Here is a 123582-nt window from a genome sequence, read left to right on the forward strand (position 1 = left end):
CAAGAACCGAGGTCTTCTCAAAGTCCCCTGCTGCCACTTCCCACATTAATCAAGAGAAGTCCCAAAGGAAAGTGGGCCCTAAACATCTAAACCTGCAGCCTCACCGCTGCTGGGCAACAGGGCGAGTCTCAGTCCTCAGAGCTAAGCTCCACACAGGGAACAAAACTAACAAGTCAAAGGACCTATACTTCCTGGCATGATAACGAAGAGTAGGCAGGCAAGAGGCATAAAAATTGGGTGGAAAATATTTTCTCCCAATGACTCCCAGAGATAGTATCTTTTCTATTTTGAAAAGTTCAAGTCCACACAAAAATTAAGGAATGATACCATCAACATGGGTCTACTACCCCTTACCTAAATATAACAACTATTTATCATCTTATTGCACCTGCTTCATTTCTCTACAGAGGCACCTACAAATGCTTCCTTCTGCCAAGCCATCCAGAAGTCAGTCGTAAACAAAAAGACAATTCACCCCTAAATGCTTTAGTACATATCTCCCACAAACAAGGACGTTCTCCTGCACAACCCAACACCATTACCCAGCCTTTCACATTTTACTTTAATAACAAGATTTAACAGCTAGACCAAACTCATGTTGCCACACCTGTCCATAAAACGTCTTCTATAGCTTTTTTTTTTTAACTCAGCCTCTAACCAAACTCCCATTGTACTTGATGTCACACCCCTGCAGTCTCCTCTCATCTTCCTCTGATCTTCATGGCACTGAATCCTTTGAGGAATCCAGGCCACTTGTTCTCTAAAATGTTCTCTTCTGAATTTGTTTGATCATTCCTCAGGAAGACATTTAGACAAAACGTTTCTGGCCAGGACCCCACCTGGGTGATGCTGGGTACTTCTCACTACATCACACCAGAGGGCACCACCAAATGCTAGGCCAGCCCATTCTTGCAATGCCAAGCTTGACCATTTGGTCCAGAGGTCACGGCCAGATCTCCCCACTGTAAAGGCATATTTGTCCCATTGCTTTCTATTGGTCAGTGTGAACTCCAAGAAGGTAAGTGAATTTTACAATGGGCTTAAGCAAAATATAACTTGGATGATAAAGTTAGTGTCAAAATATAGTCCGTGTCAATGTCTGATGTAGCTTCCCTGGTTCACATCATTATTATCATTATTATCATTATTATTATTATTATTATTATATTGAGGTATAACTGACATACAACACTATTTTAGTTTCAGGTGTACAGCACAATGATTTGACACCATATATATTGTGAAATGATCACCACAATAAGTCCAGCAATGTTCGTCACCAAACATAGTTACAAATTATTTTTCTTATGATGAGAACTTTTAAGATCTATTCTCTCACCCTGGTTCATATTATTAATGCTTCTTTTTATTAACAAGCATAATCTATAGTTTTACATTATAGGGCACATACAATGTCCTAAGCATTATGTGGTCATGTTATACACATTAGGAATAGAAATAAAGGGAATTTGTTAATTTCTTCAGAAATTTGGGCCAGAGTGCCACTTTTTGACATTGTTAGACATCCTAGTGGGATTCTACCTCTTGTGCTTTTAGTTCAAACTAATATCCCTACAGTGTGAGCACATGTAGTGCCCATTTCCCACCGAAATGAATTTGGGTTCCTTGAAGAAATGGCTGATTCCAGGTCTGGGGCAGGAAAAGTCCAGCTTTAAACTGGGATATTTTATTGGCCAGAGAACAATAAAATGCTCAAAGGATGATGGAGACATGTCAAAAAACTCCTGTGCTGACTGGAGAAGGATCCTATTAACCAAAATTGGGATAATTTAAACTTCTAAAACAATAATGATGATAAAGCACAGCAAATATGGCAAAATGTTATCAATTGACTCTAGAGCTAGGTGTACAGGTTTTCAATGTTCGGCTCTTTTAACTTTTCTGTGGGTTTAATTTTTTTCACAGTAAAATAAGGAAAAATAACTTCCTAATGGATTTAACCTGTTCATCCTTGAAGGCTTTGTAAAGCAATCGGCCTGTCCTCTTTAAATCTAATGATGAGCATGTCACTGCCCTCCTCAAAAACCTTCAAGAGTTTGTCACACACCTCAAGGCACAGGAGGTATTTTATATTATACTGATTAAAAAACATGGACCCTTTAGTCAGACCACTCAGGTTCAAGTCCCAGAGTTACTACTTATCAGCCTGCAACCTTGGACATATTTCTTAGCCTTCCTGCACCTCCACTTCCACATGTGAAATGAGGATAATAATAACAGCACCTACCTCACAAGGTGTCATAGGAGTAACTGGGCAAATAAATGTGACACAGAAAACAGTGCCTAGCACGTCATTATGCTGCCTAAGTGTTAACTCTCTGTAGATTTAAGGTACTTTCCTGCCATATGATTATTAGTCAAAAGATTCTGTGGTTAAAAGCCTTTGGAAATGCTGGATTAAATTCAGTAGAACAAGAACCTCTCCTGCAGGAATTGTATTCGATTATTGAGTATTCTAATGTCCATAATGAATCTTCAAATATGTAGCTCACACACTCAGCACATCTCATGGGACCAGGACTTTGCAGATCTGGCTTAGGAAGCTGCTGACCAAGAGTATTAATCTAAACCCTTTTGCTTGATTTTTTTTTCAATTACAGTTGTCATTTATACTACTACTAGAGGCCCGGTGCACAAAAATTTGTGCACTCAGGGGGGTCCCTCAGCCTGGCCTGTGCCCTCTCGCAGTCTGGGACCCCTCGGGGGATGTCCACCTGCTGTCTTAGGCCTGCTCTCTGGGGGATCGGGCCTAAGCTGGCAGTCAGACATCCCTCTGGCAGCCCGGGATGTCCACTTGCCAGCGGGGAGCAGGCCTAAGCTGCAGTCGGACATCCTTAGCGCTGCTGAGGAGGCAGGAGAGGCTCCCGCCACCACCACTGTGCTGGCAGCCATCAGTCTGGCTTGTGGCTGAGCAGAGCTCCCCCTGTGGGTGTGCACTGACCACCAGGGGGCAGCTCCTGCATTGAGCATCTGCCCCCTGGTGGTCAGTGTGTGTCATAATGACCAGTCATTCCCAGTCATTCTGCTGTTAGGGTCAATTTGCATATTACCCTTTTATTATATAGGACTAGAGGCCCAGTGCATGAAATTCATGCAAGGGGCTCGGCCCTCACAGCCACCGTGGCTGCCCTTGGCCCTTGCAGCCCTGGCTTTGTCCGGAAGGTCGCCCAGAAGGACGTCTGGAAGGTCATTTGGCTGTCCAGTCTAATTAGCATATTACACTTTTATTATTATAGATCCCTGTACCTTTGGCTAGTTATCTGTGAACTTGAAAAAGCATCCACCTCTTCTAGACTTTATGGACTGACCTTGGTAAGGGAGATTTTTTTTTCAATTACAGTTGTCATTCATATTATATTAGTCTCAGGTGTATAGCATAGTGGTTAGACATCTACATAACTCACAAACTGATCCCCCCATCCCACCCTGGCAAATCCAGCACCCACCCAGCACCATACATATTCATCACAATATTATTGACTTAGAAGAGCTTCCCTGATAAGGCTCTACCTACCTGTCAACCTCTGTCTCCTGCTTTCACTCGCTCTGCTCTTCAGCCAAACTCCATACCCCACTGCCACCCCATATGCCCTTAATTTTCCCATGAGCTCTTTGCCCTCTGCTGCCAGGATTTCCCTCCCATCCCCACCAACCAAACCAGCCCAGGTGTTGTTGCCTCCACAATGTGCACCAGGTGCTCCCACGTGTATTCGTGTTTCCATCCTTGCTCCCATGAGCATTTTGTTCAAAATACTATAACATCCTATGAAAACACATGGCATTCTGCTCTATGTTACAGGTTTTTATTTTTAGTTTTATAAAATAATTTCTTGAGATTCTTTATAAGTAGGTAAGAAGAAAAGTACACTCGAGTTAAAGACAGAATCTTTTGTCCACCACTGATCTTAATCTCTTCCCAAAAGCACTTTTTAATCCTTGTGGCACAGACCAGCAGTATTATGTCATGTTTTGAACATATTTGCTTCTGTAAAAAAAAAACACACTATAAATTCCTAGAGGGTAGAACTGAATTGTGTTAATATTTATATCCCTCATAATAGCTAACGGAGTTCAATAAATATAGCCCATGCTGCATAGATGTGTGGGGACTTATTAGCTGCACAATCTGTGCCCACAACACCTTTGATTCAGAATAAGAATAAAAAGAGGAGGAGGATGGGTAACTTCAGAAATAATAGCTATCTCAAAGACCTAGCTGTGTTCCATTTAAAGGTTTCTTCCTTTTGAACAATTTAAATTTAGAGGGCCTTTCTGCTTCTCCTGTTGAATGCTACAAAGTAAATTGAAGACAGGAATTCTGTAAACAAAGCGAACATTTTCATTTCATTTCAGTCATTTAGGCAAGAGGCAGGAGTTGGAACGTACTAGGGAGAGAGTCGATGTCATTTGGGCAGAAGCTCGGCCCCCAGTTGGCACGGATTCCAGTGGGAAATGGTAATTAGATATGTGCAGGATCGGACCATCTGGAACTATAGGAAGCTTCTAAATTTGATTTGTGTTGGAGGAACTGTGGTCAAGAAAGAACCATGCACACGATGACTTGGATGTACTCCAAACGGTGGTCTTTGGGGACCCAGAAACATGTAATTCTAGAAGAAAAATGCGAGCAGAGTAATGTTCTTCTAGGCCCCAGAGCGGTTTCTTGGAAACCAGTCTGAAGAACACACAGAGCTAACCAATAAGAATCTACCCAGAATTTCTCATTTCACAGGCAATAAGCAATTTGATATTTTGCTTTTACATTAGAATCAAGATGCTCTAGCAAAAAAAAAAAAAAAAAAAAATGCCTCTGTAAGTCCTGCCTGCTTTAAGCATTGGGCGTGCTTAGGAAACAAAGAAGAACAGCAAAATAGTGTACAGACAGCATTTCCTTCCCGTGTGAGAGTGACATCAGCAGAGCCTCCTTTAAGCGAGTTTCCAGCAACGCCTGGGAGGGGCCGTGATGTGGCTTTGGGCTAGTTTCAGGAGGGAGCTAATGGCGTTTGTAGAGAATAATAACATAAAAGTCCAGTGGAGGTATAGAGATTGGACCCCAAGCCAATCCTTCTGGAACCTAAACGCTTTTAAAAGGGCCCCGTTGTCATTACTCAGTGCCACCATGGTATGCACTTGACTGAACTGACTGTAGAAACTGAAATGGAGAAAGATCTGGCTCAGCTTCTCCAGTCATCATTGAGCTAATCGATGGCTTTAGCCAAATGGTGTGTTGTCAGCCAAGTCCACATGTCCTAAAGGTTTGGCTGTGTTTCAAAATCTAGGTGGACATGAGAGAATTGCCCAGATTTCAAAATCTTTCTGGAAGCAAATATGAAAACATATGTACCTTGTTTTCTGAGGGGAAAAAAAGAAATAAAAGCATATCTGCCAGTATTAAGATTTGAAATGACAGGTAGGTGAATTGCTATGTTAAAGCTTTCATTCATAAGCAGCATGCTTCAGATGTGATCACTGAAATTTAAAAAAGATTCTGTGGCAAGAGAAAGCTAGGAGGGTGGTTTGAAGAGCTTGAAAGATTGACCACTTCTTTCAAATCCTGTATCTGCTGCTTGTTAGCTTTGTTCCATTAGTTAGGACTTCAAACAGCAGCTTCCTGATCTATAAATTAAGGTAAATTCTACCTACCATGTAGGTTGGTAAAGATAAACTAAGAATATATGTACTCTACAGTGCTCCAGGTGCAGTAAGTACTCAGTAAATGTCCATATTATTTTCAGGCTTACTACATGAGAGTCTAGTTAAAATCATAATAAAGAGAAAGTAGGTATTTTATTATCCAACTAGAGGCCCAGTGCACGAATTCATGCACAGGTGGGGTCTGGCCGGCCAGCCCAGATTGGGACATCAGAGATTGGCGGGCCGGCCCCACCCCCAATCAGGGTTGGGAGGGTGGGGGTGATCGGGGGCAAGGCCAGCCAGGGGGAGGGGCGGCCGTGGGCAATTGGCCTGCCAGCCCTGCCCCCGATCCTGGTGGGGGACCCTGCCCCCTGGTTGAACTCCCAGTCGAACTCCCGGTCAAGGGGGACAATTTGCATATTAGCCATTTATTATATAGGATTGGTCTATTTTTCTTAAGCAGAAATATGTCTGGTGCTTTTCTATTCCTCATCTTAAAAGCTAATTCCATGGTGATTTGCAGCATAAAAAGTGTACTTACTTACTATTATTGAAGCCTTACTATGTTACAAGCATTTGGAGTAACTTATCACATCCTCATTTGATCATCCTGGCAAAACTAGCCTTATGTTTGCTATACTAAGGCAGAAATGAAAGCACAGAAAAGGTTAAACAACCTGCTTCAAGTTACACAGCTTGTAAGCGGCCATGGTGGAAGTCAACCCCAAGCAGTCTGCCTCAGGGCCCACGCTCTCAGCAACTATTGCCTCCCCAACTACCTCCTGACAAGCACACACTCAGTTGCCAGAATGCTTCTGTTTCCAGTGAGGGAGCAATGTACGCCATCACCAGTTGGTGACAACTACCCTCATTCTTATGCTGCTTCCCCACTTGAATATCACAGTCATTTCCAGTGATAAAGATCACACCTCATTTTTATATGACGTACTTTAGAACTATCAGGAAATAACCTAGGCTTCCACCTACTTTAATAGCGAATTTGAAAATTCCTAGACCTATTAAAGGAAAGCTACCTTCTCACCCTAGGGAACTATAATTAGACTGTATTCCTGGGCTGATGTATTAGTGATGCGATTTGAGGTAAGAGAATTCTTTCTCCTACTCCCCAGCCAGCTAACTTGCTCATCCTTCAGATCTCTGCTGAAGCCTCACTTCTTCAAACAAGACTTCCTGTTCCCCCCACACATCCCTAAGTCATTCGATTATCCAGCCTCGTAGGTTTTAATACCATTCCCAAATTTATACCTCCAGCCCCGTACCAAGTGAAACAAAATACTTACCTTTGGATAACTCACGGACACTTCGAACGTGACACATCCTAAACTGAACTCCTGATCTTTGCCCCCAAACCCTGATCCAATCTCCTCCTCCCCATGACAATGAGTGGCTCCTCTGCCCTTCAGATGGTCAGGCCAAATGCCTGGCAGTCATCCATGACTCCTCTCTTTAAGTGTAAGTCCCACCTAGTCCATCAGGAAATCCTGTCATCTCCACAAAATCAGCCTGAACTGTACCACTCCTCAACACCTCTGCTGCTTCCTCCGACCCAGGTCCAAGCTCCTATTAGCTCCTCCTGGGTGGTTGGTCTCCGGGCTTCTCTCTTTGACCCCTTAAAAGATTTGTTTTAACACAACCGCTGAAGTGATCCTCTCACAAATAAGTTGATATCTCATTTCTGCTCAGAACCCTCTGTGGTTCCCTGTAAGGTCAGTCTACGTTGACCTTACAATGGCCTACAAGGCCCTACATGATCTGCTGCCCATCACCTCTCTGAACAAGTCCCCTAAGCCTCTGTGCGTTCCTGTCCAGCCACTCAGCCTCCATGCAGTTCCTTGCACTCATCAGATCTATTTCTGCTCCAGGGCCTTTGCACTTGCTACACTCTGCCTACGCCTTTCCTTTATTCTTTCAGGCTTTCAGGCATGTCCCCTTCTCAGTCAGGACCTCTGTGATTGAATTATTTAAAATCAGATTCCTCCTCAATCCTGCTTCTCTCCGTTCCCTGCTTTATATTTCTCCATAGCACCTTCCAATGTACTATAAAATTAAGTTCTTTTATTGTCTGTGTTCCTCAACAAAAATAAATATATCTGGGAATACATCGAAGAAACACGAAACACTAATTTGAAAGAATATATGCACCCCCATGTTCGCTGCAGCATTATTAACAATAGTCAAGATCTAGAAACACCCAGCAAGTGACTGGTCCTGGGGCGGGAGAGGGAGAAACTCCCCACCCATGAGCCCCAGCTCCACAGTGGGCCCCTCAGTCTGGGCAGGGCAGGGGTGGCCTGCCCCCGCCGGCCCAAACCCCGTCTCCCCTGCTGGTGTTCGTGCTTTTGAAAAGTGTTAAGTTATGGAAGCCCCTTGGGGCCCTTCTGTCCCCAGCACCTCTTTATTTATACTAAAGTTCCCTGTTTTCAAAAAATAAAAAAATAAAATAAAAAAGATCTAGAAACAATCCAAGTGCCCATCAGTAGATAAGTGGATAAAAACGCTGTGGTACATTTACACAATGGAATACAACACAGCTGTCAAAAAGACAGCATGGATGGACCTGGAGATTATTACACTAAATGAAATAAGCCAGCCAGAGGAAGACAAGTACCATATGATCTCACTTATATGTGGACCCTAATGAACAAAATAAACTGATGAACAAAATAGAAATAGAGGCATGGATACATGGAACAGACTGACAGTTGTCAGAGGGGAGGGGGTTTGGGGGACTGGATGAAAAAAGATGAAGAGATAAAACAAAAAGATATATCATAACCCATAGACTCAGATAACAGTGTGGAGCTAGCCAGAGGGAAAGAGGGTTGGGGGGGGGGGTGGTAAGTGGGCAAAGCAGGGGAAAGGGGACAGAAAGAGACTTTACTTGGGATGATGGTGCACAGTGCAGTGTGCAAATGTTGCTTTATTGGGTTGTACTCTTGAAACCTGTATGGTTTTGCAAACCAATGTCACCCCAATAAATTCAATTTAAAATATACATTCATATGAATTGGAATCTTTTTCATTTTAGTCCAGTAATGAATCCTTAGCACCTAGAACAGTACCCAGCACTGAATAGGCAGTGAATATAGAAATGTGTGGAATGAATCAAATCAGCCCTCCCATTATATAATCACGTGGTATTGTATATTTCTGTAGCCTTTCTTGTGGTAATAATTGGTCACTTCTTTAATTGTGAGGTTGCTTATTTAATTGTTCTCTCCTCTGCTGGATTATAAGTAACATGAAGACTGAGAATGTATCTTCATCCCCCAACAACTAGCTGAATGCCCATTATTTAGTAGATTCTCACTTACATTTGTTGATGAGTGAACTAGATGAAAAAATAGCTAGAATTCAGTCCTAGTGCAGGCTCCATATTCCTGACAGTCTTACAAGCAGGTCACCTGCTCAAAGAAGTGCCCTGATGAGACAATAGAAGAATTCTGTGGCCTTTAGGAAGAAACTGAAAACCTAGATGAGGACCGAGTAGGTAACAAGGACCTAAGGCAAGTATACTCTGCTTGTACCTCAATGCAGCCAGGCAGGGTTGTTTGTGTATAGGGGGTTGTTTGGGTTGGGTGGGGGTTTTTCCCTTTCCTATGACAAAAACGGCTTCCTCTTTCTTCAAAGGTTTGTTTGTATCTGAGATGTAACAAAACTTCTTTCGAGAATAAGAAAGAAGAACGTTACAAGATTATTTCACCTTATTTTAAATAGAAAAACCAAGATACAAACCTGAATTTTCTGAGGGCTGAAAAAAGAGAACTAAGACAATTTTTCACTCTTGAGAACAATCTGGTTTTGCACTTTCACTTTTAAAAAAAACATTAGGTGCAGGTTTTTTGTTTTTGTCTTACTCTTAGTATACAGTTACACTCTTTAGAGAGTTTTCTTTAGGCTGTCACAGCATAAAAACAAACTTGCATTGAGGTGGGGAAAATAGGTTTTCCTGGTTTTTCCATTGGTGTTATGCTGCCACCTAGTGACCATAATGTGTATGACTCACCTGCGCAACTAAAAGGAAGTAACAGCTGCCCAAGGTAAAAAAAAAAAAAAAAAAAAAAAAAAGGCAAAGGAACGCACGCAGCCTGTCAAGGTCTCTTTCCCTTAGACATCCACTCCCAGACAACCCGCAGTGTTTGAGTGCCCCTCTAGACTAGTGTTTGCTACTGACATGTTGCAGCATAAAAAAGAAATGTTTATATTTTTCTACCCTGTACCGAATGGGCAACTTTTATGTGCTTTATAAATTACTTTAATTGGACTCACAAAGTAAATGCCCTATTTGGGGGGATGTATCCCAACAATATTTTTTCTACTCTGACGTACTAGTAGTAGCAATCTGGAGATGTTTCAGACCCAGTGGACCTCAAACACTTTCCTATCCAGCTAAACGGAGACAAACTGTTAAGACCATTGTGCTATGTGAATACAAATACTTATGAATATTTTCTGGCGTCAACTGTAATCATAAAATAACAGAGTTGTATTATTTGGTAATAAATTCATATTATCACACTCAACTGATTCTACCCTGGAAATGCCTAGCTTTTGTGGATAATTTTTTTTAAGTCTTCAAGACTATAAAATCTATAGGAAATCTATTTTTTTGGCAAATAGGCCCAAGCTGCTAGTTTATTTGCCTTTCATTTCTCACCACACTTACTTTGTGTAATAAAGGTGACTTGTCTGATCTGCTTCATCTTTTTCTCAACTATTTCCACATTCATTTATAAATATAACACAGAAATAAATAAATATATAAAACTTGGAGTACATTCACTTATTACTTTTCATATAAACAAAAAGGGATTAGTGTGCCCCTGTAAAATCATCTTGTCTGGCTGACATCTGGTTAGAGCATCAGCCTGTGGACTGAAGGATCTTGGGTTTGATTCCAGTCAAAGGGCATGTACCTCGGTTGCAGGCTTGTTCCCCAGCCCCAGTCCCCCCTCCAACAACACCTCCTGCGAAACTGAATCCTGCCAACAACTAGATAACTGAGCATAAGACAGATCTTCCCCTACTGGGCATCAGATAAGGCCACCGTCCTGCTGACACCATGATTGCAGCCTCAGAGACCCAGGAGCAGAGGACCCAGTTAAGATGTGGCCAAACTCCTGACCCACAAAAACTATGAGATAATAAATGTGCTGTTTTAAGCCACTAGGTTTTGGAGTAATTTATCATGAAGCAACAGATAATTAGTAAAGTACCCAACAATATCTGTTGCAGAATGAATACATAATAAATGAATACTAACCATAATCAGTTATATGGAAGACATATAAATGCCCCTTAAAAGTCATCAATGATAAATTCCTTTAGCAACTGGTTAACTCTTCAGAACTAGGATTTTTTAACATTGAATTGACCCATTTCTCAGAGAAAAATCTACCATTTCATAGGAAAGGGGAGCTTTCAAGCCTCGTCTTTAGTGTAAAATCTATCAGTGTGCACACTTAACTGGTATCTGATATTGGTTCCTAGACTCTGGTAAATATGCTGTGGTTATTGCAGAAATGGCCACATACATGCACATATCCACATAATCCCCAATGTGTACAAACACATATACATAGACATGTTTGTACACCTGACTCTATGGCTCTGAAAATAAAAAGTGTTTGTACCTACATGCACATGTTCACTAAAGCAAATGTGCACACACAGAATCACTGATGGCCAGCATGTACACTCTGGTGCGCACAGACACCACAAAAGGAAGACTGGTGTGTCTCAGTTGCCTGGGCACCATCCTGTGCACCAAAAGGTCTCTGGTTCAATTCCTGGTCAGGGCACATGACTAGGTTGCAGGTTCAATCTCTGGTGATGGCATGTGTGGGAGGCAACCAATTGATGTTTCTCTCTCATATCAATTTTTTTTCTCTCTCTTCTTTTCTCTTTCTCTCTAAAAATCAATAAAAACATTTTTTTAAAAAAAAAAAAAGGAAGAGTCCTGGAATTCATTATTCCAGATTAGCAATCCTCAAATAGATCTGTGGATGTTAATAGGTGTTATGAAAAAAATAGGCCTAAGATCAAATAAGTTTGGAAAGTACTGTATTAAAATATGAAATGTCTATCTTTATTATGCACATTCAGAAACACTACTGCACAAAAAAACCTTAATAAATAAATGAATAATAAAAATATATAATATTGCATGTCAACTATAATTAACTTTATTTTTTAATTTAACAACCCACTGCTCTACAAGACATGGTAAAAATCAAAGACATGGTCACGGATTAGGCATTTCACTTTCATTTTTCAGGTCCAATTATAAGCAAGGATTAATTCCATTATTGTACTAGGTATAATATGATATGGAATTCTTTTTTTTAACTGTGTTTTTATAGCAATGTTAAATCCTCTGTGGGTATACAAAGTTAGGATAAATGGGAAGAGAAGTAAGCAGTGACCAGCTTCCCCACTCAGCAGTGTGATAACCATTTAGCAAAGCAAACTTTGCCTTTGACAGTGGAGAACATAATTACTTTATCTTCACTCTTAATAGAGCAATGATATAAGGAACAACATAAACTGATGAACAAAAATAGATTCAGAGACAGAGAAACACCGAACAGACCATCAAACCTCAGCGGGAAGTCAGGAAAGGGGTGTCTGGGGGTTGGGGGGGGTGGGCGGAGGGGGAGTAAGAGATCAACCGAAGGACTTGTATGCATGCATATTAGCATAACCAATGGACACAGACACTGGGGCAGTGGGGGCTTGTCCTGGGGGGCGGGAGTGGCAGGGAGGGGTCGATAGGGGGGAAAGGAGATATGTGTAATACTTTAAACAATTTTTTTTAAAATAGAGCAATGGCTGTCTTACAGCCCAAACAGATTTTCTTCCATTAGGGCTTCCAGTCTTCCCAGGCCCAGTTCATGACCGCACTTTCCACAAATCTCAGTTATAGAAACTGCCACCCTGTGCTCTTCTTGCTTTGTGATCTATCTGCCCCATGATCTCCTACGGGCCGTGGACAGCCTCTTGCCTAGCACCAAACCTAGCAGACTACCTATTAAATGCTTCATGGATGGAAGAGAGGGGAATTAAAATCAGCTGGAATGACTTAGTTTTCACAGCAAGAGAACTTTCCCAAGAAAGATTACTGTCCAGTTAGCGTGGCTCAGGGTTGAGCATTGACCTATGAACCAGGATGTCATGGTTTGATTCCCAGTCAGGGCAGGCTTGATCCCTAAGGGGCAGGGGGAGGGGGAAGCATGCAGAAGGCAGAGGATCATTGATTATCTCTCATCATTGATGTTTCTATCTCCTTTCCTTTCTGAAACCTGAAATAATATTTTTAAAAAAAGAAAGAAGACTGTTAAAACAGAAATAGATGCCGTCCTGGTAAGCTGGTAAGGTGGTGAGATCATGACACACAAATCTTAAGTAATCTTAAAATCTCCACTTTGGATCCCCCGGAAATCTGCAGGTATGAATTTGTCTGCATCATATGCAGCTGAGCATGTCCTCAGCCAAACGTCCTCAGGTGGGAAGGAGCCTGGCGTGTTCTAGAAACTGAACTGACGACAGGATGGAGTGGCTTCAGTGCAGCAAGCCAGGAGAGCAATAAAGATGAGGCCTGACCGTGTAGAGTCCGCGGTGCCTTGGGGAACCAGGCAAGATATTAACAGAACAGGAACTTGAGTACAGCGCTTCCTGACTCCTTCGCTTCTTTCCGCTTCTCTTAGATAACCACTCACTTTCGTAGAACTTCTGTTCTCCAGAGCACGTCCATATTCCTCAGGCATTTGAGAGCTCCTACACTGGATGGCTGATTTGCAGATGTCTGGCCTCTTTCCTCCACTGTCTAAAACCACTGCTTTGCTGCTGAAATCCTAGTACAGTTGAGAAGAAAAAGCAAAGAAACCTTCCAACTTTGACTAAATCAAAAGCTTGATTTTTGAAGGTCATGAATGATGACTGGTCTTTGCTTGTTTTCTATTTCCTGCACCCAGAATTTACATAACTAAAGGACTCTGCACCAAATGTTTATCATGAAGGATGTAATTACATGTCATCTTTATCTCCCCTTTTCCTGTATTTATCAATAGCCTGAAAATCAAGCCCAGGGGGCAGCAATTTTTAACCTTTTTTATCTCATGGCACACATCAACTAATTACTAAAATTCCGTGGCACACGAAAAAATATACTTTTTGCCAATCTGACAAAAAAAAAAAAAAACAGGTATAATTTTGATTCATTCATACCAGACAGCTATTGTTTTGTCTGTTGTCATTTTTTTTTTTTTTAATTTAACAACCTAAGGAAAAAGAGGTCAGTGCCCCTCACTAAACAGGCAACTACTGCATGTTTCAAAAATTCTTGAGGCACACCGGTTGAATATCGCTGCTAATAGGCAAAGACTTGGAGGCAGCTGATGGTTGGCTGAGCCACACATCTGTAGAGGGGATTTATTACCATAAACTCACCCTCTGGAGGGAAGAATACAAGTGATCATATAAAACATACAGTAAAGGGCTTCCCTCGACTTATCACCATCTTAGGCACAAAAAGGGAAGGAAATGCTATCCAGTGGTGTAAGCAGTTATGAATGCTCCCAAGTACTTGACACCAAATTAATGAGATGCCTTGCAGCCCTGTGTTACGACCTCTGAGCCCGTCTCTGGGACGTTCTCACCCTCCCGGCTCCTCAGGTCCTGGCTTCTCTTGCCAAGCCAACTGAGCTCTGCTGAATTTGCAACTGCGCCTTCAGTCTGCTGCCTCTGCCACAGCTGTTATGAAATAGCATAAATTAATTTCGGATGCAAGCCTAGAAACTGGACTCTCGAGTCCTGACTTCACTGAATGGTTTATTTTGTACTCTGTTCAGGAAATGTCCATGCGCAAGCACAGTGCTGGCTTGTGTTTGGCCTGGACTGGAGGCCGACTCTCACTTATCCTGCTGTAGCAGCTTGGCAGGTAGGACCCGGGGCCCTTTGCTAAAGTCACTTCCCTCGATTCGGTGTCCTCACTTTTACTCCCACTGCTGCCACCCCAGGACAAATGGGAACCACACTGTGCACGCAACAAACTCCGAACAAGGCTGCCCGTTGGTGGTCTCTCCCCTCCTACTCGCCTCGCCTCACTTTGCCTCGAACCAACCTCCGTGTAAGGACCCTTGGTAGCGCCCCAGGCCCTACCTTCTGGTATTTAAGGTGCAGATAAAAGTAGGCTAATCAACAAACAGTGCTGCAAGGCCTAGCAAGATGAGTAGAAAGATGGGAAGTCACTGCTCAAAGTCACCTCAAATTTTATTTTTTAATGTTTTTATTTATTTTAGAGAGGAATGGAGAGGGAGTGAGAGAAACATCCATGGGAGAGAAAACCATCAATCGATTGCCTCCTGCACGCTCTCTATTGGGGACAGAGCGGCAACCCCGGCGTGTACACTGACCAGGAATGGAACCGGCGGCCTTTTCCACTTCAAATTTTAAAAAACAGGAAAGAATGGGAAGATTCAAAACCATGGAGTTGTGTTTAGAAAGTACTGAATAAGAGACTCTATCAGCCAGGGCCCAGTCAGAAGGCAGAAACCACCAGATGCTTGAACAGAGATCAGTTAATATAAAGAAGAGTTAACTGACATAAAGTTGTTAAAGAAGCAACTGAAAGGGTAAAATGAGACCTCGTGGAAATAGTAACTGCAGGTAGCAATGACCAGCCCCAGGACTGAGGGAACTAAGGGAAGAGGGTGAAATTATTAAAACTTAGAAACCTGGAGGAGGGGCTCTGGTTGAGGTTTATAAGTTCTTTCTCCCATTTCTAACTCCATGATCTTTTGCCCACAACCAGGACCTCAGCTGGGGTCCTTAACTGATAGGGTGACCAAAGCCCCTTTCCTGAAGGGCCAGAGTACTCAATGCCTGCACCCAGGACAGTGCTCTGGGTTCGAGAGAGCCTCCTTGTTGTCCCCATTGTACAACATCAACGATTCCCCTTTCTTACAGATGCAAAGGTCAGAACACCTTCTTATGGGTGTCAGCTATGTGTGTTGATGATGATGGTCAGGGGTCCTCAAACTACGGCCCGCGGGCCACATGCAAATACAAATATTGTATTTGTTCCCGTTTTGTTTTTTTACTTCAAAATAAGATATGTGCAGTGTGCATAGGAATTTGTTCATAGTTTTTTTTTTTTTTAAACTATAGTCCGGCCCTCCAACGGTCTGAGGGACAGTGAACTGGCCCCCTGTTTAAAAAGTTTGAGGACCCCTGATGATGGTCATTATGATTATGGTATGATGCTAAAACATTACATATATCAGACCAAGCAGAAAGTATGAGACTAATGATTAATACAGTAAATCTTTTTTAAAAAATGGGTAGAAATGTGGAAATAGAGTTTGTCTCAGTAAATTAACACAAATTATGTCATTTATGGGTATTGGTTATGAGTTGTGCTTAATTATTCCACAGCTTAGTTACATATCATGAACATCAGATTTTATCACAAATTTTATTTGACCAGAATAGTAAACTATGCCGGTCTGTTCACCCCTCACAGTCTGGGTTTCTGCAATAAAACCATTAGCTTACACTACTAGCAAAGAGCAGAGGAGCATGTCGTCAATCGGTGGGAAAGCAGTAACGTGCGTTGCGAATCCCAGGCTGCAGCTGAAATCCTGGTTTCGCCAAGCCCACTTGACGGCCATGCCAGGCCTCCTTTACCTGAACACCTGTGCGGGGGTCCCACCTGAGAAGAGCGGGATGTGCTGCCCCAATTCCTTTGTCAGTTGTAATTTTGTAGGCAAGTCAAGACAGTGCTTCCTCAATGAAACCATTTGGAAACAGATCCAATGATAAAGTTGATAATGATCTGCTAGCAACATCCAAACTCAATGGAAGGACAGTAGGGGATCCTAATACCACTTCAGGAAGGGAAGCGGTACCTGTGCTCGGCTCCGTTGGTGATGTTCAAGTTTGCCAGCAGCAATTTGAGAGATTGTTTCATTTCCCAATAAGATTGGAAGAGCACCGATACGTACAAAAGCAAATCGCTAGTAATTTACTAAGTTGTCCCGAAGGCTTTTGCTTTCTCTCCCTGAAAGCTTACACCTATGCAAAGATTTGCATTTGGCATCACAGGATCTGCATGAAAGCCGACCTCTGCGTATCTGAGTCAGGAGAAAGTTACAGCAGCAGAGGGGTTTTTTGTTTTGTGTTCTTGTGGGTTTGGGTGTGGGGAGAGGGGTTTGTTTCGCCAAATGTTAACATAACATAACCAGAAAAGTTATCTGGTTATCTGGAAGTCTCTCTTCTAAGCAGCAGCAGCAGCAGTCCTCTCTGACTTGCTCTTTATAATTATTTTTAATCCTCACCCAAGGATATTTTTTCCATTGATTTTTAAAGAGAGTGAAGGGAGGCGGAGGGAGAAAGAGAGACATCAATGTGAAAGAGACACATTGACTGGTTGCCTCTCCCACACGCCCCGACCAGGGCCAGGGATGGAACCTGCAACTATTTGATCCACAGGCCAACCCTCTAACCACCAAGCAAAACTGGCCAGCGCTGACTTGCACTTTTTTCTTTTAATATATTTTTATTGATTTCAGAGATGAAGGGAGAGAGACAGAAAAAGAAACATCAATGATGAGAGAGAATCATTGATCGGCTGCCACTTGCACATCCCACACTGAGCCCAAAACCAGGAATCGGGGATCAAACCGTGACCTCCTAGGACCTAGTTCATACGCTGAGGCTCAACCACGGAGCCACGCCAGCCTGGGCCTGACTTGCTCTTTAACTTGTATACTTCTGATATCTAGCTAGCAACAAGTGTAAAGGCCTGAATGTGGACCACAGAGATACGTTTAAATGGGGACAAACCCCTACCAGGTTGTCTCCATTTTAGACAGACAGCCACATTGATATCTCGTTTGTATTCTTGTTTCTTGCCATTGCAGGGTTCAGAACAAGCTGGCACGAAGTTTCAGGTTTTTTACACCAAGAGTCATCACTGTGTGAAAACTACGCATAGGTGTGTAGGAAGGCAGCCAGCGTTGGGAGAATTAAACAGTCTTACAATCAAATTAGGTTGGGTTTGAGATTCCTCTCGGCACGTGTTGGCTGTGTGAACTTGAGTGGCACCCACGTGAAACATATAATGCACACGTAAAGAAGAAAAAGTCAAAACATTCCTGAAAATAGCCTTTAATTTTAGTATTTGTAACATGGCAGTCTAATTTTAAATATCCCTGTAAAGTTTTTTTTCTCTAATTATAAGTTAAAAGGCCTCATCTCACAGGAGGCAAAAAGGGAAAAGGATAGATACATATCTTACATGTTATTCATCAAAGAGATATTTAAATTAATAGTTGCCTTTGTAAAGCCAAGACTTCCTATAAATCACTCACATCCTACCTTGGCATGCTGTAATCCGATCATCCAGTTGCCTCACACCCAGCTAAGACTCAGCAGTAGACGTTTTAATGGGGACGGGTCCCACCAGAACACAAGCCCCCTGAGGACAGGATTTGGGTCTGTGGGTTCAGTGTAGTCTTCTCAGCACCTGGAGTAGTTTTTGGGATAAATAGTTGTGTGACTGACGTTTCAATCTTTCGAGGGAAAGACATTCTTTTTCAGTCCAAAGATAGCATATGGTGCATTAGGTACCTATTAAGTGAGAGAAAGGATCAGGTGAAACCCAGGAATAGAGCCTGAGGGTGAACTCTAACCAGGCCCAGGTGGTGGAATGATTTGGTGCCAGACCTAGCATGCCACTCTAGGTTGCCAATTACTAGCACATAACACAAATATCATAGAGCAGAAACCGTTTCAAAGTGAAACACTGAGCCTATTATATATAATACGTTCACATTCAAGAGGTAATGCAACACAATTCTGGCTGTAAACTCTATAACATACAAAGAAAATATAAGTAAACTAATCCTTCATTGCAGTTATAAATTGGAATCCATTTTTCATACAAAAAAGAGAAAAATTACTGGATGTTACGTTTCATAAATATATGTTAAACTTATTTGAATTCTACACATTTGGACAAGGTCAAGGGGAAATTATATATATAGATTTTATTTGTTTTACATATTTATGTATTTATGGTAATATATATATATACACACACACACACACACACACACACACACCACATAAATCAGAAATAAAGTTTAAATCATACCTCAGAATTTCTTACTTAGATTCTAATTTAAAAGTCCCCTGGGTCTGGCTGGTGTTGCTCAGTGACTGAGTGTTGACCTATGAACTGAGGGATCATGGTTTGATTCCCAGTCAGGACATATACCCGGGTTGTGGGCTCAATCACCAGTAGGGGGCGGGGGGGGGGGGCGTGCAGGAGGTGGCCGATCGATGACTCTCTCAACTTTGATGTTTCTGTCTCTCCCTCCCTCTCCCTTCTTCTCTCTGAAGTCAATAAAAACATTTTTTTAAAAAAAGTCCCCTGGGATGACCCATTGGTATGCTATATTTCTGAATTATAGTTCTAACTGGCAGACAGTATGGAATTGTGGGAAGATAAAGACTCGGTAGTAAAAAGGTCTGGGTTTCAGTGCTGTCTCTGCCATTTTTATAACCTTTGGCCAGTTGGTTCATCTCCCTGAGCCTCAGTTTGTCATCTCTACAGTGGGCATGCTAATAATACTTCAGCAGGTTGCCATGTGGATAAATAAAGTAGGGAAAGTGGCTGGTACCTAGTGGGCATGCAAAGATTCATTTTCCTCCATCGTTTTCCTGACTGCCATGTTCACACACCCAGCCACCTTGATTGTTTGAAGCTGCTCTTTACCTGATCCTGTAGCAAATAACTCCTTCAAATGTTTGCTTTTAATTGAGCCACTAAATGGACTGCTCAAGGTAGTCAAAACAGTTCAACTGGTGGCTTTTGGGAAAAGCCTTACAGTTAAGCAGAACAGTATAGCACATTTTATGGAGGATTATGTGTCTGTGGTTCTCTTTGAAGTGCCAGCATGGCGTGACTGGACACAAATCCTCCCGGTGCTCCTGGGCACTTTGCAGTCTGAAACTTGTCCAGGTGATTGCTTCACTGCACTCTAAAGCACCTCGCGTCGGCTAAAAGGTAAGAACTCTGTGTTATTGCAGCTGGGCTCCTTTTCCTGGAATTTTGAAATCTCAGGAGGAAAACAGCAACAATTCAGAATCCATCGAGAAAAAGTAGGTGTGATAGTGGAATCTCGTAACTCATCCACTGCTTTAGCGTAGGACAAAGCCTGTGGAAATGCGTCTTAAAAGCTAAAGCCCGGCCAGTGTGCCTCAGTGGTTGAGCATCGACCTATGAACCAGGAGGTCCCAGTTCGATTCCCGGTCAGGGCACATGCACGGGTTGCAGGCTCGAGCCCCAGTGTGGGGTGTGCAGGAGGCAGTCGATCAATGATTCTTTCTCATCATTGATTTTTCTGTCTCTCTCTCCTTCTTTCTTCCTCTCTGAAATAAATAAAAATATATTTTTTTAAATCTAAAGCTGGAGTCTCTGACTACCAGAGGTGGGCTCAGGGGCTCTTGGATGAAATGCGAGAGAGGGGTCAGCCACCTCCGCTCTTGCTGGATGGGAGCACTACCTCAGTACAGCTAAGGCTTTGCCTGAAGACGAATAAAGGTTAAGACCTGTGAGTCACCATCCCAGTGCTTGCCCCATGCCAACTGATTCAATTCCAAGATCTCTGTTATTCCTTCTCAGTCTTGCTGCTTCATCCACTCTCCCCAGTAGGCTGACTCCTCCCAGTTTCCTCCCACCCTCTAGGTGCTCTGATTGCCGTTGCCACCGCAAGATGCTTTGGCTATTTCTGCACCAGTTGGTGTATTCCTGATAGAATATATTCTAATAAATCATTAACAGCATTTTGTGTTACATATGTGGCTATCTGCATTTAAGTTCCATTTATGTCTGTCCCTGGTTACTTTGGGCAGGTTACTGGTACTTACATGGAGTTAGGCAAACTGAGGGCATAGTCTGCTCAAGTCTTCTGACCCTAGACTGCCAAGAGTTAGCGTCCAACCACAAAGCTACAGGGGAACGTTCACACAGGACCCCCTCACTTCTGACACCAACTCATGTTTGGGGCTTCCCCAAACTACCCTCAAGTATGACAATTTGAGAGACGGACTCACAGAACTCACTGACAGCTGTTATAATCGTGGTTATAGTTTATCACAGGACAACCATACAAACGAAAATCGGCAAGGCAATTGCTGCATAGGGCAGAGTCTGGAAAGATTTTCATGTGAAAGTTCTGTTGTCCTTAGGAAATGTTACCTGGTTAACATCGGTGTGTGACAATACACACAAAGTATTGTCAACCAGGGAAGCTCACCCAAGCTTGTATGTTCAGAGGTTTTACTGAGACTCCGTTACACAGATGGGATTGATCGAATGCATGATGGATTGTCCTCAAGGTTGAGCTCAGCCTCAAGGCTGACTGATGCAGATGGCTCCCAACTTATGAGGGTTTGACTTGCAATTTTTCAGCTTTACAATGGTGTGCAAGTAATACACATTCAGTAGAAACTGTACTTCAAGTTTTAAATTTTGATCTTTTCCTGGGCTAGTGACATGCAGTAAAATACTCTCTCGTGATGCTGGGCAGTGGCAGCGAGCCCAGCCCCCAGTGAACCAGACGAACACCAGGGTAAACAACCGATACTCTCCAGCGTAGTGTGCAGCCAGCGTTCTTTGGATATTGTGTTTTGTGTTTTCACATCCCGTCATGTCTACAAAACATTCATCTGGGTCTCCTGCTTCTGGCAAGAAGAAGGCAATCACGCTTGAGATGAAACTCAAGGTAATTGCCCAACAGTAGCCTAATGTAGGTGTTCTGAGCATGTTTAAGGTAAGCTAGGCTAAGCCTGGTGTTTGGTGGGTTAGGTGCATTTAAATGTATTTTTGTCTTATGATAATTTTAACTCATGATGGGTTTATCAGGATGTGATCAGGGCTTCAGAGATACTTTTAAGAATCTACAATACTTCGACAGATAAGAGAGAGTCCATCTCCCCTGAGGCCTTTTATGCATTCAGGTACCTAGAGGCCTTCTTTACTCCCCGGAGGCCTGAGAGAACCAGCCCAGCGCCAGCATCAGCCCAGCGCCAGCCGGTAGGCAGTGCCCACAAGCTCTGCTTCCATTCCCGCACCAGGGAGCTGGCTGAACAGCCGAGAGGGAAGGGTTCCCCTTGAGTCTCAACAGCCAGTGCCTGCTTCTTCTCCACCAGGCCCTGTGCAGCAGCACAGCCGTCACAGAGCCAGATAGACATGAAAGGGGTGGGAGAGAGAGGTGCGCTCAAAGGCCCCTGGACCCGGACACTGCCATCAAGCCAGACGTCTGCAATCAAGCACTGCACAGGCCAACAGCGCTGCAAAACCTCCAAACCCCACTGCTCTCCCTCTACCCTCAAGGCCGGTGCTTTCTCTCCTTCTTCCAAAGTTCCCCTCTCCCAGCCCTACCCCCACACGCCTCCTTCACTTGCCTTTAAAGTGAGAATCACATGAGGAAAAAAGGAAGACAGAAGAAAGTGAATATTTTTTCTGGGCTGCCTTTACCGTCAACAAGATTGGCATTCCCCCATGCTCGCCAGTCTTTTTCCTGAAAGGCTCCAATGAGTGGGGTCAGATGCAATCCAGACCTGGTACCCAAGGAACAATGTCCATTCACAGAAGGAAGGACAGAGGGAGGGAGGGAGCCACAGAGTCCAGGCTCTGACGTCACACTGTCCTCCATCGAGAGCTGCTTAATGGCACCGAGCAAGGCTCAGGCTGCTGTGGGCCAACCCAGCAATGCAACTCCTTGCCGTTTTGATGAATGATTTATAAGCTCTCCATGGTTTGGTTCCAAATCACAAAGAGACCAATTTTCCTCACCTGTGCTCTGCTGCAGCCAAGGGCAGAGGCGGTTTCATAAGCAAAACCAAGGGGCAGACGCAAATGCGAGGCGCTCCTGAGGGTGAAGACTGTTCCCCCACAAAGGCCACAGACCAAGCAAGAGAAGACTGCGTGTCTCCATGTGGGGGGGCGGGGGGGGGGGGGCAGAGCCAACCTCTCAGGAACTTCACCTGCTCGTGTGAAAGGTGGGGAAAATGAATTTGGAACAGAGTGTTTGTGTGTGATTTCAAGAAGCAGGTGCAGACTTTATTTCTAAGCAAACTGTTGCTGTGTTTAGTGTTGTAATCGCTCAGAGTCTGGCAGAGGTCAGAAGGCACATCCCCTGGCTCAGGAGGTGAGTGTAACAAGGCGAACAGTCCTGAGGAAACCAACAAGGATGCCGTGTCATTAGGGCCAGAAACAGCAGAGCCACTTGTGACTACCTGGGCCGAGGGCGAGGGGCTGGACCAGGAGAGAGCAGCTGTACGGTAACAACCACCTGGCAGGAGCTATGGGATCCGACAGCCAAGCCACAGCACCAGGGCAAGGAGATAGCCCCGGGGGTAAACACAGTCCTCCTCACCTCCAATTTTGACGCCTTCCATTGGCATCACCTAATCGCGGGTTTAAAAACAAAGGAGTTCACAGATGCAGTCCAGAACAGAGCGTGAAAATGGAGACTAGAACTGGAATAAACGGAAAATGGGTGATGCAAGGATTCTTCATATGCTCTATTTATATGGGAATATGCCATGTGCTGGGAGACAAATTGTGTCCTCCGAAAAGATATGTTCAAGTCCTAATCCCTGGGACCTGTGTACGTGACTTCATTTAGAAATAGAGCCTTTAGGGATGGAATTAAGTTATGATGAGGATCTACTGGATGAGGTGGGCCCTAATCCAGTGATTGGTATCTTTAGAAGAGGGAAAATTGGGGCACAGACCCAGGGAGGATGCTAAACGACTACAGAGGCAGATATTAAAATGATGAGTCTACAAACTAAGAAATGCCTAGGATTGCCCGCAACCAAGAAGAGGCGAGGAGGGGTCTTCCCCTAGAGCAGCGGTTCTCAACCTGTGGGTCGCAACCCCTTTGGGGCTCGAACAACCCTTTCACAGGGGTCGCCTAAGACCATTGGAAAACACATATATAATTACATATTGTTTTTGCGATTAATCACTATGCTTTAATTATGTTCAGTTTGTAACAATGAAAATACATCCTGCACATCAGATATTTACATTACGATTCATAACAGTAGCAAAATTACAGTTATGAAGTAGCAACGAAAATAATTTTATGGTTGGGGGTCACCACAACATAAGGAGCTGTATTAAAGGGTCGCAACATTAGGAAGGTTGAGAACCACTGCCCTAGAGGCTTGGGAGAAGCCAGGGCCCCATCTGGCCCTTGGTTTGGGACTTCTAGTCTTTAGAACTACGGCATGGTATATATCTATTGTTTTAAGCCATCTAAACCTGTGGACATTTGTTACAGCAGCCCTAGAAAATGAATGGACCATGTACACCATAGATGATAGATCCTGTATCAGATCCATATGCGAGTGTTACTGTGCGTCAGAGAAAAGGTGACACATGAAAGACTCCCAGAGCAATGATTTCAGGAGGGATGAGTTGCCTTTTTAAGATGGCAAGGGCCACGTCGTTAGTATTCGCTCTGTTGTTTGACTAGTACCTAGGCAGTACAGGATGTTCCTACAACGACATGGCATGTGATATTTTTGTGGTTATCTTAGAAGCTTTCCTCAAGACTTTTCTAAAGCAATGGTTTGCAGCCAGGGCTAGTGTGCCCCCTGGAACCATTTGGCAACGGCGGGGATATTTTGGGTTGTCAGGCTTGGAGGGGGTGTTCCATGTATCTATTGCATAGAGGCCAGGGATGCTGTTAATCACCCTCCAATGCACAGGCCAGCTCTCCCCGCCTCCACTCTCCGCACAAGAAAGAACTATCCGTTGCAAAATGTCAGTAGCGTTGAGGCTGGGAAACCCTGATCTAAAGGAATATTCTAGGAATGTAAGGTGGAGAAATGATTTGTAACTGCAGAAACAATGAGCAAATCCACATTAACCCTAACGAAGGGTGTTGGAGAAAGCTTGTAAGGGTACATCGCTAAGAGGCTAGATGGCTACTTCTTACTCTGGACTGCAGACATGGGCTCACCCCATGGGCCACCCTCACTCATTAACTAACAGCGTTTTAAATTGTGCTTTGGATTCCCGTCTGTGAAACGGATCAAAACTAGCCCATAGGTTTGCTTGGGAAAGGAAAGGGAAAGAAAATGTAGGAAATGCTTGACACGTTCCCTGTCACACAGTGACCTCTCCAATAATAATGATGATCATTGTCACCGAGATTATCATTTCGATTACCACCATCTGGAGCTTGGGGGCCAGCCCGCCCCCCCCCCCCCCCGCCACTTCCTTGCCCCAGAATAACCCTCTCACCTCATTTCTGAGTTTTCCCTCTTTTGACATTACCTGACTCCCTGAGATCGCTGGGAAAACGGAATTCTGATCTTAGACAAAAATTCAAAAACCAACCCCAAATCCTTTTCCACAAAAACAAAGCAACTAAGCAATATGCAACTACATGCTAAATGAAAGTCTTATTTTCCTTGAACTACCAAATGTCATTACCAAGACACACTCAGGCTTCTGTTCTCCAGGTCCTTATTCTGTAAATAAAAAGATTTTAAAAATCTCTACTCTATATTTGTTTGTTTTTCTTGGTTTGGCCAGAGCAATTCTAGATTTCTTTCACTACTCACTTATGTGTCTAAGAAATGTTTCTACTATTTTATTTTAAGTTGATTACATAGTTCTCTGAACACATTGGTTTGTTTTAAAAAGGCAGAAGGCTACTTTCCATAAATCATGACTTTGTCCAGAAAGTGTTTATAAGCAGATGTTTGCATACTTTATCTCCAGTCATTCTCATTCTTAAAAAAGACAACGAAGTGTTTTTTGGTTTTGGATTATGAAAGGAAGTTTCTGAGAGAGCCAGTCACCTGCCTGCCCAACCAACAGGACACATTTTCGAAGTGGCTGAGCCCGGAATGAACCTAGCCATGTCCTAGCCCGGAGCCTATGCCCTTTCAGGACTCGTCGTGGTCCCAAACAGCAGTCTGTGCACTGGGCCCTCCCTTGTGCTGTAGAGCAAGGCAACCAGAGATGAGTCGAGGGCACTGGGAAGGTATGGTAGTGACCAGTGCCCATTGGGCTGCAGTGGCCCTGGGAGAGGGCTCTACCTAACACTTGTGTAGCGTGCAAATACCTGTTGAAAAACAGTCACTTCTCCCACCAAAGTCTATCCACTCATAACTTTAAAAACAATGGTGAAACATCCCAGTCCTTGCCCTTATATAAAAGCGACAACTTTGCCCCTCTGTTTCACATGCGATTCCTTCTTGCACCCACGCTTCCATCCCGCCGCTGTTAGTCTTCGAGCTCAGAGGGCGTGAATGCTGGAGCAGATGGCCTCTGGTCTCTAACGGAAGATTCCAGGCCAAACCCAATCCAAACAGGCTGGGCAAAGAGTACGGAGTGTTCGTCTTCTTTCCCTTGTGACCTCCGATGGCCGCAACCCGAGTTCACCTTGTGCCTCCGTCATTTCTCCTGCAGACACAGCCGAGGCTTATTTGCCTGACAGCTTCGTGATGGGCTTTTTTCACACCTACTCGAATCCACTGCTCAAAGGGTGCCAGAATAAACCCAAGGCAAGGTAGGCAGCATTCATTGGGCATTTACGGCGACCTGGACCTCTGCACGGGGCTAAACCCTTCCTGGGGGTCATCAGGGATGCGTGCATGTGGAGGGAAGAGAAAAGAAGAGTGAAAGGAACTCTCTCTGAAGTGTGGCTTCCAGCAAATGGGAAGCACCAAATACAGCGAGGCCTGCTGATGGCCTAGGTTTATGTTGGCATCCTGCAATATTTAGTCACTGCCTAACCAGCATCCCCGGGCCTACTCCTGTCTCCTAAATGATGGCCTTTAAAGGACAGTGGCTCAGAGTGGGGGAGGACACGGGGGGGATTGCAAGAACAGGACAAAGTCTGACACTCCAAAATTATCAGAAGTTTACATACATGGCAATATTTTAAAACTAAAAGGTTGCATGACCTGAACTCTACAAAGAGCGTGTATACAGTGAAGAATATTTGCGGCAACATGTTACCACCAAGCAGCTTGAGGCAGAGCCTTTTTCTCTCACTTGGATACTGTTACACTTTTGCTTTTGTCTTTTAGCAGAACAACCTACTACAAGAGAAATCCCCGTCAACATTCAGAAATACTTTCTTCCCAAGCAATTCTACACAATTTCCCCTCGACAGCAACTTAACTGTTTTGCTATGACTTGGCACACATCTCTATGGGAATGTATGTCATCATCATCTCACACAGATCAATAGCACAGTCGCTTTTTCACATCATCTCATTTGTTCTTTAACGCTACACTATTCTGATGTGTAAGCAGGGAAAGTATTTCAAAATGCCCTGTAAGCGACGTTTCAAGACAGCTTATTTCAGCTCTCTCTAAGAACTGGACATTCTTAACACAGGGTTCTTAAAAATGAAAAAGAAGCAGATCTATTTCATTCAGAGTGTAGCCAAAAGCAGAAGTGGCATCACCTGCCTATCTGTCCACTTCTCTCCCATCTCTGGTCCCTCCAACCCGCAGTGGGTGTGGTAGACTCTGAACAAGGTGCCAACAGCTCCTGGGCATGGCTGGCTGTATGGGGATGGATATGGAGAGGGAGAAGAGGAAGAAGACAGTCCTGTATCAGAAGGATAGAGTTGGACGCAGAGCATCATCCCACACCAACGGCAGCACCCCCCTCCCCCCCCCAGCCCCACTGCCTTGCTCCCTCTTGCCCTGGCCATGCCCTGTGTTATCAGGGCCAGTTTTCACTGACTGCTCTCCCCCCGAAGCTGCTACGTCAGACTCTGCAGCTTCATTGCATTCCTTGGATCCACCCTGGGAGGGGTGTGGCGGTGGAGGGAGTATGTCTAAGATTTGATTGCTTGACTTGCTCAGGGAGTCAACATTACTGACATTTACGCGTCATGGCATTGTATGTCCAGAATTTGCTGGCAGCACAGAGCTATCTCTGAGTCACGGTATATTTGAATCAAAACATATTCACCATCCAAAGCTAAAGATTTTAGTGTGCTTCCATTTTGGCCTTCTCTTGCATGCTATAGGAAGTTCCTATGTGTAGACGTATGAGATGGTTTAATAAATATCATTTTAGTAAATATCTTAAAGCAACTATGCTGTTTTCTAGTCAAGCATGAGGATACCGAGGTTCTAAAGGTGCCGAACTCACCTGGTCTGCCACTGGAGGCATCAACAAGTCGCAGCTGCTGCGCAGGTAGGCGTTCTGAGCTGGGTCCCGGCTCTTTCTTCTCTACCACCGGCCTGATCTCAGTTCACCCTTCCCGACATCTCATCAATTTGGTTGCAGTTTCTCATATTCGTCAATAGTGACGCCCTAGCCAGTTTGGCTCAGTGGGTAGAGTGTCAGCCTGAGGACTGAAGGGTCCTGGGTTTGATTCCAGTCAGGGCACATGCCTAGGTTGTGGGCTCGATCCCCAGTAGGAGGCATGCAGGAGGCAGCCGATCAACGATTCTCTCTCAACATTGATGTTTCTCTCTCTCTCCCTCTCCTTTCCTCTCTGAAATGAATAAAAATATACTTTTTAAAAATAGTGAGAGAAGCAACATAACTCTTTATAAAGATCCTGTTTCATTCAGGAGACCTGCTTTCAGATAAGGCAGAGCAGATTCCAGAATGAGGACCTGGGCTCTTGGGGTCAGGGTCAGGATTGGGGGACTTACAAGGTTGTGGAGGTCAAGCGGGTTCTCCAGAGAGCAGGCTGACCAGAGAGCGGCTGGCGCTAAGGGAGGCCCGTTCCCAGGAAGGCCCTTCCAGAGGGAGGGCTGAGGGAAGGAGGAGAAAGAAGAGAGTCTGCACTGCTTGATTTCAACTGCTTTCCTGGCTGATCACCGTGTGGAGAGGCCCAGAGGGGCTGAGGTAGCAAATGCAAGGGAAGACAGAGGGGGCAGGAGAGAAGGAAAGACAAAGACGACAGGCAAAGGGAATTTGTGGAAGCTGGCTGCAGGCAAAGTGTATATGAGAGACAGCTGATCAGAAAACCAGGAAAGCAGAAATGCAAGAGAAACGGGCCCCACATTTTATGTTGCAAAAACTCAAAAATAATGACACTGGGTTGAAAGTGAGTCCTAAATGGGCGGGGGGGGGGGGGGGGGGGGGGGCAGGGGGAATAGCTTTCTGCTTTTCCTGTTTGTTTGTTTGTGAACAACCCCAACGAACCTGTCAATACTGGGCACGGCAGCCAATCAGCAGGCCACGTGCAGCGTGTGTGGACGGCGGGCGGGTCACAGCTGCCCCAGTTAAGAAGTTGGAGTGTGTGATTGCCGGGGGCATGTTCTCACTGCTGCGTGGGTGACAAAGAAGGAAGAGGAGATAACACCACCGAGTTGGTGTGGGCAGGAGCCTGCGGGACCCACTTGGCAAAGGACTCAGCCACACACCCAGCATCTAATCCTCCTTTTCACATCTGCTCAGCGTGTGTTGGCGCCTCCTGCAGACCGACAAGGAGCACACGTGGCGGTCTGGGCCTTGAGGTTGTGCTCATAAAACTGGTGCTTTCTGATTTAATTACACGCATACTTGGCTTTGAAAGGCCTCTGTACGTTTCATGCACAAGGAAATATCTTGCAGGTTTAAAGCGAAAAATGCTGCACCACCCACTGCTTTAATCTCCCCTAACCAGACCCCCCAAATCCCACAACAGAGAAGCCATGGCAACACGTTGACAAAGCCCCGGTTAGACTCAAGGCGATTTTCTCACCATCTTGCTCTTCAACGTTGAGGTTTAAAATAGACACCGAGGACAGGCCGCAGTGATGTTTCTGCAGCGAAGGGTAGCTGTCGGCAGAGACTGCGGGCAGCTGCTCTGAGATGGCGTCATTGCAAGAGCAGGGGATGGAAGTGGGCCTAGTAGCGTGAGGGCTGATTTTTCAGGAATTCGCAGAATAAATATTAGTGTGAATGTGGGATAGACGAAGCGGTACTTTTAGCCAGAGGGTGCACTGGAAAATTGAAAGAGTCATTTAATCAGCACACCAAGAACAATGCGTTATTGTGATGTTCAAACTCATGAGACCTAACTCACACACAGATTCTGCTACTCAAAAAAGTCGTCGCATCATTTTCTGATTTACATATTTTGTACGTGTTATGTTTTGTTTTACGGTAACCAACTGTGATTTCTTAGGAATTCCTTACATAGCTGTTTATTAGTCTGTTTTCTTAAGTCTATGGATAAGAGGATTTCAGCCAGATCAATTTTAAGGCCCAGAGCCAGTAAATTTAATCCTGAAAAATTATATAGAAAATAAATGTGAGAATAAGACTATTTTTCTCAGTTTTGTAGCAATTCCAGTTGGTCACTGTTAAGTGTTTTTAAAGTAAAAAGGAAGTGATATGTATGTCTATTTCATCAGTAAGTGTTTTCTTCTCAGTAAGTTTCTGAATGTGCCAGATTGCTTGCTGTTGCTAAGGCTCTGATTTTATTCTAGGTGAATGATGGAACATCATTGTTCGAATGTATGCTGCTCCCCTGGCGCTGTGTGCTCCCTCCTCTCTCAACACACATGCATTCATTCTTTGAACAAACATCTGTGGATAGACCTTCACATCCAATTACCCAGAACTTCTGGGCCAAGTCCCTCCACCTTCTATCTTTTTTTAAATTGAATTGTAACTACATATAACATTTGTTTCAAGTGTTCAATGTAATGATTCAATATTTGTGTACATTGTGAAATGATCACCACAGTAAGTCTAGTTAATACCTGTCACCATACATAGTTGCTAAATTTTTTCCTTGTGATGAGAACTTTTAAGATCTCCCTTCTTGGGAACTTTCAAATACGCAATACAGTATTACTAATACAGTCACCATGCTGTACATTACATCCCCATGTCTTATTTATTTTATAACTGAAAGTGGGGTCAAGCAAACAGAAATTTTAATCAGCCACTTACTTGCTGTGAGGTAAGGAGTGTAAATTCTGAGTCTGTTTCTTCATCTGTTAAATAGTAATGCTGCAATACTTCCTTATCTTAGTGTTATACATGGATTTCAAAATATTGCAGCCCTAGCTGGTTTGGCTCAATGGATAGAGCATTGGCCTGTGGACCAAAGGGTCCCAGGTTTGGTTCCAGTCAAGGGCATGTACCTTGGTTGCAGGCTCTTCCCTGGCCCGTGCCCTGGCCGGGGCTTGTGCAGGGGGCAACCAATTTATGTGTTTATCTCACATCGATATTTCTCTCTGTCTTTCCTTTCTCTTCCATTCTCTCTAAAATATCAATGGAAAAATGTCCTCAGGTGAGGATTAAAAAATAAAATTAAAAAATATTGCACTTCAAGTACCTAGCACAGAGTGTAGCACAAGACATATGCTCCATGGTGGTGATGGTGATGGTAGTGATGGTGATTCCAGTGATGATGGCCTTAGGCAGAGACCATGGTGGTGTGCTATTCTACTCTCCCATAGAGACCACTCGGTGAGTATTTAGTAATTCCTGAATAAATCTCCAAAATAAAAGGAACGGAAGACAAGGAAGGGGATAGAATGCTGAAACAGCTCAGATAGGTTAACAAATAGGAGAGAGAGAAGAAAGCGCAACAACCCACAAAACCAGCCTGTGGCCTCTGGCTTCATGGAAATTTCCAACAAGCTTCATTGGGGTGATTTTTCCTGTGAGGCACTGATGACCCTTAACCGGGCTAAGCCAAACCTTTGCTCTGCTTTTAAAAACACTGATTCTTGGGGAATTTTGCGTAAATTTCAATGAATCATAGAAAACTAAATTATGTGCTGCCCTAGAAAACCCATGTTATGATTGAGTTGATTCATAGGCTGACTCTCTAGTTAAAAAAATTAAAGGGTAAAGAATCAGAACTTTTGTAAGTACCTAAAATGTTTACTAAGAACAGCAAAACTAGGATGCAGTGTATTGCCAGGTAGGGTCTAAAGAGCCCAGGCACATTCTATCCTGACGTTTCTGAGGCAGAAACTCCAAATGCCATCTAGTCCCAACCACAGAAGACAATCCTTACGAGAATTGTGAAAAGAGAAGTTGAGTCATATGTTGGAACAAATAATGGTCTTGAAGCCTCCCACAACATCAAGTGATGGAAAGAGTTCAGAAGTTGTGCAAATAAAATAATATCAAAGTTCATACTTCCCAAGGTCATTTTCATGGTGACATAAAGAAAGCCTTGCTGCCCTGGGGAAAAAAAAAAAAAAAAATTCATACTTCCCTTCCTGTAAGTAATAGTTATTTATCTTCATTTATGTGATGAGTTGAAAATCAACATGTGAATTGAAATAAGCTATTCTTTCCATAGCAATGTGTCTGATTTTCATTGACAATTGGGGGGTGAGGGGGTGCAAAGTTCAAAATGTGTTCATTATTTCATTAAAATCAACCGCCCAGTCCCCTCCCTTTCTGACTTTTGTTACCTAAGACAATTCGGCTTTGTTGTTCACAATCCAGATCTCTTTAACCCTGAGCCCTCAGATCCTCCATGTGCTTGTCTTTCTAATGTTTCGTTTCAAATCAAAGCAAAAGCCTTACTTCAGAGTTTTCATTTTATGCTAAGTTTATATGAGGCAATCATATAACATAACCTCCAAAAGGTCAGTATCATCTTGGACTGTATTAAGAGAAGTGCCGTATTCAGAAAGTGAGAGATACGGGCCCATGTTACTTCTGCAAAACAAAACAAAATAACACCACACTTAAAGCATTGAAGTATTATACCTCTTAAAAGATTTTAGGAATTCAACATAAAATGCCAATTTCTCCCATTCTGAGTTCAGAACCAGTTGAAAAATAAGACACAGGAGCCCAATAGAGGTTAAACTGTCAGCTTTATTTATAAACTAATGGGAGAAAATGACATTTGATCTATGGACCAAAGATTAATACTCTATGCCCACAAGCCCTCCCTGCATTCCCGCACGCACACACGCCCAGAGCCTACTCAGCACCCAGGGGACTTGAGAGCTGTGTCTGCCTGGGGCAGGGAACACTGGGGAAGGGGAAGCTTACAGTCCTTTGATAGAGTTGTTTCCTCCAATTCACTCACCTGTCACCACCTGACCTCTGCAAGGAGTGTCAGGGGTGGGGCTAGAGGCCAGGAGTCTTATTCCAGTGGAGGTCCTTCAACACGGAAACATTGACCAACGAGGGGAATTTCCTTCCCAACAGTACTCAATTCTAGACCCTTCATTAGATTAACTCAGAGCAGGCTGAGAGCATGACCAGGGCAGCAGGGACCTTTGAAGCCCTGTACAATCACAAATGGTTGCAAGGACAAGACTATATGGGAACCGCTGAACGGGTAGTTGACTTGGTCCTAGACATACATTCTACTTGCCTCCCCCACCATACCTGCTGCATCCTGTTCAGTTACAAGAGGCCATGTGACTAGTTCTGGCCAATGAAATGTGAGCAGAGCTTGTATGTGTCACCTGCGGGCCAAGGCAATGAAAACTTCGTTATTGGTTCTTCAGTCTCCCTCTCCCTCTTCTGCAATGACTGCAGCGGTCTCTACACGGTGTGGAGAAGAGAGATATTTCTGTCTGCTGCCCAGTACAGTTACCTGAGTAAGAAATACACTTCTACTGCACGTAAGCTGCTATGTATTCAGGAGTCTATTATTACAACAGTTAACGCTATTTTTAAAAAAATTCTGTATCTGAAACACTCAACCAAACCAACACACACAGACACACACGCACACACACAACACCCCTACACCAGTGGTTCTCAACCTTCCTAATGCCGCGACCCTTTAATACAGTTCCTCATGTTGTGGTGACCCCCAACCATAAAATTATTTCAGTTGCTACTTCATAACTGTAATTTTGCTACTGTTATGAATCGTAATGTAAATATCTGATGTGCAGGATGTACAGTGGGGCCTTGACTTACGAGTTTAATTCGTTCCGTGACGGAGCTCGTAACTCAAATTACTCGTATGTCAAATCAAAAAGTGAACGAGTGAGACACGTGATGCTGGGCTGATGTTGTGGCGTTCACTGTGACGTTCCCTGCGCCAACTAGCGGTGGGGTATCTGAAGCTGGCTCGTAACCCGAATTTTGGCTCGCAACTCAAAGCAAAAAATCGGCTGAGAGATGGCTCGTATCTCGAAAAACTCATTAGTCGGGACACTCGTAAGTCAAGGCCCCATTGTATTTTCATTGTTACAAATTGAACATAATTAAAGCATAATGATTAATCACAAAAACATTATGTAATTATATATGTGTTTTCTGATGGTCTTAGGCGACCCCTGTGAAAGGGTCATTCAACCCTCAAAGGGGTCACGACCCACAGGTTGAGAACCGCTGCCCTATACTCAGTCACTCTGCATTGCTCACGCCTACTCATATTTTAGGTCTGGGCCTAGATGCATCAGAAGCCATCCCTGAGTCACCCCATCCAGTCTATTTAAGTTGCTCTGACATTCTCTCTCTCTACACACTGTTCTTTCCTGTCATTTTACTCATTACCAATGCATAATTACATATTCATTTGTATGTACATTTAAAGTCTGTGGCCACAGTTGAACCATAAAATCCAAGGGATCAGAACCTTAAGTCCCTTGCAATAATAGACAAGGAGCTTGCACTATGCTCGGCAGACAGCCGTCAGTGAATAAATTTGAAAATGCAGAGGATGCACAAATGAGAGGCCACTATCAAGGGAATACCTTTTTATCATGAGACCACAACTCTAGACCAAAATCACAAGAGCACTCAAATACAGACCATGGGGGTGGTGGTGTTTTTTAACCTTTATTCATTTCTAATGCAATTCTGGGTCAATCTACAACCACGAGAGAACCTAAACTTCAACGGAATGTTAACAGGCAGTAGCGTACAGCAGTATAGCCCCTGTATGTACAAGCAAGACGTCAATTTCCATTCTTTTCAGAAAACCTCTTGCTAACCACTTACATTTCCTTCCCATCAAAAAATGCATTAACAAGATCATGCTTACGTATATAGCTAGTCAGCACAAGAGACAAATGACAATTTATACTGAACTATTTAGGTCTTTCAATATAGTGTTCACAACTCCAAGCCGTAGCTATTGACCTTTTCAATGGCATTCATTATGTGACATTGTCACCAATTATATTAAAAGGCATTCATTAATTTTTAAAAGCTAGAATAACTCAAAAAGTCCTGCACTGTAAATAACCCATGGAATATTGCAGTTAAGTCTAAGACGGCCAGATCACTTCAATCTTTTCTACAATCCCTTGTATAATATGCGTAGGAAAATGAACGTTATATAAGAAGAAAGAGAGCAAGTTATTGTATTTTTACCTCTAAGAGTTTAATTATTTATTTTAAGTAATGTCTATTAATATTTAAATGGTTGAAAATAAGTCAACGTTAAAAACTAACTGCACAAACTCTAAAAGAAAATGGCCACGTTACATCAGACTACATTGTACAGAACAAAAGCAGCTAGTTAGACCCTTTTAGAAATTTAAAGTTTCTGACATCATTTTCCACCATTCCATCAATTCTTCCTTTTCCTCCTCTTTCCTTTCAGAAAATGACTCCAGTTCAAAATCAACCTAAAAAAGAAAATCAGGAATATATTGTTATCAAAGTGCATATGTATTTTTAAAAGCTGAAATGAATTTAAAAAAAAAAAAAAGAGTAATCTCAGAGCTTTTAGGATAAGCTCAATTTAGTCACTTGAATTAAAGTATACCCTAAAAATCTCTCATAATAAAAGATACTTGGAGTGGGGGAGGGGAGACAATGCAAAACCATTACGTTTGAACTGTGTTTTGAGCTAACAGCTTTGTAGGATTATTTAAAAGCAGGACATTTAAAGGCAGATTATGTCAAGGCAGTCTTTAGTAAGGACTTTAGTAAAGCCGGGAAAAAGATGTCATTTATAATTAATTTTCTACCTTTGACTATTCGGTGCGCTTCTCCTGTCAACCTTGAATTTTCTTCTGCTACGCAGCTCAGTGTCCCGGCATCCCCAACCACAAGGCCCTGCTTTCCAGAATCTCGAAGCTGCTCACTCATCCCCAAACCACCATGGAGGCCACTGCCCCAGGAACTCAACTCTCCTTGGGAACGAGGCGTCCTCGTCAAGTCCATGGAGAATCGAGACACACAGAGCAAGGGAAGGGGATGTCATCCTCTCCCTCTCCTCAGCCTGAGCCATGGCCGAGGCAGGCGCTGGGCTGAGTGAGACCGTCCCTGAGACAACGGTGACCGTTATCGTGAAGATTGAGTAAAAAGCCACTTAACTATGCCTGGCACACACACAAGTGCTTAATCAATCTCAACTGTTAATACGATGACTTACTCCAACAGCAGGACTGTAAGGAACCGCCACTTTCTTTGTTATCGCCAGATAGCCTGGAGCTGAGGCTGTGAGTTTATAGTTTCCAGGTACAAGCAGCCTCCAGTAATCGCCATCCTTTGCTGTAAGGAAACAAGACGTCAAATCCCAAGGCACATACGTGACATGCACAGTAATACCCGCGAAGGAATACCCAGTATACCTCAGTTCAACTCCTTTTGTTCCCATTTCTAAAGCAGTTATTAATGGAATTCGATTCACTTTAACTGCTAGAGGGCATCAGTTCCCATATCAGTTTTACAGATATGAGTGTTAAATTGTCTGATAAATCTCCTAAGATAATGACTCTCCATAATCACATCAGGACTAACACAGATTAAAAAGACATACACAGCCCCCAAGCGGTCAGAGCATTTTTCCTATTCTTGCCACGCATCTCTGGGTGAGGACCTAACGGTCAGAGAGTCTAGATCAGTGTTTCCCAAGGTGTGGCCCAAAGACAGTCTCACCAGAATCCCTGAGGCACTTGGTAGACATTTCGATTTCTAAATCGAGTCTGTTGGTTGGATTGCCTTCTAGGGACTGTATTTTCAGCAAGTTCTTCAGAGATTTCTTAAGCTGAGTTACATGTCCCGTTCCCCCCTGCCCCCACCTCCATGTACCCAGAGTTCCCTCCTGACCTGGACTAGCCTCCATGGCCCACCACTAGAATCACTCTCACGCACAGGCCTTCAAGTCATTGCTTTTCCCGCGTGGCGAAACACGCCTGGCAAACTGCCAACCCTGGATAACCCCCACCCTCCCCTCTACACCTGCCCTGTGGGGTGCAAGGAGCTGGAGAAGGCACGTGCCCATGCTGATCTGTCTCTGATCCGTAAACTCCAACCTTGCACACTAGGTCAGTGCAGATCCCTGGGGGACTTGTCCAGATGCAAATTCGAATTCACTTGCTCTGTGGGGAGGCCTCAGACCCTGCATTTCTAACCAGCTCCTGGGAGACGCTGATCCAGCTGCCAGTGGGGGCCACACCTTGAGCAGCAAGGTCCCTGGAACAATTCGCACAGCCTCCTGTCTCCTAACACTGCTCAGACAGCCTCATCAGCACTCTCAGTCCACGCTTTACCTCCTACCTCACTGTGAAATAAAACCATCAGCAAAAAAACAAGGCCCCGTCACCATCCCTTCCCACCTACCTCTAGACTCCACATCTCCTTTCAGCCAGCACCCTTTTATCTCCTTTGCTTTCTAGCAAAGTTCCTGAGAAGACTGGTCAGTACTCTCTAAGCCAGTGGTTCTCAACCTTCTGGCCCTTTAAATACAGTTCCTCATGTTGTGACCCAGCCATAAAATTATTTTCATTGCTACTTCATAACTGTACTGTTGCTACTGTTATGAATCGTCATGTAAATATCTGATATGCAGGATGGTCTTAGGCGACCCCTGTGAAAAGGTCGTTCGACCACCAAAGGGGTCGCGACCCACAGGTTGAGAACCGCTGCTCTAAGCTCTCTCCTCTTACCCTTTCTTGGGCCTCCCGGAGCAGGCTGCCACCACCCCATGGAAACGGATTTCGTCAAGACCTTCCACTCAGGCTCCTTCACAAGGCTCACCTGCTGGACACTTTTCAACCCTCCTTCTTTCCTGAAACACTTCCAGGCTCCAGGATGGCGCACCCAGACGTCTCTCTACCCTGGACTTCATTGCTGGCTCCTCCTCATCGCCCTGCCCTCCAATAGCTGGGGTGTCCCAAAACCCAGCCTCCATTTTTATTCCTTTCTGCCTGTGTTTATTCCCTAAGTTAGATTTTACTAAAACTTCCACATCACAGAATGCAGAGAAACTAAGGTCTGTGTGGCACACCAGGGTTAACAGATAGGAGAGGTTTTCTGTGGCCAGAAGGGATCGATGCCTGGGTGCCATCTTCAACAGCCGACCTCCTGAGGGCCACGGGGCCAATATCTTAGTGCAGATTCTGGTATAAGCTTGGAAAGGGGTGCTGGCACTTAGTGCATTGATGGATTATTGAATAAATTAATAAATGAAGTTTAGAGAACAAAGAAGTGGCACTTAGTGCATTGATGGATTATTGAATAAATTAATAAATGAAGTTTTAGAGAACAAAGAAGGATTTAAAATATAAGTTATAAATGTGGATGTTAAGAAAGAGGTAATGGTATAAACTGGTTTGGGAAATAAGTTAAAAATTAATTATAAGGCCTAGAAATATGTAGAGTTTATAGCTAAAAGATAATAATTTGGTTGTTGAAAAGATGCCATCATATGACAGTTAAACTAAAATGAGTGGATAAATGTCATTAACAGGAATAAGTAAGTTTGCCAGGAAAATATATCATTTTGTCCAAACTGGGAAAATTGAAATATGGTTTAAACCTCAAAACAACTAACATCGACTTCAATTCTATAACAACCTGTTTAACAATGAATGGGTCCTGATTTACTATATGGATTAAATGAAGAAACGTATGAGAAATCCTGGATGCACAATATACTGGCAGTTATCTTTTTCCTACTCTTTTCATTCCCTCCTCAATGAACAAGTCATTAACACCATATATAGATATAGAGGTATATAGATATATAGGTATATAGATATATAGATATATAGATATATAGATATATAGGTATATAGGTATATAGATAGATATATAGGTATATAGATATATAGGTCGATAGATAGATAGATAGATAGATAGATAGATAGATAGATAGATAGATAGATAGGTATATAGATAGATATATAGGTATATAGGTAGGTAGGTAGATAGATAGATAGATAGATAGATAGATAGATAGATAGATAGATATACAGATATATATATATATAGGTACATATTGTCCAAAAAAGTATATACACACACTTTGAATAATTATAAGGCAGTGTTTGTTGAAATACATTTCATTTTCAAACTTGAGCTATCAGCTGTTAAAGTGTATATATATTTTTGGGACATCTACATATAGGAAGGGAGAAAGAGAGAGAAACGTTGATTTGTTGTGCCACCTATTTATGCATTCGTTGATTGATTCTTGTATGTGCCCTGACCAGGGACTGAACCTGCAACCTTGGTCTATCAGGATGGTTCGCCAACCAGCTGAGCTACCTAGCCAGGCCAGCACCTCTTCCTAAGAGAAATTAAAAAAAAGGCACTGGTATTTTAACGCTAGCGGGTTCATTTTCCTTTGCCTCACGAACAGACTCTCCAGTGGATGGCACCACCTTGCAGCTCTGCAGTGAGATACCTGAGGAAAGAGCGCCATCTGCTGCACCCCAATTTTTAAACATAGCAGCCAGCCTGGGTAACTGCCTGAGTTGCTCCCTGAAGGAAATTTAACTAGATTAAAGCTGAGAGAGAGAGAAGGTAAAGAGATATGAAGCATTTAATTATTTTGCTTAGAGCAGCATAAGAATTATAACTATGGTAAGTAATTGGGCTCCTGTATATAATACGAGAGCCTCTGATCATGGCAGAGAACACCCACCGGATGTAACATCGTGGTCTATTCCTTCCACTGAGATGGTTGCATTGGCAATTGGTTTACCCTGAAGGTCTCGAACGAACCCTTTAACTCCTCGGTGTACCTGTCAAAGTCAAGGACACCCAGAAAATTCACATTAGAAATTACCTAAAAGTCCATCTCATATCAAGCATCTCCTTATTTTCTAACAAAATACTGTAGGTCCCCAAAACATGCTCAAAAGGCCACTGAATGTTTTGTGCACTCTTTAATCTGCTTTTTCTCAGGTGGGCCAATGAGAAGTAATCCCTCCAAAACTGACATCTTGTTCTGAGTCAAGGAAAGATTTTGCAGTACCTTCTGAACCACCAAAACAAAAAAACAACAAAATGGTATCTTTAAAATAGTTCTGGTCTCAGCAGATTCCATTACTTGCTCTCTGTTTTAAATGTAGTTACCTGTGATTATCTTATATGGTCACTATCAGTTAACAAGACTATTACAACATGAATACTTCATCATTCTAGATAAAATGATATATACTGCGACTACTCTGGCATCAAACCCATTAACAGTATTGTTTTTGATTGAAAGTAAGTGGCATGAAAGATCAAGGAACTTCATAGCTGAAAATTGTGCTTAGAAATAAAACGGAAGAGCTGTATTGAGAATAACGCCCTGGAACTAACTTGCAGTCATCAACTAGCTATTGCAATGCAAACTACAAAAACAGTTTTTTTCTTTATTTTTAAATGATAATTCAACTAATTATGTGTTGGAAGTGACAATCACTTCAGGTTTTTGAGAAAGCACTGCTTCTGGAACATCAAATGTCAGTTCAGTTTCATTACTTAACAAACCTATGTCCCGACCTCCCAAATGCTCAGGCTACTTCTCAATCTGGCCCCAGAAAATGATTTTCCTTTCGCTACTGATGACATGTGAATATTTCCTTACAGAAAGTAGAATAAGCCTCATGTGTCCCTTTATGAACAGAGAATAAATCTGTCAGTGGTACGATGTTTTATGGAAGAGCTGACGCTGGTTATCAGCAAATGTTTTGCATGTTCTATTACAAAAACAAAACACCTCTGGAGTCACCACGGTGTGGGGAAGCCCAGATTAAGTCCTAAGAAGGGAGACCACGTGGAGAGGCCGGGTTGACATGAAGATGAAGAGATGCGCAGGAAGCCCTGGCTGCTTCAGCATCCCCACCACCCCACCTCCAGGCACCACCTGACTCCACCCACATGAGAGACCCCCCCAGTCAGAACTGCCCAGACATACAGCTCATTCCTGGCTCCTCAAAAACCCTGAGTGATAATAAAATGACTGTTACTGTTCCAAGCCACAACCTCGGGGGGTGATTTGTTAGGTAGCAATAGATCATAGGAACCCCCTTTCTACAGAAGAAAAGTGCATTCGGTTAAAATGAAGTTTATACAATTATTATATGTAATAATTAAAAATGTGTTGAAATTGAAAGTTTACATTTTGGTATATGTACTGGTTTCACAAATAGAAATATTCTTACTATGCTCTCAAAATAAACAAATAAAAAAACAACCTCTGAAATTCTATAAAAGCAACATGTAATTCTTTTCTCTAAAGGAAATTTAGAAATGGTCAAAAGTTATACATGTTGTTGGTAATAATAAATACTAATTTTATTGGCAACCACTATAGTGATAAGAGAGTAAATACATTTTTTATAATTATTTTTCTTTAATTTTATTTTTTTATTGATTTCATAGAGGAAGAGAGAGGGAAACATCAATGATGAGAAAGAATCATTGATTGGCTGCCTCCTAAATGCCCCTCACCGGGGATCAAACCCACAACCTGGGCATGTGCCCGGACCAAGAATCGAACCATGACCTCCTGGTTCATAGGTTGACGCTCAACCACTGAGCCACACCAGCCAGGCGAGAGTAAATCCATTAAAACAACAACAACAACAACACACTTTTAGTATCTAGTGAATCGATGATTTTTTTCCCAACACTGAGCTATGAATCAGCCAACCAAAATGAACAGGTTGAAATTAAGTCATTGGAAACATAAAAAGTTGGTTTCTGAGTGGCATTCCCATGGTGAAAGAGTCACTGGGGACCAGAAAAACTGTGGCGATAAATTGATGCATCTTGAGGCACTATAATCCTGATATCAGTATTATAAACCTTAGAGAAATGAAAGCTTAAATTTCATCATTGGAAGGTAAGTCAATCACTTCTAAAACATATAATTCACCTGGATTAGGCCCAAATATATGCAGTTAATGATTGTGACTTGACTTTTTTCAGCTTCTTCAACACAAGACATATTACAGTATGCAGTTTAACAAATATATAAGTAAATGTCTCTATATGCCAATTGTGAGGCATAACTTTGCTGTTTAAAAAAAATTCACTGTAGGTCTCCCTCATCATTGATGTTTCTCTCTCTCCCTCTCCCTTCCTCTCTGAAATCAATAAAAATAAATTTTTAAAAAATTCAATGTAGTAATTAAATCTCAATGACAGTGCTAGGGACTGTCACAACCCCACATGAATGCCAACGGGAAAACCCTGTCACTTCATGGCTTCTGCATAAGAAGTCACAGATGGGAACACTGTCCTCATGACTGCAGAAGCTATTTAGTACACTTGTTTCTTCTATAATGCACTCTCCTCAGATACCAGGACATTTCAGTCAACCAAGGCTGAAAACAAAACTAAAAAAAAAACACATTCCCCATAGTTGCTGGGACTGTTGGCATCAGTAGTCATTAAACCCTTGTGTACTTAAATGTGACAGAGCTTGTTGAAATGGAAATTTGGCGGGGGGGGAGGGGGGGGGTTCCTGCCCTGCAGGGAGTATGGTTTGGTGGTGGGACAGGAAATTCATTTTTAACAAGAACCTAGATGATTCTGAAGCACCTGCCCATTAGAAATTCTTTGGGAATTTTGAGAACTAAACTGTTCCAAAGCTAGTGAGTTGTTAGCAAACTATCTACCACAAGCATGTCAAACTCACGGCTGGCAGGCCGCATGCTTTAAATGAGGCATGTGACCGCGGGTTTAACATGCTTAATCTAGCCTAATTAACCGTACAAGTCCAGTTCCTGCAAACATCCCTTTAAAACTCCGCAAGAAATTTCCTCTCAACCAATTATGGAATTAGATCTCCTAATCACCTATTTTTCAGGAGTTGTAAACTAGTTCACACTTAGATTTTAGGCCCAGGTGTTCAAATTATTAATCACCACCATGTTGTTTCATTGTCAAGAAAACTATTTCAATACAAAATTTCTGGCAGTCTTCACTGATCGTTCACCAGACTCTGAGTCCCTAACTGGAGTGTTCTAACTGGAGTATTCTATGAGCTCATTGTAAATGCCACTCCTACTGCTTCCACACAGCTCGCACCCTAACACTGATGCCACTGATCACGTGTATCTGTGGACAGGTCAAATTCTCATTCCAAGTGGCATACTACAGGACTGCACTCCTGGTCCCTCTTCTTTCCAGATTGTTCCTATATAAATTGATAGAGCTTTTAGATGAATTGATGCATGCCCACCTGCAACAATAAATATGACAAAATTTTTCCTCTTTCCTAATGGCACATATTTGTGTTTTATTTTGTGTTATACTGCATTTTTCCTCAAGAACTAAGAAAGGACTTAAGCAGCAAAGTAATAATCATACTGGCATCAACTATAGTAAATCTTACCGTCTCGTTCCGAGAAGCCTTTTCTGTGCCCCAGGACTGAGTTAGGGACCTTTCTCTATATTGCCATTGTTCTTTTCATCTCACCTTTATTTTTGCATTTATCACCCTTGCTTGTAATTAGGTAATCATGTTTCTGAACCTCATTAATAGAAGCCTTCTTCAGGGTAGTCACTAGCCCCAGTGCCTCACAGGAAGCCAAGGATAAAGAAATAGCTCAATAAAGTTTTGTTGAAAAAATATGTATATGAAATGAAAAGCATTGTGTTAAGGAGGCATTCTTTGATACCTACGTGGAAAGCACAGATTAAGTCCTAGATGCCTCACTTACCTCATTCTCGTCTTGGTCCTGCCTGACAGGCCAAAGGTGATCAGGGTGGAGGGTGGGCCTAGGATTGCCCTTGCTTCGAGCAGTATCAATGAAAACAGGGCTTTACCTCACTTCTCCACAACCCTCTAGTTTAATCGATTCTCAGTGAACATTCATGAACCACAAACCCCATAACAAATGAAAGCCTATTTGAACCACTACTGAGATGTTTTCCGAACGTCATTCTGGTTGGAAGGATTCCCCTAGAGTAGGCTCCGCTTAGGAGACAACTGTACACCAGGTCTAAAGGCTCTTACATTTTCCATTTTACACTGGAGACTGTGTTTACCTGCTCAAGGTAGCTAATAAGGGAGTTTTTGTTATCCTCCCAGTAGGTCTTCAAAGTCTCTTCAGGTGGAAACTTTTCACAGCTAAGCTCCATGGTGATCTCGAAGCAGTTGCTGCTCAGGTAATTGAAGTCTTGCATTCCTGCCAAAACACCAAATGGAAAGTCTCAATACGCAGGTGGTGACTGAAACTCTACACAGGCTGCTCTGTTGAATTGAGAGCCAAGTAAAAGCTACACCAAGCAGCGCCTTTTGGGGAGCCTTTGGGGAACCACAAGGAAAATCACCGACCATAAAGGCCAGAACAACATACTTGGGAAATTGTGACCACCTTGGAAGCACACACTCTCTCGGCTTCTTAAGGAATCGTTTAGCTTAACGCCTTGCTGCTGTAAGGAGCTCAAGCAGCAGCCACGTTCCATATTGCTGGAGTGGGCATCAAAGAAGACCACAGGGGAGTGACATCGTCAAAATGGCAAAATAGGTGTTTTCTGCGGCCTTCCCTCCCCCAAGAACACCAATTTTGACCATCACCCATGAATAGAGTGCCCTTATGGAAGTCCAAGAGCCACTGAAAAGGTTCCAGCATGCCACTGGAGCAAACATAAAATCCAAGAGTGGACGCACTGAAGAAGGTCAAAGGAACAGTGTCGCCTTCCCTGCATCACCCCTTCTCCAAGGTGGCACAGCTCAGTGCCAGAGTAACATAAAAACATTCAACACCACACCACACACTGGTAGAGGTGAGTATTCAGAATACGCTAATACTGTAACAGGCGGTGTGTTAATCACTTAACTCTAGTTTAAAGGTTAAAGGACAAAAATATTAAAAATACCTATAGCTGCAATAAGGTGGCATAGGTAAGTCCTTACCTGTAAATACTTCCCTTAAAGGCAAATAGATTGAATTCTCCAGTCAAAGGCATCGAGTGGCCAAATGGCGGCAGGGGCCTCAGAAAAGGAAGAACGGCCTCGGCCAGCACTTCCATCTGGCAGAAAGCTGCCTCCACCCCAGCTCTTGCCCTGATGCCAGACAATGAAGTTCCTCCCATAAGTCCCTGGTTCCTTTCAGACTGCTGCACCAGCGCTGGAGCTCAGAGGGAGGGAGTCCCACTAAGTCCATGTGCAGGCCCTTTAAGAGGAGTGCCTGGGACTCCAGCAGCCCTCTTCCTACTCAGCCACAATCCCCACCGGTTTTCACAGCCAGAAGTTATAAGGACTTCTCCTCCTGGCTCTGGAACTCTGGGCCAGGAGGCCTGGTGTGGGGCTGGGACCCCTCGCTCCTCAGGGGGGACCTCCGCAGCTGAGATATCCCTCCCAATTTTTACCCGCCACACATGGGTGAAGGATCAGCCCCATTCTATGTCTCTGTCCCTCCTGCCAGTCTCAATGTGGCTTTTTTCTTTTCTTTACTGATTTAAGAGAGAGAGATCGATTTGTTGTTCCACTTATTTATGCACTCACTGATTAATTCTTGTATGTGCCCTGACCAGGGACAAAACCTAGAACCTTGGTGTATTGGATCGACTCCCTAATCAAACGAGCTAATGCGCCAGGGCCTGTGGCTTCTTTAAATCCTTAGTTGTAGGTTTCCCATTCAACTAGATTTCAAGCTGTTCTGAATGATGGTGTTCAGTAGTTTAGGTATAATTTTGATGCCTCTCTCTCTTTTTTTTTAACTAGTAATACTCCACTTTCAACAATGGAAAGATGATAGATAGATAGATCACTCAGACAGAAAATCAATAAGAAAACACTGGCTTCCAACTATACTTGAGATCACAGGAACCTAACAGATTACATACAGAACATACATACAGATCCAACAGCAGGTGGCAGAATACACATTCTTCTCAAACACACATGGAACAGTCTCCAGATCAGATCATATGATGAGTCACAAAACAAGTCTTAGCAAACTAAGGAGACTGAAATCATAGCAAATATCTTTTATGAACACAATGGTATGAAATTAGAAATCATGACAGGAGGAAAACTGGAAAATTAACAAATACGTAGAAAAGTAAACATACTCCTAAACCACCAATGGGTCAAAGAGGAAATCAAAAGAAAAACCAAATATCTTGAACAAATTGAAAGGAGTTTTGGGGGGGTAAAAAAAGGCAGGTTTAGGGAGTTTTAGGAATTAGGGGGTCCATAGGGGAGAACCACAGGGCTGCAAAGCTGGGAGCTGCCGAACAGTATACATTCACAGAAGAAGGGAACTTCCAAAAGGTATACATTTACAGAATAAGGGAGAGGAAAGCCACCAATTCACAGAATAAAGAAGGCCACAGGGAGTAGGAAGATGAAAGGGAGAAAAAGAGGTGAACCCCGCGTGGGGTTTGAGCTCTGCAGCTGCTATAGTGATCAATCAAAGGGGATACCAAGAAAAGAAGAACTGCAGCCATTATAAACCTTAAGAAAGAGGGACTTGGGGTGGGGGGGTCTCCCTTCCCCTCCCCATGTGGGAGTCTGTGCTTGTTTCTCAATCAATTTCCACCTTTTCCTATATCACCTTTGGCCGTGGCTTCATTCTTAGAATCCACCCGGACAAGGACCCAGGAAATCACCTTTGCATCCTGCCCAGAGGAAAAACCATGCGTTCCAGTTTAAGATCCGCATTTCAAAATGAAAATAGAAACACAACATACCAAAAGTTACGGGATGAAGCAAAACAGTCAGTCCTAAGAGAGAAGTTTATTTTGATAAGTATCTACATTAAGAAAAAAAATTGCATAATCAATGACTCACAGATACGGAGCCACCAAATGCAGGTCCCCTGGCTTCGAGGCAGGATACCTGCCTGTGACCTATGCTTGAGGCCTTCCTCCCAACGGCTCAGGCCAAGGTGACACTGTACCTGAGACCACATCCTTGTTCAGCTCTATCTCCTTCCTTACCCTGCTTCCCTCATTTCCACAGGGCTTTTCCTAAAAAGCAGCCCCTCAACAAATTATGAGTATCCGAATCCCTGTCTCAGGTTTTGCTTCTGAGACACTGATTTTATTCACTGCATAGATTGCTAAAGAAAGTCACATCTTTCTTTGACTCTTTGATTATTGTGGGACATAATCATTGACTTTGATTATAATTCTTATTATTACTATTACTAGAGGCACAGTGCACGGGATTCATGCACTGGTGGGGGGCGTGGCCTGCAGGGATCAGCCCACTGTGGGAGCGCTGCTCATCCCAGTCAGCCAAGCAGCTGTGGACCGCCCTCTGAGTGGCTGCTCCCTGGACTGGCATCTTCCATGGAGCCAGAGCACTCGCCTCTCCTGTGGACCCAGTCGGGGCCAGGCCCAGGGACAACAGCACTGAGAGGTGGCGGAGTAGGCCTCAGTCCCGCAGCAGCCACAAACACACCTGCCAGCCTCCAAGGTCAGCTCTGCGAGCCTGGGGCAGTGCAGCATGGCCTGCAGGCATCCAGAGAAGGCAGTAGGGAGCGAGGAGGAGGAGCCTGGGGCAAGGAGGCAACAATCACAGCCCAGAGGTTCACAGCAGGAGTGGCCACTCATCCGGTCAGCCAAGCAGCGCTCCCACTGTGGTAGCGCACTGACCACCAGGGGGCAGCTCCTGTGTTAAGCATCTGCCCCCTGGTGGTCAGTGCGCATGCGTCATAGTAACTGGTGGACCAGTTGTCCTGGTCATTCCACCGTTCGGTCACTGGGCTTTTATTATATTGGATTGTTACTTTACCGATCTAGATTACTTGGCATTTTGTAGACAATGCACTATTTGTCTAAAAAGGTCATTCCAAAGGAATTACTAAAGTTTTTATAAAAACCAAAATATAAAATTACTTCCCATTGGATGTATTTGACATAGTCGAAATCCTAAAATCTGACATAGACCTTATTTCCCAAGCCATATGGGGGGAAATGTGCTAAATGTGATCTGACTTGGTGCAAAATATTAATTACAACAGGGTAAACATATATCAGAGAGAAAAAAATCAGGAAGGATATTTTTCTCAGGGCACAATTCAATAAAAGAAGCAAAACAAAATCCTTTAATTAGGTAGTGCTGCTACTATGCTAATTAATTATCTTAGCGGGCTATAGAATATTGTTCTTAGGCAAAGAGAAAAAACAAAACATATCAGTGTCTTCACATTTCACCTATCATTGGTAGAGGCAAGTATTACACAACTGTGATTGGGCTGAGGAGCCAGAAAAATGAGATCTCTGCAAAGTCCATGTTAGGGCAAAGGGAGCCCCAAGAGCTCATTGGTTTTCTAGAAGATGGGCCCTCCAGTAACGATGCTGTATGTGGGCTTTTCCCCTTTTTCGACCACATAAAAGGTGAAGAGCTTCCTGATCCAATAGTGGTTATAACAGTAGTGAATATACAATGAATACCCCACATCAAGTAGTCTCCATTATCCCACCACTAAAATAAAATTTAAAGAAAGTGTGTGGACCAACATATACCAAAAGTCAAAGCCTGCCCTCTAAAATATACATTTGCCTATAGTCAAAGCATGACTACCACATAATCAGGATGCTGTCTTATTCCTTAAACTCAGAATTTCAAAAGTAGGGTAATTAACAATATTCAATTTATATTTTCCCAATGGACATCATCAGTTCATTCTCCATATCTCTTTAATTAGCATACTGATTTTAAAAACAAAACTATACATAGCAATTATTGATGAAGAAAACTAATTTTAATGCGTGAATTATAGATTCAATCTACTTCTTAGTGACTGAGAAGGATTGGAGATTCTCTAAATCCAAACGGGAATTATACATAAGCCACTAGCACATAATCAAAGAGGGAAATGGACACTCACCACCGGGTACGCTGTACCAAGCCGCACCATTGGTCGTTCCATCTACAAAGCTGCTGTCATCATCGTTCTTGCGACATGGTGGCCGATTGGGGTCCGACATGGACGGGTTAAAAGAGGAGTATGCCCTCGCCAAGCTTTGGAAAATGGCATCATCTGGACAAGAACTATATTCATGAGCGCTCCCTAGAAAATAAATGCACAAGATTAAAGAAATGGACACAGACCAAGAGCACTGCATGTTTTCCAAAGTGTGAGTCAGTATTGACCTCTTGCCCAATGCATTTTTTTAGCCAAAGCACTATGGGAAAGAAATGAAGACTTAAGTGACAGCAATGACACCTAGCTTTTAGGTTATATAACTTCCACTGCTAATACCACACAGTAAAAAATCTGATGGAATGTCCCTTCTGGGTATGAATTCAAAACTTCACAAGAAAAGGTGGTAAGCTTACAGTAAACTGGACCTGGCCGAACAGTCAAGGAGATTTCTATTGTTAAAATTTTTAATTTAAAAAATGTCCTTGTCAAGTTGGCAGTTATAAAACAGTCACCGGCATGTAAAGTACAGCATAGGGAACACAGTCGACAGTATTGTAATAGCTATGCATGGTGTCAGGTGGGTACCAGACTTATCAGGGTGGTGACTTTGTAAGTTACATAATGTCTCATCAGTGGCTTGTATACCTGAAACTAATATTATATATCAACTGTAATGGAAAATGTTTTTTTTAATGTACTTGTACTAACCTCATAGCCACTATAAACCACCCTCATACTTTTCAGTATCTGAGTTTAGAGTTTTTAAAAAAATCTCCCATGTGTATCATAAAAATCGTATTTTTAATACACTGTATTGTGATTCATGTATCATAAAATATGCCAGGCTTTGACATTTCCTAGCTAATGACACAATACAAAAATCTCTAAATTTTAACGATGTTGTACCAAAGACTTTCTTCAAAACTCAGGATGATCTAAAATGATCATCCTGTGTTCACAGAGAGCTAACTCTTCAAAGGGCCCTAAGAATCGACCCAAAGCAGGAAATTTCCCGGAGCAACAAAAATTAAGGTGAAAATACCTATCTGGCTAAAGCTTGCTGTGCCTGAAACTTAACGAAAACATGTCAGAGAGAAATGAAAGCACCACTTTCCCTCCCTGACAAAACCGCAAACAGTTCCAAATGCAAAAGCGTGAGAGGTCGATGAGACACGTGGAGTTCCACATGGTCAAGCACCAAAAGCCTGCCTCCACTGGTGAGCCATCGTGCCCACAGAGCTATATAACACCCAAAACTTCTCCAGGGTACCAGTGTCCCAGAGTGACCCAAGTTCCTGACTCCTGTTTTCCTCCTTCTCTCATCTGAGTGTGCTGTCAAGATTACATTTCTCTTCACCTACACTTCTTTTTAAAGTTACATCCTTTTCTGTCAAACATATACTGAGTGGCCAGAGTATTATGACCACCCCATCAGTACAATGAAGTGAATTAGTTATGCAAATAATAATAATAATAATAAAACCTTGAGAGTATTTGCTTAGGAAGTTTTCAATATTCAGTATTTTTGCAACTGTCAGTAAAGTACTGATGGGGTGGTCATAATATTCTGGCCACTCAGTGTATATGGTCAATGCCACGTAAAATAGTTAAGGGATGTTCCTGGTAAACAGGTATTTCTACAGGCAAAACCACTTAATGACCAGCTCCTTACAAGAATCTTATAAAAGTCATCTTTCAAAGCCTTGCAAAGTAATTGTAAACCTTGAACCAAGTAGAGAAGCGGAAAGAACACCTACCACTCCGAGTCTCATCATAGGGGTAATTGGCCACAAGGTCTCCTCCGTGGAGATTGGCAGAGAGCACAAAAGGAATATCCATAATCCAGTGGATGACAGCCTTGGTCTCGGGAGCAAGCTGTATTAAAGGTCAGAGATGAAAAGGGTTATAAATTGGTAATCACTGCTGAGATCACTTGACAGAAAAGATATAGGAAAGGTTTTAAGAAACGCCCAAAAGCTGGTCAAACACTTTGTGGTTGTTTTCATAGAAAAGAAAAAAAGTTCTTGTATGAACAGCGTCCCCATCTCTATTTTTCTCGGACTTTTTTACAACAAAAAATATTTTAGTAGTGTTTCAATTTCCTCACAAGTTCTATTTTTGTGGGCTGCCAGCTTTTTTCTCTTTGAAAACAAGCATGCAGGTCACTTATAAATTTTGGAATCTGTCCATTTGACGTTTCAGTGTTAATAATAGCTAAGGAAAGACAAAGAGAAAATAGTTGAACCCTGTTAAAGAGAAAACCACAGGCCCAATGCGGCTTCATTTAAAGCCTATGATACCAAACCTAGGCTTAATACCTCACCTACTGCTATTTCAGCCTCTCCCAGAAATATAGTCTTAATCAACCAACCAGTCTGGAATTTTCTGGCCAAGCACCGGAAAGGTTATTTGCACGGGGGCCCTCTCCAGTATGCAAAGAAAGAAGCAGCAGCAGTTTGCATGATAAAAACCCTTGCTGTTCCCTTTGCCCCAAAAGTAATCTAGACCTTTTTTTTTCTTTTGTTAACAGCTCCCATGCCCCACTCTTCTTCCCATTAAAAACCTTCCATTTTGTACAACCCCTTGGGCTACATGGGATGCTGCCTGATTCATGTCCTGCTTAATAATAACGCCAATTAGATCTTCAAATTTACTCGGTTGAATTTTGTGTTTTAAAACCACAGAACAGAGTTCTTTCTCTATGGTGGTTCAACTCCTGAAAATGGTAGATTTTATTTCCTAGTTTTGCTTACTATTGTTCTAATCCTCTTCAATTACTTTAAACATATTAAAAATATTAGGCTGGGTCTCTTTCAGAGCTCACTGTAAAATATCAGTTTACTTTGAAATGACCCTCTTAAATTTTAAAACAAAGGCAAACGTTTTAGGACTTCATGTTGTCTTTTCAATGATGCACAGTCTTTCATATCTTGGAAACAAGACAAAGGGGGAAAGAAATTTTTATCAAAGAATTAATCTGGAGCCAAAAGCTTGATATTTTTATGTGATGCGTTTTTAACAGCACCTAGGAAGACTCTCAAATTCCAAAGTACTTCTTTGATTTAAAAAATAATAAAAATCAAAGCTTTACTGGCATATTTCTATATATATATATATTTTTAGGATGATACATGCATTAAAAATAATCTTAAAGGATACATACCCAAAGGTAAATGGTGATCATTTAAGACTAAGAGGTTATTTTTCTCCTTGTTTATATTTGCTTTAGCTTTTTGTTTATAATAAAATATTAATTTTATATAAAAATCACTTTAAAAAAACTGTGTTTTGAGACAAATCCTGAATACACAAAGTCATGTGTGGCTATTAGGTTTGGCCTATTGTTAGTTCTTATATGTACACTAGAGGCTCAGTGCACAAAATGTGTGCAAGGGGCTCGGCCCCCACTACTGCGGCAGCCACCTCTGCCTCAGCCGCTGCCCGCTGCAGCTGCCAGGGCTTCTGCTGTCTCTGCCTCGCCCCCCACAGTCCCCCTCCCCCTGCAGCGGGTTCATCCTGAAGGTCATCTGGAAGGACATCTGGTCGAATTAGCATATTACGCTTTTATTATTAAAGATTGCTGCTAATACACACGTTATCGGTATGCTCAAAACTAGCAAGTGAATTCCACGATTTGACAAATTAAACTACGGTTCTCTTTGAATATTAATAGAGTCTTTCAGGCTGAGTGCTGAGACCCCCTCAGGAGCTGTAATTATGCATATAAGTGATCCATAGAGAAGCTTCTGGTGCTTCCCATGATCGAGCCCTTAATACAACCTAGGACCAACTGGGACCTATTTTTAACGCTTCCATTTAAAGACTGTAAATATAGCTCAAATGTTATGCTCTACAATTAGACGGAATTGGCTCTTAAAAAATATCAAAGCCATATTTATTCTGTTTCCTCCACAACTTTAGCCATTAAAGACAAGTATAAATTGAATAAAACTATTTTATTTACTTTAAGCCACTTTGTTTTAAGTAATTCAGGCCCAGCTCATGTGCTGAGGGAGCCCAGATGGCAGGGGAGGTGACCTGGCTGAAGGGCCCGACAGCAGATGAGAAATGACTTAGTGGGAAGAACTCCAGGAGAACAAGAGAGAGCCTTTATTCAGAGGGCCAGGAGAGCATCTGAACAACCTGGGGAAAACATAGGCTCCTTTCCATCACCCACCCCTGCAGCATCCACACCCCAGTCCTCCTCAGTGGGACTCCACAGGAACCTGCATTTTTGACCCCTGATTCCTAGCACCCCAAACGTAAATAAACCTTGACATTTAAAAACCACAGTAATCACTTCCCCTAATGAGGGAAGCGGGAAGGGAAGATGTATGATAACATTAATGAGCTGTTTACCATGCCTAGTACCAGGCTGGGTCTAACCCAATAAAACTAAAAAAAAAAAAGACCGTACCCTTTTATGTAATGATGTTTACTTTGAATTTATATTAGTTCACACAAACACTCCATCCATGCTTTTGTTCCGGCCCTCCGGTCCAGTTTAAGAACCCATCGTGGCCCTCGAGTCAAAAAGTTTGCCCACCCCTGGTCTAACCGCTATCTCAGTCTTAGTAACAAAGATGGACAAAGAAGATGAACCAATATCGTCTGAAGAGGGCATGTAATGTAAATAAATCATGCTTCTAGACAAGAGGCTAAACTTAATTTTTATATTTCTCTTTAATTTACCCTTACCAAGTACTGGCATTGAGATTTTCAATATAAAACCTTTAATATTTTAAAAGCACCATGAACATGCATCTTTTAAATAAGTATTGCTTCAGCTAGAAATATGAAAAAAAAAAAAGAACACCTAATGTAGAGACTGTGTAAGTCTGACATAGATTTGGATGGAGAAGAGGGAGGCAGTGCTGGCTGAATAATAACAGCACTTACACAAATGTCCTGTCAACATGAGTTTATGTCATGATTCTTCTATGGTAAGTGACAGGAATTATTCTTCTCATTTCTCAGATTTAACAAAGACAGCGCCAGCAGGTTAATGCAAGCCATGCAGAGAGTCTGTGGGCAGATACCAGCACCGGGCGTCCACGAAGTGTTTCATTTCTGTCTTAGCCTCATAGCTCATCACACAGGCATGCCCTCTTTTCACCTCTGGTTACCCAAGCTGCACCCAGCCCTCTGCCTTTCTAGCTCTTCCTCCCCCCCCCCCCCCCACATGGTTCGGGGGCTGAGAAACTGCAAATGTATCTGTGACTCAGAAGCAGGAATGTTTCAGTCGCTCAGAATGTAGCAGGTGCTGCCAGAATCCTCAGCCGATGGCAGCCCGATTCCCAGTCTCCTGACCTGTAAGCTCAACCCAGGTTTCTGGAATAAATCCTAAACACAGCAGGAGTTTCAGAAATTTCAGACCAACAATCTGGAACTGCCTCTCTCTGGGTCCTCCACCCAGTGTCCCACCCACACATGAAGGCTTGTCTGGAACTCCAGCTGTGGGTTTTCAGCAGCCACACATTTCAGATACTGTGATTTGCTTGCCAGGTTGGATTGCATTCGTTCCTTACAGGCCCTCAGCCTACCCTGTGTCAGACTCAAAAATGAATCCTAATTCCTGCAATCCAAGCATCAAAATCTAGAACCAAAGGGGAAAACAACTATATAAACAAAAAATTATAACATAACATACATAATGAAGCTGTCTGTAACATTAGCACCATACCAGAAGCATGTGTACACAAAGAACGTAAAGGGAGGCTTAACAGGATCTGTCAGGAATAGCAGAGGCAGGCTTCCCAAAGAAAGTGACATGGGAGCAAAAGAAGAGCATTCCAGACCACCGGAACACATCTATATATATAAAAACCTAAGCAACCATTTGACTGGTATCTATGATGCACACTGACCACCAGAGGGCAAATGCTCAACGCACAGGCATGGAAACATGGAACAGACTGATGAATCTCTGAGGAGGGGGTGAGGGGGGGAGGCCAGAAGAGATTAACCAAAGATCTTATATGCATACTAGAGGCCCAGTGCACGGGGTCCCTCAGCCTCCATCGCCCGAGGGGTCCTAGATTGCGAGAGGGCGCAGGCCAGGCTGAGGGACACCACAGTGCACGAATTCATGCACTGGGCCTCTAGTACAAAGACATAAAAGTATTAGAAAAGTGTATGCTTAGGGAGCAAAAAGGAGTTGGTGGACTGAAGTATATGGTATATCAGAGCCAGATTAACGAGTGCATCTGCCGGCAGCTGTCAGAGGCCGAGGAAACCCCAACGGCCCTGGAACGATGAGAAAATGGGGAAACTGTACTTCCCCAGTTCTCACTTAGGAAAGGTACTGGAGCCGTTGCTAAGCCAGCGTCAAACTGACTGGAATAATGGGAGGGGAACTGAGAGCTGCCAATAGCACCTCTCGCCTTTCCTGCAAGATGCTCTCCCTCTCCCCCAAGTAACTGAAAACAATGTTCAAACAATTTGGTTTGCAGAAGCACCAAATGTTTAGTGGATGTCAATGTGTCCAGCTAAGCCTGAGCTATGTATCAGGGAGCGCTGAGAAATTATGGCAAAATGGTAATAGTCTAGGTCCCAGCCTCAAATGTTGTATATGTAGTAACTCGCTCAATCTTTATAACCACCCTATGAAGTAGATACTATTAACATCTCCATATTTCAGATGAAGAAGTGGAAGCACATAGTTTTTAAATAACTGTCCCAAACCCACACAGCAAGTATGGAGCCAGGACTGAACCAAGGTGGCTGCCTGCAGAGTCTCCATGCTAAACCATCACACAATTCTGCTGTTTTGAGCTTTTACTACTTTATCTCTGGGCAGTGGAGAGCTGGCAAGGTTTTTTAAGACATCGAGCAACAATCTGTGTGTGAACCATCATTCTGGAAGATTCCAAGAAAACTGAGTGGAGTAGGGAGAGGCTGAACCCAAAGCAAGAATGCGTGGCTACTATATCATCAGAGCAAATGATGGGGGTCTGACCAGGGCAGCGGAGAGAATTTGCAGAGAGGAAGACTGGACAGGTGTTAGGGAGGCTAAATGACTGAAATTTGGTAACTAATAGCTGGTGAGTGCTGACGGCCATTAAAAAAAAAAAAAGAAGTCTTTGATTATGATGGTTAAATGAGAGAATAGTGTTTTCTTAGGGAAAATATTTGGTTCAGGTCAGGCTGAGCATGAGGCTCTGGGTGCCACCAGACAAAAACACTCCACGGCAAGTAAAATTGAGAAACAGAGCTCATGTGAGTTGGAGTTACACACATGGATCTGGGGGACACCGAAGGCACAGAAACCAGGGAAAGATATATGGGTTGTAGATGGGACCCTGACAGCCAGCATCTAAGCCAAGGTAGAAGAAGCAGAGAAAGAAACCAAATAGTGAACTGAAAGGCAGTAGAAAAGGTAGGAGAAACTGGAGTTGTGCAAAGCAAAAGAGAATAAAATTCTGGAAAAGAAGAAAGATCAACAGTGTGAATAAAAAGCTGCAGGAGGAGCCAATCAGATGTTCTGATAAGCACCTCTGAAAGGGCCATGACGACTTTCTAACACACTCACTACTGGGTTCCACTCTCCTATCCCCACGCCTCATTCCCCACCCCCCAGCTACCCTGCCAGATTCTAAGGGCAAAACTGGTACCAAGACTCCAGTCTTTGCAGCCTTGACTCTGGCAGCACAGTTAACCATCCCATAGAAGGTCTGACGTTACGCCAACGTCCTTCATTATGATGAGGATATCTGAACCTATTTCGTTAGGCTGGACAACAGAACCCAAGAAAACTATACATGTTCTCTACCTTTGCGTTTTGATCCACAATTTTCTTCAGATTTTTCAACAGATGATTATTGGGACCACCTTCCTTCTCATTAATGTAAACTATCCTATCCAGGTCGGGAAAGTTCCTGTTCAGATCTATTCCCTGGGCATTGCTTCGACCCACAAACCAGTCCTTGAGTTCACCGGGCTAAAAAAAATCAAAGAGAAAAATCATCAGTTATTTACTATTATTGGTGCTATGTATTTAAGGTCTCCATTAATGATTTATTGAGATTAATTATTTATTTCAACAATATCCTCCCACAATGGCATTTTCACTATTTTACTAATATAAACATGAAGGAATCAGGTTTAAAATAATTGTTATGGCTATTTTGAAAATATTTTCAATAAATATTTTAAACATTAACAATAATAATAGCATTTAAAAGGTATTTATCGTCAAATTGCAAAAAAGTCAACATATATTAGCTGGCAATAGATGACATGAGTTTCAAATCATAGTGCTCTATAGTAAGGTTTAAATAAAATATTTATTGTCTCTGTAAATAAGAGCAACTTATTTTTAAATACTCAAAAGAATAAATTACTAAATAAGATGAGAAGTTAAAATGAGTTTAACATTAATTATTTATATATTAATAATATGCTTCCCTCTTATAGTCTTCGTGAAAAGAACATGAGCTCTAGAACAAAAGCTCTAGAGCTTTATTAGTTGGAGAAATTTCTGTTCAACTTTAAGGCCATTTCACTAATGGTATAACCTGGAAATTTAATGAATTTCTAAGATATTCAGTTCTATTCCATAATGTAGATTTTTTTACTATTAAATTTTATCAAATCTCTGCTATAGATAATTTCCATATTCCTGAGGTCATGTAAGCTCAGATGCCTTAGACCAGTGGTCGGCAAACTGCGGCTCACGAGCCACATGAGGCTCTTTGGCCCCGTGAGTGTGGCTCTTCCACAAAATACCGACTTCTGCGCATGGGCCACGAAGTTTCAATCTCACTGTACATACGCGCCCGCATGTGGTATTTTGTGGAAGAGCCACACTCAAGGGGCCAAAGAGCCGCATGTGGCTCGCGAGCTGCAGTTTGCCAACCACTGCCTTGGACTATGAGAAATAAAAATATATAAGATAGAAAATAACTTGATCATATTTAGTCCATTCTGTCTCACAGTTCTGAATATCACCTTAAAATATCAGATGATTTAATTCTCTATGTTACTAGAATTCTCTCATAACTTTAGAAATTATATATATTGTTATACTTATTTACAGAAATTCACTGTCTGGGTTTCTTATGTCAGGTCACTGGATCTTTTCTTTTTAAGCTACAAATTGACTTCTTAACTTTAGCTCAACATAGCAAATATATATTTTAATATGTTCTCATATATGAGAATTATCTCAAAGTGTAGAAAACAGCAAATATAATGTCCCTGTCCAAACGAAAAGAGAACACTTACCATGTATCTTCTCTTAAAACACCATTACTTTCCAGTTCCTCAAACAGTTAAAAAGAATTTAATTAATTTTAAAGGTAGGAAGGGTTTTAGAGGTAGGAGGGGTTTGTTTTGTTTTGTTTTACTCATCATAGACAGACACTGGTTAAACATCAGTGAACCATTTCTCTGGCCAAAAAAGTATTTCTTCTTTGTTTTCAGTAGAGGGCGCAATGACATCAATTTATTCAGACACAGCAACAGATGTAAGAATTTTTAAAACATGCAATACCTGACTAACCATGTGCACTAACCTCTTTTCCAAGGCTTAGATTGTCAAATTTAAAAAATTACAACAGCCAACATAACAATTGTCCTCTGGTGTGAATGAATCAAAATTATACCTATTTTTTTGTCAGATCAACAAAAAATATATTTTCTGGTGTGCAGCAGAATTTGAGTGATTATGTGTGCCATGAGATAAAAAAAGATTGAAAATCACTGAGATACAGCGATGGTATCATTCTCCAATACAGAGCAGTAGGTATTTTCATGCTTGTAGAGTTGTGTTTTTTTTACTTATTTTTTTTACTTGTAGAGGTTTAGAAGGAAACTGACCTGGTCACAAACATGGATGAGTAGATATGATTTCTTTAACAACACAAACAAAACATTGATTAAATACTGATTTCTCATTCGCAATCTCTGCTGAAGAAACTCTTAACCCATCATCTCTGACCTTCTGAATATTTTCCTTCCCAGTACAACATATGACTTGCACCCTCCTACTGCACGGTGTGTAAGCTTTATGTGAGTGCATGACCTGTAGATAGGCCCATGTGTACAAATGTACAAAGTGAGGACAGCGTGCCTGCTCTGAGCTGGCTCGCACTCACCTGAGATGCTGCCTTCTCAAAGCCATCAGGGTTCAGCGAAGGCATGATGTGAATCCGAGTGTTATGGATCAGCTTGACAATGGTCTCGTTCCCTTTTTGGTATTCATTGCACAGGTACTGGGCCAGGAAAATGAGCAGCTCCCGCCCAACGGCCTCATTACCATGCATGTTCCCAATGTATTTAAATTCAGGCTCCCCTACAAGACAAAAGAGTATAGAGATGTTTTCTATAGCACCCATTAGAAGGCAAATGACATACAGTGCAAAAAACACTATACATCTCCTAGTTTATTACACAAAGCTGACAACTTCATTTCCCTCCAGAACTCATGCCGAAGAAGTCGACCTTAAATATCAAAATGCTCCAAACTCCCCTTCTGTTCTTCTATTTCTCTCTCCCTAGTCACCCACTTCTTATGAACTTAATTGTATCTTCCAAATTCATGTGTTGAAGCCCTAACTTCCAATGTGACTGTATTTGCACATAAAACCTTTAAGGAGGATCGTTAAGGTTAAATTAGGTCATAGGGGTGGGGCCCTAATCCAACAGGACTGGTGTACTTATAAGAGGAGGAGGAGACACCATAGATCACTCTCATCTCTCCCAGCTGCATGGAGAAAAGACCCTGTGAGGACACAGGGAGAAGGCAGATGCCCGCGAGCCAGGAGGAGAGGTCTCATCAGAAACCAACCCTGCTGGCACCTTGATCTTAGACTTTTAGCTTCCAGAACTGTGAGAAAATAAATTTCTGTTGTTTAAGCCACCCAGTCTGTGGTATATTTTTATGGCAGATGGAGCAAATACACCACCGCTTCCCCACTAACTAATAACAGTAATACGCTGTGTGCCTCCTATTGGTTACAATGAACTTGCATGTTTTCTTATTTAGTCCTCCCCAAACATCTAAAAGTGGATATTATTATCCATCTCTATTTGAAGATGAGCACACTGAAGTTCTGATGGCTTAAGAGGCCTGATCACAGTCCTAAAGCTAGGATTCAAATGCTTATCTTCCCATTTAGTTAGGAGTCTACACTTTATTTTTTTAACCAGAGTGATTAAACTTCTGTGTGATTGAAATCCTAGCACCGATTCTTACTGGCTGGCCCTGAACAACTTACTTCAGCTCTGTGGCTGTTTACCCACGTGTAGATCAGATGACAGATTCTACCTCATGAGGTGACCATAAGAACTAAGTGAAATAGTAAGTGTAAATGCTTACAACGGGGCTACGTGTTTGCCATAATTATTTTAATGTTATTATTGTGTGACATTATCTTGTCATTGTGAGGTGTTTTGGTACCCATCATCTAGTCTTCTCTTGACGGCAGTCCACCAACATGTGGAAGACAGGTATCGGATTATCCTTTTGCACAAATGCAGCCCAAAGAGGATGTTTTGCTGAAAGGCCCGGAATTCAAACCTAAGAAACAGTGGCCCATTTCTGCTGCTCTCCATTGCCTTTTAGGGGGAGAAATAAAATTGCAGAGCAACCCCAGTGAATCCTGTGGCTCCGCTCCTTTCTGCTGCATCCACTCTCAGCAGTGGAAAGAGGGCCCCACCCACAAAGCCGCTAGGACTGCTCACCTGGGTTTAAAAAAAAAAGTTGGAAATGCTCAGCTGGCATGGCTCAGTGGTTGAGTGTCGACCTGTGAACCAGGAGGTCACAGTTAGATTCCTGGTCAGGGCACATGCCCGAGTTGAGGGCATGTGTAGGGCATGCCGGAGGCAGCCGATCAATGATTCTCTCTCACTGATGTTTCTCTCTCTCTCCCCCCTCCCTTCCTCTCTGATATCAATAATATATATATATATGTTTTAAAGTTGGAATTATTTTTATCCTGGAAATACATTAGCTAAATGTTCTTTGCACTCCAGTGTTTCTCTTCAGAACGTATAAATCTTTCCCCTTTTTACTAAATGTTCTTTGCGTCCGATTCCTGAGTGTGTGATTTAAGTGACGGCTCGCCACAGAAAGCCATGCCCTGCGTGACCTCTCAGCCTGAGCTTAAGCTCATCTTCTTCTAAGGATCAGGCGGCAGCAGGGCCAGTGCTATTTATATGCCCTCGTTTTCTACTTTCAGGGAAACTCTAATATAACCACCTCCCTGAGACTTGCCCAGGAGATGTGTGATTTCAAAAGTCCTAAGAACCTTCTTCGTTTCTGTCAAACTCCCGTGCTTTGTACCTTCCCCTGAGTGGGTTGTATTCATCTGACTGGGGCAGGAGAAACTGGAGCAGTCCATTGTGAAAGGAAACAGAGTCCTGGTAGCCAGAGGAACATTACAGCCCGCTTGGCAGTTCTCTGAGAGAACTGCACTGTTGGAGGCATCCTGGCCCTGCTCCCTTACTTCACCAACACAGCTTTGAAGCTTCGGTCACTCAAAAGAGCTTGGCCCACAACCCATAAGTGTAGATGGGCACAAGGCAACTTTCTATTACTTCTCTGGATCAAAAAACAAAACAACACACACAAAAAACATCTTTAATAGTCAATTAGCCCCCCCCACAATGTTTTGTTTGGCTGTCACGGTGTGGTCTGCATTTGAATTCAAATGCTGTGGGATTAACTCCTGCTCTCCCAGTTCTGCCACAGGCGGTACCACTCCCTAACCTACTTTATTCGATTACGTTGGCAACTCCTGATTTTCTGGTTCAGGAAATTTCCAGTATGGTTTTGCTTCTGTGACTCTCTAGGAGATTGCCCTCAGGAACAAATCTTCCCCAATGCGTCTATTGTATTTGTGAGGAGATAGGAATAATAATGGCAATGCTTTAGGTTGGCATAAAGATAGGACTGTAAAGGTCATTTTATAGAACTTCATAAGTGGAAATAAAACGCAAGGCACATATGAGGTAGCAAAAGAAAAGGCAATGGTATTTTTATCTTTGTCTTCAGGAATAAATTAGATCACTAGATAATGCTATCACTAGAATATAGATGGACTATTCTTTTAAGCGTACTGACAGGCTTTCTGGGATGGAGAAGAGCTACAAATTGGCTATAGCATTTGTTGGATGTATATGTTCAAATTCTGGTGTGAGACACGACAAGGAACCCAAAAGCAAATGAAGCAGCATTCCTAAACTCAAGGATGTAGGGTCTGAAGGACACAGACATGCACAGAACAGTGTTCCAGAGTAAGGCAACGATGAAGGAATGTTGGATCATAAACAACTGGCTTCCAGAGTCTACACTGGAATATTCCTATGGCCTCTGTGGCTCCTTTCTGATCCTTTGCTCTCCCAAAGCGAGAGCTATCATTTCAAATACAACCCCCATTGGGTCCCCTCTAAGGCCTAAAAATCCATCAGTTAACTTCTCATTTGCATTTATCATAAAGCCCAAAATTCTCTACAAGATTTTTAACTCCTGCCAAGCCAGTGTGGCTCAGTGGCTGAGCGTCAACCTATGAACCAGGAGGTCATGGTTCAATTCCTGGTCAGGGCACATGCCTGGGCTGCGGGCTCGATCCTCAGTAAGAGGCGTGCAGGAGGCAGCCGATCAATGATTCTCTCTCATCATGGATGTTTCTATCTTGCTCTCCCTCCCCCTTCCTCTCTGAAACCAATAAAAAATATATTTCCCCCCCCCAAAAAAATGTTTCAGGCCCACGTGGTCATGTCTGATCCACCTCCCTGCTTCCTCAGGCACCATCCTCCCCTCTCCATCTTTCAGCCACACTTCCTTGGACAACATGATGTGCGCTTGCCTATGCGCTCTTCTCACACACACACATCTTGACCTCACATGCTTCTGATCATGGATAAATATGGTTTTCTCAGAGTATGTTTAGTCTAACCCCACTTCCTTTGTTATTTTCAGTATCTCAGTTTGAAAATATACATTAATCAGTGTGGTTACATGTTTAATTCCCAATCCCAAGACTGTATGGTCTAGTAGTACAGAGATGGTATCTATTTTAGGTCCCTAGTGTATCATCCATGTCCAGCGTAGAGTTGGAAACATAGTAAGAGCGCAAAAAGTAGCAATTAAATAAATTCATGAGTCAAAGTGTAAATGTATGGTCTTGTTTTTAAGCCCATCCTCCCAACAGCCTGACAGACAGTACAGCATGCCGTTGGGATGCAGGTGCAGCCCCGGTGCCTGAACACCTTTCTGGAACAGGGAAGGGCATAAATGAATAACTAAAAGGGACTTGAGTTAGCGTCAGGGAGCCCGTACCCGGGCGGAATATTGAGAGGACTCGGTGCTTGTTGATGTATCCGACATTCTCAGGCAGGGCTGGGAATCCTTCTTTGGGAATGAAGGCAGCAGTGTTGTGAACAGCTGATTCGCCAGGAACAAGATTAATCTCCATGGTCACGAAAAAACCACAAAACCTCTCTAGGCAAGCAGTTCCCTGGGCTATTTTTGTTGTAAAGCCTACACAAAGGGTTCCGAAGAGACTGCCTTCAGAAAATGACATAAAATTGAAGGCTTTGAACTTGAAATAAGCCTCCCTCTGTCCATTTAACTTCAATTTACTTAACAAAGGAGTGACAGCTTTTCATCAACACTTAATTTTCTTTCCTGGGGCTATACAAATAGAGTTTACAACAGGTTGTTAAATGGACGACAGCAGGCATGCCTGTTTACAAAGTCTACAGAGAGCAAATCCCAGGGTGAGCAGGTACGTCATTCCTTGCGGATGCAGTGGGTAATGCGCACGTACTGGCTCATCTCTCTCCTAGCAACGGAAGAAAAGGCATTGAGGACTATTTGTCAGTACGTTTAAGGATGGTTGTTTTTACACTCATCTTACTTTCCTCACTCACTATCTAATTCATTTTCCTTTTTACACAGTAGTTACCCTGAGTTCCTGATCCTGCAACTGAGGAATCATAGTATTTGCAAAGGGTGCATAGGGTGGACTCAGAAAGTACAGTTTTCCTGTTGCATCAATTTTTCCACAATTTTGTGTACCTATCCAGTTTTCAGTCACTTCCCAGGGCACACAATCAATCAAACCATTGCTAAATGATAACTCACATACCGAGCCCTGCCTGGGTGGGCCGAGTTCCTATCTTTTTCATCTATATCACAGAATAATTAATGTACCTGATTGGATTTGTATTCTCATTAGAACAAGATAAGAATAACTTACAAGTTTTTAAAAATAAGCTCCAAAATTTTACTGAAGTCAGAGGTAATTCAATAAATTCCAAACCAGAGCAGGCAAATGATTTTCAATTCTATACTTGTAACTCTTAATTTGTCCCAACTATGTACAACTAAATCAGTAAAAACAAACAAACAACAACAACAACAAATAACCCTTAAGGAAATTACACCCCCAGAAACCCACCCCTCTTAGGCTTAGCATGTAGGTGAAGTCTGAAGCTGACTGGTAGCTTAGTAAAGCCCCCAAATGGTATGAATTAACGGCTTTACAGTGACCAGAGTCCCTAACGCAGAAAGCCACAGGCCCAATAGGCTGAGCCTAGAAAAAACTGTCAAGTAAAGGAGTAAAAGTAAAAAGTAATACTGTCTGCCTTTCCCATAAAAAGGAAAGTTTTCTTTTACTCCTTTATTTCATCCAATAGTCAGCCCGTCTGTCTCTTAAATATTTTCTTGTCTTGGAAGCAGCTGACTGGCTGACCATTAGGTAGCGTTACTGTTTAAGTTCCCTTTCAAACCTTAGAGTCAATTATTCAACAACCTCCATATGGGAAGAAAGCAGCAAAGAGAAAATATCTAATGTGAAATTCTACGTAAGTATAGCATCACTATTTAGAAGAAATAAGTAGGTTAAGGGTATTTTAAGAAAGAATTTTTTAAAATTGCAGTTGACATATAGTATTATATATTAGTCCCAGATGTACAACATAGTGATTCGACATTTACGTACCTTACAAAGAGATCAGCATGATAAGTCACCTTACAAAGTTGTTGTGATATTGTTAACTATATTCCCTATGCTGTACATCCTCATGATTTGGATGAAAAAGAACTTGATTATAGTAGCAGAATGCTTCCATCTTTCATTATGTAAATAGAGATGAATTTACATTCAGATAAACCTATTCTTTCTCGAACATCAAATTATTGCCAAAATAGAAGTCCACTCGCTCATTTGAAAATTATGTACTTAACTCACTGATTACATGATTCTTAGAACTGATGACAATTGCAAAATACATGTTCCTAGTACATATAATGTACTACACACATTGCTGAATTATCTAAAGTATCTAAAAATAAATCCCCATTTTGCAAAGATATCATGGTAAATATGCACACAACCAATGATTGTGAGAAACAGACAAACAGCTAGACAAGCAGCACCATCACTGAACCCATTTGATTCACAAACAACTAGGCAAGCAAGCTGGAAACATCTTTGGAACAGATGGGCGTTTTAATCAATCATCTCCCTCCCTCAGTGGTCAGCCTGGGGTTCAGACATTAGTGCTACTAATTGTTTCCACTTGTTTGACGTTCTAACATATAGCCTGTAAATCATTCTTGCAGAATAAACCCTGCAAGTTTCGAGAACTTGTCAATAAGAACATCATTAGTTGGCTCATGTTTCAGCACATCTTAGCAGCCTAAAATACTGAGCATGTTTCCAAAAGAAATTCAAATCTCCAGAGGCCAAATAAGCAAGGGAGGGGGGGTAGACATGGTTATAAAAATAGATTCCTCTTCTACCCACAAGATGAGTGGAAAATAAAGAGGGAGGGAGGGAGGAAAATAAAGGCAAAGGAGTCCAAACAAACCATAGTTCTCAGTAAGTGTTAGCTGACAATTCTGATAGTTCTCTGAAACAAAGAGAAAATGATAGATCATCATAGTGAATCGAGTCACGATTACAAAAAGTAATGGAAAACCACAAGTCCATTTCCAGCAGTCATCTCTCTTTATGCCCATGAATGAACATCTTGTCCTGTTACAAAGGTGAATAGATGAGAGGATGAGTAACAGTGACGTCATCAGAACCTGCATGGATGGAAAATGTCAAGCATTTCTAGCAGACATGAATTAATGAGAAAGAAAAACTTCAATTTGCTATCAAGCAGATATAGTGGTAGAAACAGTGACTACCCAGAACAAAATCAGCCATGTGAAGGCTTAGTTGAACAATCATTTTCCAGAAACTCCTTGGAACTGTCTTTTTTATTCTCTCAGGAAGAAGATAGCTCAAATGTCAAACTGATTTGTCAAAACATCTTCAGGATGTTTGTGGGGAGCCGATATAGAGTTAAGCCTCAGACTGACCTGTTGGCAAAGTCACAAACAGGTCTTCCGAGTCTTAAACAACCCAATCCAAGAGGTGGCCGCTGATTTACACGCGCTATCATTTAAAAAATAAAAAAGGGGGAATTTGCTGGAAGTCAGTCCATCCTTGCTGCTTGACACAGTCACTGCAGGGAAGAAACATCTGCATAGCATATGTTTCAAGGGACCTGGGGTATATGGCATACTGTTCTTAATATGTTTGCTCCCCTTCTTAGCGCTATGTGTTTTAACCAAGGTCACCTCTCCAGGAAAGGTTGTTTCCCCAGGTGGGGATTTTTCCCTGGAGTTAGGGATTAACAGGACTAAGGAAGGGAATCAGTAAAACCCCTTAACTAAGTGCTAGGGGGTAGTTAATCACTTTAACTACAAAAATCACGCTTAAGCTACATAATCTTTACTTAGGATAATCTCCTTCAGTTACTTCCTTGTAGCTTAACAGAACAATAGAGTAGTGACCTTGGAATGGATATAACAAATGCCCTAACCTTTGGAATAGAATGGATAGGATTAAAATCAAATGGTATAAATACAGATGTAACAGGAGAATAAAAAAAGAACCTCGCTATGCTGATCAACTGAACACTGTCTCCGTGATGCTCCTTCTTCGCCGACTCTGTCCACACCTTTGGGAACCCCTGGACCTGCTGGGGCTGGACCCCAACAGATGTTGCTCGTTTTTTTCAACATCATAACTAAAGACTTGTAGCACTAAACATACACCAGTCTCAGAAACGGTAGGCAATGCAATAGAATCTTTCCGAAGGAGAGTGAAGCACCAAAAGATGGGTGTGGGGCTTTCTGCATGCCTTAGCAGAATAGAGGCTGGACCTAGCTGGTGATGAATCCTGTGGGAGGACTGAGTCTACTCCGGGTCTCCCTCCGGATTATTCTGCACCAGGACATGCATGAAGCATCCTGTTTTGTTCAATCCAATTTACAAAAATTGTGCTTTGAACTCTATGTCAGAATCATTGTGCTTCTTATTCATACAGATTTCTGAGCTCCATTCCCAGATATCAGACATCAAAAGGTCTGAGAAGGGACCTGAACACTTGTATTTTTAAAGGATCTAGAGGTGATTTGGATGCCCTTCCAGGACTGAGAAGGAATGATTTTGGTGGTGAGTGCAGGGAAAGTCTAGTTGTGGGAAGAAGTTAATGACATCAGCAGACAGGTGGAATTCCAACAGCCTAGAGTCACTGGGATACAGACTGCCTAGGGTTCTTAACAATTTATGGGTCATAGACTTTCTGAAAATTTGATTTAAATAAAACTGAATTCTTTTCCTTCACATTTGCAAAGAAACCCACCAAATTATGTGAAGACTTTACAAACTTAAGGAACCATATACTAACTAGACAGATGGCAGAATCGGGAGAGAGGGAAATCACAGCCACTATAAATGTCTACATGCATCTCTCGCACAGGCTTGTTTTCTGATTCCAGACAAAGAGGAGACTATTACATGCCTTTCTTTACTGCAAATGAAGCACAGCAGTATGGCAGCAACACAGCACTGTGTTTTTTTAAAAGTTGGGGGTTTGGGGAGCATGGACTTAGGTGAAACAACTTGGGTTTGAATTTCAGTTCTAACATAGTATATCTAACCTTGAGCAAGTATCCCTTACCCTAATCTTAGTATTCTTTTCTATAAATTGGACTACTAAATCTCTTTTGTTAAGTTGTCAAGGGGATTAACAGTAAGTTCCCAGGGCGTACCAGGTTGCTTGCCTGTGAAGCACTCTGTGAATGTGAAAAGACTATTTGGAACTTCCAAACCCACGAGTGGGCAGACAATGAGAGCAAGAGGCACTAACTTGTAAATAATAAGAGAGCTCTTTAGAAAACCTGAGTGCTTTTTCTTTTCTTTTCTTTTAATATATTTTATTGATTTTTTACAGAGAGGAAGGGAGAGGGATAGAGTTAGAAACATTGATGAGAGAGAAGCATCGATCAGCTGCCTCCTGAACACCCCCTACTGGGGATGTGCCTGCAACCAAGGTACATGCCCTTGACCAGAATCGAACCCAGGACTCTTCAGTCCCCAGGCCGATGCTCTATCCAGTGAGCCAAAACGGCTAGGGCCTGCGTGCTTTTTCTTATTGTTGGCTCACTCCAACCAACTTGAGTGCCCACCCACCAAAAGGCACAGCCAGCATAATTTTGGAGGCCACTAGGTAATCTCAGGTCTAAGAATCACAGCAATTGTTAAAATGCATGAACACCAAAAATATTTGCTAATGTGTAGTGAATCCAATATTAAATTCAGGAAGATGGTAGAATATTATAGGGCTTACTGAAATACCTTATTATAATGCTTCAGAACTATTCAGATTATAGGAAAGTGTATTGCTCCTCTCAATTTTTAAATTCAACTTTAAATTTTTAAATATACATTAAATAATTAAGCACAGTTCTACATTTTTTATGTAGTTATGAATGAATTATGAGTAATAATGGATTTTTATAGGATACATACTATCATATTTTGTTTATGGTTCTCTCACTACAGTGTTTTCAAGATTTTTATTGATTGCAACTGTTTTAATTTTATCTCCCACTCCATCTAAACCATCTTCTACTACTCTTTTATTTATTTCTTCAGGACTAAGCTCTTTCAAGAATTTTTTTTTCAATGAAGAGGAGAGGGTATTAGAATGATGGACAAAATCTCATACAAGATCTGGTAGTTAATTAAACAAATACACACTGCCCCCCTCCCCCCAAAAAAAGACTAGAGATTTCTGATCTTATGATACATTTATTAGTTTGTATTAGTATTTCACCTGTCCCTTCCCTTAGGGATTCTTTAATATTAACTTAATAAATATTCTACAAGCATTCAAAAGTAAAATGAATATTGAAATGTTTTGTTAAATAAAATATGAAGCACCTGGCTTCAATGAAAAAATAAAAGTTACTAAATATTAACTAATCATCTTTAATTTCACGTGTACCCCAACTAAATAATATCTACAATCCCAAAACATCAACATAAAATTTTATACTGAACCTTGTCATTTTTTTTCATGATTCTTTTAAAACTATTTAGGATTTTGCATTTGGATGATTTGAGGTATCTTGTCAAAAACGTTCTTAATGGAGAATATGAATTCAATTCCATTGACTCAACTCCTATTGATAAAGTTGTACATTTTTCTTCACATGGGAGCTGCACCTTTCTTGTTAAATCTGTTCCTGGGTATAAAACTGTAACTGTGTGAAAGGAATATTTTTTCCACTACTACATCTGATTATTGCTACTATTTTTAAAAGCAGTTAACTTTCCTGTCATTTCTTTTATATTTTCAAATGCAAAGAAAATACAAAAATCAGCCAAAGGAAGGAAGGAATTTTAAAACTTATAAGCAAAAATTAGCATTTGAAAACACAAAGAACCACAAAAACAAAACAAAACAAAACAAAAAAAACAGTAGAAAGGATAACATCAATAAAATAAAAAATGTTCACCGTGATTTCCGACTTGCAGCCTCCAGAACGTAAGAAATACATGTTTATTGTTTACAAAATACCTAGTTTGTGGTATTTTATTATAGCATGCATAGACAGCTTTAATTTTAAAAAAAAGTGTTGGTGAAGATGTGGAGAAACTGGAACACTTATGTACTCTTGGTGGGAATGCAAAATGGTACAGCCACTATACAAGACAGTATTTGGGTTCCTCAAAAATTAGAAATATAACTACCATATGACCCAGCAATCCCAGTTCTTGAGTATTTATCCAAAAGAACAGAATTCAGAATCTTGAAGAGACATTTGCACTCCCATGTTCACTGCGGCGCTGTTCACAATAGCCAAGATGAATGGAGAAAGAAAATGTGGTATATATACACAATGGAATATTACTCAGCCTTATTTTTTTTTAAAAGAGAGAGATAAATCCAGCATTATGTGACAACATGCATGAACCTTGAGGACATTATGCTAAATAAAATAAGCCAGTCTCAGAAGGACAAAGACTGTATGATTCCACTTATATGAGGCATCTAGACTGGTCAAACAAAGAAGCAAACAATAGAATGGTGATTGCCAGGGGCTGGAGATAGGGGAAAATGAGTTGCTAATCAACGTGTATAAAATTTCAATTATCCAAGATGAATAAGTTCTAAAGATCTACCATGCAACACTGTATCTATAGATAACAATACCAAACCATACACTGAACTTCTGTTAAGAAGGTCAATCTCGTGTTAGGTATTCTTACCACAATTTTTAAAATAAAGTGACTAAGAGAAAGTTATCCAACTTTCAATAACAGGATTCTGTTCTCCAGTTGCCACAGCCATCCTGTAATTCATGTGGCTGGTGCCACTGAACTCTGTCACAGCCCAAGCTGAATCCCTCTATTCACCAGAAGTTTCTCTGGCCAGACAAAAAAGGGGAAATGCAATGAGAGTAGGAAGAGAGGCTATGGCTGGGGTAGCGGGAGAGCATTGGAGTTAGCAAGTACAACAAAGACTAACAGAGGCCAGAGGCAGCAATGATTGGGCCCTGTCTCCCCCACTAAGCTTTCATCAACCCCCAATGCTCCAACTCAGTCAGCAGCTATTTCTTTTTCTAATTAGTTTCAAATCCAAATAGGTTGCCAACTTAAGAGATGCAGTACCTCTCCTAGTGGTTAAAAATGCAAGTTCTGGAGTTGGGCAAGCTAGATTTCTATCTATGCTTCATCATTGACCAACAGTGAGACTTTGAGCAAATTATTTAGTCTCTGAACCTCAGTTTCTTCAATTCTAATGTAGGAATAGTAATAATGCCTACTTCGTATGCTTATCGGGAGGACAAATAAACTAATCGATTAAAAGCACTTAGAATAATGGCTTGCATGTAATAAATGCCCAGTAAGGTTAGCTATTTGATGATGATAATGATGATGAACAAAGAGAGGAAGGATGGGAGAGAGAAGAAGAAGGAAAAGAAGAAAAAGAAGGAACTACTCAGCAAATGCCATTTGCTCTACTCTTTGTTATGGCTTCTAAGTATATGACATTTCCAAAGACTCTCTCACTTGTTCCTTCTTCTCAAGTTTTAGGGAACACTCAAAATGATCCAAATCCCAAGAGAAACCTGCATTTTTGCAGTAAGGGTCCTTAAATTGATCTTTGCTGAGTTCTTTCACTTATTCACTCACACAGGTGTTCACTGAGTGCTTACTATGTGCCAGACCCAGGGGGTATAATGGAAAACAAACTAGACTTAGACCATACTTTCAGGAAACTTAAAGTCTCCTAGATCTTGGGTTCTGAGTTCTGGGACAGCTGTGCCACTTTTAGGTTTCATTGCTTTTCTTCAAAATAATAAAAGTGATTCTCCTAGAAGTTGATTCAACTGCATTTTCACCAGAAAATAAAAATGAGTGTTTATACAAGGTCTGCCAACCCTCTGTAAACACACTGCCCAGGGGAACTTTCTGCAGTGGTAGCAAGTTTCTGTATTTGTGCTGTTCAGCAGAGTAACACTAGAGCACTTCAAATGTGGCTAGTGCATCTGAGAACCGGGTTTTTAATTATACTTCATTTTAATTAAAATTGAATAGCTGTGTGAGGCTACAATCTTGAACACCACAGCTCTAACTCATTGTACTTTTTTTTCGCCATCTGGAAACTGAATTTGGCACCTTTGTATGCATTCCCTGTATGTTGAGTTTATTTACATCTCAAGAAGACAAGTCTGAGGAACATCAGAAAAAGGAAATCTGGAAATAGCACTGTGGACATGCTAGCGGTTATATTTCTGAATAAAAACTCTTTGTTTTGCTGTAGGAAGAAACTTCCCTTAGTGTGGAAAAGAAACAAGGTTCTGGCCAAACCAGAAATTCTATTTCAATAAGAATTTATAAAAAGAATCTATATTTTATACAAAATATGGAATGCATTCCTTACTGGCCTTTTTAGCATGAGAAATGGTCAATCGTGACTAAAAGCCAAAGTCACTTTGAATGCACCTGTACACATGATCTGGTCAGCTGCAGTAGAATTGCAGCAACCGCGGTGCTTATGGTTTGGCCAAAATGCCTATAGGTCCTCGACCATAACCCATGCCCTCCAGCAGCTAAGGATGAAAATCAAACCCAAAGTTTTCAGTGGACTCAGAGCCAAAGGAAACTTTTTAAAATCTGTAAAGAAAACCCAAATATTATGGGATAAGTAATTGGAAGTAACTGAAACCAATGTCTCATGGAAAACGCCCACCCTGGGAGTTACAGGTATTGCTCCTGGACTGCTACTTGGAAAACAGCATTAGTGCATATGGAGGAGACCACAGTGGTTTGGCCAAATGACCACAGTGGTCTGCTCCAGAGGCGGTGCTGACAGGACTTTCAAATGGTGACATCATTCTTTAGCCAAATGGGGCCGAGTCATTGTGATGCCCTATGCCACAGGACAGCTACGGTCCACCACGTGCTGCTGGCCTGGCCTCTTTAGGAGTTCAGGATATATACCAGCCACCTCCTCTCCAAGTTGTCTCAATGTGTTCTAAGTTTGTTTATGCTATTTGAGATATTAAAACCAATGTCACTATTCACCAGATAAACAACCAAATCAGGAGTGCAAGGGACCCAGCACCTCCTAGCTGTGGCCGATGTACGTCTGTAGCAGGCATCCAGAGCTTCAGGGTCTGGTCGCCGCCGCCCATCAGGCAGTGATTGCCATCCACGTTAAATCGCGCGGCTGGCACAGGCGCCTGTCCACAGTACAGCGTCTTCAACTCCTTAACCATTTCTGCCAGCTCCGGGCCCATGGCTTTGGCTCAGGGAGAGACGTTGTTCTGGGATACCTTCCTTATCACAACCCCCCCCCCCCCACACACACACACACACACGGGTCTGTACCGAGCGTTCCGAGCCTTACTCACTTGGCTGTCGAGACAACGTTATTTTCTATAGTGTTGATTCCCAGCATCTAGTCTCCACACCTCCAGCCTCTCCCTCACTCAGACTTCACCCTCCAGTAATGTCAAATCATTTGCAGCTCACCCCACCACCCATGCTCTATCGCATTTCCCTGTGTTGACATTATGTCCCTTCTGCCTGGACACCTACCTTTCCCCCGTCTTCATCCAGAAACCTTCCTCATACTTCGAGATTCAGCTCAGATGTTAGCTCCTCCAGAAAACCTTGCCTGAATTCTTTCCATACCCCACTCCCTGTTCCCAGATGGGCTATATGCCTTTCCTCCCATAATAACCACAGCATGATGACATCATCGTAAATATGATATTGTCTTGAATTTGTATGTTTATATGTCTTCTATTAGACCTAATGACCTCAATAGCCACAACAGTGCAGACTGGCCGAGTTCTTATTTAACAAGAATTGACCATAAGGGTTTCAGTCTAATTCTCCTCCCATCCCCAGTCCCTTAGAAACCAAGAAACTTGGGTGCAGGGAAGCTGGCAGAATAGAATTGATTCATACAAGATCCAGACCCTGAATAAAGATGCCTGGAAATGTTACTTAAATGGTGTCTCAGGTGGACATCTGATGCTTTTGCTGATCCAAAAATTAATATCTTCTTTGTTGAATAGTAGCACCATTATTTCCTCCATCCTCAGTCCATATGACCCAGGCCTAGCTGATCAGCCAATGCCATCTACTGAACACAATACCTGTATCAGTTAGGAGCATGTGACCCAAGCCACACTAGTAAGACTCAATGAAGGATTTCGGTAGAAATGATCCTTCTAAGAGAAGTGCATGTCTGCCGAAGGAGACAATACAGAGAACAGCAATCCTCATGACCACGTCCTGGGGATCCCACTTCCACTCGGATCCAGCCATGCCTGTAGCTAGCTTATCTTGGGACTTGTCATTTCTATGAACCAAATACATTCTTTTTTCTCCTAGAGTTGGGTTGTCACTTGCTACAAGACTCTCAATACAATACCCAACATAAATAATCATTTGAGCTATGAAAGCTTCCAAACCAGACCAATTTTGAATAAAAAGAATTGTACCTAGTGAAGGTTACAATTCCACTAAAGGTCTAAATGAAGGGTTTTTTTAATCCCTAGATTTCTCTATAATAGTACTTCAGTTGAAATGAAAAAAGAAAAGACCATTATAAAAATTATTAAACTCCATTTTACATTGTACTATCTCTAAAATAGACTAAATAGGAAATTGGCTGGGTTTTGGAAAACTCTAGCCCAATCATACGTAATGTTATTCTCTAAATGTGTTTTGATAGGAAACAGACTAAACGTCTTGGCTATTTTAAGCAGAGGAAAAGCACCATACACTAATCTGGAGAAGCTGATTGAGGCAGACCTGTAAAGGAGAAGTTACATAACGATACCAAACTCCCACATACAGCGTGGCGTCTTTCGTGAGGCCTGGAATTACAGGCACATTTGGTCGCAGGGTCTGTGGGGGCCACTGGTGTAAGGTCCTTCATCTCTGATCTCCATGCATACATGGGCAGGGGTCTGGACTGGGAGCAGAAGAGGCCTCTCACCCTCAGCTTAGGAAACAAACTGTCCTCAGGTTCTCATTTGCAGCCAGTTGAGCAAACCCTGACTGGGGAACAGACAAGAAGGGGAGCAGGCCGGGTACTAAGGGAGCAGGTATGAGACAGGCCCCAGTGGAGGGTGAGCCCTTGGGGCATTTGATAGCTCAGGTACAGAAGTTGACTTTATGTGGTGACCATGCCATCTAACTTGATACATAGGATTGACGACAGACAACAACACAGGGCACACCCCTCCCAATATGTGTCTCCCATGGAACAAAGTAGTTGAATTGGTTTTACTCAAAATGTAAGTTGGCAACTATTAATTGGAATAATAGTAAACTGTAGAGAAATAAAGTGAGTGTGCTATGTACACCAAAGCCTATAGCATATATAAAGGAAGCAAGTAGAAAAAAATAACTTGTTATATTTATATAGTGCTCTTCAATTTATGAAGTGTTTTTACATATAATTATCATATTTGATCATCAGTTTACCTTACCACAAGCTTCTGAGATTGTGCAGACCTGATATTCATAATCTCAACAGGTGAGAAAATTGAAATCAAGTTAAGTGACTTGCTCAAGATCATTTTGCCAGTGAGGTGCAAAATTGGACTCCAGATTTGCATCTTCCTATCCCCAAAGTAGGTGCTCTCACTGTGCCAGGGTGTTCTCTGAAAATTGCCAGTGTCCACACAACTAAAAAGTACTTATTCTGGCTCCATACAAAAGCATCCCTTTCATCCATGATATGCAGTTATGAATTATTACCACTTAGATTTGTAACCAAGGTTACAAAATCAAAGAACACTATCAGTACTTAGAAGGGATTCAGAAAAAGTCCCAAAGCTGATTTTAGTATTGGGGGGGGAGGGGGAAGAATGCTATAATAAAAGAACACAAATGTTTTCCTTCAGGACAAAAGCCAGGAGTCTGACTTAATAATACTCATGACATGAGGAAATGTTAAACAAAGGCTACGGACTAGATCTTTTCTAGGCCCATGGGAAGGGAGTAAGAGAAAATGGGCTTCTGTATCTACAGGGTATTACAGATGGAAATGCTCATAGGGCTGCTAAAGTTAGAGTGGACATGCTGAAAAGGACCATGAAAGCACTTTTCTCCATTCAAAGATTCATGGAAAAACAGATTTTTCATGTCTAAGATAATTCAAGAATAACCCTGCCACAAAATCTTTGGAATACTCTACATCAGGGTTTAGCAAACTACAGGCCGTGGTCTGGCCCCTGTTTTTGGTAAAGTTTAATTGGAACACAGCCATGCCTATGCATTTATGTAGTACCTATGGCTGCTTTTGCACTACCACAAAGCCAAAAACAATTCTCATATGGTCCTTTAGAAGAAAATCTATGAGGGCCTTAGAGGAATGAGAGTGGCCAAAGATGAATTTTAGCTACTTCTATTTAGGACCGGCTGGTCATTCTCTGTTCCTCTGAGGTTCTGTTTTGGACATAGTGAGTTTAAACTACTTATAAGAAATTCAAGTTAAGATAAATCATGCTCAAGTTCTGAGAAAATTCCCGCTGGAGTTATGCAGGCAGTCTTTGCTTTATACAGATCCAATATGAATGAAATGTCAGCTACCACAGGTTAGTTAAATAACACCAGTCCCCCAGCAACGCACTTCAAATTTCAGTAACCAGTATATTAGAGATGAGTATTTGCATCAAGTATAAACATCCCTGTTAGCTCTTCAGTCCACAAATCACTACATGAAATAATAGATGTGCGTCATAATTAGTGACCTATCACCTCTGTTGGTGATGGGCCACACATCTGTCATTAGGTTCAAGCCAGACAGCAAAGCATATAATTGTGTTACCTTCTTATCTTACAGTGATAAACACATACACATTTTACAGAAATGGGTCATTAAAAGAGGGAATTGGCCAAGAAAGATGAAATTGCAGCAAAGAAATGGAAAGTGATAATGCGGGAAGTGAACTCAAATTGAACTCAAATGGAGTTACAGGAGAAATGGCTAATAGTCGGAATACACTGCTACCATCTGAGAAACCAGATAGGCAACCTGAGGAGCTTACCTACAGAAACCAGGAAATGAGAATGTGAGGAAAGGGATAAAGGTGTCCTAGAGGAAGTGATGCTGGCAAAAACAAAAAACCCCTTCACATTAAAGGAACTTGGGGAGATATTTCACGACATTGAAAGAGCAAATGATAAAATGTTGGAAGCTGATCCAAGCCTAGGAAGTAGTACAATTTGCTAAGGCATTGAAAGATGGTCATACGGTACCATAAGTTATATAAGGAGAAGGAAGCAAGTTCTGTTCAAACCATTCTAGATGTTTGTTAACAAAGAAATAAAACACTAGTTCTCATGAAACTCTGATTCCACTTTGAAAATATTTTTTTCAACTGAAAGCTGTGACTCATTGAATAGTGAAACCAATTTAACGATTGTGAAAAATATTTAATATAATAGAAAAGAGAGAGAATACAGCAAAGTGTACTGTTTTGTGAGGGCTGTGTGTGTGTGTGTGTACTCAGGAATGTGGTGAAATGTATTTTTTACTGCATAGGGATCCAAATAAGATCGAATGTCAATGACCTAAGAAATGTGTGCAGACAGAGAGAATCCTAGAATATTTGAATCTGGGAAGTTGAGGGGAAACTATCAAAGCCAGCAGAGAATAATCAGCCAATGAGGTCAGAGAAGAAAAAAGAAACCAAGTCATGGGAGCCAAGTAAAAAGCGATTGTTTTAAGAAGGAAGAAGCGATCAACATGGCCAACTGAGAATGCGATTACTATTGTACAATACAATAGTCTTGACACTGAGGGAGATGATAATGGAGTTATAGGAGCAAAAGATAATTGAAATCAATTCAGAACAGGAAGGAAAATAAAGACTCAAAGACAAAGATTTTGCAGTAAAACAGCACAGATTGATATTTTAAATATCTAAGGAACGTGACATAAAAGTGAATAAATGGCAGTACACACAGTATTATAAATGGTACATAAACTAGGTTCAAATTTATAGGTAATATTATTTTATGCTTCCCTTGCATACCTGGCTAAGATTTATGCTATGTTATTACAGGAAAATTTCCTTTTATTTTCCAAAACATTCAAGGATTGTTCATAAATTACATAATATCTATAATTAGGTCTTATGATTAAATAATCTATAATATGTTCCTCTAATGAATTACATATCTGCTTTTTATAAACATAAACTCAAACTTTCATCTTTTCTTCTTTTGTTTCTCTGAATTATTTTCCAAGGTATGTTTTTTCCTGTGCCCTGGAAGGCACTAGCATTTCAATCTACCAGAAAGCCATTATGTGCAAAATCAAAGTCCTTTTTTATTTAATTGAGCTTTTCCATCTTTTTCCTCTAGTATTAGCCAACTAACTCCAAAGATCTGTTATTATCATGTCCTCAGTTACCAGGTGTTGCTGCAGACTCTTCTTCCAGCTCCCACCCTATTGGCAAGTTCCCCTTTTTCTTCCCTCCAAGACTTCATATCCATCAAGAACGTATTTAATACAACATTCAATGCAACATAAAAGCCAAGTAGGCACTGTGACCACACATTAGTGTTTATGGGTCCCACTGAGCTCTTCAGGTACTAGAAACAAGGAGTTAAAGAAAGAGGGTAGGAAACATTGAATATTAGATTGAAGTACATGAAACTGCCTTTTTTTGAAGCTCAAGAATAGTCAAATATAGGCAAAGAATAGTCAATTGTAGGATTAGTTGCTAAGAATTCGTAGCTGAACTTCAGATGTGTTCCCTGACTCTCAGACTTTTCAGCTTAGCAAGGAGCTAAATGTTAGACAAATAATCATACAAGTATTTATTCAATTAAAATTGAGATAAAATTTATTTTTTTACAAGTATGAATATAGCACAGAAACCTATATTAGTCTTTTAGGAAGGCTGGGGAAGGTTTCCCTGAGAAAGTGGCATTTAAGCTGAGAACAGAAGGTTTGAGTGGGAGTTAGGAAAGTGAAGCTTTCCAGGGAGAGGAAAACAGCTTGTGTAAAGGCCCCAAGTCGGGAAGCAACCTGAAGTGTTCAAGGATCTGGAAGAAATAAGGCCAGTAGGACTGGCTGGGAATGATCATGGAGGAAAGGGCTCCAGAGAAGCAGAATAAAGAAGCAAAGCAATACCAATTTATTCCCATGAGCAGCGAGAAGCACTTAAATAGCTGTAAGTAAGGGTCTAACACAATTCAATTCACATTTAAGAAGGATCGCTAGCTCCAGTGTAGAGCAAGGGTCCTCAGCAAACATCAGACCTTGCTGCTGTCTGTTTTGTAAATAAAGTTCTACTGGAATACCACTACCATTTGCTTATGTGTTTTCCCCTTCAATGGCAGAGTTGAGACAAAAACTGTAGGACTAGCCAAGTTAGAAATATTCATTATCTGGTTCTTTAAAGAAAAAGTTTGCTGCCCTCTGGTGTGGAGAATGAATTGGAAGAACCAAGATGGGAAGGAAGGAAGGAAGGAAGGAAGGAAGGTAGGAAGGAAGGAAGGGAGGTGAAAAGAAAATAAAGGAAAAGAAAGGGAGGAAGGAAGGGAGGGAGGGAGGGAGGGACCAGAGATATTATGGTGGTCCATGCAGGAGATGCAGTTGGCTTGATCTAGAAGAGTGGTGGGGATCATGGAAGGCAGTGGTAAGATGTGAGAAATATTAAGGAGATATGACAGGGGTGAGACAGAAGAAGGCATCTAGAGTATCTCTCAGGTTTGTGATTGGAACAGCTGGGAGATGGTGGGGCCACTTAAGCAAAAAACAAACAAACAAAAAAGAATAAACAGGCTTAATGGGGCAGAACAGGAACTGGCCCTGAACTTTAGAGACAAATAAGAATAATCCATCAGGAACATGTGACTAGCTTCTGTGCACAACACAATAGCTGTATATAGCTCTACTCACAAAATACGAGATGAAGGAACATGGGCGCCATCAGCTTCCAAGTTTTGAGTACTTAAAATCTATGTTTATCTTACATCGATTGCTTCATTTGTTTTGTTTTGCTTTGTTCTTGGGGGTGGGGGAAGCAGGAGAGAAAGGGAATGGGTTTTTTTTCTACTTGACTACATTCATCTCTCTTGCCTTTGTTACCTGTGTCCTCTATGCAATAGATAGACATGTCTACTTTATTCCGTAAAGCTTTCAATATTCTTCCTTCCCTTCAGATCTTTTCTCATATGTGTATCCATGATTATTACTCTCCAGGATCTTTATCACCCTTTATCATATTTTAATATATTCGAACAAAAATCTAATCAGCTTTCACCTATCTCTACCCCAAATTCCAAGTTCCTCAGTAGTACTTAAGTCCAGTTACTGCCATGGTATGTTATACAGAAAAACCAGAACCTTTCCATTTCAGGTGTTTCAAACCTGTGAGGAAGCAGCATGTTGAGGAAAAAGCATGGCCTTTGTCAGAAACACACTTCCTATTATTAACTGTGTGTCCTTACGTAATGGGAAATATTAATACCTGCTTCATGGAGAGTTATGGGAATTAAATACAGAGATAATATATGGAAAGTACTTACCTTAGTGCCCTGAACAGATATTTCCCTTCCTCTACCTTTTGTGCTTCCCTCTCTTATACAGAAAGACAATCAGTTCTGCGAGTTGTTTCCTTTCTCCCCAACCGCCCCACAAGGGTGATTTTGTAGCATGAACATGCCAAAACCATAGCAGGCTGGTAAGGAGCAGATGCAAACACCAATGCTGAAGCCAACCAGGTAAGCCGAATGGTGGAAAACAAAGCTTTCACATTAGGACAGGGAAGTCCTACCAGAGCAGGACTGACAGGCAGGGAGAACACACAGCTCCTCAGGCTGGGTACACATATGGCTCCCAGGTTAAGAGAAGGCGGACTAAGGCAAGAAAGCCAGGAGGCTGGGAAAGGCAGGGTACACATGGAAAACTCACCAGGAATGGCTCAGCGCCATTCCGGAGTGAGGAGGCTCAGCAGGGAGCTGGGGCTGGGGCTGAAGAGCTGTCTCTGGAATAAATGATCACAAAGTCTCCATTCAGGGGAGGCAAGTTTATTAGAAAAGGCCAGAGCATAGGGCTGGTCATGAGCAACCATCAAGGCCAGACTTGCTTCTGCTAGGGTATCAGTAACAACGAGATGGCGACAAAGGCTTTGTCTGTAGTACCATTCAGTTCTCAGCCTCCTCTGGGCTGTGCCAGCATTCTTTAACCTTAGGGTCTTCACACTGAATCCAGATATTTAACTTGAATCCTTTTCTGATTGTTCTTTTTGCTTTTTCTGAAATATTCCTTCTTCATCCTAAATTTCACTCTCTCTTAGTAGGCCTAAAAAAGTATATATCCTTAATTAACTTCATTTTCTTTTCCTTTTTTTTTTTTTTTGGTAAGTCATATGTGAAATATAAATGAAAATCACTTTCATATAAATCTACATTTTTTTCAAACACTAACATGGAGTGAAAACTATATATTTTACTACCAGGCAGTTTCAACCATTAGTCATATTGTGAATTTCAGAAAGTCCTTAACTTCTTCCTTTTGGGATCTGTGCTAGAAATGACAAAACTTAAGTATTAATTGGCAACACTTTTAGTCTGTTACCTTCCAAATGTCACAGAAATGGGAACATATCTATAAACATCATTCTGAAATCCCACATAAGCACTTAGATTTGGAATTAGGACAAAAAAAATATTTTTTATGTTTTTTGTCACATGTTGTTTTGCATTGCTTTTAAAAATTTTTGTGCAAACTTCCCAAAGTGACATTTTTCTCAGAGAACAAGAAAGCTCTGTAGAAAGTATGACTAAGATTACTTCTTCCAAAAATTGCATCAACACATGTAATCAATTTGGCCACATATGGTTACTTGCAAGCAGCAATTTTTTTTTTAATAAAAACTACCTCTAGGCTTTGTGATTCCTGTAGCTATTAAACACTGATAGAAAACTAGAAAGACTAGTTTTAAAGAGCACAGTGGCAATAGCATTATTTCTATTTTTCTTTGCTATTTTCACTCAACGCAACTGCCAAGGCAGAGACCGGAGTGACAGTGGCCACAAGTCAAGGAATATCAGCAGCCACCTGAAACTGGCTTTGAAACAATCAGAAATTCTCCAGATGCATAAAATTTACTCCCAACACAATAATGGCTGGTAGCCTCATGCCAGTTGTTATGACTTCCCTAGGGATTAAATGTAAAACATAAATTTTTTCTTACCTATTAATCTTATGCATGAAAAAATAAACAAAAACAAGCACAACATAAACAAAGACTTGTAATTCCTTGTAATTGTCTAGGACTAGGTGCTTATTATTGTTTTTACATGTTATATAAAACATATAAATACATTTAATCTTTCTTATAAACTTGAAGTGTTGGTAACTTGAGAGGAGTTTAACACATTTTAAAGTGTGAATAAAAGAACACAGAATCTTTCCAATATACTTATTCTGGAAATACTTTAGTATAAACTTGAATTTCCAAAAGTATTAAAAATGGGAGATGCAGGAAATTGTTAAATTATTGGCCTTCAAAGAATCACAACTCCCTGAGTTCACATGCTTGTGCAGGCCCTTCTGCCTGCTGGGAAACCACAGCCTGCACAGTCAGATATAAGGGAAGCCATTTGAACCGGCCAGCTTCTAAGTCAGTGGTTCTCAACCTTCTGGCCCTTTAAATACAGCTCCTCATGTTGTGACCCAACCATAAAATTATTTTCGTTGCTACTTCATAATTGTCATGTTGCTACTGTTATGAATCGTAATGTAAATACCTGATATGCAGGATGGTCTTAGGCGACCCCTGTGAAAGGGTCATTCGACTGCCAAAGGGGTCGCGACCCACAGGTTGAGAACCGCTGTTCTAAGTGAAATAGTCAAGACTAACAGAAGATCCACCTTGCTGAACCCAGCCCAAACTGCAGGCCTACAGATTGTGGGATTGTGGGGTGGTTCAGTATATAGCAATAGGAAACTAATAAAGGAGAGAAGACTAATAGGATTGGTTAAGAGACAGAGTAAAGATTGGTGTTGTTAAAAAATAAGCTGAAGCATGTTAAAAATTTGAGAGTTTATTTGAACAAAAATTGATTCAAATCAGCCAGCATCCAACCTAGCAGACAAAAAGGAGCTCCAAGGTGCTGAACAAATGAAAAACTTCTAAGCAGAAGGGAGTAAGAACAAGGAAGTTAAACCAGCCCCCCAAAAAAGTGGCCTATTCATTTGCAAACTTACTTTCCTTTAGGGGTCGATTACCTCACTAGTGCTGATCAGGCGATCCCTGGCTAACTAGTTTAAGATTCTATTTCTGGGAAAGCCAAAACTGCAATTAGGTTAAGTTAGTGACATGGGGCTTAGCATAAATGAGTCCATTTTGAGTCTGTTTTCAGGGGTGGGCTGAAAAAAAAAATGGACCTTTAACAGATACCCGTGTTCTAGTCCCTGGAACCTATGAATGCTACCTTATAAGGGGGGTGGAAGGGTCTCGAGATGGTATTATGCTGGATTATCTGGGTGGATCCTAAATGCAATGGCATGTATCATTATAAAGAGGGAGATTTCATATAACAGAAAAAGAGAAGGCAACGCAACTACCAAGGCAGAGACCGGAGTGACAGTGGCCATAAGCCAAGGAATATCAGCAGCCATCTAAAACAAAGAGGGGAGGAAGAGATTGTGCCCTACACTCTCAGTAGGGAGCAGCGGCTCTGCCAACACCTTGACTTCTAAATCCTGACCTCCAAAACTGTACAGAATAAATTTCTGTTGCTTTGAAGCAATGATGCATAGTAACATTCATCCCAGGTAAAAACTGTTGTTTAGCCCTGCTATCCTGTACACACCTTCTTGCTTTAACAATAGGGTAGTTACCTCAGTTTCCAGATTGAGACTTGGAAACTCACCCAAATCACCCCATTATGTTGCCAGCCCACATCACAAAAGGTATTCTTCTGTGCCTGAGGACCAGAACCACCAAAGATTGCTTCCCGTTGACTCAGTGGCACCAGGAACTGAGACTGTAGATGACCTTTAGAGATTATTAACTTTGCTCAATTCTGCTTCTGTCCAATCTGTTTTTGCAAGATAGCCCCACATTCCAACGTCAAGCAGGATGTGGTTTCTACCTTTATAAGCTCGCTACGGTAGTCACTCGGGGCTGCGAGATTTGGAGAGCTAAAGCCCCCTCATAGCAGCCAGCTTTTGAATAAATGACTTTTTAATTCGACTTCTTGACTTAGGTCATCCTTTGTGTGATTCGTGGGGTACATTACAACAGTTTTACACCACCAAGTTTGTGGTAATTTGTTACATAAATCCAACAGGAAACCAATACAATGAGAAAAGCATGTATATGGGAGACCAGGCTGTCTTTATAACATCAAAAGAAAAAATGGCATGAAAAAAAAACAAAAAAAAGGACCCCACAGAAAATGTGCATCCGTATCAAATAAACTCAAAAATAAAATAAAAATAAAACAAGAAACGTACTTATACACAGTTGCCTTTTTTAAAAGGCAATAAGTAATATTTTGAAAAGTTATACTATCTACTGAGTATATAACTCAAATGCATCAAGAAAAGTATCCTATCTAATAATAGACAAAGATTGAAATTGACCATACCTTCGCTACACCTCCCATTGGCTAATCAACAAGATATGCAAATTAACCACCAACGAAGATGGCAGTTAATTTGCATACATAGGCACGAAGCAGCAGAGCGAAGACTGAAGGAGGCTCCGGCCACCGGAGCCTTGAGAGGCTTGGAGACGCCTCTGGCTGGAGCGAAGGCCTGGGTCCCGGGTACCAGAGGAAAACTGGTGCCAGAAGCTAGGGGAAGGGAAAGCCTATTGCACGAATCTTTTCGTGCAACAGGCCTCTAGTACTAGTATATACAGCAAAAACTTAATGGAAGTATAAGTAGAAAATAAGCAAAGCACAGTTACATAAAAGACTAAACTGTTTTCAAAACAGGGCAAGTAGACAAAAAGGTTAGTGAAGGTTTCTTTTTAAATATGAAATTAATCAATACATATTAAACTCAATAATCTAGAAACAGGGAATTCATCTTCTAATGTACACATGAAACATAATGGCTAATTACAAAATTGGAAAAAATATTTTTGGTAGATTTTACAAATATAAAAGGATATAGATCACAATCTCAGTAACCATAAAATGAAACTGTAAATTCACAAATTTTAAAGAGGCGTACAACTGAAATTTTAATGTTTTCTTTAAAAATATACGATTAAAGAAAAAAAAAACTTTTATAAAATAGCAATAATGAGGTTGCTAAATGTCCAAATCTTTAGGATTAGTCAAAGGTGCACTAAGAGACATTGTCATAGCTTTAACTTTTTTCACTTTTAAATATTAAAATAAATGAACTAAACTATTTTTAAATTATAAAAAGATAAAAAGTTTCCTATAAAAAAGTACAGAATAATTAAAATACAGGGAAAAAGTAGGAAGAAAGAAAATAATGAATTTCATACATAAGCTCCAAAGCACCTTATTTCAAATAATGAAGATGATGAAACAGACCAGCACTTCTCCAATTGGTGTTCAGGAAAAAAAAAAATCAATAACTGTGCCAAGAAAAAGTCTTCCTCTCCACAAATAAGTTCTTTATTTTTAAGTTCTTTAAAACATTAAATAGACTTCACATGTTTTCCCTTTCAGTTTAAAACTTCTCAGATCTTTTCTTATGTTAATATGTACTTTGACTTGCAGTCCTCAAGAAGGGTACTTGTACAATTTCCCAAGCTCATTTGTCTTTTTTTTTTTTTTTTTTTTTTTTTTAGTATTCTGAGAACAGCTTGCAAAATGCTGAATTAGACAAACCGCTAGCAAAATTACTAATGAAAAAAAGCAATAATTAGATTAGAAACGATAAAATGGAAAATATGTGTTAAAATGGAATGTTATGCACAATTGCACATTAATTAAAATGGGAGGACATAATCTTAGAAAGCAGTCGCAGTCCAGTTATGTCTTCCTGTTTATATAACTTGGGTTTTAAATCAAAAGGATATTAACTAGATATTAACTTAAAAGCTGGATGAAAATGTGAGCACAAAATATTTAGCCTTAATTTAAACCTTCAACAAATATTCTACAACTACAACTCAAATTGTCCTTTCCTGGGTCAAAAACTATACTATATCAAAGAAGACAAAGAAACTTCAAGGATCCTCTACGTATGTAAAAGCAGGAAGGACAAATGTGAGGGGCTCTTTGGTCAAACTTGGAGAATAACAAATTCACCATTCTGGTAAGACACACAGGACAGGAGTTCTAACCTGCCAAATTCAAGTGTAGAATACAAGCAAAGGTTGTTTGCTGACCAACCACAGAAGGGACGTCAAAATTAGGATTTAGTCCCTTCTCTGCTCACTGGAGGACAAGGAGCTATAACCAGGCATGTAAGTCCTAAAAGTACATCTTTCAATAGAGCAATGAAAAGTCTCAAAATCCCAGTACAGGAGAAATAGAAAAAAGCAGAGTGGGATCGTAAAGTATTTTTGACTTCACTACTGCACACCCAATAAGTTTCTACATTAAGATCATGCTTAGTTTAACCAGTCTTGGGCAGTTAAGGTGAAATATGTAATAGTCAGGCAGAGTGTTAAGAACTGTAATTTTCCTATATGACTCAGTCCCCAACAGAGCCATTTCCCATTATATTAATAAATATATAAACCTCAATAAAGTGATTTTCTGGAAAAAAAACACACACAATTGTATAGGAATGACTATAATGAGAAGTATGTTATCAATATTAACAAATCAGCTTGAATTTTCTGAGAAACACAAGATATAAAATATTTTCATTTTTCCTAGATTCACATTTTGATGCATTTTCAGTCAAAATAGAAGACATTTTTGTTACATGATAAAATGATTCTGAAGACCTCCTAGGAGACAGGAATGATGGAAATAACAAAACAAAGAATATCACTGAAGGTGAGATCTGAGAATGAGAATGAGGCTAGGGCTAATCCTTTGATGTATTAAAAGGCACCAACACATGCAGAGCCATCAAAATGAGGGAAAAGAATGAAAGCACAGGAAGAAAGAAACCACTGTGTGTGTGTGTATATGTTATCTCCCAGAAATAACCTTTCATATTCCTGTTTAAAAAGCCTTCCTAAATCTGTGGTTAAAAATATTATTCAGTCCCAGCTGGTTTGGCTCAGTGGATAGAGCGTTGGCCTGCGGACTGAAGGGTTCCGGTTCAATTCCAGTCAAGGGCACATGCCCGGGTTGCGGGTTCAATCCTGGTAGGGGATGTGCATGAGGCAGCTGGTCAATGATTCCCTCTCATCATTGATGTTTCTATCTCTCTCTCCCTTCCGTTCTGAAATCAATAAAAATATATTTAAAAATAAAATACAAATAAAAATATTATTCATGTGGTGAAGGCCTGGGATAGGAGTGGAGGGTAGGGGCTGGGCGGAGGGGTAAAGAAGGGGAAAATGGGAGACATCTGTAATACTGTCAAATATAACAAATACATATATTTTTTTAAATTTTATTCAGTGGAGGAAGTTGAATTAATTGACTGGCAACTTGCAGAAAATAATGTTTAGATCTTTACCTAGCACCAAACAGACTGGGTGGCAGGGTTGGTTGGTTAGTTTTTGAATCTTTGGACACAGCACCCCCAAATAAAGGTTAGAATCGAAATCTCCTCTGAAACCTTTTCAGAATAGATATGCCTGGGCACCACCCTGGACAGGTGCAGAGGACAAGTAGTCTAACAGACAAGGGGATTAAGCAATCTTTTTCTTTTTTAAAAATATATATTTTATTGGAGAGGGATAGAGAGTTAGAAACATCGATGAGAGAGAAACATCAATCAGCTGCCTCCTGCACACTCCCCGCAGGGGATGTGCCTGCAACCAAGGTACATGCCCTTGACTGGAATCGAACCTGGGACTCTTTAGTCCACAGGCCGACACTCTTTCCACTGAGCCAAACCGGTTAGGGCGAGATTAAGCAATCTTATGTGCAAAAACCTTTCCCCTATGTAAGCAGCACTGGTGTAATGGAAAGAGTTGGGAGACATACAGAACTGAGTTCAAATCCTGACGCCGTTACTTACTAGGTGTGTGACTTCAGGACATTGACTTGGTTTATATGATCCTCTACTTCCCCAATTATAAAATGAAGATGATAATAATAACTATGTGAAAATGTTATCGTGAAGATTAAATAAAATAACTTATGTGGATACATAAGCTTGTTTGTCTGGAAAACTAGTTTGAAACATAAAACAAATTTTCATTATATGTTTGATTTTCTGTCTTCGGTTCTCAAGGAAAAGGGCAAAAGCATCACCATACAATTCACTTCCCAGCCTTTTACTTTATTCATTTAAGCTTAAAAAACAATACTTACTCTTAAGTATCATTTAAAATCCGAGTAAAAAAAACCTAAAACAAATAAAAATGCAATATATTAAATTATTATTAACTACTTACAAAGAAAGAGAAGGAAGGATCTAATATTTCCGATGCATGAAATCAAAGGCATATTCAAGCAGAAATGCGTCAGTGGTCTAGAAGAGGACTGTACAAACCCAGGCTTATTTGATTACTTAAGCTGGACACTGTCCTGAGAAAATGGACTAAGTAGTTCTGAATTAAAATTTAAGCACAGAAAATTAGGTCCTTTATTTTAAAATGACTCCCAACTCTAAGTGTACAGCTGCATCTATCCTAAAGCTTTGCAATGAGTATTGTTCAAATTCCCCTAATGCCATTCCATATGATCAGTTTTCTCTGCTATAATTTTTTCTCAACTTTCAAATTAAAATTCTTTACCTTAAGCCTCGATATTGTCATTTCTCATTTTCTACATCCCAAAGACCTTTCTTTAGCAATAAAAAAAGGAAAGGAATGTTTTGTACATTCTTTCAGTTAGAGAATTATTATTGCTACCATAGCAACCTATTAACATTCTTAGGAGAATTCTTTCTTACATCAAAAATGTGAAAGGAAAAAAACATGTGAAAGGCACAGATTTAATACAAATGCAACTCCTTTTATGCAAAACAAAAACACTTTTTTGTCATTTTGGTCACAATCTCTAAGCAAACCAAACTTCTCTTCTGATGAAATAATGCACCTCACATTTCCAGCATCCTGACACAAATACACTCTTACTTAATATTCTGTTTCTGTACCATCACCCTCTCTGGTAATACCAGCAAAGTGTTTTAATTTTCCCCAAAAAACCTTAAACTACAGATGAATAATTTTAAAGTCTGGTGATTTTAGCACAAGCACCCCTCACTGAATCTTTCCCGTCACCATCTGCCTCATTTAAGGCCAAATAGGGCTTTGGTTGGCTTGCTTATTTTTCTGCACGGTCTGCTGTCTGGCATGTTTCACACCACCTTCTGCCTCATGCATTTGGGATAGCTGCTCTCATCTGATGGCTCTTCCCACTCCTGTGTTTCCTGATTTTCCCAATGGGTCTTGAATGTCAATCATGGGTTAAGTTCTCATTCATACAAAATGTGTAGCTGATGATATTTGTGTTTTATACCAAGACATTTATTAAATTCCTGCATCTATTAATTTGAAATGACTACCTGCACTGGTGTCATCTGTTTTAGAGTAAAGGGATAGAGGACAAGAAACTCTAAGCTCCCCTAGGAGTTCAATTCTAGCGGTTTCTATAACAGTGGTACATGGATTTGATCCTGCAAGTCCTTCATAATTTACACTCCATAAAATGTCCCTTATACAAAACGAAGAAAAAAAAAGTCAGACTTTCTTAATACAGAATAGAAAATGATTTATAGTTCTAATTTCTCTCATCCACTATAAACCATTTACTAAATGCCCGCTGTGTTCCAGGCACTATTCCAGGGGTTGGGGATTTAATCGTTTTAAACAAAAAGATAAATAAGTATTAAAGTTATAATAATAAAAGGAACCACACACTTTGAATGAGTAAAATGGTACACTCTTGTGATCTACCTAATTAGTGCTCTTTTCTACATAACTTTCTTTGTATTAAAATCATGGCTCTAAAGTAGTCAGTAATATTGCCATAACTATGTCTGGTGCCAGGTGGGTACTAGGAATATCAGGGAGAACACTGTAAAGTATATGATGGTCTAACCACTATGCTGTACACCCAAAACCAATACAAAATAATACTAACTGTAAACTGTAATTGAAATGTTTTTTTTAAATTTTAAAAATAAAATAAATAAATAAAATCATGGCTCTAAGTGAAATGCAATTATTACCATCAAAAAACATAAAACCAATAATGAAAAACACTTACTGCTAATAAATATTTATTCATGAATGAATGGCTACCAGCTCTGCTGTCAGTTTGCAACTCTAAAGTTAATTAACCCCTTGAGTTTGTTTGCTTGTTGGTAAAATGGAAATACAATTCCTACACTATTAAATTATTTCATTAAAGGAGATAATCCATATGAAGGCCTGGCCCATGGAGATTGCTCAGTAATGAATAGCTCTCTTTAAATCAAATGTTACCCAATAATATCGAGGAAATCACATTTAACTTAGTCCAAATATTTTTATTTGGCTACATTTGACTGTTAGGGAAATCGACTCTTTAAAAAAAAAAAAGTCCAAATTAAACAGAATTGGACAGTTTCCCAATTTCCATAACCATTACCACCACACCTCCCCATGCACCTACTCCCTCCATCACCAACGGTGGAAGACAGGGCTTAGTTTTATTAATGAGCCCAGAGAGTTTCCTTATAGCTTCCTTACTTCAAGGCACTGATCTGCTCTCATGTAAAGTAATGGGTGAGCTGGCACAGGAGTGTGGATGGTGGCTGAGCTGAGGTAGTACAGATGGAAACATCTCTCACCTAGATCAGCACCTAAGTTTCAAAGAAAACATTAATGCCATGCCCAGAGCTAGAGAACCAAAGCCAAGTTCAAATCCTCTAGTTTACATTTAGTCTTTACTTCGGGTGGATCTAGATCCTAAACAAAACTAAACTAAACTAAACTAAACAGCCAACCAAAAAGCTCTGTCTCCTTTGAGGACTGTATTTAACAGCATAAAGACGCTTGGTTCAGTTCTCCAATATTACTTACAAAGCAAATCATATGTCACACTCTCTGAATGTATTTGTATTAATTTTGATCTAAACATTTCTACATAATTGAAATTACACACTTTTGAATTATGAAATAATAGGTGGTGATAGGGAACAAGAACAAGGAAGAGGGAATATAAACGTTTACCAATAAGCTTAGACTCGTGGTTGTAAATTTAAATATTAGTCATTGTTAATTATCCCAAAACATACTATCAGGGAAAATAATACTGAGAAGGTATTAAAGGTTGTAGTGACAGTGGCCCTGAAGAATGCTACTTTCACTTTGCTGTGTTTAATCCAAATGATAAAGAATTTATTAAAATTACCCTTCAGGTAGAAGTAGCTTTAAAAGATAATTCAAGTCAGTTCTCACACAAAAGTTCCTTAGAGAAAAATAGATCCTACAAAGTGTCAGGGAGACACACCCATCCCCTCCACTGCCCTCATATTGGGAGAAGAAGATTGGCTCGCTTCCATGGAAACCTGTGAAAACCTTTCTGCAAAGGTTATTCCACCAACCAGAGGTCAATGATCCAGAGATGGTTTCCAGTTTGGCACTATTAACATTTCCACTAACAGTGCTCGTATGTGATTTGTGAGCAGCAAGGTCAAGAATGAAATAAGATTCTAGACTGACGTCTCCTTTAAACATATTCAGTTGGAATTAACTTACAATAATGAGATATTTTAAACTGAAGAGAGCCCTGTTGGATGAGTGTGCATCGCAGATGAGATCATCCTGGATTTGGACTCAAGAATCTGGGTTCAGACCCAGCCACTTACCAACTATAAAGCGTTGTTCCTTATAATAATGAGACAATGATAGGAAAACTTATTTTCTAGTTTTAATTATTTTTTAATGGCTTCCTGCTCTCCCAATCTGGCACTTTGCAAAGTCACTGTAGTTCACTTCAAAATGCAAATATTATCATAAGCAAATAACCAGCTTCCTGCAGTCATTTTTAAGCTCATTTTTTTAATTTCTAGATGTATCTTATGAATTACTTCACTTCATATATACACGTCATCTAAGTTATTCTTATTCAATATTTATTTGGACATATTGCATACACTAATTGATTTTCATCAAACTACCATAATGATGGAGCCAGGTAACCTACAAGGAAATACTCCTCAGGCTGTTTACACACACAGAATTTATGCAAGAAAATGTTCATAGCTTCCTGATTGCATCACTGTTTTTATTTTTCTTACATAAAAATTATTTTTAGAAACATAAAAAAATTTGGTCTTCAAATAAAAAACATCTGACTTTAAGTTGTGTACAAATACACTCAGATTATTTAAATTCAACCTTTTTTAAAGCAGGTCATGCTATTCATTATAAGATTCCTGAAATTCATAGCTTTGTTTTTATTTGTTATAAAAAAAAAAAAGCTTTCTTTAGAATAAAATACATTTTATCTAAAGACAGAACTATTTTCAAGATGCACCCATCTGATCGATTTAATAGATGAAGGCTCTCTTAAAGTAGTCATCCCTCAAGTTATTTTAGGAAAACTAATGAGACAGTAAAAGCTTAAAATGTTAATGACATAGCTTCAAAAATTCTAAAGCCTTCATGGATTATATTTTGCTATTATATTGAAATCTACACTAATAAAAGAGAAACATGGTAATTGGCGTACGACCGCTACCCTTCCCATTGGCTAACCCCCCTGTCACTCACAGAGTAGGGCAGAGATATGCAAATTAACTGGCAGCCAAGATGGCGGTCGGCAGCCAGGCAGCTGATGCGAACAGGGAGGCTTGCTTGCTTCAGTGACAGAGGACTCCAACGTTCCCCTGCCTGACTTGCCGGCCTCTCAGCTGCAACTCTCAGCAACTATGTTGCAAATATAGAAGCTAAAAAAAACCCAGAAACCTGCTTTACTCAGCGGGGCTTCAGCCAGCCGGACCGTAAATACAGACGGTAAACAAAGGCCAGAAACCTGTTTTCAGCAGCCGAGGCCTCAGAGCTAAAGCTGGCCCAGAATTAAAAAAAAGAAAAAGAAAAAAAGGAGCGGTTGGGAGCTTCAGTCCCAGCCTGAAAACAGCCCTCAGCCCCTCACCCAGGCTGGCCAGGCACCCCAGTGGGAACCCCCACCCTGAAGGGTGTGTGACCAGCTGCAAACAGCCATCATCCCCTCACCCAGGCTGGCCAGGCACCCCAGTGGGGACCCCCACCCTGAAGGGTGTATGACCAGCTGCAAACAGCCATCATCCCCTCACCCAGACTGGCCAGGCACCCCAGTGGGGACCCCCACCCTGATCCAGGACACCCTTCAGGGTAAACCAGCCAGCCCCACCCATGCACCAGGCCTCTATTCTATATAGTAAAAGGGTAATATGCCTCCTGGCACCGGGATCAGCGTGACAGGGGGCAGCCCCCAAACCCCCTGATCGCCCTGTGGCTCTGTGTGTGATAGGGGGCGGGGCCCCAACCCCCACCCCCACCCCCCACGGGCCCTGCTCTGTGTGTGACGGGGTAGATCCATAACCTCCCCATTGGCCCTGCCCTGAGTATGAGAGTTGTGGCGCCCCAACCACCTGATCGGCCCTGCTCTGTGTGTGACAGGGTGCAGCGCCCCAACCCCCTGATCGGCCCTGCTCTGTGGGTGATGGAGGGCGATGCCCCAACCCCCTAGTCCGCTCTGCCCTGAGTGTGACAGGGGGCGGTGCCCCAACTCCCCTATCGGCCCTACTCTGTGAGTGACAGGGGGGAGCTCCCCAACCCCCTGATTGACCCTGCTCTGTGCATGACAGGGTATGGAGTCCCAACCCCACTGACGGGCCCTGCTCTGTGCGTGACAGGGGGTGGCGCCGCAACCTCCCCATCGAGCCTGCCTTGAGTATGACAGGGGGCGGTGACCCAACCCCCCAATCAGCCCTACCCTGAGCGTGACTGAGGGTGGCATCGCAACCTCCCAATCTGCCCTGCTCTGTGCATGACAGGAGAAGGCGCCCCAACTCCCCAATCGGCCCTGCTCTGAGCCCGACTAGGGGCTGCACCTAGGGATTGGGCCTGCCCTCTGCCACCCGGGAGCAGGCCTAAGCCAGCAGGTCGTTATCTCCCGAGGGGTCCCAGACTGCGAGAGGGCACAGGCCAGTCTGAGGGACCCCCCCTTCCCCCGAGTGCACAAATTTTTGTGCACCGGGCCTCTAGTATATCTATAAATCTTTTTGAGAAAATACCAAAACTAAGACATATTTCCCAGTATGCTATAAACAAGCATCCTTCTGAAACAAAATGTGAACATTCTTGTCCATATTAAAAATAGAACATTTCTTCAGATGCTCTTAATAATTTAACTTAGAATAGATTCATAAATATTGATGAATGGAAGATCACTTGCTTTATCATCATGCTCAGAAAAATCTTGGAACTATACTCCTCAGAAAGATGAACTGCTGGCCAATTTCCAGGCATCTCTAGGCACGTCTATGCCAGAAGCTCTGAGGAAGAAGAAAAGGCTTCGATGGCCTCTTCCGTGATCCCCAGGGTGGGGCTGGTTGCCCTCCTCTGGCAGTGCCTATACCATAACACAGCATGTGCCATAATTATTTCTTTATAAGTCAGTTGCCCACACAAAAATTCCAAACCATTGCAGTGATCCCCACTTTTTATTTGAAGAAACAAGGTCAGAAAGGTTAAATAACAGGCTTAAAGTCTCAAAAGTAGTAAGTGACGAAGCTAAAAGTCAATTATGAGCTATCTGATTATACTCAAACCCTCCATTATACTACACTTCTGCCCAGCATCTAGCCAAAGCAGATGTCTGTTAATTTATTAAATGTATTAATGTGATGACAAATTCTGTAATGCCCTGCTGGTGCTGGACAGAACTGTGACCCCCTTATCCCTCCAAATCCTCTTTGACCACATTGTCATGGGGTTTCCAGCAAGGTGAAGGAAATAGTGAATGTGCAATTACACTGTGGAGAGGTGGTCTCTAGATGAAGATTGAATAAGAAATAGGATTTAACCACTTTGAAAAGATAGATAAAGTAAGAGGGGAAATGAGGAGGTGGGGGAAGAGAGATGTTTGAGGCAGAGAAAAGAGCATCTATAACATGAAAAAAGGTGAGAGAGAATGTCTTGCTATATGGTCAAAGTTCAGCAGGACAATAGCTCAGAGGGAGGAGAAGGGAGTAGCAAGTGATATGATAAAGATGCAGAGAGAGACAGGGACCCACCAAGACGTCTCCACAGCACAGTGATTATAGTCAACAATATCCTATATAATAAAAGCCTAGGTGGCGTCATGCAGTGCCATCAAAAGATGGCCACCATGACGTCGTCACAAGATGGCCACTAAAAGATGGTCACTGCATGATGGCCTGCAGGGGAGGGCAGATGGGGGCCATCAGGCCGGCAGGGGAGGGCAGTTGGGGCCAATCAGGCAGGCAGGCAGAGGTGGTTAGGGACGATCAGGCAGGCAGGCAGAGGGGTTAGGGGCAATCAGGCAGGCAGGCAGGTGAGCGGTTAGGAGCCAACAGACCCAGATTGCGAGAAGGATGTCCGACTGCCAGTTTAGGCCCAAAAACCAACAGTTGGACATCTTCTAAGGGGTCCCAGATTGGAGAGGGTCCTGGCCAGGCTGAGGGATACCCCCCCCACACACACACACCCACACACACATCCTGTGCACGAATTTTGTGCACTGGGCCTCTAGTTGTACTATAAACGTCAAAGTTGTGAGGAGACTAGATCTTAAATGTTTTCACCACAAAAAAGAAATGATAATTATATGACATGATAGAGGTGCTAGCTAAACCCAGAGTGGTAATCATATTGCAATAGATAAAGGTGTCAAACCAACCCACTGTAACCCTTAAACTTATAGAATGTTATACATCAATTATATCTCAATTTTAAAAACGATAGAGGACATGCTGAGAAGTTTGGGTACAAGGATTATGTAATTGTAAGGTGTCACTATAACTATAAAATATACTTAATGTCTAAAATTTTCCTCACCACCAAACAAATGTTTTTAAAATTCACAGTCCCTATGTTAACCACTCATCTGTGTTTTTTTGTTGCTGTTGTTTTTAAACATAAAAATTGACATTCTTCTCTTCTTACCTTTTCTATAATGTGCTTCACCCTTTCAAACAAAACCTCTTCTGTTGAGTGCATTTGTAAAGCCTAACTTTTAGACTGGTTGGGGCCCAAATGCCCCCTAAAATCTCCTCAACCTGTTCCACATGTAGACAGATGCTGGTCCACTGGAAAAGTTGTCCTTTAGGTATAGGTTCAAAAACATATTAGCTCAGCTTGTGGTACCCAAAGGTATGAATAATTTAAAAAAAAAATTTATTCCCTTGTGGACAGAAAGTGCTTTCATAAAAAGATAGTTTTATTCTCATGGAGGAATGTAAAGATACTCAGGCCCATTCTCTTCCCCACACTGCTCTTATACCCACTCCTGGCAAAGCAAGGTTTTCACTTCGAGTCATTGGCAACAGGTGTAGTGTTTCATCTAGCAGAACCAGAATCCACTAAACGATCTAACATTCACTGAAAACAGAGCACTCTCTTCACTTTGAATACAAGTATTGCGTTAACCATTTGGTCAAATGAACAAAATGTGTTTGCCATGTAGCCCAGGCCCTTACAGGTATCTAGATATTCAATGGGAAAAGCACAACTCGAGGTTTCCATTGCTTACTCTAAAGAATTAGAATTCAAGTGGCCATACTCACCCCTCCATAAAAGAGAAGAAAGCTGGTTTTCATCTTCGTTCAATTAAGAATAAGGAGGGGGCACTACGTTCATTGGTCAAGGCTATTCTTGGCCAATGATTGGGCAATTCATACGGTACTGATTTACCATCTGTGTAGAACGTCAAGTGTGCTCTACCAGATGGATGACTGTGAGCACCACACAATGAGATAAACCAAATTAAACAAGGGATCAAGGGAAGATGGAAAGGGAGAAAGTGGAAATGAGGTAAAAGCAGGGAAGAGGGGAAGGAAAGAAAAGGGAAAAGGGAGGGAGAGAATAAGAATGAGGGGGAAAAATTGACACACAAAAATGCCCATTTTTTTTAAATAAGCAAGTACCGATAGCACTTCTCTTATGCTACTAAGACAAACTTTTTTTTCAATAATGCCTTTTTGTTTTAATAATTTCTTTCCACGGAGGAGGAAAAAGGGGAAAATATTCCACAGAAAGGGGACCCCAACACACACACAAGAAGCCCAGTGGCACCATAAAAGAAAAGAAAATTAATTTGGAGCAAGATTTTCCCATTCTCCAAACTAACCTCAGGTTCTCAGCTAGGACTTTAAGATATCTTCTAATAAATTATTCTACTTTCCATTTTGGGAAAGGAACAAAGACAAATACAGTCCCCTCTCCTTTGTCTTTTGTTTTCATTTTTTTAATTGCTGCAAACTTATAAAACCTTTGTCTCCTAAATTAAGTATAACAGATTCTATTTCAGCACCTCTGGGATGACAACATTCCAAATGTGCAATAAAAATAAATCTCCATTAACAGCTGGGTCCTTGGCAGCTGGGAGAGTTACTGGTCTCTTTCGTTTACTCACCCAGCATGGTGTGAGTTCTACTTTGGGCACAGCTGTGAATAGGACCATTAATAATCAGGCTGCATTAGAAAGGGATCAGTTCACAGCTCCGGATCTCAATGATTATTATTTTTTGGTCCTTTATAAACTGAAGTTATTCTTCTGAGTGAATTGTTCATACAGTTCAAGACTGGTCCATTCAAATCTCTGATTTGTAAAATTAATTCGTTAGAAAGCCTTGGATAGTTGACAGACAAAAGTTCTTCAGAAAGAGGGGCAACTAGTTGACAATCCTGAGAGTATGTATATCCCATTAATACTGAGTCTGCAACGAAATTTTACAGAACTCAGTAAAATGAAGGTTACTGGATGAGCATAAAGTCAAAATAAACTATAGTATACAACAATTCAACAGTGACTGGCCCATGCACATGCGCTGCAGGACTTCACGGCCTCTTAGAAAAGCAGTGATATACTGCCATTGTCAATATTTTCTTTATCAAGATTTCATGTGTACATTGAAAAACTCGGGGCCAAAAATAATCATCAAATTAAGTCCACTATTTACTTACAGTCTCTCATACAAATGGCATCAATTCCCTGAGACTGACCGTGGCTAGAAGAGTGCTGAGAAGAGCCTAAGCAGCCTCACTCACGTTACTTTCTTGTGTTCAGTTTCACAGCCTGGCAGCTCTCTCTGCCCTCTTCACATTAACCACTTCAGAACCACCAACCTTTCCACACTGAGCCTGCTCAAGCGCTCAGGGGCTTAGCTGCTCTAGGCATGTTTGTGACAAAACAAATACAAGAAGGGAAGGTGCTGCTTTGTGATTTCACCAGTTGGAGGTAAAGACTTGAAGTCATCCATAAACAAATCTATCCCCATGTCTCCTACAGAAACCTTTTCCAACCCTCTAGTCAGAAGTAATGTTTTCTTCTCTATGCACTCTTAGCCCTCTGTAATTATTACTGACTTTACGTTGTTTTCTCTTGTGTCTCCTTCCACTTCATCTGAAAGCTCTTTGCGTTTCAGGAACCACACACAGGGGAAGCACCACAGCTTGTTACAAAGGCTCTCAAAGTGCGGTCCCTGGACCAGCAGCATCCACATCCCTGGAAGCTTTTTAGAAACACAAATTTTCAGGCCTCACATTAGAGCTGTTAACTCAGAAACTCTATGGGTGGCCCAGCAACCTCATGTTTCAGTAAGTCCTCCGGATGGATTCTGATGCGGGCTCAAGTTTGAGAACCTCTGATATATTTGAGCAGTATGGGTTTCGGCTAAGGTTTTTTAATTCCTGCTGTGCTACTGATAACTTTCAGCAAGTCATCTGACATTTCTGGCTTGCCTCTCCTCATCTATGGAATGGAGAGAACATTAAACAATGCCTGACATATAGTAAGTTCTCAATAAATACTACCATCTTTATGTGTTGTATCTTCAACCCCTGGTATCTAGTCAACTCTCTGAAAATAGTCTGCCCTCCATACTGATACTTAATTGAACCAAATGGAATGAGGAAAGTAGACACAACCACTGAGAACCAAACCTGAAAGTGTTTGCAATAGATAGATATAGATATAGATGATAGAGATAGAGACAGAGACAGAGACAGAGACAGACAGAGACAGAGACAGAGATAGAGATAGAGATAGATAGTGGATAAGGAGTAAATTCAGATATAACACTAATAGGGAATATACTTTGTTAGAGAAAAATATTCCATCAATTTTTCAAATTCTGCCATACTCACTGGGAATACATTATGGTTGGTGTTATAACTTTAATGAATGCTACTGCTTCATCTAAAATCCTCCCTTCATCCTCACCGCCTAAGATTCAGGCCAATCAGGCACCATTTCTTCCACAGGGACCTCTTGGTATCCTATTAAATGGCTCCTCCTCCATTCTTTAATCTCCAACTTCACTTTGCATTTCCCTTAAAGTACTTGCCATATTCTGTCTCCATTATCATATACATGCATCTTATCCCTCCCTGCTATATTGAAAGCTCCTTCAAAATAGGGTATGTCTCTTAATAGTTACACAATAGATACTTATTACTTCGAATGGATAGTTATCATTTGCATAATAGATGCAATTGATACCTTTTCACTTTTAAAATTTTTTTTTATTGATTTCAGAGAGGAATGAAAAGAAATAGAAACATCAATGATGAGAGAGAATCATTGATCAACTGCCTCCTGCACGACCCTTATTAGATATTAAGCCCACAACCCCAGCATGCGTTCTTGACCAGAATCGAACCAGGGACCCTTCAGTCTGCAGGCCGACACTCTATCCACTGAGCCAAACCAGCTAGGGTGACAACTTTTCACTTTTTACCTGAAAATCCAGGATAGTTATCGTCCTCACATGTGAAGAGAAAAAAATGGCAACTATCCATATTTCAATATAAGAAACACCCTCTGTAATCATTATTTAAAAAATACATCTCTATATGGTTTATGGACATGATAATGTGGGAGAACAGTTTATCAAGGTTTCTTTTTTTTCTTTCTTTTTTAATGTCTAAAGTTTTACATGTCTCCTTTTTCCCCAGTTGACCTTCCCCCACTCCCGCCCACCAGCCATTCCCACCCTGAAGAGGGTTTATTTTTAGGCACACCAGGATTGACATGATCATGTAAAGGTGTCTATCTGGCTATTAAATTTGTACAATATAAGCAAGCTCAAAAGTACAACCCTTTAATTCCTAGTGTCAAAGCCTAGAATTATGAGTTAATTGGCTATACTAGGCAGTGATCTGAAGTGGAACCTCTTAGTCACTCATTAGTTAAAATAACTAATGCCTGCAGAACTTAAAAATAACACCTCAGTGTATGTCACCAGGTATTCTTTCTCAAACAGAACTGTACCTTTAAATATGGCTATTGCCAGATGGTCTCCTCAATAAAAAAGAGCAGAAGCAACATATTAATGCTACTCAACAAGCCAGTCTGCAGACTCTCAACCAATGAAATTAGTCTTCAGTTGCTAAGCCATTCTGTCACCATAGCAACACCTACTTCAGAAAAAATTATTGGATTTTCAAGTGAAATGAGCCACCCATCTTAAAACTCCAGTGTACTCCAAGGTATGATGATCAGATACTTTCGCTAAAGTAGCCTAGATCTTTTCACTCACCTCCTATCCGGTCTACCTATGAAAAGCTATCTGCCCTTCCATTTAAAAATACTTATGTACACTCAGGTTCTAACTTTCTTGATTTCCAAGATACACATGCTCCATTTAAAATGAGTGTATATGCGTATGTTCATGCCCTCGTAGGCTAATGATCCTACATATAATGACAAAGAATGGCTTCGAAAATTTTTACTGTTTACTTGAAAAAATACTTCCCAAGAGCCTTGTTCTATTTTCTATATATGAAGTAACAGGTCATACCTTTGAATTACATAGACTATGCAGCATTTACTATTTCAAGTTTTATCCTGAGCTGTCTATGTTGCTTCTAAGCTGAGTATATAACTTAACAGAAAGCAAGAAACAAGATGAAACTTGGTCCACACTCTTTTCTTTTTATTCTAATCCAAATAAGAGAACTTGGAAAACAACCCTAATAAGTCACTTTTTATTAGTCTGGCAAAGACAAGGCGGCTAATAAAACTACCCAATCAAATCAATACCAGTATTATTCACCGACCCTTGGCACACTTAGAGCTCTCCATCCCTCTCCCTTCTTCCTGATTGGGCTCTGGACTCCCACTCTCATTAACGCCCACAGGTTATGACTATGCATAAATCAAACGAAGAATTAGAGCAATTGCCTGAACAATTCAGACCAAGTACTTTCACCTGAAATAACATGATAATCAAAGGAAAGGTATTTTACCCTGAATTAACTGTAAAATTATCTCAAGTGTTTTCATTGTATGATTAGCAAGGAGAGAGGATGTCTAAGAACATGGCAGCAGCTCCCACTGTTTCCTGCTCATGAGAACACACCCTCTCACTCAAACATCAGCCTGAAGATTTTAGCTTTTCTTTCTTGGCTTGCCCATATCCTGAATAAAAATTACCAACAGACATCTAAATACTTGGTAGAGTTTCTCAAATGGGAAAAAAAAAAAAATCAACCACATATATTTCATATATATTCTTAAATTCTTATAATAATGCATACCACTATTTTCTATATTAATAATTTAAGAGGGTGCTTTATTCCAGGTATAGTTCCTATCCCTAGTTAATCTTTTTTATGTATTGTTTCTATACATAGTTAATCTTTTTTACATATTATTAGATATGCAATACAATATAATACCACAATAACGTGTTTTATAAAACATTCACAAAGATAAAGTTCTTTTAAAAAACTAAGTGCTGATTGTTGGTTTAGAAACATTCTCAACAAATATGTAACCCTCTTTAGCACAAATAGCTTATTTCACATTAAAATTTAATGTAGACACATGAAAAAGTCAACACAAGGACTGTTTTTTAAAAGGAAACCTTACCCAGTTTCAGTTATTTATATTCTGCACCCCTAACCTCCAACAACACATGATTCATCCTGCATGGTTCACACAGCCCTTGAGTCGGCCTCACAACCACAACAGCCTCCCAAAGCCCTCTCCCAGTGTTCATGTTCTCCTGGGACCAGGATTTTAATTCAGAAAACACAGCTCGGGGATCTAAGACTGGTTTTTTATGAGTTTATTTGATCCAAACTGACAACATATGCTGGGGAGCAAGATACCAAGTGCTCTGGGATCTTAGACTTGACTGTAGATGGTCAGTGGGGTGGGAGATGTCTGGCTTACACTCCCAAAACATTGCCTCATGTATCTAGGAGCACTGCAGTATGGTGCGCAGCTGATCTTTGTTAACGAGTTCTCCCAAATGTATTGTCACTTACGTGTAACTATACCTCTTTGGACAATTTCTGGCTTCGCCAGTGCTTACCTTTTTTTAAAATATATTATTTTTATTGATTTCAGAGAGAAAGGGAGAGGGAGAAAGAGATAGAAACATCAATGATGAGAGAGAATCATTGATGGGCTGCCTCCTGCATGCCCCCAACTGGGGATCGAGCCCACAACCCGGCATGTGCCCAGACTGGGAATCGGAACCTCAACCTCCTGGTTCATAGGCCAATGCTCAACCACTGAGCCACATCGGCCAAGGCACCAGTGCTCATCTTGAAACAAAATTAAGTACTTCATCCCACTTCCCAAGTAACCTACTCCACAACGATCCACAACAATCCAGCTGCTGTCCCCATCCTCCCTATCCGACACTTCTCTCATCCCCGAAGTTTCTGTTAAGCCACCAGCCATGAAGTCTTTCTCTCCTCTGCTTCTCCCTCCACACAGCCTCTGAAAATGTTCCTCCTTTTTACTCAGCCCAGGCCTCAAAAGAGTTCATCAGAGCAGTCTTCCAACAAAAGCTTGTTTCTTTCTAGAGAGTGGGTTCTACTGCCAAGAAAAATAATATTTCCAGTACATACTTATAGTATGCTAAAGTAATTTATTTCAATCCTTTCCTGATTTTTTTGCCACCCAACACTCCCTGCCGCCACCCCAGGCCCTGTCCATCCACCTCTGGCACACCCATGCCCATTTATAACTTACGGTGTGGAAACTCTGCTCTAAGGAATTGAAAACAGACTGATGAATTTCATTCCTGTGAACTCCCTCACAGATCTCAGTCCATGTAAATAGTTCATGACCGTCAAGGGCCACATAAGAAATAGTTATATTTATTCTCCCATCCATATATAGTGCTATAGAATCATAAAAAGAACACCTACCTGTATGTCAGGAATTGGGCCTCCTAAGTTACACAACCTTGGGCAGGGTGTTTAATCTCTCTCTGAAGCTCAATTTAATCAACTCATTTTTAAAGTATATTTTTATTTATTGAGTTCGTAGAGGAAGGGGGAGAGAGAGAAACATCAATGATGAAAGAGAACCATTGATTGGCTGCCTTCTGCATGCCCCCTCCTGGGGATCAAGCTCACAACCCAGGCATGTGCCCTTGACTGGAGTCGAACCCGGGACCCTTCAGTCTGCAGGCTGACGCTGTATCCACTGAGCCAAACCAGCGAGGGCTAATCAACTCATTTTTAAATGAGTGTTTCTTCCAGCGAAGAAAGAAAAATCTGTAATTCTACTGTTTCACAATTCTATACAACACTAATGAAGATTGTGTTTAACATTAGGAGTAATTCAAAATAAATTTCCCCTAATCAAAAACCTATAATTGGAAAAATTAGTTAAATACTAAATACTTCTGCATAGTGAATTCCTTCCCCGAAAGCGTCTGACAGTACATGATCAAGTATTAGGCAGATGCAGCTGGAGGAATGTTCTGGAATGGCTGCCAACACCAGGAGAAAGGCAATCCTTCAATAACTCAAACTACATATCTTTTGTGTTGTTATTGCATTGTTAAATGTAGTTTTTGATATACATCGTCAAAACAGAACACTAATTAAGCTATATTTAACTCTGGGAGATTGGCCTAGCAAAATCAAAACTATATAACTCTTTTTTACTCCATGAGTTACTAGAGAGTATTCAAAAATATACCCGGGAGAGGAGGAAAGTATTGGTAATCAATTGTAGCTTATTGAAATATATATTATATGCTTAATATAATTAGAATTATATGCTATATAACATAACCATATTATATTATGTGCTTAATATAATTATATCTATAGTTATTTGACCAATACTGTAATCATGTTATATTCTATGTTTAATTTACATATAAGGAGAATGTGAGCATAATCTCCATCCCTAATAGTTTTATCCTCCTGATGATGAGGGAAATCTACTCCAAATGATAACACTCTAAAAATTACACACTCTCTAACAAGGTGGAAATTTCACAAGTGAATGTAATATAATTATCTCACAACACTTACTGAATATTTATATGTCATCACTTTTGGGGATAGTGAAGAAGAAGACACGAAAAGCATGAATGATATTCTATGGCATAGAATGAAGTTCTCTCTTCCACTTTCGGATGTGATTCATCCTTGAAGTCCTCCTCCAACCCCCAACTCCTTCTAAAAGGCCTCCTCTGATGGTTTCTCTCTTGACACCCTGTAGAATCTGAGTCAGTGCCTTCATATTAAGTACTTGGTAAAATACTGTTGTTTGCCGCTCTTTTTTTATAAGTATCTCTTCAATTTGCAGAATGTCACACATAAAGCAGGCACTGGTTAGTATTTTAAATAAGTACTAGAGGTCCGGTGCATGAAATTCGTGCACAGGTAGGGTCCCTAGGCCTGACCGGCGATCAGGGCCAATCTGTGGGGCGACCAGTGGGGCAATCGGGAGGCGCCCGCTGGCACCCACCTTGGCTGGTCTGGGGCCTGTGGGCTGGGACCAGCTCCTGCATTGAGTGACTGCCCCCTGGTGGTCAGTGCATAGCGACCAGTCATTCTGCCGCTCAGTTGATTTGCGTATTAGGCTTTTATTATATAGGATATTAGCTATAAATATAACAATATACATATAGTAATGGAAGATATATTTCATTTACTGCTCTCTACTATTAAGAATTTGATTTCCAAATGTCTATAGACTTCTTAGTAATTTGTTCAATTAGAGAGATTTATACTCACAAGTTGTTAGTGGGGCCTTTTTTATTATAGAGTGTTCTTATTACCCTGGTCTGAAAACTGAGAACATCATGGAAAATGTGGTATGGTCTACAAATGAGGGCCTCTTGGCCTCTTGGCAATGTTGGCAGATATAAATGCTTGCTTATGCAACTGTCTCTACAGAGTCAATGAACACATGACCTTTACTCTATGAAATGTGAAGGAAATACCAGCCAGTCTCACCCATATGTACATTAATTTAAGAAACACACTCTCATTCATTCCCTCTCCCTGTACATACAGCTCATAGAATTACAACAACCAACAGTTCAGCTTCAATATTAAAGTAACAACAGCAAAAATAATAAGAGTTTTAAAACTATTCAGAAAAAATACTTGGTGTTTCTGAGAGTTACATGTTATTTTTTAAATTATATCTTGTGCTAATTGAAATGGAGTCAAAAGAAAAGGGAAAATGTTTGTTTAGACAATATAAGGTGCCCTCAAATCCTATCTATCCAGTAATCTAAATCAATTATAAAAGGCATATGCAGAAGTCTAGAAGTAATAAAGAAGAGGTCTAAACAATATTTAAAATATTATCATATAATTCATGTGTTTTACTGCTAGTGCAAGGCTTACAGTTGCCCTCCACATACAACCTACCAATTTTGACATATGAGTGAAATTAATGTACTCTTATAATAAAGTTTCTCTAGCTCAGTCCGCAGAGACCATCGGAGAGCAAATTAGGAGCTGAATGGGTTTGAGAGGTACAGTAAAATTGCGTGTAACTCACATGTATGAAAACATGAAACTCTATTAATCCCAAATGCTACACTGGACAGTGGAACACTGGAACAAACCAAAGATCAGGTAAGCATTTTGAGGTGACTTTTCCAAGCAGCACTCAGCCCAGAGGTTGTTCTAATTTGAAAAAGTTGATTTGAGGAAAGCTTATAGAATCCTTTCCATGCATCAACACATAGAGGAAGGCGTTTTTCTCAGCTATTTTGCACATGCTCAACACCTCCAAAATCTGCTATAGCTCATGCATTTGGAAACAATATTTTTTCAGAGGAAGCAGGACCCCTACTTTCAGAACTGAGCTCTGATCCACTACATGCAGAAACTAATAAATGCAAGCTTTTTGAGAGTCACACCTTAGAGGGTGACTCAGTGAATAGAAAAGATGTGGACATTAATTTGGTTTTTAAAAATTAATATTCAATTTATTTATTCAATTTATTAGAATTATAAATTATAAATTCAAAATCCTAGTCCTTCCATAAACATTTAAGTTCAGTTTACAAAACATATTAATCTATTTAGATATCCAGAAAATTCTATAATCACCTTTAAGGGAGATGTGCTCACTTAATTAAATTATCTTTAAAAATTTTAACTGTAAATAAAAATTTACTATATTCAGCCCTAGCCAGTTTGGCTCAGTGGATAGATGGTCGGCCTGCAGATGGAAAGGTTCCAGGTTCAATTCCAATCAAGGGCTCATGCCCTAGTTGCAGACTCAATCCCCATTTAAGGGGCATGCAGGAGGCAGCCAATCAATGATTCTCTCTCATCATTGATGTTTCTATCTTTCTCTCCCTCTCCCTTCCTCTCTGAAATCAATAAAAATATATTTTTAAAAAATTTACTATATTCAATTTCCCCCTTTTTTTATCCTCACCCAAGGAGATGTGTGGTTTTTTGTTTTTTAATTGATTCTAGAGAGAGGAAGGGAGAGAGAGAAAGAGCAAGGAATAGAGAACCTGTTTGAAGAAATAATGACTGAAAACTTCCCTAACCTAATGAAGGAAAAAGACCTACAACTCCAGGAAGCACAGAGAGTCCCAAACAATATGAACCCAAAGAGGCCCACATCAAGACACATCATAATTAAAATGGCAAAGATTAAAGACAAAGAAAGAATCTTAAAGCAGCAAGAGAAAGGCAGATAAGGACACTACAAAGAAAAGTATAGGCAATAACCCTGACAACATAGATGCTAAAATTGCCAACAAAATATTAGCAAATGAGATCCAGCAATACATTAAAAAGATTATACACTAGGATAGATGGGATTTATTCCAGGGATGCAAGGTTGGTACAATATCTACAAATCAATAAATGTGATATACCCCATAAACAAAATGAAGGATAAAAGTCACATGATCATATCAATAGATGTAGAAAAAGCATTTGACAAAATCCAATATCTATTTATGATATAAACTCTCAGCAAAGTGAGAATGGAGGAAACATACCTCAAAATAAGGAAGGCCACATATGACAAACCCACAGCCAACATCATACTCAATAGTCAAAAACTACAAATGCTTCATTTAAGATCAGAAACAAGATGAGGACGTCTGCTTTCACCACTCTTATTCAACATAGTACTGGAAGTCCTAGCCACAGCAATCGGAAAAGAAGAAGAAATAAAAGGCATCCAAATTGAAAAGGAAGAAGTAAAACTATATTATTTTCAGATGATATAATACTGTATATAGAGAACCCTAAAGATTCCACCAAAAAACTACTAGAACTGATAAATTAATTCAGTAAAGCAACAGTATGCAAATTAAATATCCAGAAATCAGTTGTATTTTTATACAACAACTAGAGACCCAATGCACGAAATTAGTACAAGAGTAGGCCTTCCTTCCCCCAACTGCCGGCACCAGCTTCCCTCTGGCAGCTGGGACCAGGGCTTCTCTCGCAGCCCCAGTTTCATCCAGAAGGACATCCGGCCTAATTAGCATATTACACTTATATTATTATAATGTACTATCAGAAAAGGGGAACTAAGAAAACTCATTTACAATGGCATCATAAATAAATAAATAAATAAATAAATAAATAAATAAATAAATAAATAACCTAGAAATAAATTTAACCAAGGATGTAGGAGACCTGTACTCAGAAAATTATAAGACACTAAAGAAAGAAATTGAAGAAGATACCAATAAGTGGAAGCATATATCATGTTCATCCATAGAATTAACATCATGAAAATGTCCATACTACCCAAAGCACATCAATAGTTTCAATGTAATTCTTATCAAAATACCAATAGGTATTTCACATCATTAAAACAAATATTCCAAAAATGTATAAGGAACCACAAAAGATCCCAAATAGCTATAGCAATCTTGATAAAGAAGAGCAAAGTTGGAGGAATCGCACTACCTGATACCAAGCCATACTACAAAGCCCTGGTAATCCAAACAGCATGGCAATGGCATAAAAACAGAGATATAGATTAATTGAACAGAGTAGAGAGCCCAGAAATAAGCCCACATCTTTATGGCCAACTAATATTTGACAAAAGAGGCAAGAACACACACTGGGGTAAGTCTATTCAATAAATGGTATTGGGGGAATTGGACTTGGGGTGGTGAACACACAATACAATATACAGATAGAATTGTACACCTGAGCCTCATGTAATTTTATTAACGAACTAGAGGCCTGGGGCACAAAATTTGTGCATGGGGGTGGGGGCGAGGGGTGGGGGGGTCCCTCAGCCTGGCCTGCACCCTCTCCAATCCGGGATCCCTCTCGCAATCCAGAACCACTGGCCCCTAACCACTCACCTGACTGCCTGCCTGCCTGCCTGATGCCCCTAACTGCTCCCCTGCTGACCTGATGGCCTCAGCTGCTCTCCCCTGCTGGCCTGATCCCCCTAACTGCTCACCCCTCCTGGCCTGATCCCCCTAACTGCCTATCTGCTCTCCCCTCCTGATCTGGTCACTCTAACTGCCTATCTGTGCTCCCCTCCTGGCCTGATCCCCCTAACTGCCTATCTGCTCTCCCTTCCTCTCCGTACCCTTCGGACCCCGGCACAGGTGTGCTGAGAGCGCTCCGCTGCAGCCCCATCCTGATTGGTCATTACATGACGGTGTCCCAGACAATTTGCATATTCCTCTATTATTAGTATAGATGTGTCCCCAATAAATTCAGTTAAGTAAAAAATAAAATAAGCAGGAGGGAGGGGGTGAGAGATCAACCGAAGGACTTGTATGCATGCGTATAAGCATAACCAATGGACACATACAATGGGGGGTGGGGGAGGCTAGGGGATTGTCAAAGGCGGGGGAAAAAGAAAAGGACACATATGTAATACCCTTTGTAATACTTTAAGCAATAAAAAAATAAAATAAAATAAAATAAAATAAAATGTAATAAAATAAAAAGGAATTAGCAGGACAGGTGGTTCTCTAGAGAGAAAGAAAATGTCAGCACAAACAATGCTTTAAACCATTAACTCGTAACTGAATTGACAACTGTATTTTTGAAGCCTCATCTTAAAACTCTGACTTTCGTCAGAAATAAAATGGAGAATACAAAGGGCATGAACACCAGGAACTCAGGCTCTTTTATGTAGCTGATGATAGGCTGACTTCCGGCAGGGCAGACTTAACCAAAATGTGCTTACTTTAAGACTCAGAGTGTTCCTTCTATACTGCCACAAAACCTCTTAAAAATGCCAACTATACTTTAATAAGAAAAGGTTTTTAAACCTCTTAAAAATAACCCTCTTTGCCAAAGCCGGTTTGGCTCAGTGGATAGAGCGTCGGCCTGCGGACTGAAGGGTCCCAGGTTCAATTCCGGTCAAGGGCATGTACCTGGGTTGCGGGCACATCCCCAGTGGGAGATGTGCAGGAGGCAGCTGATCGATGTTTCTAACTTTCTATCTCTCTCCCTTCCTCTCTGTGAAAAATCAATAAAATATAAAAAAATAAATAAATAACCCTCTTAAAAAACAAACTCCTCAAGTTACCTGTCTTTTTTATAGTGTAACTATTCTTAACATATTCGCTAAGATTTTCCTAAGGCATAATTAAGAACTATCTATGTTCATTTTATAGGGAATTAAACGCATTGCAATAAAATCTTGAGAAAACAAGAAAATTTACATTCCTAATTTTCCTTTTAAACACTTCTTTTCAACAATAGGCAGACATTTCCTACATCTTTAAGTCCCCATAAAGATAAATACTATCCAATTCCTCACCTGTGATAGGTATGAAAGGTTGCTAGTTTAAGGCCAACCTGGAGGTTGTTTATAAGGAGATGGAGAGTTACAGAATTAAATGGTTAAAAGTAAATGAACCTATCACATGCTTTGGGTTTATGACCCAAAGGTGTCAGGCAAAGGCTTCCAATTAATATTCAGGTAACTACTGTCTTATTTTGATATCCACAGAAGAGAAGAAAAGCCAAAGAAGGAGAAAGAGGAGAAACTGCTGGCCCACATTAATCTGTTAGGTTCTCCTAACCAGTGGTCGGCAAACTGCGGCTCGCGAGCCACATGCGGCTCTCTGGCCCCTTGAGTGTGGCTCTAAGCCTTGGGAGTACCCTAATTAAGTTAATAACAATGTACCTACCTATATAGTTTCAGTTTAAAATATTTGGCTCTCGCTCTGGCTGGTTTGGCTCAGTGGCTAGAGCATTGGCCTACAGACCGAAAGGTCCTGGGTTCGATTCCGGGCAAGGGCACATGCCTGGGTTGCAGGCCCAGTCCTGGACCTGTAGGAGGTAGCCAATCAATGATTCTCTCTCATCATTGATATTTCTATCTTCTCTCTCCCCTGGTTCTCTATCATCACTGATGTTTCTCTCTCTCTCCCCTCTCCCTTCCCCTCTGAAATCAATAAAATATACATTTAAAAAAAAAATTTGGCTCTCAAAAGAAATTTCAATCGTTGTACTGTTGATATTTGGCTCTGTTGACTAATGAGTTTGCCGACCACTATCCTAACCTATCTCCAATGGTACACCTTAGTTAGGATCTTTACATGGAAATAAAGGCAAGTTTGGCCAAATATGTAAAACCCTGGTAGAATACCTGAACATGGTAAGAGAAGGCAATAACCCAAGAAAACTTCCTGAAATAAAAAACTTCTTGAGAATTTTTTTTAAAAAAGAGTAAGCCACTTAGCCCTAGCTGGTTTGGGTCAATGGATAGAGTGTCAGCCTGCAGACTGAAGAGTCCTGGGTTCCATTCTGGTCAAGGACACATGCCCAGGTTGTGGACTCAATCCACAGCAGGGGGCATGCAGGAGGCAGCCGATCAATCATTGTTTCTATCTCTCCCTCCCTCTCCCTTCCTCTCTGAAATCAATAAAAATATATTGTTTTAAAAAAGAGTAAGCCTGTTAGACAAAAGAAAAAAAACTCTTCAATTCCTGACAAAAGCTATGGATCGAAGTAAAAACAAGAGAAATGAAGGCTATTTTATAGATATGAGTGAAATCTATAAATACTTACACCAACTTGAAATTTTAAACAATTTAAAATGACTGTTCTACTCGATTATTTTGCCATCATCAAGGCCTAGATAAAATCTATGTCTACATGTATGTTAACTGATTTGTCTATATCATATATTCACTATACATCTATACAATAGTCACATGAGAATTCTCTGTCCGTATTTTGTATTGCATTAACATATTCCAAAAGCTGAATCTGATTCTTGAGAAAATATATTTAACAAGTGGATTTCTCATTGTGTGAGTACTATAAAGATCCTTTTGATTTTGTAAAGTTAATAAAGTTTCCAAAAGTGTGTTAACTTAAATCCCACGATGCTGATTATGTGGGGAATTTGGCTTAACATTACTGAGTTCCCACAATGAATAAGAATGGTTTCCTCCAATAAACTGAAAAAAAAAAAAAATCCGTGCTTGAGACAAATAAAACTATTTCAATAGAACTGTTGTACTTTAAAATCAGTTGTCCAACACTGTATCTAAAATACAAAAAGGGCAACAATCACATTTTAGTTTGCAAAATGTGACTGCAAGCAGTGTGTCAGTTAAGCCCTGTGCCATGCCAGCACAGCCAAGGGTTCGGAGCGCCTGAAGTGGGGGCAGCGAAGAAAAAACAGACAAAGAGAATACAGCTGGGGCTCAGTGGATCTCCTGTGCCTGGATGGGGCCACAGAGAAGGATCCAGCCAGCAAGCTGAGGCTTTATTTTATAGTCAGAGAAAAACAAGGTAGTGGTCAACAAAGTTACAATGTTCTTGTGAGTTTCACTTGTTTTGGCAGCACTTGCTGCATCTCCCACAGCTTCTTAGCCCATTAGCTCCGCCCTCTAAGCTGGGACTTGTTTGTGGCTCTGCCACAGGACAATCCAAGGCTTAACTCTAGAGCCTCTCCCTATAAAGCTCAATGTGCATTAAAGAGTGAATACAAGGCAAGGAATGAAGTAACACATTTCAATACATGCAAAGGCTCTGCCTAAAGGAGTGACTGACAGATAAAGTAAAATAGCACATCCATAGTGGATATTCATTAAATATGCCTTAAATTACATTGTATTTAGCTATATTGACAAAAGCTTACATTTTCTTTTCATATTGGGAAGTTGATTTTAGCTTGGAATGCCACACAGAAATTTTTAATGGTCATAAGAAAGGTTGTTGTAAAAATTACCCATTGGCTAGGAAAGGGGCGGGTGGGGGGCACTCGGGCCATTGGTCTGGGAGGTGACAGTCCAACTTTTACATTGAAGTGCTACTATCCTGAACTCATAATCAGAGCTTATGACTTGTGCAAGCTGTTGAACTGAGCTCTAGAAATAAAATATTTCTTGGGGGGTAAATTACACAATGGCAGTGAATAGCAGCTGCTTAGTAAGGAAAGATCTTCTGGTTTGGAATACACTTAGACTATATGGGAAGAGTAATTGGGTAGGTCCAATCAAACAGCATCATTTTGGGATCTGAACATAGGAGTAGCTGTCTGCATCTGAAAATACATGAGATAATTGTTGTTTTCCCAATTACCTTGATACTCATAACCACAGGATAACCAGAGATTTTTTTTAGCCACCTGGTAAAGATTATATTTAGTCTCATTTTAAAAATAAGTGCTCTCCATCCATTTTTTAAATAATCATCCTTCGTTTGAAATAAAATGTCTTAAAAATAGGGTGTATTATTATTATTATTACTATTATCACATGACCAGCTCAAAATGATGTCATACTAACAAGATAATGAGTTGTTTTTCGGAGATAACAGACCAAAAACACAAATCATGCAGACAGAGCATGCACCAAAGAGAGAACTTTGACCTCCAGCTGCACCAGGAAACAGAGTCTCACCACCCCCTACCTCACTCCCCACACACAAACACACACAGAGGGAACCAAAGACCAGGACATAACCAGAACTTGGAACACCAGAGTCCTTTTGGAAGTGAACGGTCCATTTTCCAAGAAGATCCAGTGCTGACACCCCTCCTATAAATGGCCAAGTTCCAAAAGCCTCCAATTCAAACTTGCCCATACCTGTTCTGCCTCAAAAGGGCCTCAGTGGGGATAAGAAAATTAGGGATCGATGACAAAGGCAGTTTCAAAGACCTTTCACTTACACTGAGTTTGTAAAAGAATAAATTAGTCAGATCCCTAGCAATTTCATCCTGCATTCTTTAAGAAAATAAGTTTAAAAAGAAAAGAAAAGAAGTTAGTTTGCCAAAGGAGACATTGGAATTGCCCTAGATTTATTTAATAACCTAAAGAAACAACCATAAAAACATTATCAGATAATGATGAACACTTTCACTGTTCCTATTAAATAAAGCAAAATAAGATGTCAAACCGCTTAAGAACAGAAATGGCCCTCGTTTTAAAAATCAACAGAGGGCACACATTTGTGAACAAGGAAATGGTGTTGAGAGGGTAAAAGTCCTTTGGGCTTCAGCTAGGCTGGTGCAATAAACCATTGTAACAGGTGAGCACTCAGCAGGTCTCATGTGATGACACAGCCAAGCACGCCTACTCCGAATGAACGCAAGGCCCATGGAGCACATTGCCCAGGCTGACTGAGAGTGAAGAAAATTTGTAACAAATCAGCTCATCTTCAGAACCAGATGTAAGCAACCTCATTAATTCTTTTCTATGTACTATACTACTTTGGCCTCACAGCAACTCTATGAGGTATGAGTTTCTAAAGTATCCGTATTTTATAGGCACGAAAATGAGGCAAAGAGAAGTTAAAGCATGAAGCTACTTAACAAGAAAAGAATTGGATGGCATTTTTTTACTTTAATCTTTCCAGTCAAAATTATCTGTCCTATGCCTCATTGCCTCAGAATTATGTTCTCAATTCAATAAGCATATCTTAAGAGCTTGCCCTACATAAATCACTTTATGGGCAAAAAGAAAAAAGAAAAATATATTAAAAATTTTCTATATGGGTCTCTCTGCTAAAGAATTACCAAATTAATCCTTCATAATATGGTAATGCATGATAATGAACTAATGCTGTGTTTCTCAAACTAGTGTAACACTAATTACAGACAAGCTCCTTGAAAAAAGGTTGCCATGGTGAAAGAAGCTAGGAAAATACCATCTAGTATACATCTAACTTGGAGATCTGAAACAAATATTGGCATATTAAGGGCTCTGGTAAGTCCTGTAATACACAAACCTGTTTATCGTTGTTTAGCTAACATCAAACCAAGCTAAACTAATGTTCTACTGAATAGACTTTGAGAAAAGCTGGGTTATGTGTCATGCCTTACATGGGCTATTTTTGCATTTGTCAAAAATATCCTTCCCAAAGGAAGTGACTGTGAAGGCAGGGATTTCACCCCTAGGCTATGCCAATAAGGGAGATGCTGGCAGGTGATTCCTTTTCCACCTCTCAAATCAGTTTCCATAGAAAGCTGCCTATTTTGTCTTAGCATAGGTTATATATAATGTTAGGGGCCAACCCAATTTCCTCTCTTCCATTAGCCAATCACAAGTCAATCAAGTACATTATTTCTGGCAAGAGTTGCACTGACTCATTCGAGTCTAAAAATAACTCTTGACCACATGTGGTACATCTATATCCTTCTCCAGATTCTAACATCTATATTCACCAACTATAAAGTTGTCACTCAGCTGTAATCATTTTCCACTAATACATATTGATCTGGTATGAAAAGAAGTCATATAAAATAACCAAAATCCCCACTTCTTTTTTGTTTGTTTGTTTTATAGAAATTTTGCCAGTATTAAATGTTCCATCACAATATTTGGCAAATGCATACTGGCCTTCATACACTTTAAATTTTAACAGATTTTGGGAGGAATGGGTCCAAAATAATCATTCCAGTCTTTGAGAGAGAAACATCTATGCTCTAAAGAATGTTCCTAAGATAGCATTTTAGTTATAAATAAGACTTACTCCCCAGGAGCAATCTTAAACTACATGTAAAAGAATTAGAGGTTTAAACAAACTAATCTTAACTCATGTTTAACTCTGGGAGGAGTGGTGTGGGAACATGGATTCCATTGCTTTGACATAAATGAAAAAAAGGTTTTTGTTATGAGTATTGCAATGACGAACATGCATGCCTAGGAGAGCAAATGTTTGCAAAGGTTTGAGCACATAAGTCCCTATGTGTAGAAATATTTTAAAAGTATAAAATATAAAGAAAAATGGGGAACATGATGAGGGCTGGCAAGTATCATATCTAATGGAACACATCTGAGGCCCCAGAATCAGCCAAGAGGCAGTCTGACAGCAAAGACTCGATCTTAGCCTGGTCTTCGTCCCAGTCCCACATCTGGGGTCCGGAGTCACCCTATGTGAGGAGATGAGACTAGTGTCAAGACCACTTGCAGTTCTTCTGAGAATGGCTGATACCCACAACCCTTCTCCAATAGATCCTTGCAGGCCTCCAGTGATACAAAATGAAAACAAAGACCCAACATTCAGCTAGTCAAGAATCAAGCTGATTCCCATGGTGTCATAACAGAATAAGTACGGAGAGTCCTCACTGGTCAATTCAAAATGGAATTTTCTTTCCCCTTTGATGATTCTAATGTAGAATATCTGAGAGAATGAATCTTTCTCAAGAGATAAGTTCAAACTCAGACCACAGCCTGGTACCAAACAAGCATGATGAGCACTTCTTTCTGCTCAGCAGGAGCTGGTGGTATCAACAAACACCTTCTTTCTGTCCATATCCACTCATCTCACCAAGTAAACCTCTCACTTGCCAGTTCTGCCACAGGGAAAGGCGTTAGGTGAATATATTGTTTTGTATTGGGAGAGTTATTCTATTATGATAACTAAACCCTTACACATTAGCTACTTTTTTTACTCCAGAAAAAGAATTTAGATTAAGAAAAGTTGCAAACTTGATACCTCTCTCTTACTGGGAAATTAAAATGATATGGGCAACTTCATCAAGTGTTAGTCCAGTAAACGAATTTGTCAAGCTAAATATCATTTCCTACTAGCTTAATCACATGTTAAAACAGCACTTATAAGGTGAAAACAGTTAAGGCAGTTGCTCTCTTTCGAAAGCAGGGGGCACTTAAAACATAAATCCTATACCAACCACACTGGAATTGGTAAATTTCAATATTCAGCACTCTATAAATATATTTCCTACTTTCTTGTCATCCACTTTTCAATGACCAAATCCCCCTGACCTAATGTCTCCTCTGGTCTCCTTTACCCAGTCCTTCCACACCATGTAGTTCTTGCAGCCCTACATACCTTTTTACTGTCCTTAAAACTCCTGATTCCCAGTTCCCCAAAGGGTAAGGACAGCTTGTGTGTATCACTGCATATCCCATAGAAACTGGTCCACCTAGAATGTGCAGGTGCTCAAAAAAACTGAAAGCATATATTTCTACCGCAGAATATGTATGGGTATTCCTTTCTCGTTTCTTAAAATATCTTCATCTGAAAGGAATTTGAAGGCCATCTAAAAATGAACACTTTCATTTCTCCAAAACTTCCTAAAAAAGTTAATTCATACCAGTACTGTCAAACGTATATACTAATCAGATGTCTCCATTAGCTAGTGTTTAAAATAATGCAACAGGCCCAAAATGGAGTCACTTATGCTAAGGCTCATGTCAGCAAAGCAAGACAACTACAGTTTCAGCTCTCTCAGAAATGGAATCTTAAACCAGTCAATCTGGAATCACCTGATTGATCAGCACTAGTTAGGTCAACTGCCTGATAAGCCCTTGCCATCCCTTAAAGGAAAGTAACTTTGCAATAACCAACTCGATTTTTTTGCCTATAACTTCCCCGTTCCCGATCCCTCCTGCGGGAAGTCTTCATTTTGTACAGCTCCTTGGAGCTCCCTCTCTCTGCTGTCCAATTCACGAATCGTTGAATAAAGCCAATAAGATCTTTCAAATGTACTCAGTTGAATTGTGTTTATTAAACACTATTTCCCCAAAGATTTCTAACTTACTTATCTTCTCTTAAAAGTGGGGTGGGTGGGAAGGGAATCAACCTCATGATTATTTAGTGTTCATAATAGTTTCTACCTTTAAAATACAATGATTCCTGATCAAGGGCACATACCTGGGTTGCAAGTTTGATCCCCTACCCCAGTGTAAACGTGTACAGGAGGCAACCAATCGATGTGTCTCTCTCACATCAGTGTTTCTCTCTCTCTCTCTCTCTCTCTCTCTCTCTCTCTCTCTCTCTCTCAAAAAAAATAAATAAATAATAGTAATAATAATAAAATAAAAAATAAAATGACTAGACATTTTGTATTCTATTAGTAATTCCATGAACTTAAAATTTGCTTCATTTAAAAGGAAATTATAAAGCAAATAATGTAAAAACATTTCTGAGCTCACCTTTGTAAAACGAGTTAAATCTGTATATTTTGTGTTTATGAAGAATCGAACATTATATTTTTAAATAGTGTGTTATTCAGCAAATGACTGATGCCTTTTTTTTTTCCTTTTAATACTGTGCCCTGAGTGCCTGCTGTGTGCAGATCTGGGCTAGGTTTTGGAGATACTGTCCCTGCCTCACAGAGCTTGCAATCTGAAAGAGAAATTTACAAATCTTGACAAACCATACATTCCAGATATTCAAGCAAAAGAAGTATTGTTTTCATTTTCAGAAGCATATCGCATTCTAACAGTAATATTACTATAGATTTTTACTGCTAAACTTGAAGCAAGACAACAAAGTGAATGTGAGCTTTCATATAATCTCCTTGAAAAATCTGCCAGGATTCATTAATAGTTCCTTTACTATCAGGAGACTAGGCCTTATTATAACTCTTAAGAGTAGAAACACGAAAAAAAGCCCCAAGAACACTGTTTTAAATACCTCTAATAAATACTAAGTAAATCCCATTTAACATAAATTAAAACGTGCCTTAAAATACTCTGGATGGAGATGCGTAAGATAGGTATAAAGGAATGACATCTGAAATAAAAACCTGGTCACCAACCACTTAACCCAAGTGTCAAATGCGGGGGGGGGGGGGGGGAGGAATATTTTTATTTTTTTTGCTGAGAAAGGTCAAGTCCAGTTTCGAACTCCAAATGCCTGTCAAGGCCACTTTCCCATCCTGGGAGGAGGCCTACAGGTCCGCACACACCACCACCCAATGTGGCCAGTACCCTTAACATCCCCTGAGCATCCACAGTGCCCCTGTGCCTAAAACACACGTAGCGGTAGAGAAGGGTATGGAGAGCCTGCGGAACCCAATAAAGCTGGTCCTCCGGGAATTAGGAAGTACGTCTAAATGACTCTTCCTCTTTTCTCGAAGTCCCTGCCTTCTGCACCTTAGCTTTCTACACCTGTCTGCAAGGCTTGTTATTCCCTCGGGTCTCCGGTACAGCAAAGGGAGGGTGACCGCTGGGTTGGCGAGCCCGCAGATTTGCTCGCTACGTGCTCCTATCCTCTCTGGCCTAAGCTCCCCAAAAGGTGGCCTAACTGCTGGGGGAGGGTTTGGGGCTGGGAAGGGACGGAGGACAGCAGAGACTGGAACCCAGCAAGCCACAGCGCTCTAGGTCAGGTTCATCCCCATCTCCATCCGTCCCCCTAATTCCCACCTTCCACCCCAGACGCCCCTTTCCACAAGGCACCCCTGGGCCCACCTTGCCCTCCTGCCCCCAACCGCCACCAGGGCAACCGTCTGCGGCTCTCCTCCAGGGATGGGCGCGCTTACCAGGCTCATGGACCCCAGGGTTGTCGGACAGCTCGATGACCAGCAGCTCCCGGCCCTCGAAGCTGCGCCCCACCGTGTAGATCCTGCTGATGGCGGTGCACTGCAGCCACACGGACACCAGCGCCTCGCGCAGCTCGGGGTAGCGGTGGTACTCGAAGGAGATGCCGTCTTCCTGCTGCAGCCGCCGGCGCCGCCGCATGCCCGCCGCGGACGCCCCGGGCTCCAGGGCTTCGGCGCCCAGCAGCCACCCGCAGGCGGCCAGCGCCGCGCACAGCGCCAGCAGCGCCCGGCCTCCTCGCCCGGCCATGGCCATCGCGTCCCCTCCGCAGCCCGTGCCTTCCTGCGCCGGCGGCCTCTTTTGTCTGCCCGGCTGGGGGCTGAGCTGGCGGGCGCTGCGGGAGGTCCGCGGGTTCCGCGGCAGCGTCCTGGCGCCTCACCTTCCCGGGTGCACTGAGTGTCAGCGGCGCGCGGGGGCCACCCAGAGGAGAGGGGCGCAGCCGCGGGGCGGGCTGCACTACCCGCCGCCGAGCCGGGGGCGCCGCAGGAGAAACCACTGCAGGAGGGGCCGCCCGCCCAGTGATGCTGATCTGCGCGGCCGCCTGCGTTATCTGTGGGCTCAGAACCGCGTCAGAAGCCAGATGGCTCCGGGGACGACCCAGGTGGGATGACAGCTGAGGGCTGGATTTGGGAACAGGGCTATCATTGAGAAACCCAAGACCTGGCGCCTGGAAGAAATACTCTTGGGTTGTGAGCGGAGCCTTCTAAAGTGACATCTAGTCCAAGCCGACCTGGGTTTCCATCTTGATGCATCAAGAAGTAGAGAATATTCCAGAAAAAAAAATAAACAAAAGGGAAATATTAACAACCATTGGCCTTCACATCATGATGCATCGTTAATAACTGTATTGAGAGTCCAAACACAAACCCAAGGGATGGATTTGCATTTATTATAGGATCTGGCTGGCAAACTGAACACTTTAACTTTGAGGGTTAACAGAATTTTTTTAAAAAAATCATTCTATCAGTTTGCAGATACTGTTGTTCATTGTACTTATGCACATTCCTGGATTCTTCATATATATATATGTACTGTATATATTATTATATAAAGTACAAGTTTGGGGGTGCGCTAGACAAAGGATTTAGTGTGGTATTAAGATTAAGTCTTTCGTCCTGACCGGTGTGGCTCAGTGGATAGAGCGTCGGGCTGCAGACTGAAGGGTCCCAGGTTCAATTCCGGCCAAGGGCAAGTACCTCAGTTGCAGGCACAACCCCAGTAGGGGGTGTGCAGGAGGCAGCTGATTGATGTTTCTCTCTCATCCCATGTTTCTGACTCTCTGTCCCTTTCCCTTCCTCTCTGTAAAAAATCAATAAAGTATACTTTAAAAAAAAAAAGATTAAGTCTTTCAGGAACAGCTTAGCTGGGTGGCTCTGGCTCAGAGTCTCTTACCAGGTTGTAACCAAGATGTTGGCCAGGACTACAGTCAGCTGAAGGCTTGATTAGGGCTGGAGAACCTTCTTCCAAGAAAAAAAGAAAAAAGAAAGAGATTAAATCCTATTATAGAAAGAAACCTCTGATCATGAGAGATGATATCTCCTTTCCCCTCTCAAAGTCACTATAACAATACAAATTCATTCACAGCTTTAATAGCCAGCCTTTAGAGGGGACTGACACTCCTGGAGCCACCCTGGAGCAGGTATTATTCTGATGAGGTGCCACTTGGATTCAAGAACAGCACAAATCTAAATAAACAAACAACCCATTTGTAGTTCCACCAGGCAGAAAACACACACACACACACACACACACACACACACACACACAAAACACACTTTTCTCCTGGCATAAGATCCAGATATTTAAATTCTTTCATTGGATTTCTTTTTAAAAATGCTGCTATAGAGGCTGGCTCCCAACCCCACTGACTGCCTCCATTTCCTACAACTGCATGGATCTTCTTTTGGGGGATTTTGGGGAAAGCTGCCACTATAAAGACGTGCCGCTCAGTTGAATTTGGATCCAACCATGTTCCTTGTCAATGTAGGCAGAGCTAAGAGCTGTGTGTTTTCCGCCATGACTAGCCTGTGTTTGATTACATGGTCCAGAAGTTTGAACCAGAGTTATAATTATGCTTCTAAAATCAAGCCCAAAAGAGCAACCTTGGAAACCTACAAAAAGCAAACAAAGTAGCTAAAAACCAATAACTTCAGAAATTGGAAGGCTAAGATTTTCGTGTTAGCTGTTTAAGGTCACCACACTCGTTTGTGGCTCCGTGGGGCGTCTCAACTAGTAACTACACACGTAAACAACCTATTATTTATTGAAGTCCTGTGCTGCCCTTCAGCTGTCTCTTTAAACAAAGGGTGTGTTTTCTGTTTCCTCTCAAATCTCAACTTTGACAGAACAATCTTCTAATCCAAGCTCTATTGTTTTCAGAGATTGCTCAATAACTTCATCTGAAAATGAGGGACGCTGAGCATTCCATGAAGCTGTGCCTGCGGGGGGTGGGCACCAGAGAAGTGAGCGGTCAATAGATGGAAGCCTTCCGTGTCCTTTCACTTCTCGTTGGGACCAACTCCCCAGTCACTGTACCCTCTTACTGGCCACTGCAGTGCCCATCCAGGCATTGCTGCTTCAGAATCCTTCCTCCTGCCTTCTGAATTCCAAACACCAATGCCTGTCCTTCCTTGTTAGCACCGAAGAAATTCTCTTAGCCAACCTCCGTCGACAACCTCCATTCACACTCTGAAGTGCACTGACGATTGCCCATGGACCTGACCAGGGCTGGGGCTGCTCTCTCATTTCTGTCTTTTCTCTCATCACTGCGTTGTGTACATACCAAGAGTCAGTCAGGCATGTCACCAAAATGTTCATACCACTTTTACTTGTACTTGTGTAGTGAAAAATTAGATAAACGGATAAATACAAGGGTAGAAAAAAAGTTGAATGCTTTTGGAAACACTTTAATTTTTAAAATCGAATTAGGTACAGATGAGAAAACAGTGAAGGACTGAGAAAAACTCATAAAAGTCTTTCAAGATTCTGTTCTTAGATTGGTTAAAAAACCTGTTCCTTTGCCCAGCCAGTCTGGCTCAGTGGTTGAGCATCAACATATGAACCAGGAGGTCACAGTTTGATTTCCAGTCAGGGCACATGCTGGGGTTAAGGGCTCAATCCCCAGTAGGAGGCATGTAAGAGGCAGCCAATCAATGATTCTCTCTCATCATTGATGTTTCTACTTCTCTCTCCCTCTACCTTCCTCTCTGAAATAAAGTATATATATACATATATATTTAAAAAAAAAAAAAAACCTGACTCTCTAATTTGAAGAAACTAAAATTGATAATGATAGAAAATGCATTATGATTTTTTAAAAAGGCCATGTTGCTACAATGAGCAACCAACCAATGGATGAGTATATGCTTATGTTTTAAGTTAAAAGAAATTATTAAAATTGTGCTTGGACATGTTATGTTTTTTTCAAATATATTTTTATTGATTTCAGAGAGGGAGAGATAGAAACATCAATGATAAAAGGGAATCATTAATTGGCTGCCTCTTGCACTCCCCCTACTGGGGATTGAACCCACAACCCGGGCCTGTGCCCTCACAGGGAATCAAACTGTGACCTCCTGGTTCCTAGGTGGGTGCTCAACCACTGAACCACACTAGCTGGGCAATACTTCATGCTTTTATAATTCTCTTCTTTCACTGTTTTTTTCCATTAACCAACCCACTACCTGTTCTACTTGCACCACTTAAGAGGGTAGATATTTACCATAGCAGACAGGTAACAACCAAATGCATTCTGAGCCTGCTGCTTGAATCAGCGGGGCAACACTTCATTGACAAGTATCAGTGCCTACTTTTCTAATTACCAACTCAAATTAAATGTGGTGCAAAGGGTTTATCATTGTTTTTCTACAACTCTACCCTGTACCAATACTCTGTATCCCAGTGGCCACCCCAGTCTTACTGACCTTCCAGCCACTCTGCCCAACAAAAATATAATATGAGCCATATATGTACTTGAACATTTTCTAGAAGCCATGTTTAAAAATGAAAAAGGAAAAGGTGAAATTAATTTTAATAATAAATTTTGTTTAACCCCAAATATCTCAAATATTATAATTTTTAACTTGTAATCAATATAAAATGTATTACTGAAATATTTTTTATGTTGTCTTTAAAATCTGTTGTGTAATTTACATCATAGCATATCAGTACAATTCAGATTCGCCACATTTCAAGTGCTAGAAGCCACACATGACTAGTGACAACTATATTGGACAGCTGGCAAATCTTGCTATTCTGATATTCTTATTTTCTAAAATGATTCCTTCTGCTTTATCTTCAGTTACTAATCAGTTATTTCTTGCCCGGACTGTGCCAACATCCTCCCCTGGAGATGACTCCTCTCCATCACTGTCTAAGACCGCCCTCCCCATCATTCACCGTGATTACATTATCCACCCTCCTGTGATGTCCATCATTCAGTGGATCAGAACCAGAGCTGTGATCCTCTTCCTTAGGAAATCTTGCTTCTTGTAGCTCCTCCTGCTTCTTTCCCAATTTCATTCTATCTCTCAAGCTATTACTTCAAATTCCTGCACCACCATCCTCTAAACTACAACCACTTTTATGTCTACATGATCCTACCTCCTAAGCTGTCTTTCCTCCTCCCAAAAACCAACTTTATTCCCTAGACCCTGTTTCTATGCTCCACCAGGCAATCTTACTCTCTCTCCTGTTCTTTAGGGCCCTCTTTCTCGTCTTGCATTTCCCCCTCTGCACAATTCTCTCCTCTTGGAAAACAAAACAAAACAGAAATTCTCACTTGAATTCACTTTCCCCATCAGTTTATCATCCAAACATCTCAACTT

The 123582-nt window shown here is 41.2% G+C and overlaps 1 protein-coding gene across 1 annotated transcript; it reads right to left on the reverse strand.

The window, feature by feature from the left end:
* Positions 1–34444: 34444 nt before the first annotated feature.
* Positions 34445–119262, reverse strand: CPE (carboxypeptidase E). Its single transcript, XM_036314428.1, has 9 exons — positions 118699–119262; positions 58789–58985; positions 56463–56630; positions 50449–50566; positions 48653–48835; positions 43854–43993; positions 39508–39607; positions 36010–36128; positions 34445–35257 (listed from the first exon to the last, which is right to left on the reverse strand). Exons 1-9 carry the CDS (start codon positions 119009–119011, stop codon positions 35159–35161), a joined length of 1437 nt encoding a protein of 478 aa, XP_036170321.1. The 5' UTR covers positions 119012–119262; the 3' UTR covers positions 34445–35158.
* Positions 119263–123582: the final 4320 nt, after the last annotated feature.

Source organism: Myotis myotis, unplaced genomic scaffold (genome assembly GCF_014108235.1).
Source record: "Myotis myotis isolate mMyoMyo1 unplaced genomic scaffold, mMyoMyo1.p scaffold_m19_p_6, whole genome shotgun sequence".
Taxonomy (NCBI): Eukaryota; Metazoa; Chordata; class Mammalia; order Chiroptera; family Vespertilionidae; genus Myotis; species Myotis myotis.

Excerpts from the sequence above, each read along its gene's own strand:
- CPE (XM_036314428.1), bottom strand. The coding sequence starts at position 119,011 with ATGGCCATGGCCGGGCGAGGAGGCCGGGCGCTGCTGGCGCTGTGCGCG. Across the intron at positions 36,129-39,507 it reads AGACCACGATGTTACATCCG|CAAAGGATGGCGATTACTGG; the intron begins GTGGGTGTTCTC and ends GTTTCCTTACAG. Across the intron at positions 35,258-36,009 it reads CTTACAGTCCTGCTGTTGGA|GTTGATTTTGAACTGGAGTC; the intron begins GTAAGTCATCGT and ends TTTCTTTTTTAG.